General features: G+C 39.4%; 3 protein-coding genes and 3 non-coding genes across 6 annotated transcripts; 3 read left to right on the forward strand and 3 right to left on the reverse strand.

The window, feature by feature from the left end:
• The first annotated feature begins 10,270 nt into the window (after positions 1 to 10,270).
• On the forward strand, positions 10,271 to 34,398 carry DNAJC5B (DnaJ heat shock protein family (Hsp40) member C5 beta). Its single transcript, XM_063300243.1, has 4 exons — positions 10,271 to 10,377; positions 22,638 to 22,851; positions 27,240 to 27,411; positions 34,153 to 34,398. Exons 1-4 carry the CDS (start codon positions 10,271 to 10,273, stop codon positions 34,245 to 34,247), a joined length of 588 nt encoding a protein of 195 aa, XP_063156313.1. The 3' UTR covers positions 34,248 to 34,398.
• Positions 34,399 to 37,660: 3,262 nt separating this feature from the next.
• On the reverse strand, positions 37,661 to 37,749 carry TRNAY-GUA (transfer RNA tyrosine (anticodon GUA)). The gene is given in 2 exon segments: positions 37,661 to 37,696; positions 37,713 to 37,749. It is a non-coding gene; the product is annotated as a tRNA-Tyr (tRNA).
• Positions 37,750 to 38,446: 697 nt separating this feature from the next.
• TRNAR-ACG (transfer RNA arginine (anticodon ACG)) lies at positions 38,447 to 38,519 on the reverse strand. Its single transcript has one exon. It is a non-coding gene; the product is annotated as a tRNA-Arg (tRNA).
• Positions 38,520 to 38,768: 249 nt separating this feature from the next.
• TRNAY-GUA (transfer RNA tyrosine (anticodon GUA)) lies at positions 38,769 to 38,858 on the forward strand. The gene is given in 2 exon segments: positions 38,769 to 38,805; positions 38,823 to 38,858. It is a non-coding gene; the product is annotated as a tRNA-Tyr (tRNA).
• A 15,293-nt stretch (positions 38,859 to 54,151) lies between these two features.
• Positions 54,152 to 100,041, forward strand: TRIM55 (tripartite motif containing 55). The gene is made up of 10 exons (XM_063299357.1): positions 54,152 to 54,435; positions 54,992 to 55,164; positions 59,884 to 60,049; positions 62,651 to 62,746; positions 69,757 to 69,990; positions 71,129 to 71,151; positions 71,256 to 71,380; positions 73,952 to 74,205; positions 75,607 to 75,894; positions 99,409 to 100,041. Exons 1-10 carry the CDS (start codon positions 54,268 to 54,270, stop codon positions 99,526 to 99,528), a joined length of 1,647 nt encoding a protein of 548 aa, XP_063155427.1. The 5' UTR covers positions 54,152 to 54,267; the 3' UTR covers positions 99,529 to 100,041.
• A 6,159-nt stretch (positions 100,042 to 106,200) lies between these two features.
• CRH (corticotropin releasing hormone) lies at positions 106,201 to 106,776 on the reverse strand. Its single transcript, XM_063300244.1, has one exon. It carries the CDS (start codon positions 106,774 to 106,776, stop codon positions 106,201 to 106,203), a length of 576 nt encoding a protein of 191 aa, XP_063156314.1.
• Positions 106,777 to 144,179: the final 37,403 nt, after the last annotated feature.

Here is a 144,179-nt window from a genome sequence, read left to right on the forward strand (position 1 = left end):
AAGGTACAAACAAGCGATTGCACCAAGGAGGAACAAAGGGGAAAATCTCCCCCCTCTCCCCCTGTCACCCACCCATCCACTGTCCCACCTGTTAGTCAGGCTACTTTTTTTTTCTTTTTAATGACATCTCTCTTATTATTTTTTTAAATTTTTCAAGATATAATTAAAACACATAATGCAGAATATAAGACCAACAGAATACAAGTCTAAAAAAGAAACAGGAAATACTAAAATGGTGCAGGAATAAGCAGAAAAGCATATGAGACAAGTGACTTCTGACCTTCTCCAGCACAGATATAAAAATACATAAAAGTTAATCTCTTACTGTTAATTAAACATTTAGTAACATTATTTCTCTAAAATCAAACCATTCAATCATCAAAACCTAAAATCAAGACTTCATTCTTTTGAGTTACAAGCAAATAGTCCAAAAGCGGCCTCCAGATAGAAGCGAATCCAGTTACAGTCTGTTCTTATATATGATAACAGCAGCAAGACTCTTAGATGCTCAAAGATGGAAGGATGCACAAATTCCCTCAGTGGAGGACTGGATGATTAAGTTGATGGAATTGGCGCAAATGGCTAAACTGACAGCATTAGTCAGGCTATTTTTGAACACTGGTTTAGTGCTATTTTAGAAGAGCACTAGTCAGTGTTCAGAAATAGTCCAACTGACAAGTAACCAGCAGGTAGCTGGAACTGCAAGGAGCATCAGGATAACTACCTCTTGCTTCACCCATACCCCCATTTAGCACCTGCCACCTGTTGGTCAGACAATTTAACAAGGGGCTAAATCCACTATTTGGCGCATCAGTCTAATTTCAGCACATTATGCTGGCTGAAAGACTAGTGGGTAGCACCTCAACTTGGCCATCTAGAAGTGTCCACTGATGTCTTCCAAACAAAGTCACAGGCCCATGTATAAGATAATGCGCACACGAAAATGAAAACACAATATTGGAACTGGGACTGATGAGCCCCTGCTTTTCATCTCCTGGAAGAGGAGCCTAAATGCAGAGCTCTCAACAGTTTGGAAGACAACCAAGATTTGCTACTATGGCAAGCAAAGAAACATGAGCAAATCTAGCAATTTATTCTTGCTATTCTTGCTCTTCATTCTTTGTGTATTCTCAGGTGGCTCAAAAGATAAGCAGTAGCTGGCTGGCAGTTCTCTGCAAGCTCTATAGACCTGTAAACATTTCAACATACCTCTATCTGTTGTGATGACCAAATCAGTGAGATTGGTTTTGGAAATTTTCAAACCTAGGAGACAAAAAGAGTAGCCCTGAAGAAGTGCCTATAGTCTTGCTTCATACATCATATTACCCCATAATTTGCTGAGCTATCGTTTATTGAATTAATTACAATGGTCTAAGTTCACACAACATGAAAAAGATAAACCATGCTTTGTACGCCATAGTGGCAGCTGAATTTATGCAACACACCAAGCAAAACAAAAACAAAAAATATTACAGTTTAGTGCAGTATAGTAATCTAATGTGATTGTCGTAGGGCATTAAACCTGTAAGAATTAGTGGTGATTCTTAAATGGTATTCTGTTTCAAGCACTTGGACTGGAATGGACATTAATATCTCATACTGCTAACAAATCCTGTAGTGGTTCTAATAATGCTTTTTTTTTTAATCCATTCAATCGTGTCTGATTCTCAGAGACTGCCTGGACAAGGCCCTGCAGTTTTCTTGGCAAGGTTTTTCAGAAATGGTTTGTCATTGCTTCCTCCCAGGGCTGAGAGAAAGTGACTGGCTCAAGGTCACCCAGCTGGCTTTGTGTCTAAGGCAGAACTAGAATTCACAGTCTCCTGGTTTCTAGCCTGGTGCCTTAACCACTGCACCAAACTGGCTCTCAGTAATGCATAACAGAAGCTTAATAACAATCACCAGTTAAGAAACCATTGTTACCTTACATTTGAATGTAGAAAAATCTTATTCATAGTACAGAAGGAAAAAATTGCCTGTTTTCAGAAGTGTCCCTTAAAGGTCTGAACACCACCCAGGAATTGTGGCTGTTGAGCAGTCTAGAAATGAAATAAATAAATATTTCACATTCAGTGTTCTACAGCTGGCCTTTTTTGAGCATCCTTACTGAAATTAAATCCCGATCATATCCAATTCATGGGTTGTAAAGAAATGCCAAAAGCATTCTGTTATCTCCTAAATGTTCTGGAGAGAAAGACCTGGTTCACCGTTCTTTGCTTGTTTGTTTGTTTTAGCCTTTTAATAATTTTAAGAAAACTTCATTGCTCATAGATGCTACAAAGAAACATTTACTAATTCTTAAATAAACTCAACAACACTGATGGAAGCAAAGCAGAGCTGAGAATGAAACATAATAAAACTGGGATGCAATGCACTCTCTGGTGTCATTGGCTATTGCACTATAGCAACCTGTGTGCTCATTAATCTTTCACTCACCTTTTTGCTAGCCTTCAGAAGGGATAACCAATGGAATGCTAGAGCGACAAAAAGTAACCAGATGCCACTGACCTGTTTAACTCAATTGGTGAAGGAAGAAAAATAAAAACAGCTTCTTTCTATAGAAGAGTTGTTCAAATACAGAAGTGTTTAGCCTTTCCACTGTGTTCTTTGTCTTTCCTTTTTGTTCTAAATATTGTATAAAACTTATTTTTATATTTAAAAAAATCAATACAGTAACTTGCTAAGTAATATAGGGCATCCATATATGTACAAGACTTCTGTTTCAGAAGCAGGTATGTTTTCCCCCCTTCTTCCAGAACTTCTCTCTTTTGTTTTTAATTGATGCAGATAATAGTATGTTTATAAAATGTAATACATTTGGAAGTTTGGGAATGTTTTAACTGCTCCTGTGAATGCTTGTATTTCTTTTAGAACTATGTGTACAAATGGGAATATGTTCTACATAGAAATACAAATAAAATGCTATTTATTCCAGTACTAGTAATAAGGCTTAATATTCTGTACATCAGACTATTTTCTGTCTTTCCCATGTTATTTTAGTAAAATGTGGAATACTAAATGTGGCAATTTTATTACATTTGGTATTGCATGTAAGATTAAGAATCTATGTATATAGTCTTGGAAGTAATACCATGGGACTCTGTGACTCCCTTTAGAGTAAACTTGCAATGGATTGGGCTATGTGAATAAATACCATTGGACTTGATCAACTTAACATCAAAATAATTTAAACATAATTGTTCCTTCCCCAAATTAAATGAGATGTACAGCTTTACTGAATTATTGTCCATAGTTAACCATCTGTTTTTTAATAGATGGATGGATTCTAACTAGACAAACAACTCTGCAGGCTGCTTTTTTTCTTTAATCCATTCAATCGTGTCCAATTCTCAGAGACTGCCTGGACAAGTCCCTGCAGTTTTCTTGGCAAAGTTTTTCAGAAGTAGTTTGCCATTGCCTCCTTCCTAGGGCTGAGAGAGAGCGTCTGGCCCAAGGTCACCCAGCTGGCTTTGTGCCTAAGGCAGGACTAGAACTCATGGTCTCCCAGTTTCTAGCCTGGTGCCTTAACCACTGCACCAAACTGGCCCTGAGCAGGCTGCTTAAAACCAATAAAACCAGTGTGAGATTGAAGCTGTGAAACTCAGTGCCATGCAAGCTTAACTGGAGAGAGAGTCAACTGTGTTCAGTAGAGCTTTCTTCCAGGTTAATATGCATAGAACTATAGTCCTTCAGTGCAGTACTATGCATTCTTAGTCAAAGGAGACTATCGTCAAATTCACTAAGATTTATTTTTGTGTAAATGTACACAGTATTGCACATTCTGTACAAAATAATCCATGCCACTTTTCTCTGTTGTATCCAACTGATTCAACCATAAAATGAATTTATAACTGCATTCTTAATTTTTTATCATTTTTGTTTATAGAATGAAATCTACTGGTTTCAGAAACCCAGATTATATCAAAAAATAGGGAAACACCACATTAGCTAAAGCAGTAATTATACAAATGTCATGTTGTTGTTGTTCAGTCATTAAGTTGTGTCCCACTCTTCGTGATGCCGTGGACCACAGCACGCCAGGCCTTCCTGTCCTCCACTGTCTCCTGGAGTTTACGCAGATTCATGTTCTGTGCATCGGTGATGCTATCTCACCATCTCATCCTCTGCCATCCCCTTCTCCTTTTGCCTGCAGTCTTTCCTAGCATCAGGGTCTTTTCCAGTGAGTCCTCTCCTCGCAAGGTATTTGAGCTTCAGCTTCAGATGGTTTTATATAAACCACAGTGAATAATGCTGTCTTTAAAAGCTACTGTATCTATCTGATTTTTACTGATCTGTGTTATCCTGTTGTAGAACCTGTCCCCCTTAATTTCATTGGTGGCAACAATAGTCCCCATGTTACTCAAGGGTTTAGCATATTCCGGATACGTTACTCTTAATTAATAGCATGCAGTGCAGCCAGCAACTTAATAATTAGGAGACCTGAAATGACTATCAGTCTTTATGATAGGAAAAAAACTGATACTCATTTCTCTTAATGAATGTCTTTTAACATCATTTCTCTTGAGACATTAACTTCCTCTGGGTAAAATCAGTATCAATAAATCACATGCCATTTTATATTTGTATATTTGTTTCAAAAGTGCTGTTGAGAAAAGAAATGATGAAAATGTAAAACAAGACCTTTCCCACTAAAAATGGAAGGACTTTTCCTAAGTTATTATGAATATAAACTGTAATATTTATTGGTTTCAGAGGACAGGGTAGATAACATGTCACGAGGGTTTACTGTCCAAATGCCACAAGGAAAATTGATTTGTTACAATTTGAACATCTAGAGTAACATAACCCATTAAATAATTCATGAATTGATACATGATTCTGCTTTTCACTGATCAAAAAGAGAAAGAAAAGGCTAGGCATTGGCTTTATTTGAAATGGAGCGATTTACATTGGCTGACTTCTGTGTTTGAAATCACTTAATGGGGCAATGCCATAAGGTACAACTCAAGAACAATTTTGCAAAGGGCCGGTTGTAAGCTAGCCTGTGAGATCATATTGTGATCAACTGCTCCTGGCATCCAATGCCACTATCCTATTTCCTTACCCCCCTTCTCACAAACATACAGTACATACCATTGATGTGCTACAACCAACTGAATAACAGTCCCTGCACTACACCTTCTAGATGTGAAAAGCATTTGAATGAGAGATGAAAATGGTAGGATGCCCTCTGACCACTATACTCTACCAGCTGATTCAGCAAGTTAAACCCTTAGACCAGTGTTTTTCAATCTTGGCAACATTAAGATGTGTGGTCTTCAGCTCCCAGAATTCCCCAGCCAGCGTATATGCTGGCTGGGGAATTCTGGGAGTTGAAGTCCACACATCTTAATGTTGCCAAGGTTGAAAAACACTGCCTTAGACTAAATGTGGGGAATTTGTCCCTGTTCTATCTGATTCAAATGGCAGTCAATTCTTCTGTAAGATTCCCCTCAGGCGGGCAACAATGAAAGAGATTCACTGCCAATTGCACTGCTTTATATGTCTATGTAGATCCTGTGGTATATTTGTGACATGCTACATGTTTCAACTTCAGCAAAGGATCGTTACCTTGTCGTGGTGCTGGAGCTTGAGCACCTCAATGATGCCATGAGCTAAACCGTGAAGGGCCACCCAAGACGGGAAGGTCATGACAGAGAGGTCAGACTAAATGCGATCCCTGGGGAAGGTAATGGCAACCCACCCCAGTATTCTTGCCGTGAAAACTAAATGGATCAGTACAACCAGAGATATGTCGGTATACCATCGGAAGATGAGACCCCCAGGTCGGAAGGTGGTCAAAATGCTACTGGGGAGGAAAAGAGGATGAGTTCAACTAGCCCCAGACGTGATGACGCAGCTAGCTCAAAGCCGAAAGGACAGCTAGCGGCCGACGGTGCTGGTGGTGAACGGCGAATCCGATGTTCTAAGGATCAACACACCATTGGAACTTGGAATGTAATATCTATGAGCCAGGGCAAATTGGATGTGGTTATTGGTGAGATGTCAAGATTAAAGATATACATTTTGGGTGTCAGTGAACTGAAATGGACTGGAATGGGCCACTTCACATCAAATGACCACCAGATCTATTACTCTGGACAAGAGGACCACAGAAGAAATGGAGTAGCCTTCATAATTACTAGTAAAGTGGCTAAAGCAGTGCTTGGATACAATCCAAAAAATGATAGAATGATCTCAATTCGAAAGTGATGTTATTTTCATCACAGGAGACTGGAATGCTAAGGTGGGCAGTCAAATGACACCTGGAATTACAGGTAAGTATGGCCTGGGAGAACAAAATGAAGCAGAACATAGGCTGATAGAATTTTGCCAAGACAACTCACTCTGCATAACAAACACTCTCTTCCAACAACCTAAGAGACGGCTTTATACATGGACTTCACCAGACGGACAACACCGAAATCGGATTGACTACATCCTTTGCAGCCAAAGGTGGCGGACATCTATACAGTCGGTAAAAACAAGACCTGGAGCTGACTGTAGTTCAGATCATGAACTTCTTCTTGCACAATTTAGGATCAGACTTAAGAGATTAGGGAAGACCCACAGATCAGCTAGATATGAGCTCACTAATATCCCTAAGGAATATGTAGTGGAGGTGAAGAATCGATTTAAGGGACTGGACTTAGTAGATAGGGTCCTGGAAGAACTATGGACAGAAGTTCGCAACATTGTTCAGGAGGCAGCAACAAAATACATCCCAAAGAAAGAGAAAACCAAGAAGGCAAATGGCTGTCTGCTGAGACACTAGAAGTAGCCCAAGAAAGAAGGAAAGCAAAAGGCAACAGTGATAGGGGGAGATATGCCCAATTAAATGCAAAATTCCAGAGGTTAGCCAGAAGAGATAAGGAATTATTTTTAAACAAGCAATGCGCAGAAGTGGAAGAAGACAATAGAATAGGAAGGACAAGAGACCTCTTCCAGAAAATTAGAAACATCGGAGGTAAATTCCAGGCAAAAATGGATATGATCAAAAACAAAGATGGCAAGGACCTAACAGAAGAAGAAGAGATCAAGAAAAGGTGGCAAGAATATACAGAAGACCTGTATAGGAAGGATAACAATATCAGGGATAGCTTTGACAGTGTGGTCAGTGAGCTAGAGCCAGACATCCTGAAGAGTGAGGTTGAGTGGGCCTTAAGAAGCATTGCTAATAACAAGGCAGCAGGAGACGACGGCATCCCAGCTGAACTGTTCAAAATCTTGCAAGATGATGCTGTCAAGGTAATGCATGCTATATGCCAGCAAATTTGGAAAACACAAGAATGGCCATCAGATTGGAAAAAATCAACTTATATCCCCATACCAAAAAAGGGGAACACTAAAGAATGTTCAAACTATCGAACAGTGGCACTCATTTCACATGCCAGTAAGGTAATGCTCAAGATCCTGCAAGGTAGACTTCAGCAGTTCATGGAGCGAGAATTGCCAGATGTACAAGCTGGGTTTAGAAAAGGCAGAGGAACTAGAGACCAAATTGCCAATATCCGCTGGATAATGGAAAAAGCCAGGGAGTTTCAGAAAAACATCTATTTCTGTTTTATTGACTATTCTAAAGCCTTTGACTGTGTGGACCATAACAAATTGTGGCAAGTTCTTAGTGGTATGGGGATACCAAGTTATCTTGTCTGCCTCCTGAAGAATCTGTATAACGACCAAGTAGCAACAGTAAGGACAGACCACAGAACAACGGACTGGTTTAAGATTGGGAAAGGAGTACGGCAGGGCTGTATACTCTCACCCTACCTATTCAACTTGTATGCAGAACACATCATGCGACAAGCTGGGCTTGAGGAATCCAAGGCTGGAGTTAAAATCGCTGGAAGAAACATTAACAATCTCAGATATGCAGATGATACCACTTTCATGGCTGAAAGTGAAGAGGAACTGAGGAGCCTTATGATGAAGGTGAAAAAAGAAAGTGCAAAAGCTGGCTTGCAGCTAAACCTCAGAAAAACCAACATTATGGCAACCAGCTTGATTGATAATTGGCAAATAGAGGGAGAAAATGTAGAAGCAGTGAAAGACTTTGTATTCCTAGGTGCAAAGATTACTGCAGATGCTGACTGCAGTCAGGAAATCAGAAGATGCTTAATCCTTGGGAGAAGAGCAATGACCAATCTCGATAAAATAGTTAAGAGCAGAGACATCACACTGACAACAAAGGTCCGCATAGTTAAAGCAATGGTGTTCCCCATAGTAACATATGGCTGCGAGAGCTGGACCATAAGGAAGGCTGAGAGAAGGAAGATCGATGCTTTTGAACTGTGGTGTTGGAGGAAAATTCTGAGAGTGCCTTGGACCGCAAGAAGATCAAACCAGTCCATCCTCCAGGAAATAAAGCCAGACTGCTCACTTGAGGGAATGATATTAAAGGCAAAACTGAAATACTTTGGCCACATAATGAGAAGACAGGACACCCTGGAGAAGGTGCTGATGCTAGGGAGAGTGGAGGGCAAAAGGAAGAGGGGCCAACCAAGGGCAAGATGGATGGATGATATTCTAGAGGTGACGGACCCATCCCTGGGGGAGCTGGGGGTGTTGACAACTGACAGGAAGCTCTGGCGTGGGCTGGTCCATGAAGTCACAAAGAATCGGAAGCGACTTAACGAATAAACAACAACATGTTTCAAAGATGGATTTGTTGCTTCATAACTAGGGCTGGGTCTTTTCATTAAGCAGAACAAGGCATCCACCTCAGGGAGTAAATATTAATGGGTACAGTGATGAGGGACAGAGGATGACAATTCTACATACTTTTGGCCTGCTGTCCTTGGATGTCATGGCAGATGCTGTCCTGTCACCTGTTTTGAAGTAATATTCAACAGCCAATCCAGTCAGCTTTGGCAAACGGACTAGTGAGAGTATATGTTATCCTTTCTTTTGCTTGTGTTTCTTTTTTTTATACAAACTTTATTACATTTTCAACATACAGATAAAATATTAAAAAGATAGAAAAAGAGTAAAGGAAGGAAAGACAAACTTAAAAGTGCAGAAATAAAAAGCAAGAAGTACAGCAAAAGGAGTGACTTCCAACCTTCTTCAGTACAGATACAAATAAAAAGAACATTAACCTCTTACCCTATTTTTAACTATAGTATACGCTATTTCTATAATCTTATACCAACCTAATAATCAAATCCCAAAGTCAAAATTTCATTTTTTTTCAGTTACAAGCAAAAAGTCCAAAAGTGGTTTCCAAGTAGAAACAAAGCTAGACAAATTGTTTTCTTTAATCAATGCAGTCAGTTTCTCCATCTCTGCCAGTTCCATTAATTTTACCATCCATTCTTCCACTGTAGGAATCTGTAAGTCCTTCCACCTTTGCACATACAAAAGTCTTGCCGCTGTTATCATATATAAGAACAAAGTCCCAAATTTTGTTTCAAGCTGTTTATCCATCAAACCTAAAAGAAAAACTTCTGATTTCAATTGTACATCCATCTTAAGAATCTTTTGAATTATAGTACATATCTGATCCCAATATTTCTTAGCCTTCTTACAAGTCCACCAAAGGTGATAAAAAGTACCTTCACCTTGAGAACATTTCCAACATATATCTGATATTCCCTTACACATCTTTGACAATTTATCAGGAGTTAAACACCAATGGTACATCAACTGCTTGTGTTTCTTGTATGATAAGAGGGCAAGCTTGGGGTAAGTATGGATGGTTTTGATTTTAAAGCAGGAAATGATAGGATACATGCCTATCCCAATTACAGAAATAAATAAACAAATAAACAAGCAGCCCTACCTCAGATGTTCAGGTTACACTTCAAAACTGGTAACTTTGCAGTCTTAAAATCAAGACAGCCATACTTTTTTGGAGCTAGTATTGGGAATTGATTCAGCAGTTAGTTCCTTAAATGTCAAAAATAAATGAAATGAAGGATAAAACTGGGAAATAGCTTTCAACCTTTGCAGCAAGGCATGGAGGGAAAGGAAGAGCTAACCTATTCACGCCATAGCAACGGAATGAGTCAGAAACTGGGGCGGAGCTACTGCACTTATGGAATGGTTCAAATCCAGACAGTTGCCTATATTGCTGCACACATTTAAGAGCCAGGTGGCTCGCCACACTGTAAACTGATAATCTATGTTCCACCAATCGTGGCATAAGAAATAGAATATGAGATACAGGACCATTTCAGAGTTTTCTTATTTTTCTTAAGAATTACCAGTAAGAAACATTTCTTCTTGGATGTCCTTTTTTTCACATTAGAGTTCTTGAAAATGCATTGATAAGATGGCTGAACAAAGACAGCGGGCTTTATCTACATCAGGAGAAGCGCTCTATGAACTTCTGGGTCTTGAAAAAGGGGCATCCCACGAAGAAATCAAGAAATCCTACAGGTATTTATGAAAATCTAACATATTTGATAAGAACTCACAGCTTTCTTTACCCATTCATATTGGTTTATATTGGTTCTTAAAAATATCAATACCTGCTTTTAAAACTCTTTCATTAACTCAACTACTTCCAGAGGTGTTCAGATCATTTTGTCTAGTGTGAGGGTTGATGTTCAAGGGCTGATTATGAATTGCCTACTTTGAGGGCTGGACTTGCTTAAATGTTTCATTGTAGGATAATGGATTAGTGCCAGTTCTGCTTGAAATCAAAACAAACAAACAAAAAAACCCAAAATGGATATTTAAGCTGTGGTAACTTGTCTTTGTTTTGAAAACAATATTGCAAATAAAAATTGAAAACTTACAAAGTTACAGGAGGAGCCCTTTTAAAAAGGATAAACATAGCTGTTCAAAATAGCTCTGCTTTATTTCTAGAGTCTATTTACATGACATGTTCACATTATTCAAAAGCATTATTTCAAATATCTTTATTACTTTACAGATTGTGAAAAATCTTAACGTAAACAATGAATCAGGCACTATTATGAGTAGACTGATTATCAGAGTAAAACACGATAGCTGTGTAAATTTAATCCAAATAATGCCTGAACTAATATTTGTATTATAAAAAATTCCATTCTCACCCCTATGGGTCATATGTATCTTCCTCAGTCTCAGGTCCTCTACCAGAGGCCTGGGAGTTTGAGGGTTCTGCGCAGTATCTTAGCTGTTCCTAGCACTGCACTCTTCTGGACAGAGAGCTCTGATGCTGTTCCTGGGATCTGTTGGAGCCACTCCCCCAGCTTTGAAGTCACAGCCCCGAGTGCTCCTACCACCACTGGGACCACTTTGGCCTTTACTTTCCACATCCTCTCTAGTTCCTCCTTCAGGCCCTGGTACTTCTCCAGCTTCTCATATTCCTTCTTCCTGATGTGGCTGTCACTTGGCACCACTACATCTGTCACCACCACTGTCTTCTGGTCCTTGTCTACTACCATGATGTCTGGTTGATTGGCCAGTACCTGCCTGTCCATCTGGATCTGGAAGTTCCACAGGATCTTAGCCCTATCATTCTCCATGACCTTCTGTGGAATCTCCCATCTGGACTTGGGAGGGTCTAGCCCATATACTCTGCAGATGTTCCTGTACACAATGCCAGCTACTTGCTTGTGCCATCCAGTGTATGCTGTTCCTGTCTGCATCTTACACCCTGCCACCACATGTTGAACTGTCTCTGAGGCCTCTCTGCACAGTCTCTAAGGAAGCTATATTTTAATCCATTTAATTGTGTCTGATTCTCGGAGACTGCCTGGACAAGTCCCTGCAGTTTTCTTGGCAAGGTTTTTCAGAAGTGGTGTGCCATTGCCTCCTTCCTAGAGCTGAGACAAAGTGACTGGCCCAAAGTCACCCAGCTGGCTTTGTGCCTAAGGTGGGACTAGAACTCATGGTCTCCCAGTTTCTAGCCTAATGCCTTAACCACTACACCTTACTGGCTCTCTTGTATTATATAAATTAGTATAAATCTGAGAATGAACTTTTGCAATTCCTAATTATGAAATAATAGTAGTTTACCTGAAATTGTATTAATAATATAAATACATCATAAATCAGTATGTGAAGCTTATTTATTTACTTATTTATTTTCTATCCCGCCTTTATTATTTTTATAAATTACTCAAGGCGGGGAACATAACAGCTTATGTTAATTCTACAAATGTTTAAAATACATTTTAATCCTTAAACATTTCTTTAAATATTTAAATTAACCCAATAAATACATCACAGTACAGGCTTTCCTAGAATACAGATTTCATAGCTTTTTTAATGTTACCCAAGTGTAAGAGGTAAATTAATTATACCTTTATTTGTTTATTAAATCATAATCTAAGGATATGGGATTGGAGCCATTTAAAAACAAAAATCTCTGCCCTCGGGGATTGAGCTCCCATAATCTAAAAATATTTTGCACCAAAAATAAATAAATGGTTAAAAACCACTGGGAAGAGATTAAGAAAACTAGAAATCTTGGGTACCAATTCTTCTACTTCAGTGGATTCTAGAATGGTCAGATGTAATGCATACAGTATATAACATAACACCTTAGCACACAGGAAACCAGACTAAAGCAAGGTTCAAGGTTGAAAGCATGGTACCAAGACGTTTTCCTTTCACAGGCCAGAATAGACTAAAATGGGATACGGGTAATTTGCAGTGCAACATAATGTGGCAGCCCACCTGCTGACTTAGTCTGATGTAACAAATATACCACCATGTTAAACCAGGGTTTGGATACAGGCACTGACAAAATGGAGCATGTCCAGAGGACAACAAGCTAGAAGATAAGTACCAGGAAGGAAAAAAAAAAGTGGAATGCAATAGGGCTGCCCTGGGATGCAGATGTTTAAACAGAGGCTGCATTTAGGCTAGGGATACTGTAGCAATGTGTTCCCTCACTGGATGAGATTGTCTGCAAGGTCCGTTCTAACCCTTACTTTCCATGATTTTGTGTGCAAGTAACAATCCATCCTCTCAAGCCATTACACAGGCTATGCCTTCTTAGCAAAAAACACAACCCGGTGCCATTTCTTAATGACACCACCTTTATCTCCCTCTGCTTTATCTCCCTCTGCTGTTATACAACCACATTTATTTATTTATTTATTTATTTATTTATTTATTTATTTCTCACATTTCTGTGCCTGTCCAAAAATGAAATCTTATGGCACCTTCAGGGTTTTGTTTTGTTTTTTTTCCTGCTTTGTCTGTGGATTAATAGAGTTCTCTTGCTTCTGGAGCAGCTTTCTGAAAATTTAGCACTCCAATGATGGCTACAGGTTTTCCTTGCTAGCTACCAATCAAATGTATCCTTGACACTGGTGACCATATCTGAATACTCAATGTTGTTTTTCCATGTGGAAGAGAAGCAAAAGTTTCTCTAATCCCTGAAGGGGAGAGTTGTCATGGAAGAATGCAAAGTGAACTGAATTTTATTTTGCCTTGTACATGAATAGCGATGATTTACATAACAATCTATGGTAAAACTGACAGTGGTGTTTTATCCATCTTTATTAGCAATTATGGTAAAAACAAAGGCTGCTTCTGAATAAAGTGGAAATATCAAAGGGATTCACACTTAATGGAATTGTTGTAAATACTTGCAAGACAAAATGATGAGTCAGACTCTTGGATTTCATTTAATTGATCCTTTAACTTATGCTAATTTGCTCCGTGAATCTAAAAGCCTGCTGCTGAAGTAAGCACTTGACAATGCAGTATAATAATCGTAGAATACCTGACTTCAAATTTCCTATTGTTATTAGTTAGCTTGGTACTTGCCAGAACATAACCATCTATCTTTTAAATGTCATAAACGTGGTACTGCTACATGATACTTCTTTTCCAGTTTGATATCATTTTACCTGTGAAAGAGTTAGCATGTTTTCCAATTAAGACCTGTTCTGCTTCGAGTTAAAGGACACTGCTAGGGCACACTGACCCACACAGGACACACACAGGAAACAACTGATTTGTATGAATGTCCCATATACCACATACTACTTTTTTGTTTCCCAGTTCCTTTCAGTAGCACAAGGAACCTGGGTCAGCAACTTCTAGTTCTAGGGCCACACGCCAACCCTGAAGCTCTTTTTCATGAGCCCTGGAGCCTATCTACCTGTCTTGCAGAGTTTGAGTTTCTTATCATTTTGAGATGTGGACAAGAACAATCTGAAGTGTAGTTCTAAAATAAACTTTAAAAACAATCCAATCCCCCCACCCTTACCTTCACCACTCCAGTAGAAAATCCTGGCCCATTCAGATGCATGATGCAATTCCACACATTTTGAATCATTGCTTTGCCTTCATTGCTCAGAAAACCACTTAATGCCACCCCAGACTATCTAATGGTTGCCCATCCCTGTATTAAACCAACCAAGAAGTGATCCAGGAAACCTGCTAGGATTCATAAACTAATGACAAATCCTGGATTTTGATACTCTAATGTGTTCAATTCCTGATCTATTTAGCAGTTTGCATAGTGGAAAGAGTCCAATGGGAACAATTAAGTTCCATACATCAGCAAGTTGTTCACAGACAAAACAGGATTGTTACATTGTTTTAATCTTTTTTACAATTTCCATGCTACATTGTTTTAATCTTTTTTACAATTTCCATGCAAGTGCAAAGACCACAGATCTCTGCCACACTAACTCATATCTTTTCTAAAGAGACATTATGCTAAGAAATCCTTCTATTGGAGTCCCACTGAAACTGATAGACGGCATATTAGAATATAATGAAAACACAGAGGTGAACAGGAGAACAAGATTTGTAAATGTAATTGAGAAATGATGCTTGGATTTGGACCCAGACATATGCTACCTCATTCATTCATCTTTATTTTGTCAAAGACCAGCATAAAAAACAGATGAATGAATCATTTCACATCTTATTTTTCCTCACATGACAAGATGACAATTGTAAATGAAAACTTGATCATAACTAACATCTAAATTTAGCACTAAATCAAAATATATTTAAATCAGCAAAAAGTAAGTCCCACTGATTTCAGTCAAAGAATCAAGCCTGACATATGTAGTTTCTTGATAATAAAGTAAAAGTGTGGCACTGTCTTCTGTTTTTGTTTTTTGTTTGGTTTTTAAAATTCCAAATCTATCCAAATCCAATCTGCAGCCATGGGACTTCTTGGTCACCCTCCATCCAATTACTAGTAAAATCTGTTCCTGCTAAAAAAAAAATTCAGGATCAACTAAGATCAGCTAAGAGTAATTGTGTTTAGGATTGCAAAGCAAGAAGTATAAGTATAGCCATTATAATTTCTAAACAGGATATCTCCAGAGAAGGAAGTATAGCATGAAATATAACATGAAAAGAAAGGTGGCTTGTAATTCTAGAAGTTCTGTCAAGCCATCCTGGCAAATCATGGAATCAACAATACAATTGTCAGACTGAAATCTCACTCTGAAAGACAGGGACATGTATTATATACAGTAGCTTCATAAATAATTCAATATAGTACTCTCAGGAATTCATTTCTGTCTCCACCACTAGGTTGTTGAGATGATCCTCAATTCAATCTCAGATTGAGACAATACATTACAAATATTATTGTTCATTATCTCCCAGTGAAAACACTGATATGGATGATGAATTCCTACCTCATATTCAAGACTATAGCTGCAAATTTTGTGAAACCTTGGTGGCCCAATAAAGTTACTTTCCCCTGACTGACTCAAGAAAAGTAACCTGAGTAAATTTCCTGAGAGCCATTAATCTCATAGAAAAAGGAAATTTTGGTCCTGCATCAGATTAGTAGTGGGCATTCTATAGAATTGCAGACTGGAACAGGTATCCTAGCATGCAGATCTTGATGCTAGAAGAAAAGTCTTCAAGATGTTCCTGCACCTACCATCACAATTAGCACTTTTTAATGTATTTCCACAGAACTGCACCATATGTACATTGTCTGCATTGTGTGACTGAAATTATGTTTAAACCTGTGAACTGAAGAATCCAAGAAAATATTCCAACTGTCCAGTTTTGATCTTTTAATATTCATATGGACAAAGGAAGCAAAGCTAATTACTGAACTATTTTAAAATGTTTTTATCCTAGTGATCTTATATTAATTGTTGTGCACAGTATTAAGACTCTATACAACTGATTAAGTGTTGTCAAGTTGGTGTCAACTCTTAGTGACCACATAGACTTTCTCTAAGATGATCTGTCCTCAACCTGGCCTTTTAGATCCCCCATTGGTGCATTCATTGTTGTTATAATCAAATCCACCTACCTTGCTGCTGGTCATCCTCTTCTGTTCCCTTCTATTTCTTCCAGCTTTATTTATTTATTTATTTAATTAATTAATTATATTTTTATACCGCCCATCTCAAAATGACTCTGGGTGGCTTACAAAAGATTTAAAACAATAACAATTGAATATCAATTAAAAATACATTATAAAAATATCTCTCTACAAATATAATAAAAACTCTAAAATATTTAATATTTAATATTGGGTTTGTACCCAAGATGGCAAAATTGCAGTCTTGTTAAAATTTCCTGAGGCCACGTCAGGGCACCAGCCACCCCCATGATGAACTATCCCCCCTCCCACCCCAAGCAAGGTGGCAAAGCCAGGTTTTCACTTCCTTTCAGAAGGGCAGGAGAGTGGGGGCCTGCCTCACCTCTGGGGGTAATGTGTTCCACAAGGCGGGGGCCACAGCAGAGAATGTCCTCTTCCTGGACCCTGCCAATCAACAATCTCTCATGGACAGGGTCCATAGCATGCCCTCTCTGCCTGACTGGGTGGGACTGGTTGATGCAATGGGGGTGAGGCAGTCCCTCAGGTAAACTGGACCCATGCCACATAAGGCTTTAAAGTTGATAACCAACACCTTGAATTGGACCCGGAAGCAAACTGGCACCCAGTGCAGCTCCCACAGCAAAGGTATTATATGCGCCATCCTTGGGGCTTCTAAAACTGCTCTCGCAGCCACATTCTGGACCAGCTGTAGCTTCCGGATGCTCTTCAAGGGTAGCCCTAGGTAGAGTGCATTATGACTTCTCAGGGGAGCTGGATCTTTACATAATATGTTCAAATACATTAGTTTGCGTCTGATCTGATCATTTGTGCATCAGGTAAGAATCCTGGGCTGATTTGTTCTATGATAAATTTGTTTATTTTCTTGGCTGCTAATGGTATTCTCAGGAGTTTTCTCCAATATCAAGCTTCAAAAGCATCAATACTTTTTCTATCCTGCTTCTTCAAGTCCAACATCCATAGAGCATCCCAGGGAAAACCATCATCTGCTTGATTGCAATCTCTGTAGATATAAACCTGTCACAGCATCTGAATATCTTTTCCAAGTGCTCCATTGCTACCCTATCAATTGCTAGTCTGTGGCATATTTCTTGACTATTTTTTTCTGTTGTTAGTCAATCCTAAAAGAGGCCATCCACCACTTCAGTGTCTTCACTGTCAATTCTAAAGCTGGTTGCCGTACCTATTGTCATTAGTTTGGTCTTCTTTATATTTAATCATAGTCCCATTTTTTTCACTGTGCTCCTTGACTTTCATTACAATTTGCATATCATTTGCATTTTCAGTTAGCAGAATAGTGTCAACAACATAACACAAGTTACTGATATTCCTCCAATTTTAATACCACACTAATCTTTTTCCAATTCATTTTCCCTCAATATCTATTCAGCATATGGGTTGAATACATAAGGAGGGAGTATACAGCCTTGTCTCACTCCCTTGCTGACCTAGAGCCAGACTGTTTTGTCATATTCCATCCAGACTGTGGTTTCCTACCCTGTGTACAGGTTTCTCATGAGGACAATGAGATGTTCTACTATTCCATTTTCCTAAGGACATTCCATAGTTTGACATCATTGATGCAATTTAAGGCCATTCTCTAGCCAAAAAAGCACATATTAACTTCTTTTGGTATTCTTTGGCTTTTCAAATTACCTAGCGTGTATCAGCAACAATGTTTTTTGTTCCTTGGCCTTTTCTAAAGCCAGCTTGAATATCTGGCATCTCTTTTTCCATGTAGGATTCTAATTTATGTTGGATGATCCTAAAGATTATATTGTTAGATTGTGAAACTAATGATACTATGCAATAGTTTGCAATCTCTGCTAAGCTTTCTTTCTTTGGTATTGGTATGTAAACTGACCTCTTCTAATCTGCTGGCCACTGTGTTATTATCCAGATTTGCTGGGATAGTTTGGTTATTTACTGAACCTTATTCTGTTGCTTGCCATATTTCTATAAATATCCCATCAATTCCTGTATCCTTCCAACTTGGTCATGACCTGAGTACTTCATTTTCTAGTACTAAAGGATTTTGGAAATAGAGAATATCTTCTAAAGTATCTTAGGATTTCAGTATATTCTTTCAATCTCTGTTTGATTTTTTTTGAATCAGTTATTGTCTATCCATTGGCATCCTTTAGCATACCAATTCAAGGTTGGAACCTCCTTCTGAGTTTGGAGATCTTTTGGAAAACTTTCCTTTTTCATGCCTGTTTCCATCTTCAATGGCCTTACAGATGTTGTTTTCTGTTCTAACAACTCTCTGAAATTCTTTGTTAAGTTCCTCCCTAAGATCTTTGTCTTTCTTGGCTTTGGCTTCTCTTCTCTTCTCGGCAATTTTCACCATCTGTTCTGACATCCAGTTTGCTTTCTTGTGTTTCCTGGTCTTTGGCAGTCTCTTTTCCATTCATTTTCAACATCTCCTTTGATTTCATTCCACAGTCCCTCTGGGTCCCCATTCATTGTGTTTATTTTTATTTTCATAATGTATAAATTAAAAAGAAAAAAAGAAAAGAAATTACAGTGAGAGTATAAGAAATAGAAGGAATAGAGGTGCAGAACAGAAACAAAAGAAGAAATACAAACATATGTAGACATTTAACAAAGCCACTTCTGACTTCCTTTTCAAAAGATATATTCAAAAAACCTTTCATACAACCCTTGTTTAACTTTATATTATTGCTTCTACTTTTCCCGATAACCTATAATTGTAACTAATCATCGAAACCACATGTCACTATTTGACTATGTTGTTTCATGCAAAAAGCAATGAATGTCACAAGCAGCACACCTTGTTTGCATGTTCTGTTGATTTCAGATTGAACTCGATCACAAAACTCATCAATTTCCTCTTCTGCACCAGGGTTTGGGATTTAAACTTGAATAACCATATTAAAGGGCTGTCTGTGAAATCTGATTGACATTACTTGATCATTGACTAGATTATACCCAAGTGCTATCTTTACTATATCCTTTTTGACTACCCTTAACTATAAAAGGAACTCTGTTCCTTATTTGCTTTTCATGTCCTTTGGTAAACAATATGATCTTCTGACTGGAAGTGTCCAATACCAGTCCATTTCAGTTTGCTGATGCCCAAGTTTTCAATATGTAGTCAATTCACATTCATGCTTCTTATGTTCATTGTCACTGTAGTTCCCTTTGCAGCTTTGGATTTTCTTTTCCTGCATGGTAGCATCTGTAACTAGACATCCAGAAGGCTTTAATTTAGCCACATCATAAGCACCATTAGTACTCCAAAAGATCCTCAGCTACTCCTCAGTAGCACATTGAGTGCCATTCAACCTGAGGCTCCCATATTCCAGCACTATATTGACAATTACTTTATCTTATCTATCCATGTGGTTTTCTTAATAAAATACAAGAATGGTTTACCATTGCCTTCTGTCACACACTATGAAATGATTTCTTTGTTGTCGTCACTAAAGTGATTATCCACCTCCAGCACCTTTCTGTATCACCACTACTTAATATAGGTGCCTGATTGTTTTAATTGAGTCAGTGGGATAACCTTCACACCTTGGGTGACCTACTGGGAATATACATTCTTGGCATACACTCTCAGTGGACTTCACTCATGCCTCCCAGGAACATCCCACCACCATGATGAGACCCCATAGCAGGACTTAGGAGTATAAGTTGTATGGAAGAACTACAGTACTTCGGAAGGTTTTCAAGGTTCTATTACATTACCCTACTAGCAATAAAGATTTTTCAGAAATCCAAGTGGTTCTTGTTTCTGGAGTTTGCCAGCCTTGCAGGACTTGACATTAATTTTGAAAACCTCCCACAGTAATTCTTCTGCATAACTTATACCTAGTGTAGTTAAGGCAGAGTTACTCTCAGAATGTTCCTCATGCTTCCCCCCCAACTCAATAATCTCTTCTATTACCTCCCCATTTCCTCCATTAACTGTCTTGCTGCCTCCTATGAGTTCCAAAGTTCTGTTAGGCATTCCATCAATATTGGTGCTGTGATTTTTTTTAGTTTTCTGTAATAATAATACCTAGCTTACAAGTGAACCTATTGGTCAGTTAAGCATATTTAAGTGTTCTGAGGAATAGTAAGTGACAGTGCCTAAACCGCCTATCTTGGCCTTTGTCAGCTGTGAGCGTAACAATACACTATGTCTAAATCCCGTAACTGGTGTCTTCCATTGTACTATAATATCTAGTGAGGTGGGAGATGTCTAGGTAGATAGGAAGGTGGAAGAGGGAAGGCTATCTCACAACAAGAAATTTTAGAGATGAGAGAGAGGTTTAAAAAAAAAATTCCTGTCTCACCCCTAAGGGTGGTATGTGTCTTCCTCAACCTCGGGTCCTCTACCAGAGGCCTGGGAGTTTGAGGATTCTGTGCAGTATCTTAGCTGTTCCTAGCACTGCACTCTTCTGGACAGAATGTGTGTGTGTGTGTTGTGTTGTGTTGTGTGTGTGTGTATTTATTATTGCCACAAGAGGGCACCTTCTAATTATCTGTTATTTGAAAGAGTTTGAAGCCAGATATTCCAAAATATTTGTAATGTCAATAATATAACGAATTAAAACTTTAAAAAAATAATTTCACAAAGGAGCCAGATGATATGTAAATCTATACAGCATCTTCAACACAGTTAGTCATATAACATGTCAACATTTCCCTACTCAAGTTCTGAATACACAGATAGTCAAGAATATTTGAAATAGCATTCCCTCAGAACGATTAGCTGCATTGAGTCATGACACTGAAAATGCAAGCATTGTGGCAATACATTTGCATATGAAGAACCCTTCCTTGTTCAAGCCCTGCTGCTCTTCCAAGCATGTTTTGACTTCTTTTTACACAGTTCACCATATTTTGATAATATACAGTTTGGACAGGTCTGGTGCTTTTCCAAATGTATCTGATATAACACATTCACTTTATTTTAAAAGCTTATCTAATTTCTATTTAATATAATATCAGACTCTGCAGTTCAAGAAAGGAACTCAGAAACCTGTCTTACTTTAAGTCAGACCATTGATCTATCTACTCCAGTACTGTCAAGACTGACTAGCAGCTTAGGGTTTCAGCCTTCCTTCAAGATGTCAAGATTTGAACCTAGGAATTTTGCATGTAAAGCCTGAGTTTTATCACTGAACTAGAGCCACTATTTGAGAGGTTGGCAACTTGTTCTTATTTCTATCAAATTCTTCCAGAAATCCTTTAATTAAACAGGGTTTTTATGAATTTCTTTACACAGTGCTATCATGTAAAGATAGTTAAAGTTGATCGTTCTCCCACAATAGCTGGGTTCATATATGATGCTAGGCCATAATGCCATTTGTTTGATTCTGCCTTTGTATATTATGTGACCCTCAACCCTTCTGGTTTGTAATACAATTTATATAAACCATGTTAAGCAAACCATGGTTTGGTGCAATGTGTGAATCCAGTCAGTGATCTGGGAATAAAGTTTTGTGTGTGTGTGTTTTCTCTCTACTGTGTTGGTGTTTTGTGGATCTGGAGTTTATTATTTAAGGAATCTTTAAAAAATTATGCTCCCCATTTGCAATTTAAAGTTTACTAATTTTTTACCATCTTATTATCTGTTCTGTAGTTAAACCAGTTTCTCCAATTTTGTTACTAGGGCAGAATATTTGGATAAAATCCATGGCCCCATTCAGAAATGAACTAGAGAGCCTTCTAGTGAAGAAGCATTGTCACACCACATTTAGAAGACAGGCACATTTCTATGTAAAGAGGGAGACTTATAAGAACTTTAAGTCTAATATTGAACATTACCTTATTGCATAACTAGGTTTCTATGCCACTGAAAGTTCTGAAAGGCTGGAGGACCAAGCTGTTACCCCCATGCTTTCAGCTTGTTTCTGGCTGACACGGAATTGTCAGAATATCTGCTTTAATGGTTTAAAAAATGTATTGTTAGGTTCAGACAAATTAAAACAGCATAATTATTCTGTTTAAGGATAAAATATATCAATGCTGTTTTCCATAAAATATTAAAAATCAAATTCCAGAACAAAATTTTTGTTTTATTAGTGCCATAATTTTAAAAATTTAAACATTTTCTTCTACAGCCTCAAGTTATCCTTACATTGCCAAATGGAATTTTGGAATAAAAGAAAGGGATTGACTTGTGATTTTACCAAGATATACTTAAAATAAAATGACAGCATGGACAAGTATATTAGAAGGAAAAAAAAATGAGCAAAAATGTTAGCTAGAATACTGAACAATTATTACATATACAGTGACACCATGTAGCTGGTTTTTTTCCATCTCTTTGTTTACAAAGGATCTACACCTAAAATTAGGTAGTTCATACATTCTTCTTAAGAAAGACATTGTCTTGATTCTAATCCTATCTTCATCGTTTCTTTTCTTTTCTTGCACTTCACCTTTTCTTCTCTATTTGAAGGAAGTTGGCTCTGAAATATCATCCTGATAAGAACCCAGATAACCCAGAAGCTGCAGAAAAATTTAAAGAAATCAACAATGCTCATGCAATACTAACAGATGTGTCCAAAAGAAATATATATGACCAGTATGGATCATTAGGGCTGTACATCGCTGAACAATTTGGTGAAGAAAATGTCAATACGTATTTCATGCTTTCTAGCTGGTGGGCAAAAGTAAGTATTTAACTGAAAACCTGGTACACCTGAGACACACAGACATTGGTTTGTTGTAGTCTGTTTTGGCCTTTCCATTACAGCTTTCACAGAACCTGCACTTAAGCTTTGAAGAGTTCTAGATCAGTCAATCTAGAACAGGTTTTAGGCTCAGGAACTTTGGTGAACTAGCTGGCCTATCTCCATGCTTTCAGGGAAGTGCTTATTAAATGATATTTCCTTGTCTCTTTTATTTGCTAATTAAATATGCTGCATGCAAGTTTTATTGCCTGAAGACATTAATTATATCTGAAGCTAAAACTCCAGGTTAATTTTGACTTTCTTTTCAGTAATGACTAAATGAAAATGACTCATTTTTCAAAGTGAAAAGTCTTCTTGGTGTGACAACCAGATAATCAGTTATTGCAGTACAAACTTAGCCCCATAGTATATGCATAAGCAGTAGTAATACAGAACAATGTGTACCATTATGGCACACCTTGAATACCTTGTGAAGGGGCTGGGAGGAGGAAGTAGAAGATGTGAGGAGTGAATTTTGGAACAAAACATGGGTTGACCCAGTAAAAAATGGATCTTACAATTCTGATAACACTGAAGATCTTACTCATCTCGTTTGTTACGTAATTGTATGGATTTGGCATTTAAACCTATAACGCGCATTAGCATTTCCATCAGAATATGAACAAACATATTAGGCCTCAGGCAGCCAAAAAGTGCCAGATTTCACACCTAATGTGTTATTCTCACTGCTATTTCTAGTTATAAGAGTCTTTGGGCAAGACAATATTGTTTATTTAGCTAGAACATAGGCACTCAAGACTTGCCATTTTGAATAGAGGTAAGTTTATAAATTAATAATATGTTTTTATATTTTACTTCCATGAACTAACTTTATAACATGGCTCTACTGGATGTGTCTTATAGCACTTACACAAAGCTACTGTTTTCATTTCTGAGCCGTACCAAAACAAAAGCCAATAATCCAACTGTCTTCATTTCTGCCGACGTTGAAATCCTAAGAACAGGCAGAGAACTCATGACTAATCAGCACTCCCTCCAGTTGAACAATAGGAGAGTGCAAAACTAGTCCTTGCCCCTTAAGCACCACAACACCTGAAATAACAAACCCCCACTTCATACATAAAGGAAGTCTTTTTTTAATTAGTTCTCTCCATCCAGGTTCCTGGCATGTGTTGCGTGCATTTGAAATTTGTAAAAAGGAAAAGAAAGAGTGATTGCTTTGAGGGAATTGGCCCAGCTGCAAAGATGTGAGTCCTGATTCTTTTGAAAGGTGAAGAGTGAGGTGTGAAGCCCAAAGGATAGCATGGCAGAAATTTTGCAGACTCATGCTTTTCACAAATTCTGGACTCCTCTGACATTTGCAGATCCCTGAAACTCAGCCAGCAGGAGTACCATTCATGAGTTCTATCTGTTTCTCTCTCCTCTTTTGCATGGAACCAGCTGGCTGCAAAGCACTTAGTTACTGCTTGGTTGTGTGGGGGCAGTGACAGCCTTGAAATGAAAATTCCCCACTCATGATTCTAACAAGAAGTTCTGGGGAGAGAAAGTAATGGCTGCTGCTTGTGTACCTGCATCCCTGCTACACAATAGTCTTGCTGCCTGAACTGCTTGACTCTGTGGCTGGGCTGGAAGGGGAATTCCTCAGGTCCTGGGGGACTTCAACCTGCCTTCACTTGGCCCTGAGTTGGAAATGGCTTGGGAATTCATGGCCATCATGGCAACCATGGACCTGTTCCAGATTATTGATGGCCTGACTCAAAACGCGGGGGTCACATACTAGATCTGGTTTTTATCTCAGGGCAGTGGTAACATGATCTGGAGTTGAGGGATGTTGTCATGAATAGATCACTCCTTGTAAGTCCTGGAGTTGTCTATGACTGTCCCCCTCTGCAGGGAAGTGGAACCAATTCAATTAGTCCACCCCAAGTGCCTGATAGACCCAGTGGAACTTTGGATAGTTCCTGAAGCTCTGGTGCAGTTTAGCTCAGCTTTAATTGATACTTGGAATGAGCAGGGGACAGTGGCCTTGGATCAGATCATGCCTGTGTGGACTCTCTATGCACATGGATCCCAGAGGGCCCCTCAGTTTTCAGAAAAACTCTGGGAGATTAAGTGGCATTAGAGACGCCTACAGCACTGATGCAGGAAGATGAAGAGCAAGTCCAACCAAGCACAGGTAAGAGTCTATATTAAGGACTACCTTGTGGCAATAAGAGCATTAAAATTTACTTATTCTCCACGCTTATTGTGTCCATGGAACGTCACCTGGTAATCCTGTTTCACATGACTCAGGTTCTTCTGAGGAAGGAGAGATCAGGGGAACTCCTGGAAGGCTGCTGTAAGAACTTTGCTGAGCATCTTGTGGATAAAGTCATTCATATTTGCTCACAGTTGGCCTTTGGCTGCACTGGTCCAGTAGAGATGACTAAGGCCCAATCTTGTCCAGTTACCTGGGCAGAGTTCAATCCAGTGACTTCCAAAGAAGTCCTTAGGACTCTGAGTTCTGCCACCTGTGTGCTAGATCCATGTCATTCCTGGTTGGTCAAGACTCCCCAGAAGGTGACATGTAGCTGGGTCCAAGCAGTGCTGAATGCTGTCTTCAGGAAGGGAGGGTTCCACCTGCCTTGAAGGAGGTGGTGGTTTTCTCTCTCCCTAAGAGGCCATCCTTGGATCTAGCAGTATTAGACAATTTCTGTCAAGTCTCCAACCTTCCCTTTTGGGGGAAGGTTCTTGAGAAGATGGTAGGCGTACAGCTCCAAAGAAGCTGGAAGAAACAGACCCATTGCAGTCAAGCTTCAGGCCAGGATATAGTACCAACATTGATCGTGCTTGTGGATGACCTCTGGCAGTCTCAGGATGGGGGTGGTGTATCCATCCTGTTCCTTCTTGATCTTTCAGTTTCAATATAATTGATCAGTATACAGTATCCTTTTGGTCCGCTGAGATGGTAGGGAATAGGGGGCACAGTTGTTTGGTGGTTCTCCTTCCTTCAGGACTGGTTCCAATCAGAATTGTGGGGAAAGGTCTAGCCCTAGGGCCCTGGTTTGTGGGGTGCCACAGAATTCAACTATCTCCCTACTCCTCTTTAACATCTACATGAAACCACTGGGTGAGGTCATACATCAGCACAGGGTTAAGTATCATCAGTACTCTGTTGATACTCAGGTATACGTCTCTGTCCCGGGTTGCCCAAGTGATGCCATTAAGGTACTTTCCCAATGCCTGGAGGCTGTGTAAGTCTTGATGGGGAAGACCCAGCTTTGACTCACACCTTACAAGAGCATAAGTAGCTGTAAGTTCCCCATATCACTCCCCTTTTCAGGAGAGATGGGCAGTGATAGAAATTTGAAAAACAAATAAATAAATAAATATCTGGTGAGTTCCCATCATTAACTCTGGGTGGGATTATGCTTTCTCAGGCAGTTGGTGCACAATCTGGGGCTCCTCCTGGACACATGGCTCTTGCTTGAGCAGGTGGCTGTCGTGACAGGGAGGGCCTTTGCACAATTACATCTTGTGAACCAGTTGTGCTCATGTCTAGATTGAGAGAGACTGCTCACAGTGTCTCATGCCACAGTCACCTCCCAATTAGACTATTTAAATGCATTTGGAAGCTTCAGCTGGTCTAGAATGCAGTGACACGTGCAGAATTGGGTACCTCATGGTATGTCCACATAACACCACTGCTATGTGAGCTGCGCTGGCTCCCAATAAGCTTCCAGGGGCAATCGAAAGTTCTGGTTGTCACCTTTAAAAGGCCCTACATAGCATGGGGCCAGGTTACTTATGGAGCCACCTCTTCCCAATAGTTTCTGCCTGCCCACCAGATCAGGCAGATTAGAAACACTCTGTCCCATCAGTGAAGCAGTGTCATTTGGTGGGTTCTAAGAAGCATGTCATGGCTCTGTCATGGCCCTGTCATGGCCTCTGTCTTAGGCTGAGATATGGACAGGCTCTACCCTGTTGCAGTATTGCTCTTTCTCTTTTTCTTTACAGCAACTAATATCCAGAAGTCAATTTCCCCTGAACCCAGAAGTTCCAATTAGTTTTTTTAAATGTTAAGTTTATAGGGTGGCCCTAAAATCAAGCACTCCCCGCCACACACACACACACACCAGAAGGAAGGAAAGGAAGTGGTAGCAAGTCATTGATGACAAAGCCACCACATTTAGATGCCCTGAAGGGCATTTCTTTCAGCAGCAGGAAAGGTCAGTGTCCATATAGTTTCTTGGGTATCAACATCTCTTTGGAAGAATCCCCTGATCCACTGTGGTCAACTCATATTTTCCCAGATCAAGCCAGAAAGGCATCCATTCTCTATTCTGACCCCTCTCAACACATTCCTTCCTCTCTTTTGCTTCTCCAAGGGCCTGTTCGCACTCTGCGGTCTTTTGACTGGGTGCTACTGTTGCTGCTGCCTATGCTGCTGTTTCAATTGCTGTTGTGGAAAATGCAAACCCAAGCCGACAGCGGAAGAGCAAGAGTTCTGCATGTCTCCTGAAGATCTTGAAGAGCAGATTAAGACAGACATGGAAAAAGGTGCCTGTTACTGTAGAGTCGTGATTATACTATTTAACCAAAAAAAAAAAAAAACCCTGTTACTTTCCCAAAAGCATACCAAGGGCTTTACTCCAGCTGCTCAGTTTTGGGGGTGTTAATTTGAGAAAGGACACCAAACACAAAGAAGTGTTAATTGTATTGAATTCCTCTCAGCCTGCAATGGCAGGTTACTTGAAATGCTCAGCAGGTGGCAATTTGTTAATATCCCAATTTGTTCCTATGTAATTAGTTAATTTCTAGGGTAGAGGCTATAAGTACTAAATTAGAGAGCGCTGAAATGGAGGAAAATAACACTCTTTCAGTGTAAGGTGAGCTAGACTGGAGAACTAGAGCAATAGATGGGAAGATCCCGATTCATATATAATATTTAGCCATGGTGATGATGATGATGATGATGATGATGATGATGATGATGATGATGATGATGCTACCCATTCAATCATGTCTGATTCTTGGTGATTCCATGGAGCAGCTCTCTCCACATTTTCCAGTCTTGTACAGCTTCTTTTAGTGGTTTTATGTTCTGGCTATGTCAGCTTTGATGGTGTCTAGCCACCGTGTTTTTGGCAGCCTTGTTTCCTTTTTTAATCATAATATGGTGTATGTTTGAATGTCTGTGTATTATGTGTCTATGTTATATTTGTTTGTGTATTTGTATATTTATGAGATTTATAGGCCACCCAAGTCTGTCTGGTATAACTCAGCAGCTCACAAAGGCAACAATAAAAAAACAGTAAAAACAAAGAATTATGTCATCAGGAGGAAGTCTGGAAAAATCAACAGTCATTTTAATATCACACAGGGGTCTATCACCCTCTCTGATGCAGGGCCTGGGGGCAGAGCCAAGTTTTAAAGGCTTATTTGAATAGGACCATGCTGGAAACTGTATGAATCTTGGAGGGAAACATTGTTCCAAAAGGCAGGCACCATGGCCTATGTGTGTGTATATATGTGAATAATATAATATATGCAAAGCTTCTGCCTAATTTTTAGTTGTTGTAAATATCAGTTGAAATAATTCACAAAAATAATCTGACTAGCTTCTCACAAAGTGTAAAAATCAACTATTAAATGACACAAATGAAATATTGAACTATTGCGAGGAAAATAAGAATAGAAAGCCATGGACCACAGACTCACTAGAAAGGCACAGTAAAAGTTTTCTTCCCTTCTCAACTTTTTCTTCTCTGACTCACTGAGCATAAACAGTTCATCAGACATTACAGTAATGAGTGGGAAGTTTTAACTAGGCAGCAATTCTCAGACTTGTTTTGTTTTTAGATATTGTGTTGTTCAAGGCAATTTGTTTATGCTCCTTGTTTAGCGACCAAATTGGAACCAGCAACTTGGTCATTAAGTGAAGCAGTCGCTAAGTGAAACTAACTGCTTATGATCTTACTTCAGCTTTCCTTTGCTTTACAGACATGCAAAGGTTGTAAATGTAAGGATTGGTTGTAAAGTTACTGTTTCATCACCACTGTAACTGCAAACAGTCACTGTACAAGGCAATCACTAAACGAGGACTATCTGTGTAGCAAAGGCTAGTTGATTGTTGGCAATAGCTCCAATGATAGACCCACAAAAAAAAGGGGGGGGAGGAATAAAATTTAAATTGCAATGGGGGAGAGCTTTGACCCACCTTTTAATTTCTGAAAAAGAAAGTTCTTTTTTTCTGTTGTTGTTAGCATTACCACTATATTTCAGGGAATAAAGCAAAATGGAAAAATAAGGTAGAAATCTGTATTCACTCTAAACAATTCTTAATTCAGAACTAAATCAAGCAACTTTAAGGAGGAAAAAATGGTTCATCCAAAGTAAGGCCAGGATCTTCCAGAGCAATCTTAACCACACTAGTCATCTTCTGTATATTTAGGGAAAATGGATAATAGAGGTATCTGTTCCTGAGAAATTGATACATTTTCCCCCAAGTTACCCATATGGAGAAAATGTTAGGAAACAGAGAGGAAAGGAGGTAGTTTTAGCTTTTGATGAAATAATAATTTTAACAGGGTTCCCATTTTTATTTCAAATCACAGTCCTTTGGGGAAAGCTTTAGAAGAAACATAGCAGAGGCCGCTTTTGTGTTATTACTGCATTTTGCGGCCTGTGTATCTGTGGCTACAAAGCCAGCAGCTATGCTCAGGGCTTCCAAAGTGACTTGAAAGATACCTGTATAAATATTTACTGTTGCCTGATTGATCCTGTAGCATCAGTATGGCTGCTAGTCTACAATGTAGACTAGCCTCCTCGTGGTGCACCCCGGGCAACGTGACTTGTCACAGCTAAATAGTCTACACATCTGGCTGCTGGACCTCATAAGGATTTCCCAGCAAGAAAAAGCAGCATGAACACCGAACTGCTATGCCATATGATTAAAAAAAAAATGTATGGCTGCTACTGACATCAGTTCCCCCACCAGATAGTAAAGCTCTCACTGCATGATTTCTTTCTGTCTGGTGATAAAAGAAGACAAGGCACAAATTTCCTGCAGATCATGCCTTGCATGTATAGTAGGCAGAGATAAAGGGGCTTGCAGTGGCAAGGGAACATAGTAAAATGTCCTTAACCCTCTTTGTTCCCCCTGCACCTCTCTCTCACTGCTTAATGTCAACCATAAGAGAAACCTGACTGCTCAGTAAGAGCAACCTCTTCTCTTTGCCTGATGTGGTATAATGGGATCATCTAAGGGTTTAAACCTCAGCCCTCCAGAAGCAATGGACTACAATATCCACCATCTCCAGGCAATATGGTAAATGGCCACAGGATGGATGAATGTGATGGGAACTGTACACATGGAGCACACACATTGGGAAGGGCTGTGATGCTGTATTCCATAAGTCACATGTTGCCCCTTACCTGCATGAAGCATCAACTGTAACAGGGATTCTCTCTCCCCCAACCTCCATCCCCCCACATTTGTTTTGTTTTGTTTTGGCTATTTAATATTGGGCCCCATTTTACTACCATCTTACTTATAAAATTAAAAATATAGTGCCTATCAGTTTTAAAGTGTGTAGAATAATTTTTATAACACTGAATTTTACTAGCTGCACTGCAAGGGAAACAGGAGATTCAGGATTGTTTTTAATGACTAAGCAGAGTAGAAAATTGATAAATGAATAATATTTCCTTTATAATGCTAATGTGAGGTTTAGAAGGAAGGGCATTTGGATGGGAAACATGATGAATAGGACACTGCATTTTTTAAAATGTCCCTTTCATAAACAGATTCTGAAATCAGAAATGAATCTTACAAAAATGAGTGAAAGCTATTTCAGATGCCTGTTCCCCAAACCCAGCAAACAGCAGCAAAAAACAAACAGCCCTTTTTAAGAAAAGTTCAGTCTCCCATTAGTGTTTCCATCAAGTGAACTTCAGAATTTCAATACCACATATTCTAATACATTTGGAAGGGAGGAGGGGACACCTATATGCAAATCTATTCAAATTACAAGCTGTTTACGTAAGCATGATTAAAACTATAGTGATTTTTATTCTGGAAAATCAGCTTTGTCAACCCTTGTGAATATATAATAACAAATGTGCTTTGAGGAGGGAAGTGTCATTTCAATTGAAAAAAACAGTTGAAAGAAAATGAATTTTATCCACTACAAATGTATGGTAGCTGGAACAATGTTCTTGATTGAAATGGTGAACCCTTTGCAGGGCAGTTGAAGAACTGGATTATTTCTTGGATGTACAGACTGGCCATTGACAATTTGCATCCATGTTTTATGCATGGGTATATTTCTAAAGAATTGTAAATGCCCAACATAGAATGTGTGTTAAAACAAATGCAGCCCAGATGGCAATTTTATGTCTGAACCTTCCTAGGCTAAAGCTAGGAAACGTAGAGTGTCAAGGAGGCTGGTGTAACATTTTGGGGGAGATAAAGGCAATAGTAGGCAGGAAAATGAAGCAAAATGGGCACAGCCAGGATCTGGGGAGATGGCAAGGCAATTTGTCTTTGTTTTCAAACCATGTTAAGCCTATTTTGGGGTTTAAACTACAATTTTTCTATGTTTCCCTCACAAATCTGGGATTCTGTGCCATTATTTGGCAAAGGAATTCAACAGTTCTAGTTAGAGAAGACCATAAAAAGGGAGCTCTGGTATCATAAATGCCCATTCTACTCCTAGATGTCCAGGTTCAAATCTTTCTGAATTCCCAGGAACAGCTTTCTTTAGGATAGGTATGCTTTTTATCAGGTGATTTAAAACATAACTGTGAAATCCCTTATAGTCTGTGCTTTCAAACCTTGCCTATTCTGCCTAGTTCTGTATTACCTGGTTTGAAAATAACAAGAAGTATTGTTATTTTCAAACCAGGTAATACAGAACGAATCTTCTGTAAAATAAGTATAGTAAAGCCATTCTGGAGATAGTGCTTGAACTCAAATCTAAATTTTCCAGACTGGTACTAATTATTTAGATGAGGGGATAGAAGGGATACTCATAAAATTTGCAGATCTTACAAAGCTGGGGTGGGAGGGATTACTACACCACAGAAGATAGGCTCAAAGTTCAAAAGGATAGAGTTGAACATTGAGCCCTAGCTAACAAAATGCTATTCAAAGGTGAGAAATGCAAAGTTCTGCATTTAAGTAGGAAAAACCAGATGTACAGGTACAGGATAGGTAGTACCTGGCTCAACAGTAGTACTTGTGAGAAGGATCTGTGTGTCATGAAATACCATAAATTAAGTATGAGCCATCAGCTGCCAAAAGAGCCTATGCAGTCTTGGGCTGCATCAACAGAGGTATAATGTCAAGATCACGGGAGGTGATGGTTTCCCTCTATGCTATGCAGTCAGACCAGACCTGGAATACTGTGTTCAGGATGCTGAGGAACTAGACAGAGTGCAGGGCAGAGCACAGATGTGCTGAGACATCTATTGGGCATGCTGTCAGGGGATTCTTAATATCACAGTCCATCATAAATGTAAGTTGGTATTTGCTTGTTTTGTTGTGCCAAAGTATGTATTATTGTTTCTCCCCATCATAAAGGGATGGGGTCATACAGCACTCAAAGCCATAATGCAGTTTGTTTGAATGCAGCCATCATGGTTTATTCAATAAACTATAGTTAAATCAGTGACTCAGGGTGTGATATGAATCAGGCTTAATTTAATAAGTTACTGCTTTTTTCTTTGATTCCCTTACAGCTCCTTCAGTTTCGATAAGCTGTATAAATCAACTCTTATTTTCCGATTTCTTCTGTGAACTGTGTTGACTATAGGCTAGGCCAGAGGTAGGGAATCTCTGATCATCAGATGTTGGTGAACTGCAGCTTCCAGATAGCTTGGACAATGGTAAAAGATGCTGGGAATGGTTGAAAGTCATCAGGTCACTAAACTTAGGCTAGACCAATTACTTCCTTCCTTAATGTTGACTTCCTGAACAGATGACTTTGATAGAAAAACCAGTAAGTTTTGCACACAAGGAGTTGTCTGAGAAAAAAGATGTTACTGTCTCTGCACTTATGGTCACCAGTCCCAGAAACAAAGCAATACCACATGATTTTACATGAAAACTGAATGTGTATTCTGAAATCATTCTGCCCCCATTTTCTGAAAAGCAAAACATATGTACTGTAAATAAATATCCTGTTTTTGTACAATTGTGTAATGAAATTTAGTAGGCTAAGGGATTTCCCCCAGTATGTTGAGTATATGATTTTGAATAGAGACCAGAATGTGCTATTTGAATTGGGTAAGAACAAATAAAGCACAGGAGGAATTAGGGAACAATCTATGCTGGAAATGGGTCTGGACAGGAGACAAAAATGTGATCTCTCTGAAGAAAAATGCTATGGAATTTTGAGTTCCCAGAAATGTAATGGTAATCAGAAAACAGTGAAGTGTTAATGTTGTTAAAGCTCACTTCATGGATTGCCAATAATGTCCATAAATAAAGTCATGTACCATAACAATACCAGTTTTCCTGTGACTCCCTTCTAAAAGATATTGGCGTCTAAATGAGGATTCTAGCCCTGAACTTTTCACTTCTTAGAACTGGGTACATTCTCATGACAATAATATGTAGTTAAATCAGCATGCCCACTTGTCAACCCAACAGAAGAATTTAAGCATGTGCTTAGGTCTTTTTAACAGGGACGCGGTGGCGCTGCGGGTTAAACCGCTGAGCTGTCGATCGGAAGGTCGGCGGTTCGAAACCGCGCGGCGGGGTGAGCTCCCGTTGCTCGTCCCAGCTCCTGCTCACCTAGCAGTTCGAAAACATGCAAATGTGAGTAGATTAATAGGTACCGCTTCGGCGGGAAGGTAACGGCGTTCCGAGTCGTCATGCTGGCCACATGACCCGGAAGTGTCTATGACAACGCCGGCTCCAAGGCTTAGAAACGGAGATGAGCACCGCCCCCTAGAGTCGGATTCGACTGGACTTTACGTCAAGGGAAACCTTTACCTTTACTTTAGGTCTTTTTAGTGAAACTTAAACATGGCTGATTTAAGGGGAAAAATCAGATAAAGAGTGATCTTCTCCCACTTGGTGCCCCCCAAATGTGCTGGCAAAAAACCCTAGGAAAATGTGGTGACTGAGGATAATGGGGGTGTAGCCCAATGTATTTGGAAGGCAGTAGGTTGGATAAGGCTGTGTAGGAATAGTTGTGTATTGCCCAGTAGGAAATCATTTCTTGCTACCTATAATTTTTAACAAGAATGGAAGAATCTAAGATATTTAATTCCTGACTCTTGCTGTTTTAGATGGGGAAACTCCAGTTCTGCTTCAGCCAACAAATGCAACTGAGAAAACCCAGCTTATTGGAGACAGTCATCGTAGCTACCGCACAGATTCATAAATCAGCAGCTCTTAGAATCTGAAAGAGTATAAATGACAAGTTCTGGATTGCAAAGCATCATTAGAACAATTTTCACCCCTGAATGACATTAGGATTTCTACACTATGCACACAACATACCATCAAACTGACTTGAGCCCCAATTCTGAGAAAATGCCGTACTATAGTGTTCTTTTTTTCCAAAACTGTGTTGTTGCATGTATGAACTCTACAAGTATAGTGGGAACAAGCTATTTTTAAAATAAATGCACTTCTAATATTGCTGATAACTTATGACACACTACATTCATATTACGTATGAAAAAGTCCTTAATATTCTATGTACTTGCATGTGGTTTCTAGTTAATTTAAAATTAGAAAGGTGGTTTTAGTACTGCTTCTTCTCTAGTCCTAGGAGTGTTTAAATTGACCTATATCCTGCTTTCTGTTTTCTGCAGTGTTAACAATTATTTTGACCTTAGGTGCTTCTTCTCCAATTTAATTGTCCTTGGAGGCAATGCACCTTTTCTTACTACTCCTTCGGTACCTAAGATTAATTGTTTTCCCCTTGGAGAATACATATGTAAAACTACATGTAATGTTAATAGGTTTGTTTTTCCCATGGAGGGTTATTGCACAGTTCTGTTAGCATCTTGGAAGTGTTGAAAACTCAGTTAGGGAATAAATTAATTTGCATTTGGGCATGCTATAGCTGTAAATAATTGAAAAATTACTGTACCTCTCTTCAGCAACTGAAATGCCTATGATTCTACTTTTGTTCTATGTATATGTGATTCATTGATATATCAGCAGGCTGCCATTTGGCATATACAAGTTTCCTTCACTGCAAAATATACTACAACCAGAAATCTATAGTTACATAGTTTTAAGCTGATTTACTTACCAGGCAATTGCCTAATAACTGAAAACCAATAGAATTTGCATATACTTACCTGTGCTTCTGGTACCAGCCTGTGGCCTAACTCTTAGAAGTACACTCAGAGATTAAATGAGATACAATTTCAGATAAATTTACATAGAGTTGAACCCTAAGGCAATATTTTGTGCATGCAGTTTGGATTTAACTTCTGCATATCAATTGTTATTGTTATACTTTTGTTTAATCAAGGAGATGAAGGAAGGGATTAACAATGGTTGGAAATCTCTCCCAGTCTTTGGAATGCTGTATTTTTAGTTATAAGACAGACAGTGAAGCAAATTGTTAACAATATGAATTTGTACAGAAATACTGAGACCAGCCATACACATCCTACTCCTTGGAAAGTGAGTTTAGCCAAATCCCTTTTATAAAACTTACATTGTGTATGCATAGAAACAGTCTTAAGAATTGTTTAACTGAGAGATTTCAAGTATAGATCAGTTTTGTAGTAAAGACTATGTACATCATGGGGTGTGAACTGGATTGTGCTTCCAGAAAAGAACAAGTTTTTCAGTTGATGAATGCAAGTCCAATCATGGCTATTACCCTGTGGGATGCATACTTACTGAGAAATTAAATCTAATGCTTTTCTTGGAATTTACATGTAAATAATCATGGACATAATTAAGCCAGAAAGTTAATAATTTGAAGAAATGACACAAAAATATACCAGGAAAAAAGTCAGGACATCAGTCAAAGAAATAACAGTAGTTTAGTAACATTTAAATAAGCATCAGATATAATATAGACCCTTCATCTGTAAGAGAACAAAATATATTCCATTTAGATATCCTAAACTCATACAATATTCATTAGTCATTTGACAACACAGCATTTGTTACTCATTACATAGCTTGGCTGGTAAAGCGAGGGGTAACAAACAAATCCCGCAAAATTAGAAATGTACAGTAATATAATCTCAATTACATGTGTAGATGTTGTTGGTAGTCAGTCAAAATGTACTTTGTATACTGAATTTCACTTTTTGCTGACCAATATATTACCTAAACAATAAAGATTCCATATAAGATCTACATAACCACTTTTTTCATGAAAAAAATCTTGTTTTTTAATTTCCAGAACATTTTCATTTTCTTCTACAGTACTTCTACTAATATGACTTTTAAAAAGGGGTTATTTTGGCTGAAGGATACAGTTTGGCTTTGGGGTGGCATCTGAAAGACCATACGCCATACCACTTCTGTGGTATGACCAGGATAAAAATAATTTAATGGAATAATATGAAATGATTGAAATATAGTTAAATATGATTACTCCACATGTATTTAATAATTTCCCCATCTATCAAAATAATTCTGGATCCTGCTAAATCTTTGTTTGCTCAGTCTTTTTAAAGTCTAGTCCCCATTTCAACGTTTTTCCCCCCCCCCCGCCTCTTCTCCCATTGTTGCTGCCTTTTATGCTATTTTTATTCTTGTGTGGAACAAATGCTGAACCTCTCCAATGCAGGTTTTAATCAGGTTTTCTTCTTTCCTCATTTTCTGCCAGAGTGTCCTTTTTCACTCTATCTGTTCTCACTTTCAGTGCCTTTTTCAGTTCTCATCCCTCGAAAATGAAAAATCAGTTGTTTTGTCTGCAATAAAGGGACACAGCTATTCTTCTGAAGACAAGGTATTTTGGTTTTAATATATGTTCATTATCTATTTCTTATGACTGGTTTTTCTCCTCCCGATTTCTGTTCCTACTTTCTCTCCCTTCCTAGCTCTCAATTCTATGGGTGTGGATGCGGATGTGTGCACATGCTTCTTTCTCAGGCCTGGCTGCACTCGATGCAACTGATGCCCTGGACATGAGCCACCAAAGTAACAAAAATGCTCCAGCCTAACTTAAGCTATTTTTTCCACTTTCTCGATCCATCGATGTTTGCTTGCTTTATAGAAAGCTATGAGTACAGCTTTAAATTGCAGTGGCTTAAACAGAGATTTGTGCCATAGCAGTCAACGCTTATTTATGGCAAGTAGGGCTGTTTTAACGGAATATCGCCGTCACCCAAAATAAACATGAAGAATCATGCAATAACAGCAGCCAGTAGAGAAAGGGGCAGGGAGGGAGAAATAAATCTAAAACTACTTAAGCCAATTACTCGGGGATTTGTTTTGTTTGTTTGTTTAGAAAGAAGAGTTTCAGTTGGGCTTTAATTTACAACTCCGGGTTAATGGCCAAACTGAGGGGTTGCGATGATAGACTCCCCCCCCCATCCAAGTTTGTGACTTCCACGTAGTATCGCGCTGTGCGTTAACTTAGCAGTTCGCTGTTTTCCTGGGAAGCTCCTCTCAAATGAAACCGCGTTTGACAGTGCACTTAGTTTCGTTTTATTAGGGAGAAGTAATGCAGCAAAAGTGACTTATCTGTTCCTGACGCCTATTCGTTCCTCACCGAAATCACCAGCAAATCCAAAAGCAAGGTCATAAATTTATGTTTCTCTACAAGGATCAATGGCCACTTAGCAAACGACGAAAGGAGAATAAAAAGCCTCCTTCGAGCCGGAATCGAACCAGCGACCTAAGGATTTCAGTAAGGCCAATTCTACAGTCCTCCGCTCTACCAGCTGAGCTATCGAAGGGATCTATGAGACTCCTTTTGCTAGAGCTTAGAAAGTGTGAACAGAAGAGTTGCTTGTTAAACCGAGGAAGCCGGTGAAATCGCAAGATGGCGCTGAAGATCGCGTGCATCGAAAATGCTCTGGCTTCTTCCGTGCTGTCAGTGGCGTTACGTTTGTGCAACTCCGAAGTGGGTGAGCGTGTTAGGAGATAGTTAAGAAAGCCAGGAGGATCAGGGACTGGTGGCTTGATAAGAGAAGGAAGCAAAAAGCGAAGCTGCTCATACTGTAGTTTTGATGAACAGACGGAGATAAAACCGAGGAAGGTTTTATCTCCGTCGGTGGGCTTCTATGAGCTGCAAGCGAGATGGCTGGTTTGCATGTCCTACGACATTTCTTATCTGTTTCAGGGTCTTTTTAAAATAGTGTAATAGCTAAGGTGTCTAAACAGAAAATTATAGCTTACCGAATTTATTCTATGCGTTTGCAATGAAAAGTCTGTTTTTGAAGTACGCCGTATATACATGTGCATACTTTAAAGTAATTCAGGAGCCGACTTTTGGAGAGAGGAAAATCTAGACTTAGTGCATTGTGTTACTAACAATCTGTTAAATTTGTTCTGAGCCATATTCGAGGGCGTTTTTACCAGGTTTTAAAAACAACAGTATCATGGACATTGCTTCAACATTAAAGGACCCCGTTATTTGCAAAATAAATTTCGCGAGCCAGGCAGGAGTCGAACCTACAATCTTCTGATCCGTAGTCAGACGCGTTATCCATTGCGCCACTGGCCCTCAGTTAGATGTTGATTCTTGTAAAAATCTAACAATAATAAAAATGTATCAGTTAAGTGAGCTTTTAAATCCGAGTCGAGTTTCTGCCACATACCAGATTACAGCGATTGCTGGAAAAAACGGTATGGGGATAATTCCGTGTTTCGTTTACTTTGTGTAAATGCTTTAGACTGATGCATGAGTAAATAATACAAAGGTCTACTCTACTTTGGCAGCTTGTATACCTCTTACGAAACTCTTTTTCTCGTTCCTTCGATAGCTCAGCTGGTAGAGCGGAGGACTGTAGATGAACTAACTGTGGAAATCCTTAGGTCGCTGGTTCGATTCCGGCTCGAAGGAGGATTTTTTCCTATGCACGCTTAGTTGTGCAATACGCGTCTTGAAGAATCCGTTTAGAAACCAATTGAAGTTCCATACGTTTTAGTGGATGAAGAGAATAAGAAACCATTTATACTTTTGGAATAAAAACTCCTTTCACATCTGTCACCCAAGTCAGATGCCAAGTTAAAGAAGGAAAGAAAAAGGGATTTCTTTTCTAAACATTCGACTAGAAGCTCTTTTAACATATTACAAAGTCTTTAACTGATTAATCAAAAAGATATTGCAGCCTTAATTTTTCCACAACAAATCATCCCTCATTGCTGCTTTAATCAAAAATGTTAAAAGTAACAAATGGAATGAAACAAATACAGGTGGGGCAAAATTAGCCTGAACTGAGTTTGTTACTTTAATTGCTATTGTGAGGGTTGGAGTAGAACTAGGATCAGGGGTCCAGGCAGGGGTAGTATAGGAATATTCATTTACTACAGATCCCTGTATATATCACTCTTAAGTTACACACACACACACCATAACAGTAACAGAGTTAACAGGAAAATTTATCATTTTTCTACAGCCTGCTCAACAAAAGCCTAATATTTGCCTTAGAATAGAAGGTGCGGTTACTCTCACATGCACACACACTGATGTAACATATATCCAATCCTGATTTCTACATACAGAGAAAGAGGGACAGAGAGATACTGTTTATCTGATAACGATCAGACATACTAAAAACATTCTAGTACAGGTAGTCCTCACTTACCAACTGGGACCAGCAACTCCATGGCTAAGCAGCACAGTCATAAAGTGAAATGTTACATGACCACACCCAACTCAGCAAGGGCAGTTTGTCAGTTCTGGCTGTGGTCATTAAGCAAATCACCTGCGATCTTAAACAAAATGTCATATGACCACGATTTGTGACCTGCCAGCTTCCCCATAGACATTGCTTGTTGGAAACTGGCTGTGGTCACAAATGGTGATCATGTGACCACAGGATGCTGCAACTGTCTTAAATGCTTGCCAGTTGCCAACCACCTGAATCGCAATCATGTGACTGCTGCGACGGCCACAATTTCCAGGGCTGGTCGTAGGTCTCCTTTTTCAGCGCCATTGTAACTTCAAAAGGTCACTGAACAAGTGTCAGTAAGCACAGACTACCTGTATTTAACTTAGCCAGTTTGCTTTGTAAGGGCTTGTGGCCAATGCTTTTATTAAGCAATTCATGCCTCCTTCGTGGAATTTTAGGGGAAATGTAGGTTTACACATGGCTCTGATTTGGTATCCAGTGCTCCCCAGATTTTCAGCACATGTCCTTTTTCTTGGTGGAGAAAGAATTGCTAAGGAAAAAAAGTGCTCTTTGATTAGTAAGCATTTGAATGAGGGCACATTCAAACAACCAGTTTAACATATGCTCCTCCAGTCTGTGAGTTGGCACAAAAGTATGCTAGCATAATTGGTTAAGGTGTAGTGACTGGTGGATTTCCTGTCAGCGGGAAAAACGTCCACCAAACACTTTCCCTAAGTGGGGCTGGGGCTGGGGCTGGGGCTGGGGCTGGGGCTGGGGCTGGGGCTGGGGCTGGGGCTGGGGCTGGGGCTGGGGCTGGGGCTGGGGCTGGGGCTGGGGCTGGAAAAGGAGGCGAGCTTTCACAGATGGTTAGTCCCAAGTCTGACACAAGTACAAAGGTTGCAGCATTTGCATGATTATGTCATTGCACACATGTCATCATCTGTCCCCTGCCCTTGCTCTCCACAGTTACCCATGTGTTCTATGACTAAATTTCTCAAAGGTTATTACTAAAATGTAATATAAAATACAGGCATGAAAAATATTTTACAAGCGAAAGACAGCCTGGATGGATTATGTCAGAAGATGGTTCATCTAGTTCAACATTATGCCTCCAGCAGTGACACAGCACATAAGTCTGGACAGCTTATCAAGAAGGCATAACAGGGTCTGCCAAATCTCCCATGCCATTCATTCTCACATCTGATCAAATGATATTGCCTCCAGCGTTGAAGGCTCAGTTATCATGGCTAATACTGTTATGCATTTGTTCAACATATAATGTGCTCATGGCCTCCATTTCATTGGCTACGCTGGTTCACTAGCATTCCCAGTGCTCAGTGAACAAACATAACCAAATATTCACACTCCAGCTTCTGTAACCATTCAGGAACCTGACAATTTGGTTTTATTAAAACCACATAAGGTCTGAAAATGTAAACACAAAAATGTTAAGAAGGTTAGGGGCAAAAGACCCCTATGGTCTGATTGTTCCCTGTTAATGATATTGTTTGTTGCAGAATTTGGCAAATGCATTAACTGAATTTGATTACTTTGTATTGTTTAAAACAGTAAAATAATTTTCTTAATCCATATTAACAAATATTCCTGTACAATCTGGTCATTAAAATTCAATGCCATTAAGTGCAATGTAGTCATAAAAATCCCATTATTTTTGCTCACCCTACTAGTCTAGCAGAGAAGGCAGGCTCTGGGTCCCTTCCATTAAACCAGTGTTTCTCAACCTGGACGACTTTAACATGTGTGTGTCGCGTCACGCGACCAGTCCTTCGCCCTTCGGTCTATGGGATTCCCTGGGGGGGAATGAGCCAACGATTCCCTCGCAAGGGTGAGGTCGAAAAAACAACGGTAGGCACAGGATTCTTTTGTGGTGGTGAGTGACGCTACATCTCAGGAGGTTGCTGGTACTGCCTCCTGGTGCCACGCCCCCACCTCCTTTTATTCAGCAGTTCTATCAGGGCGGGGGAGTGAGTACAAAGAGAATAGGGAAATACAAGTCATGCCCTGAGGCTACGTGAGAGACATGCAATCTAGCTGTGCAGTAATGGAGTCAGATACGTCACAATTCCACCTTTTTTATTTAATTTTGTTCCTCCCCCAGAGGGTCTGAGTCGGGGAGCCAGGGACTCTTCAGTCCAAGGAGACCCATCCCAGCGTCCTCTCTCGGGGGGTAGTGTGACCGGGGGTCCTTGTCCACTTCCGATTCACTATCGGAGGACCATTCCAAGAGTGGTGTTTTCTCCATACCTACAGCAGTGACCAGGTGTTGAACAGCAAGCTTTGTCTCGGATACCTCTGAGTCCAATGTATGAAGTCTCTGCTTTAAGAAGCGGAGAACGCGACCCAGCACACAGGGGCCTATGGTGCATACGAGAATCAATAACAGGAGGGGCCCCAACAGAGCGGACAACAGTGTGGTTAGCCATGGAGAAATGCTAAACATATTTTGATACCATGACATGGATTGTTGGCGCTCCAATTCCCTTGTTTTTAAACGGGAATTGAGCTCTTTCATAGAGTCCAATACTACTCCTGAGTTGTCGGCATAAAAACAGCAGTCTTCCTTTAGAGCAACACACAGACCCCCTTGTTTGAGGAACAGAAGGTCGAGACCCCTACGATTTTGCAAAACCACTTCGGATAGAGAGGTAAGGGAATCTTGTAGCGCCACAATAGATTGTTCGATGGCGCGAAGGTCAGTGTCAATGATAACGCTAAGGTGACGCAGGTTCTGATCATTGACAACAAGGGCTGACACACCAGTGGCGGCTCCAGCCGCACCTAAGCCCAGTAGGACTGATAAAGTTACAGCAGTCACTACTTCGCGCTTAGCCTTGAGGGGATAATGAGGGGGCTCTAAAATGGAGAGAAGTTCGTCAGGGGAATAGATAGAAATCTTGGGGAGTAGGAGCACCTGAATACAAAAGGCGTTAGTTTGTAACAAGGTATCACCATATACACATGCGGTGAGGCCAGAAGAACATGCCCAAACAGAGTTGTTCCCAGGGATAAAGTATTGCCCTGTCAATCGGGCAGAGATATTACCAGAGGTAGTGTAGAGTACACCGTAGCCACCATGGCCGGTGTGACCGTTGATGTTCAAGCGATTTTTTGGAAGATAGAGGGCACAGTGATCATGAGAAGAATTAAGGCAATATTGAATATAGTTAGCAGGAACACGGCCAAGGCAGCAGCCCTGCCCTATTATAGAGGTGATAGTCAACGTGGTGTTTTGCCAGCGGCAGGAGGCGGCTGAGGTAGAGTTTCGGATAGGGTCAGGAGAACCGACTGCTTCATAGAATGGTGGAGAGGAAGACAAACAAAGCCAACATCGAGATGTGTTAGAAGCGGTGTGAACAAGGGAAAAGGAGGAGTTAAGAAGAGAGACAAGGGGGTTTTTTTGTTTGGTGAGGGGTTTAAGAAAGGTGGAGTGAATGTCGTCGGCATTGGGCCCAACAGGTGGGGACTGAGGGAGAGTGACCTGTCGTTGAATGTAGAACATGTTGCCATAATGAAACCCGGGCCATCTGGCATACATACGACCTCCCCATTTTACACCTGAGTCCCAGGCATTCCCCTGAGCTTTTCCTGCAGCAGTGAATTGTACAATAACCGGATTACATCTATTCCAACCCCCCTGTCCTGCCGCATTCTTTTTGGTTGCGGTGCACCTAATGTCCTTTCTCAACCGAGTGAGGGTGATGTAATCAGTCTTATATGGAGGGGTCCAGTAGATGTAGCCAGTGGAAACGCAGGACCAAGATTTGCAAAAGTAATCTGCTATGCCTCCGCAGTCGTGCACGTGATCAGGGCTGGTGTCATGTCCTGGGCACACATACAGGGGATACCTTTTAACGGTGGAGTGGCTGGGCTCTGGGAAGCCGGCCAGCCTCCTGTAGGCTGTCACTCCTAAAAGCATTTCTGAAAAGTCAAAATACAGGTTAGGGAAACAAGATATAATTGGGCTATAACAAAAGGAGGTATTCAGGATCTGTCCCAAGGCATCGCGGATTGTCCAGGTGATATTGTAAGGGCGATGCGATCCCTGGGCGTCAAATGCCAGTAGGCGTCGTCCCTGCCAACGGGCGGGCTCAGGAAGGGAGAGTAAAAATAAGGTGAGCGTAAGGCGAGATGAGGTGGCGAACCCCTTAATTAATTTTGTTATTTCACAGTGATATTGTCCTAGATCGGTCAACTGTACGTTGGTGATAGCAAGGGTAGTTTGGCGAAAGTGATAAGTGATGGAGTAGGAATCGCCATCTTGGAGAAGAGTGTTGTTGCGAAACCAGCGCCAGAAGGTGCCTTTTCTTTTGATGGGAGAGCGTTGAAGACATTCCATGGCGTTGGATGCTGAGCTGCGGCCGATGGTGGCAGGGTAGCGTAAACGATGGGTTCGAATGAGAGAGGTTGTTTTAGGGTTCGTTGTGAGGGGAGCAGAGATGGAAGAGAGATAACAGAGAAGGAGGGTCAAGAAGGTGCTTGTCAGGAGACTGCCCATGATATGGCCGGATGCAGCGAGCAGGAACCCAGAGCACTCGATCAGGTAGTTGCACAGCAGCGTAGCCTTTTCCCCAGGTGACGAGTTGCGCAGGGCCTTTCCACTCAGGGCTGGGCAGTTGCCTAAAATAAACAAGGGGACGGGAAGAGGGAACTACTGGCTTGGAAAAGTGTCGAGATGCAGCCGTAGCAGGGGGGGTACCGGTAAGATTAAGGAAATTCAAGGTAAACAAGGTGAGATTAAGGATATTTTGTAACATCGGGAGGCTTGGGGGGCCTAAGGCCTTTTTCCCCGTTTGCCGATCAAGGGCATTCTTTAGGGTCTGGTTAGCCCTTTCCACAATAGCCTGACCTTGGCTGTTGAATGGTATACCGAATCTGTGGGTAATGGACCACTTACGGCAAAACTCAGCAAAGGGAGTGCTGACGTAAGCGGGGCCATTGTCAGTTTTCAAAGTTTTGGGACATCCCGATGTGACGAAAGTGCGAATACAATGATTGATTACGTTTTTCGTGGCTTCTCCTCTTTGCAAAGTTGCCAGGATGAATCCCGAATAAGTATCCACAGATACATGGATATACTTCCAAGGTGCAAAAGAGGGATAATGAGTGACATCCATCTGCCATGTGTCACAAGCATGGACACCCCTGGGATTAACTCCCTCAGGGATGCACTTTGCCTGCAAACTGCAGGTTGGACATTGTTGAAGAATGGCGGTAGCTTCTTGATATGTAATGCCAAATTGGCGCACCAATGCTTTTTTATTTTGATGGAAATAAGCATGGCTGTCCCCTGCTGAAAGTGGCGGAGGAAGAGGGGAAGAGGCCATAATTTTGCAAGCCTCATCTGCCATGTGGTTGCCTTCGGACAGGAAACCGGGTAGCTGTTGGTGGCTTCTAATATGCGCTACAAACAAAGGGGATGTTCTGTCCTTCAGGAGAGTTTGAAGCTGCAAAAAAAGCGTCATGAGAGAGGGGGGGGTAACAGGGGAAATATATGCATCAAACATGGCCACAGCCATTTGAGTGACATACATACTATCTAATATAACATTCAAAGGCTGTTCTGGGAAAAGAGACAAGGCTAGCAAAAAGGCGGCTAACTCAGCCTGTTGGGCAGATGCTTGTGGGCCTGTTAGGCGTTTATGCCATTTGCAATTATTTTGCCATGTACAAGCCCCTATGGTTTTGGAGCCGTCTGTAAAAACAGTGAGGGCTTCCTTGAGTGGCTGCTGAACGAACGGCGAGGTTAGTGTGAAGGGTACTGTTCGCAACAGTTGCAATCGAGGATCAGGGGGAAGATGGCATGACACCTGGCCACACCAGTCCTCCAAGGCATCCTGCAGTGCAGTGGAGTTTTGTAGGAGGGGTTCCCATTGAGTAACCTTAAGGGGAATGTACAGGGTGGAAACATCCAGTCCCATTAGGGCTCTAATCCTCTTCCGGCCTTTCTCAACAAGAGAGGCCATTTGTGCTGCTCTGGTGATGATGGATGTCTTAGGTGTGTGTGGCAAGTGTAGCCATTCTAAAATATGTAGATGTTTGTTATCAGACGTTTGGACGATGATGGCAGTTAATAATTGATGTGTCGAAAGAATGGCAAGAGAGGGTAGTTTGTCAGTGAGCGCACGGTCCACCCATTGGGTCGTAAGGACGGCATTGACCTGTTGTAGGGCGTGCAATTGTTGTTCTGTAAGGTATACCTTGTCAGCTGGGTTTGTCAAACCCACTAACGCTTGGAATAAAGGTGATAACATGGGTGTAGTTAAAGCAAGGTATGCGCGGGCCCAGTTAATGACCCCCAGACATTGTTGTAATTGGACCAAGGTGGTCGGCTGGGGAAGCGTGAGCATAGGTAGAAGTGGGGCAGCTGTGGAGGCTAAAACTTTGTGGCCTAGATATTGCATTGGATAACGAGACTGGACCTTTTCTGGTGCAACGTGCAACCCTGCCGTTGCTAGGGTGGCTAAAAGAATAGGAAAAGTTTTTTGAACTGTCCCTTTCGGGCCCTCAGCAGCGACTAAAATGTCATCCATATAATGATACACAAGAAAATGCGGAAATTGGGATCTATAGGGTTGCAATGCTTTATCGACAAAAAATTGGCACATTGTGGGTGAGTTCAACATGCCTTGTGGGAGGACCTTCCACTGGTACCGAGCAGTAGGCTTTGAATTGTTAAGTTCCGGTACCGTAAATGCGAAAATAATTCTGTCCTTTTGTGCCAAAGGTATGGAAAAAAAACAATCCTTGAGGTCTATTACAATAAGGTCGTGTCCTTCCGGAATCAAGTTGGGGTTGGGAAGTCCACACTGCAAAGGTCCCATGGGCTGAAGGATGGTGTTGATAGCCCTAAGATCCTGTAGGAGGCGCCATTTGCCAGACTTCTTTTTGATGACAAATACCGGAGTATTGTATGGGCTGGTGGAGGTTTCGATATGGCCTTCAATTAACTGCTGTTGGACCAAGATATGTAAGGCGTCCAGTTTCTCTTTGGTGAGTGGCCATTGATCAACCCATACCGGCACAGAGGTTTTGAGAGAGAGAGAGAGAGACCCTGAAGGGTCCTGTAAAGCCATTAGGGAAGTTGAATAAAAGCGTGGAACTGTGAAAGCAAGTCACGGCCCCATAGGTTACAGTGCAAAGGCAAGATATAAGGCTTTAGATACGCTGTAATATGAGAATGAGCAGTCACAGCAGAAAGCCAATGAGAGCTGACCTTAGCGGCCTGTGCTCCGCCTACTCCTTGCACCGAGGAGGCTTCAGCGATAGGCCAGGAGGAGGGCCATTCAGCGGAACGAATGACAGAGACGTCGGCGCCGGTGTCAATCAAGCCTTCGAAAGAGCGACCATTTAGTGTGACAAGGAGGGTGGGTTTAGAGGTTTGGACTGGTTGCTGCAAGGCAAACAATGATGGCATATCAGGAGAAGGGAGAAGTATGAGCGTGGCGACAATTGTTCCTTTATTTAAGGAAAAGCACCTATCTCCCACTCCTGCCAGAGCAATTTGTGTCAAATCTGATGAATCATACAAATAGGGAGCAGCAACCATCCCCTCAAGCGTGAGCGAGGAGTTGGGAATAAGCAAAGCAGGGGTAAGAGGAGGGAGGGGTTTATGCAGCGTGACAACAAGAGGAAGGGAAAGGACAGCCCCCGGATCGTCATACAAAAGATCCTCTGCCAACTCCACAGGGAAGCTGGTGATGGGTAATTCAGCCTTTGGGGCGGGGTTAGCTGACAACCCCCGATCTAGTTTTCCGAAGGCTGGTGAGGGGAGGAGTTATTGCGACATTGCGAGGCCCAATGAAAGCCTTTGCGGCACCTGGGACAAGGAGTTTTAGGTTTGGAGGGGGGGGGCGGCCCCCTTTGAGTGGAAGGGGGAGCCCCACCTCCCCCGGGTGCACGGCATTGATTCTTAAAGTGGCCCGGCTTCCCACAATTGAAGCAATTTCCATGACGAGTGATTGCGAGGGCTTCCGGGGAATGGAGCTGAGGGGAGGGGTTAGTAGAAGGCAGCGAGGTGGTAATGGCGGCAGCGAGAGCGCTCACTTTGTGAGAGGTGGTACCAACGATTCTGCAGAGTTGCAGGAAGTCTGCAAGCTTTACACCCGGTTGATTGACTGCGGGTTGCAGAATGGTCTGGCAGTCATGATTAGCGTTAGAGAAAGCAAGTTTCATTAGCAGCTCATGTTTAGCCGTGGCATTATCAATTTGTCGGTCTAAAGCAATCTGAAGGCGACTTATGAAGGAAGCATATGGTTCATTTGGTTCTTGCATTATTTTCAAAAACGTTTGGGTGGATTGAGAGTCGGAATCATCCACTCTTTTGAGAGCATTCATGGCGCACATGTGAATAATAGCAAAACAACGACGGGGGGAGTTCTGTTGCTGGACTAAGGTTGCGAATTGTCCCTTTCCTAATAATTGATTTGCGGTCACCCCTGCGGGAAGACCTCTTCTAATTTCTACTTCCACCCCTTTGTCGTATTCAGATTGCCACACAACGTATTGCGCCGGGGTCATAAGCATAGAAAAAAGCATTTTCCAATCATACAATAACATAACAGTGTTAGCAGTAACTAAAGAGTCTAAAACTCCCCTAGTAAAAGGAGAGTGCAAGCCGTAGGTGGTTACAGCATCTTTGATTTGTTTCAAAACCTTAAGTTCAATATTGTTATACAAATTTCCTCCCGCCGCCCCTAGGCCGATGGTCATGGGAAAGGCAGAGGGACTCTCCATTTCCAATGAGAGGGGGGAGGAGAGGAGTTCAGTGATGGCGCCTCCTAGGGGGTGGTGTTGAGGGGATCCGGGGGTTGGAGCTGAAGGGGGAGGAGGAACGGCTGGGTATGGAGGGGGTGGTGGTGAGGCAGCATCGAGATGGGCGGCAAGAGGGGGTGGGGTTTTTGGGCCGGGAGGAGAAGGGCAAGTTTCCGGGGAAGACGGGGGAGGGTAAAGAGTGTTGATGGCCGCCATAACAGCCTTCCAGGCAGTCAGAATAGGCACGGGTGCTCGTGGGGTATCATGAAAATATTTTCCTATCCTTTCCCAAGTGGATGCTTTGAGCGACCCCTCTGAAGGATAGACAGGGCAGTGTCTGTCCATGTACAGTAGGAGTTGAGTCACCGATTTTTTTGAAATGGGAAAGATGGTCGTACCGTTAGCCTTTTGACAAGAGTTAGCCTTCTTCACTAAATCATAAAGTTCGTCCCTATGAACTGACGAAACTTTGGAGAGTGGGGAGCCCATTACTTACGATTGCAGAGCCTTTTCCAGGTGCGTAGTAACGAGAGTGAAGGCAGTGCACCTCTAGACAGAGATCACACCGTGAGACCGAAGGGATCCCGGACGAGCCCCCAGTTGTCGCGTCACGCGACCAGTCCTTCGCCCTTCGGTCTATGGGATTCCCTGGGGGGGAATGAGCCAACGATTCCCTCGCAAGGGTGAGGTCGAAAAAACAACGGTAGGCACAGGATTCTTTTGTGGTGGTGAGTGACGCTACATCTCAGGAGGTTGCTGGTACTGCCTCCTGGTGCCACGCCCCCACCTCCTTTTATTCAGCAGTTCTATCAGGGCGGGGGAGTGAGTACAAAGAGAATAGGGAAATACAAGTCATGCCCTGAGGCTACGTGAGAGACATGCAATCTAGCTGTGCAGTAATGGAGTCAGATACGTCACATGTGTGGACTTCAACTCCCAGAATTCCCCACCCAGCGTTCATGCTGATCATCATCATGGTCTCAGGAGTTCTGCCTTCTCTGTGGCAGAGCCTCCCTTGTGGAACAGCATCCCCCCAGAGATCTGGATGGCCTTCACCCTATTAGTTTTTTGTAAAGCTCGGAAGGCCTAGCTGTTTCCCTAAGAGTTTCAAGAAGCTCTGTTATGAATGGGATTTTAGTATTGGAATGTATCATTTACCTCAGGCGTCATAGGTTATTGTTTTTAACCATTGGGTTTTTAATCTTAAACCACCCAGAGTCACTTCTCTGAGATGGGCGGCCATATAAATTATATACTTAAATGTATAATAAATAAATAGATAAATATTTTTTTAAAATTTTAATTTCTGAATTGACATAATGTTAACATTTCCTTTAAATTCACCATTTTACTACTATCTTGCATTTAGCCAGAAGTCAGTCCAGTGTGGCTTACTTTCAACTCTGTGTAAGACTGTGCTGGGACTTGGTTTCTGAATATTCAAAGTTATACATTATATCAGTTGTCATTTTTGTCATGCCATAAAAATGCTAAGTACTGTGTAAATAGGAGACTTTTGCAAAATACGGTTTGCTACAGTGAAGTGTGGTGGATATTTGGCTTAAACTTGTAGACGTGATGCAAACTGCTTTTACAATTCTGTGATGAAGTATTAGCAAATAACAGCACAGATGGCTTTGCCCTAAGATTAGTCCTCACATGCCAGACATGATCTGGAAAACTTTCATTTTAAAAATAACCTTCAAACAAATGCCAAGTGTTGAGGGATGCATATGTCTAACAAACAGCTAGAAGCACAGCAATGCCCAGGACTGGAACTTAGTCCTGGAAGTGTAATATGGCCGTGGAACTTAGGCAGAATTATCACCTAGATTCAGCCAACAGTGGTGGCATGCCATCACCATTTTTCCTGAGTAACCAGGGATAGGCCTTTGAGTTTGTTGTGTGTCTGTGTGTCAAAAGAGAGAGAGAGAGAAAGAGAAGTCGAATCATATATGTATGTACTGTATGTGTGTTCCAAAACAGTACCATCAAAGCTTATGTACATAGAATATTGCTAAAGAGTTGGAATTGGATGAGATTATTGTTTGCTGATTTCAGCTTTCTACCCTGCTGTTTAGATCAAAACTTTCCAGATTAATTTATAAATAATAATAGTAGTAGTAGTAGTAGTAATAATAATAATAATAATAATAATAATAATAATAATAATAATATAACCATTGCTTACAAATGTATGGCCTGTCACTGACTGAGAAGGTGTTATATATAAAATTCAATATTAAGTAGGCCTGGGGAAGTAACCTTGAGTAGCCATGGGTCAGAATGTGCTACTGAGTCAGCAATTTCCTTTACTGCAGTCGTCTCATAATGTTATACTGTAGTGGTTGGGGATGATGGGAGTCACAGCCCAAACCATTTGGAGGATATCAGGGTACTGAAGCCTGCAAGCTTTGCATAATACACTAAATCACAAATTAGCTAGCAAGTTAAACTCCGGCTGGGCAAGTTCTGGCTGCAATGCCTGGGCTTGGTGTTGCAGTGTGATCTGGGATGGGTTTTCGCTGGTAACCCTTGTAGAAGTGTTCTCTGTGCTGTCAGTTCAGCCACCTATTTATTGGACTCAGGTCTCTTCTGGGTTATTAAGGTATCCAGGGAGGTGACCTGTAGTTGGGTCCAGAATTGATTTGGAGTCCACAATCAATTTAGAGTAGGGTGTTGCCTAAATCAAATCAAATCATAATGCTAACTAAATCTTAACCTAGCATGAGGTACCAACCTGGCCTCCGTAGCTAGTGTACAGTAATCTGACCTGGGAAACCACAGCTACAATCTGCTATTGCTGAGGTCTGATTCTCATAAGAACTTTTGCACCATGTTTTCATGTTTTTCCTTCCCCCCCCCCCAAAAAAATCCCTCCTTTAGAACACAATTCAAATACAAAATTCCTAAGAAACCAAACTTTTCTTTAAAGGATTTAACTGACTAAAACATTAATGACACATTGTCTTTGGTCATATTCAATTACTTATTGAAGGCCCAGGGTTGTGGGAGTGGCTTGGTCTAGCTGAAGGCTAATTCTGGTATTAAAGATAGTGAGACAGGACTTACCTCCGTTTGCTGTTTATGGTAGCACCATAATGCCCTGACACCCAAATATTTCCCTTTATCACATACTATATATACATAAATGTACATGCATACATCTTATCAGCCTGATATCCTCACTTTGTATATTGGAATAAAAGTAATATTTTCTTTCTTAATCTAACAGTGTCCCACCACAGATATCCCTTTTTCTCTGAACATTTTCTTTCAGTGAATGCTTTGTTTCTTGGCCGTTTTCTATCCATCACTCCTCCTTCCCCAATTCTGAAATAAACTTTTCTGCAAGCTTCCAGTCAAGTGGAGGAGAGAACAGCATATCTCCGCTGGTTTGTTGGGGGAAGAAAAACACATTTGCTCAGCTCCATTTTTATACAACTCTGAAACAGTCAGCAGGGAGTTTTTATCTTTAGATCAGGAACTCTGTTTTCTTCACTGCAATGCTCTGAAAATAATGAGGGTTGTCAAGCTGGGCTTTTCTTGATTATTTACAGTTCCCTTACATATATTGTAGTCCCATCCCCACCCCCCACCCCTGGTAAAATAAGATATGAGATTGTGTAGTGGCTACTCAGTTAAAGATACCCAGCTCTGACTAGGGAAACAATCATGGCAAGGTCTGTCTCCTTCTCCAGGGCTTTTTCTTCCTGGGTTTATTGTCTCTTGTATTTCTAATTATATTGTCTGAATTAGAATCTGTTAAGTGTCGCATAGTTAAACGTTTTTTGTAGAGATACTTTTATGAATGGGATGCATCTTCCCGTAAGATTATTTATATTGCACATTATTTTGAACTTGTGAGATGCACAAGCCTGGAGAAGTCCAAGGAGAGTATTCTAAATTTGTGGAATTGCACAATAAAATCACCCCATTCATTGGGCAGTGTCCTGATTGGTAGATATTTTTCCATTGAGTAAAGGAGGGAATGTGAGCAAAGCAAAAAGAAAAAAACCAGTGACCTCATTTATAAAAGTTGGCACACTCATAAGTCACGCAGGGAGTTGCAACAGACACATCTGAGAGATAGGGATTGTTGATATGGCCATTGTCTTTCCTACAATCCACTCTATTTAACCGATTTAAAGTAAATGTCAACTCTTAATAGGACATTCTTTCTGACTATATGAACTGAATGTTGAACAACTAGAAATTCTACATGAGGTTGCTTTCATTAAGAATCAGCACTACTAATAACGCCTTCATTTTCTCATAAAATGGCAAATGGTCATATTATGTTATGATGACCATACAATGCTTGTAAGCTGTTACATGTTTCAGTACCACCAAGTACATTTCTTTGACACTGCACTTTTGTTTGGAGATGGCTATCCTAATACACATGATCCTCATTTAACGACCACTCATTCAGCAACGGTTTGAACTTATGACAGTGCTGAGTGGTAGTTACGACTAGTTCTCAAAGTTCTGGCCATTGCAGTGTCCCCACAGTCATGTGATTGCGATCCAGATGCTCAGTGCCGGGCTCATGTGATTGAGATCCAGGCACTCAGTGCCCGGCTCATGATTACAACACTGCAGCGTCACACAGTCATGTGATCCCCATTTGCGACCTTCTTTGCCAGCTTCCTACAAGCAAAGTCAATGAGGAAGCTGTCAGGAGGTCACAAATGGTGACCACATGACATCCTCATTTAACAACCTGTGGTGATTCACTTAACAACAGCAACTGAAAGTGCTGGAATTTCCATCACTCTTGCACAGTCATGTGACATGGCATTTTACAGCCACGTTGCTTAGCGATGGAAATTCTGGTCCCAATTACCATAATTAAATGAGGTCTACCTGTGAGATTTTTGTTCAGGTAAAACTCACTATTTCCTTGTGTCACAAGGTGGCTTACAATGGTAAAGTCCTGTACAATAAAATTAAAGAATTGTAAAATCCAAACATTAATAAAATTTATAAACCTCAGGAACTAAAAGCACCCAGGGCCACAACTGGGGGGGGGGGCAAGCAGGGCATGTGTCCCAGGCACTGTGCTGGGGGGGGCACCAAAATGAGCACTGGGGGGGTGCCAAAATGGGCACGGAATCCATGTTTGCCCCGGGTGACAGAGACCCTAGTTGCGGCCCTGAAATCACCAGCCAACCTTTTCTAAAATAAAAAAGGTTAAGATGCTCTCAAGTTGAGCTCAACTTATGGTGACTCAACCATGCAGAAAACGGCCATGAATACAACTCTGAACAATCCAATAAAACCAACTCAGGGAAAGGCTTGAAAGAACAAAGCAGTCTTCAGTGCTTATATATTTTGGGGATGTTGCAGTGGTATCGGTAGGCAGAATATTATGCTTAGAGGGAAAAAGGAATGGCAGTAGTTTTGTTATGCACAAAACTTAATACTGTATACCATTTATTTTACAGTGTCTTGTGCTTTCCATATTGGAATGAAGGTTTTAAGACATCAGTTTTTCCAAAGACAGAGTTGTGCATCTGCGCATATGTTAGTGACAACTGACAAAATCTTCCTCCTTTTCCTTTTGCCCACCCCCTTCCATACCAAACACAAGAATGTTGCTCTCTCACCCCTGTAGGCTGTCACCTGTCTAAATCTGTCCTTGTGTCAGAGGCATATATGGAGAAAGTGAGTATGGCAGCCAATTACGTTCTGCTTCTAAAATAAACTCAGCTCCCTTTGCTCCCATCTCTCCATTAAAACAATGTCCTCCAGGGAAAGATTTTCAAAGAACATTTGATCTTGCAAGCTTTGGAATTCTTTTGAGGGACCTAACCCGGAAGCGCCTGATTCTGAGCCTATGTTCCTTGGAATCACCAGGAGATGAGCACCACACTTAATTATAAGTCTTTTTCAAAAGAGCAGCAAACTATGGATAACTTGGAGAAACAGCTTATTTGTCCCATATGTTTAGAAATGTTTACTAAGCCAGTGGTTATCCTTCCATGTCAGCACAACCTCTGTAGAAAATGTGCCAGCGATATCTTCCAGGTATGTTGATTTAAACTTTTAAACCTCCAGGTAACACTATATCTAGTATAATGATCTCATACTGCAAAATCAGGAGAATATTACTGTGTTAGCTTAATAACCAGAATTTTATTTAAATAAGGAGAAAATTAATTAGAGGAAAAGTTGTTTGTTATTTATCCTATGTGTGATTTTGGTTCCCTTGCCTTTGGAAATGTCCCTTTTATTTATATGGACTGAATTGTTATTTCAAGTATTTAGAGCTATTAACACATAAACTCATTCCTGTTGTTCCTCAACACCTCTAAAAATGGCAAATTTCTCTCTAGCATAATTTGTCATATTATTAGCTGCCAAGCATTGAACAAAATGATACTGAAAGTTATTTATCTTTTTTTTCTCCTTTTTTGAGACTTCACCTCATCTGAAGTCCACTAATGCCATAACAGTGACTACATTTAAGGTGTTAGATCATATCTTAAGTAGATGGTGTGATAAGTATCTTGTGATGTGCAGAATAATTGAGAAATAATATGTGATTGGCTTTACAACCTTGTTTATTGCTTGGCAAGAACAGGCCTCAAATCCTTATCTTCCAATCAGAGGAGGTACCACTGTGGCTTCAGGAGGTCGATTCCGCTGCCCCTCCTGTAGACATGAAGTAGTTCTGGACAGGCATGGAGTGTATGGCCTTCAAAGAAACCTGTTGGTAGAAAATATAATTGATATATACAAACAGGAATCTTCCAGGTAAGTAACCAATTTCTATCTTTGAAGGATTTTTTAACAATCCCAGTTTTATCTTTGTGATGTTTGCCATTGAAACACATGGAATTAGATTCCTCAAGAGTCAAAACAGAGAAATCTAGGATATCCAGGAATGGGGGGGTTTAATGCTAGGCAGTTATGAAAGGAAAACCATAATTACAATTATCAACAGCAGTCCTCATCAGCTCTTTCTAACTGCCCAAGAAGTACCTGGGAGTCTTGGGGATTTTCTCGGATTATTGAAATTCTAATTCTAGTTGCTTAGTAAACGGTAGGTTTTATTTGCTATATTTGTGTGTCCTATAAGCCTATTTCGCCCAGCACTTCTTTTTAGAGAGTACTTTTAAGAACTAAACTTTAACAGCAACAAAAAGAGAGCTAATATCTGCTTCTGTGCTCCTCTTTTTTCCACAGCTTGGCATCTACCTGACCACTTGTTTATGTTTATGGCCAATTGTTTATGTTTGGGCCTTAGCCTATCTCTTGTGTTGGTTAAGAAGCTTAAAACACATACAGTACATGCCAAATTCTCACAAGTAGGAGAAAGTTTGATACATCTATCTCTGGAGTTTAGCTTAACTTGAGAGAGGGCCTCCTCAAACCTGTCATCATGACTATATGTTCTTCCATATGAGAACATTTCTTATTTCTCTACAGATGGGATACTTTCATACGGAGAAGCATTAAGTAATAGGAGCAGGCATGAAAGAGCCCCTAAAGAAGTTTCCAAAGATAAATACCTTATTTCAGCAGTTTGCTATATACACTGGACTTTTATGGCAAAACCAGTAGACGGCAATAACATTTTGACAGCTGTAATTTTAATGATTGGAATGATGCTACACTATGGGAATTTTAAAAGACAGCATGCAGGCATCCAGCATTTATTAGAGCACCAGAAAAAAAGAAGGGAAGGGCAGGGACCAGGACAGGGGCCAGTGGAAAATAGGATTTAAGGATGTTGTCTCTTTATTCAACAGCTACATAAAGATCATTACTGTTAATATTGGTCTTGTATGTGAGCCTTCACTTTATTCTGCAGTGTTACTGGCCTAGGTCTCAGTCTATAAAGAACCTCAGGGTACGTGGATGGAGAGCCACCAGGAGTAAAAAAGTGTTCTAGTTTAAGGCAGTGGCAAACTATTTCATTTCTAAAATAAAAATTATATGGATGTGTCCATAAAATCACCAGCAGTCGACTTAATTTAAGGGAGAGTATACTCCCTGTTATATTAAGAAAAAATTCAAATATTGAGGAAATTGCAACTGACTGGTGATTTTTTTTTACTTGCAAATATTTGATGGAATATAATAATATCTGTGACACTAACAAAATTCCAGGCACTTCCACCCTTCTATTTTGTACCACTGATATGACTAATCTTGTGTCATTGTTTGTTTTTGGTAGTTGAGTCAATTTATCTGTGACTGCTCTGATTTATTTAAAACTACAGCAACAGTGTGTTTTTCTTGGAATCACCTTGCAGATCTTATGTGTCGTCCATGTTCCCATCTTGGGGGACTGTTGCTAGATCCCGGCTCCTTAACATAAGTGAACCATTATTTTTCCTCTCCCCAGAAGTTTACTGTCTTCTTCCAGAGCTTATATCTTCCTGCATTATTCACACTGTTTTGTATGTATCTTCCCATCCCCCAATCTAGCTTCCATAACAACATGAAACCATGGTTAGAACTATTGGGGAAAAGGTCTGGAGTTGCAAAATCACCAGCATTTCATCTTCACAACTCACAGGGCTTTTAAATGTAACTAGACAATCCATGAACTGTTAGAGATATTTCCTTACGAGATTCCTCAATGCCTTCAACAATGGCAGAGCTTCTAATGTACTGCCTTCACTGGGAACGTTCTGGGAGACATTCAAAGATGTGTCTGCCTTGAAAGTAGCCAATGTTGAACTGTATAGCACAGTCAAACATCAGGAGTTGACCACAGGAAATGTTTTATGACATTTGGTATTATGTCATAAAATGTTTTATGATAATTTTTATGTCATAAAATGTTTTATAAAATTTCCCGAATTTGTATTCCACAGGAGTCATGGCTCCTGGATTTTGGACGCATTCTGTAAGTTAGCCCATTTTAGGTACCTTGGTTCAAAAATTGTTGTCTGATGATGCACCGTTTTGCCCAGTTAAAGGTTACAAAGTACAAACAGACACAAGAGTTTTAGTAGATATAAGTAGATAGAATAGTGGTGGCAAAGCAGCTAGTAAACCTTGGGTAGGTTTTGCTGTTTTTGATTACATTTTTTACAACTGACGTTCCTTCAAATACCTTCCCATCACAAAAACATCTCAAATTGTTTTATAAATCACTGGACAAATGAATCCATAAACTAAAAACCACAAATGAGGAGAATATGTTAGCAATTTCTTTTTTTATGTGGAGTGGGTATGCTATTCGAAAACTGGTAATAGCTCAGGGAGATGGGCAATCATCAGATACAGTAATATTCCTTTCATCCTCCTATTGATCAGACCGAGAGAAAGATTGTGTCACCTGATTGGTTTATGGCATCCCATATCTTTGTCTGAGTTTGATTTCTTCCCACTGTGAAACTGAGATAACTGCTTTGTGATTGATGGAGAATGGGATAGAGACACTGCTGGGGTGGAAGTGGCCTTAGGCTTCCCTTATGTGGAAGATGCTTTAAGCTACTGCCCACAACTATATTTAAAAAATAATGGTGCTTTAGCATAAGGAGACAACCAAATTATTGGGAACATTTGTCAACCAACTTCCACAGAAATATTCTTCTAACTTTTCATAGTGGTCTTCCCAAATGCTTATGCCCTTTCCATCTTTGGCTCCATTAGAAGATAGTCTGTTTTAAATGCATTATTTGTGATATTTCTCAAATAGACTAATTCTTTACATCAGCCTTTCTCAACTTTTTGACCTGGAGGAACCCTTGGAATATTTTTAAGGCCTCGGGGAACCCCTGCACATTCAGGCTCAAAAATAGACCATAAGTTACCAAATTATTATATCCGTTTCATGTGTAGGCCTGTATATATGCATTAACAGTGTGCTTAAGCTAAAAATAAAGAATGAAACTTACCTCTTTAATGTGAAGTTGCCCAAATTTGAAATAATATTTCAAATTCATGCAATTTGAATTGCACGATCATGCAAAGAGGGCATGTTACAGACTCCGTCAGCTAAAGAACTCCGGTTGGTGGGGTCCAGGAAGCGGGCCTTCTCTGCAGTGGCACCTGCCCTTTGGAACATTCTGTCACTGGAGATCAGGCTAGCCCCATCCCTTTTGACCTTCCGGAAGTCCCTGAAGACCTGGCTCTGCTGCCGTGCCTGGGGTGGGGAGGGAGGTAGTCATTCTTGGGGATGACTGGCACCTTAGCGTGCTCCCCCTGTATTTACAATCATTTGTAGCCATCTGGTTTTTTCTTTTTTCTTTTTATTTTTATATTGTATTATATGATGTTTTATTATGATTATTGTTTTTAATTTTTAATGGACTAATTTATTGTAAACCACTCAGAGTCCCTCTGTGGGGGGAGATGGGCAGTAGTATAAATTTGAGAAATAAAATAAAATAAATAAATCGTGATCTCCCAGGGAACCCCTAGTGACCTCTCATGGAAACCTGGGGTTCCACGGAACCCTGGTTGAGAAACCCTGCTTTACATCTTTACTGAGAAGCAGTTCCACTTAGTTCAGTGGCATTTTCTCCCTTGTAGCATTTGCAGTAGCAGTGTTTTATGACTGTATTTAGTTAAGCATTTCTGGGAATGTTCTTCCAAGACAACACAACTTCTTTAAGTGCTTCAAGGATCCCTCCTATATCTACCAAAGCCTCCTGAAACACAGCAAGATTTATTTCAAATAGGTCCACATAGGATTTTGCTGGTATTCAACTGGGCAACGTGGCCTTTTAAAAATCTGTCTTGCCTGTGTCTTAATCGCTGCTCAGAGGGCCTGGCATGAAGGCCATTCTCAATTATCATCTCATGTTTTGTTTGTATGTTTCAGAAATGTAGTCATTCCTGGCTTCACTTTTTGTGACATTCTGAACATCGTATATAATAAAAACAATAAAAACTGCCATCTTTCTCCCCTTCTTAGAGGGATGAATAAGCACATAAAAGGACAAGGAGGGAGATGCTTAGTAATTTGTGTCTCCTGTCACTGATCCCTCAGTGCTGCTGCCATATCATAAATTGGAGGTTGCACAAATGGCACCCAGCCAGCACTTTTCCCTCCCATGAGGGCAACACTTTTTATGTATGACACATATATAGTAAAAAACGGGTGGAGCTTCAGTTGCACTGTCATGGCCGCCATCTTGACTTTTTTGACTATACCCTGCAGACACCCCTGGTGATTTCATATCCCCACAAATCTTTCCATTCTCAGGGCCATCGCGTCTTTATATTGCATCCAGTTCTGTTGGGGAGAGAACAATTGTTCACTGATAGAAAGCACATGGTTGCACTCAGGTAGTCACAGATTCAGTTCCTGACATCTTCACTGAAAAGTATCAGTTAGCTGGATAATAGGAATTTGCTTGCTCTCCCTGTGATCTCAGAAAGCTGCTATCAGTCTCATGGTTACTGTCCAAATAGAGAAATATTCTGACCTGCCCCATTGGTTTGATCTTTAGTTTTTAAATCTTTCTGATTTGGACTTGCTTTTTTCTCCTAAATTAACTCCGTTCACAGGCCTGAAAGAAAGACTGAGCAGCCAATGTGTGAAGAACATGAAGATGAGAAAATTAATATTTATTGCCTGAATTGTGAAGTGCCCACATGTTCTATGTGCAAAGTTTTTGGTGCTCATAAAGACTGCCAAGTTGCTCCCCTCACGAATGTTTACCAAAGGCAGAAGGTAAAAAATAAAAAAACAAAAATCTTCCTCTTTTTAATGGTTTCTCATCTGGAGAATTAATAACTGTCCTGTTTATAAAATTTATTTATAAGAATGAATTACTGAAAGTACATGATTATTTTCTACTGAGATTATCTTGTTTGGATCTTAGGTCCTTGAAGGATGTTTTCTTTAATCTACTCAATCTGCTGCTCTAGCTGGCAGGCAGACAGTTACAATCAATGTGGAATATTTCAGCCTATGCTGCCATTCCAAATATGGTGCCCTCCAGATGTAATAGACTGAAACTCTCAACATCCCCAATAATCATGATGGGGACAAAGTGAAGCTTGTTTGAAGAGTTTCCAAACCAATTCCAACTTTCTCAGAATAATCAATATAAATTACTGATGTGCAGATGTCCCATACCATATAGCCAATCTGAGTGGTTACTTGAGTGGTTAAGGCAACAGGCAAGAAACCAGGAGACTGAGTTCTAGTCCCGCCTTAGGCATGAAAGCCAGCTTGGTGACCTTGGGCCAGTCCCTCTCTCTCAGCCCAACTCACCTCACAGGGTTGTTGTGGGGAAAAGAGGAGGAGGAAGGAGTATTTGGTATGTTTGCCATCTTGAATTATTTATAAAAATAATAAAGGCGGGATAGAAAATAAATTAAAAAAAATTCATGGCCTTCAGATGGAACTGGTATCATATGGAAGCATTTCTTGGTGTTTTTCACATAGCTGCCATCATGTCTTGAGTATCCTTATAATAAAAATATCTAATTCAGTCTTTGTGCCCTATCAAAGTATATCCCTTCCAGTTCCATATTTAAGGCAACTCACCATAGGTATCAATTCTTAACCACTGTAGCACCAAAATGATGAAACATGCATCATAACATCATGATGGAAACCTTTGTGAGCCTTTTGTACTTGCACTGCAACATCACATACAATACAAACTCTGTACGTAATGGACAGTGTCACAACGTCATGATATACATTTCACCACTTGCCCCAACTCCCCACCCTTTCCAATGGATGCCTAGGCAGCCCACAACAAAATATCTTCTGGAAGGTTTCTTCAGATGGCCAAAATCTGCAAGATGGTAGGCACAGCATTGCAATCAAAGCCCTACCCCCTTTGTACATGCAGCAATGTTGAATGCATGTACAAAAAAGGGTGGGGCTTCTACCACAATACCATACCCACCATCTTGCAGATTTTAATCATTTCCCAAAGATGCCCATGCCTCTTTCGTCAGTGAGTTCCCCTGATATTTCAGACTAACCTGGTCTGCAACAAGTAAAGGCACTCCAGTGGGACTGACTTTTATCTTTTCACAATGTTCCTAAATGTGACATGAAAGAAATATAAATAGTAGATTGCAGGCCTTTTTAAATTTCCACTGATAGCTTCAAGGACTAGCAAGACAGTCTCTCACTCATCATCAAGTCACAGGGCGCTTGAAGCAGATTGAAGACACTTGTCCCTCCCCTTTCTCCTCCCCCAGTTGCTGTTGACCCCAGTCCTTCTCATTATATTTTATGATTATTGTTTTTCTTCTTCTCCAAAATCTTCCTAGTTTGACTCGAGCTTTCTTTAAATAGTTATAACCAAATATCTTCAGTCTCTGATTTCAGGTTCTGGCTTCTATTCTGAAGATACCACTGTCTGCAAACCTATATATTTATATTTATATTTATTTATTTATTTTTCAAATTTCTGCCACCGCCCTGTCTGTTTGTTGTTGTTGTTATTGTTGTTGTTTTAAATTATTAAGGAATTTTTTTACTTTGCCAGTACTTTCTTGGACATGGAATAGAAAAGTTCAGCTATGCTCCCAGAATCCCTTGCTGCCATCTGTTAAAGGTCTATTTATTTTTAACACAGCATTCATTAAACAGCTGCTTATATGGAATATCCTCATGAGAAATGCCACACAATTTCTTGAAAGCCTTGCTGAGGCTGCCACGATACAGAGCCAGTTTACAAGCAGAACTTTTGGAAGAAGTCCATTATTATATTTATTTGTCAGTTCTAAAGCTGAGTAGATGTTTGGGGAGAAAAAAATATCAGATTGGAAAAAACTGCATATGTTCTATTGTATCCTCCTATTCTGAAATACACATAAGAAATAGTGTTTAGAAAAAGTGGCACTAGATTTCCTGCCACAGATGATGTGAAATATCTCTGTATTGTGAATATATAATAAGCATTTATTATTGTATGTTTATAGAAAAAATGCTATTGTATATTCATACCAAAAATTCCAGGAAAATTTTTGAAAAAGTCCGAGGATGGAATAACTAACATAAAACTGTCTAAAATATTTTCAGTGAGAGAGTTAAATCATGCAGATCAGATTTCAATACGAAAAGAAAACATTCCAGTTAAATAAATTTGTTATAATAACTTCATCTTTTGCAAAAGTATTGCATTCAGTGATTTTATTTATGTGGAAATTTTGGAAATCTGTTGTATCCCTTTAGTTACTCTACAAAATATTCATTTTTTTTCAGTACTCTTTTAGGAAAGTTTTAATTATTCAGACAGTAAAAAAATGAGATTACTACAATGCTTTATGTTTTCCAAAAGTATATGTTTATTTTATATCACAGTCTGAACTTAGTGATGGGATCGCTGTGCTGGTGGGAAGTAATGACAGAGTACAAGGAATTGTAACTCAGTTGGAGGAAACCTGCAGAACAGTTGAAGTAAGCAACACTGTTTTGATTCCATTGAACCAAATTATTATTATTCATATTATTAACATAATACTTTTTTATTTACTGGCAATACAAGCTACATGTTTGTGACTGTATAGGTGAAGAAAAGGGGCTTCTGATCAGGTATTACAACTCCTTGTGAAACTCAAACAGTGAATTTAAGCTTTAAATAACAATGTAGCTAAATGGTGATGATTACATGGTTGAATTATGAGAAGAAATAAGTGGAAGAAGGGGTAATTCAATAAAATTCGTAAGACTTACTTTTTGGTTTGGTCTGTTTGAGCCATATTATTGTCATCCTATAGCTTTTAGAAATAAACAGCAGCCAATCAGGCCACCCCTAATATTCTCTGCCATTGCTCGACAATAAGCATCAACAACACAGGGAGAGTATGTGCTGATTGACATAATGCGATGACATTATTTTGAGATTAAGCCACACAGAAGCAATTCCCATATTAATGACTAAATAAACCTAATATCATCAGGATTTCAGCCTATTCATCTCTCCAAGCCCCCAGTAAACAGATTAGTCCCTTAATGTAGGATCCAGATTTTAGGGTGAAGGATGTAGATAAAGGACCCCCTGATAGGCCACTACTATATCAATGAGCTCTGGTGGTCCCCTGCCTCATGTTAGTCTAGACCAGTGTTTCTCAACTTCAGCAACTTTAATATGTGGACTCCCAGAATTCCCCAGCCAGCCTCCCCAAGCCCCCAAGCTCTAAGACAATGTTTCTTAGTGTGGCGCTAGGACCCCTGGGGTCCCCCAAGACCGTCTCAGGGTTCCACAAAATCAAAATTATTTGCCAACCTATGTTGAAAAATAATACAATATTAAAATCCCATCAAACAATCATGAGAAGCAGTAGTGGCAGCAAATGTGTTAATTTTAATTTTTAATACAGTAAATATTGATAAATATAACCCATGCAAACAAAAGCTCTTTTGGGGTCCTCCACGATTTTTAAAAGTGGGAAGGGGTACTGACAGAAAAAAAGTTTAAGAAACACTGCTCTAAGACAAGAAGGGGATACAGCATGCCCAGGGATTCATCTTCATCATGTGATGAGGATCCTTCCAGAGGAGATGTGGGAATTACTTAGTCTTAGTGACAGAAATGAGGTCAATGTCTCATGACCTTTAGTCACCAATTACATCTCTCATGCTCTAAAGCTGCATCACCTGACTATGTAAGAAATGAATGCAGAGGCCCCAAGCAGCTACCTGTTTGGAAGAAGAAATCAGAGTATTGGTGCCTCAGAAATTGGTTCAGGAAACTGGTACTACTTACTTAAAATATCTGAACAGCAAATAAAAGCAAATGAATCTCTTGACTCATTCTTATATTAAAAAGGAACATAAATTGAAAACAACTACCAACAAAAATGTTTAACTTTTCATTGCCAGATAAAATCACAAAGGGTTAATTTCCTGATGTCACTTGGGTATCATGACCTTGGTTAATGACTTGCTGATTGGCATCTTTTTACATCAGGAGTCATAACTCCCGTGAGAGTATATTAGAGAATGTCAGTGCTTAACTAGAGAACTGACTCTGCACACTTATTCTGGATAGGTCAGCAGAGATTTCTAAGGCCTGACACTTTTGGCATATGATAGTTTCAGACCCAAGAAATTGGCATTTTTCTTCCAAGATAAATTAACATGATGCCCTTCTTAAAAATTGTAATATCCAATAGAAAACTGATATTAGAAAAGCAGATTAACTCTATTACTGGATTTTCCTTTTCTTATCAAGCCATTCCCTATAAATGATTATCAGCCCTAAAAGGGCCAATAGCTAATTAGATAAAAGGACAATCTGGGGCTGTAAACCACCCGAAAAATAAAGATATCCCTGTTCCTTCCTTTAGGAGAGGGATGGACATCTTCTTCTGAACTGGGGCTATCACTTACTGTTCTGCCAGTGAACAGCAGCAGGCTTTCCCATAATACAATGACATCAGTGAAAGAGATGAAGCATAACAATTTCAGCCTGTTTTTTCTAGGTTGAGAGACAGCTGGAGTATGGTGAAAATGGGCATTTTGCCCCACAGAAGCCTTGCATCCTATTTGCATTCTTAAGTTTGCTTTCAATCTTCAAAATCAAGCAAAAATTACACCACCAAAAATTTTGCCAACAATTTTGGTGGTACAGTCTAGGGTGCTTCGGGCCAACATGTGGCCTATAACTTGTGGGTTGCCTACCCTTGCCTTAGGATTTTCCCTAAATATTTTTTCTCTATTTAAGCAAATGTTAGGGCTTCTACAAATATAATGATACATTCCTCTTTTTTCTCCTTGGTTTATTTTGGTTATAGCTATTCAGCTCTCACCTATTGCTACATAAAAAAATCAGTTTACAAGTTCAGATCAAAAGTTCGTCTTGGAAAACCAGATGTCTCTGTGAAGCCCATATAACTAAAGGCAACTGGTGTCTCCTACTCTTGTTCCCAATATCCAGACAGAAGCTTTTTGTAAACATGACATTTCTATTTATTTTGAGTTATTGCTATATATATAGCAATGATAAAAATGCTGAGTTGTAGCCCAGCAAATCTACCTACAAGAAGGCTTCAGACAGTACTGGCTTTTATGGGGGTGGCCTCACAAGTGCCATAGGTAATACTTTTTTTTCATCTGGATTTAATTATAATATTAGTGAATTTGTTTTGAGGTCACAAGTGCCTTTCACGAATCTCATGCAAAATCTCTGCATCAGTAACTTAACTGAAATATATGTGTGTGTATTCACCTGTTTTAAGCAACTATACAAGGAAGAAACCTATCTTAGCTTGAGGTCCACACTAGAGGCAAAAGAGAAGTTCTCTGATATAACATTTGGCAATTGTGAATTTGGATAAGTAGTTTTTCCTAAGCTGCCTTTTGAATTAAAATCTCCCTGCCATGTTTGCATCTTTGAAAGATAAACATGCTTAGTATCAAAATATTTTCCACCATGAAGCACAAAGGAATGTTGAGAGTGGAATTTCAATCAGAAAAAGAAAGAAAAGCAAGTAATTGGAGGCGGGCAATAGGTGCACTTGGTGGGGAGGCTGGGAAAGGAATGGATGAGAACATGGACATAAACAGTCAACAGATAAAAGGAGACCAGTCAGTTTCCAGCTTATCTCATAAGTGACCATTTAGTTTGGATGAAGACAAGTCTGAGAAGAAAAATGTCAAAGCATTCAAAGAGATTCTGTCTTAATTAACTCATAAATGAGACTGGGAATTTCCTTTGATATTTTCCAAAAATTCTGTACTTACCCTAGACTAGCATTACTTTAAAAATACCTTACTAAAATCTGTATAGTTCTTGCTTTCTTGATGTTGCCCAGCTAATGTGCAGCTTGAAAGTCTCTGAGTCTCCAAGTGTACTTTATAAAGTAGACAGGGACAGTACAAAGAAGTATGTGGGAACAAGACAAAATCTAATGAAAGCCAGCTGGGTGACCTTGGGCCAGTCTCTCTCAGCCCAACTCACCTCACAGGGTTGTTGTTATGGGGAAAATAGGAGGACGAAGGAGTATTAGGTATGTTCGCCACCTTGAGTTATTTATAAAAATAATAAAAGTGGGATAGTAAATAAAATAAATAAATTTAATTAATGAAATATAGTTAATAAGATTACTCTCTCTATAGTTAACAAATTGCTCTTCAGCCATATTGAAAATTGTAATTCAACAACAACTTTTGGACCAGGCTATGGGAGCTTTATCAAAAAGTTCAAGATGTCTCAGGTTGATTTAAATTTTCCAGTATTATAGTTCTGATCTAATCAGGGCTCCATATATTGTTATTAATATTTTTTAAAACTGTGGGAGATTATGACTATGTTAATTCCTGTGTTGTACTAAACCTAAGATATTGCAAAAGAATCCACCTCTTTCATCCATTTGTATCAATAGAAGCAAACAACATTTATGGAAATTTTATCCTCAAATGAAAGATTCAAATAAAAAAAAATGAGGTAAAGAATGCTTACATTTCAAAATGCCATTATAATTAGCAAAAAATCCATCATAGTTCCTTTTGTAATCAAAGTATAGGAAAAGAAATAATATAGCAAACATGTTTCAAAGTTCCTGAAATTTCTGAGCCAAGGAAAGAGAGAAAATATTAGCACTTAAAAGTTAAGACATCTGCATATTGCAAGGATGCATAACGGAAGTCTGCATATTGCCAGGATGAAATGTGTTGGTATCAGGAGTCTGCAGACCACAGCAAGCCTTTCAAGTAAATTCATGGTAAGAATTAAACTCACTCCAAAGAAGAGATACTGTAATATTGAAGTTTTAACAGCTTAGGGCTCTTCCTTACAGTCAAGCCAATCCTTGAGCTGGCAGAAAACTATATTGACATAAAAATTGCTACCCCCAGTGACAATCCGTAGTATCACAGACACAATGCAAGCAAACAGTGCTGTCTTTATTTTACGGTTTACAGAGCACGTTAAGAACAGGGGCTGCCATATTCCCCAGCTTTGTTTCTCTCTCCTCCTACCAAATGTCACCAGCTGGCAGGAGAACATCCATCATTCATTTTCCTTAACATGGAATGGGGATGTGGAGTGGGGGGTAGAAAGCAAGTTTTTACAATCTTCAAAACACGCTCTGACTTTCCACAAGTGCTTTGTGTAGCTGCGTTCAAAGGCCAATTCCCAGCTGATATTCCAGAAGAGCACTAAACACATGCTGAAAAGCAACAAAACAAAGCTGACAATTATGGTGGGAGTTACATTGGAAAGCAGCAGAGAGAACCAGCTCTGCCTCTCCCATTCACCATGTAGCCCCTAATCTGGCACCACCACTATTAGTTGCAGTTCAGGGTGACTGATGTTTTGGAGACCAGGTAGGTACAGTTAGTGAAAACCTAATTTGAAAGAAGAGGACTTTTCCACTTCCCAAAGCAAAATAGCTCTGGAAGACTGCCCAGGAAAGGGAGGGGAGGGTCTAACACAGTGTTTCTCAATCTTGGCAACTTTAAGATGCATAGACATCAACTCCCTGAGAGTTGACGTCCACACATCTTTTTGCCAATTGCCAGTTGCCAAGGTTGAGAAACACTGGTCTAACATGTGAGTTTAAATGGCCAATAGCTGTTGGGCTGGTCCTATCCTCTAGGGATCACTGACTGCACTATTGACGGAATGTAATAGAAATGCGTAAAAATTTACCAATTGCAAAACTTTTGTCAGGATAAGGCGGAAGAGGCACTGGTAGAGCTAAGGACAGTTGAAGCCAGCCTCAAATATTGTCTAAAGATCAGATGAACACAGCAATAAAAAGAGTGTTGGGGCATCTTTGTGCCATAATTAGATGCAGCCAAAGAAAGACTCTTAAATAAATCCAAAACCTTAAAGGTCTTACAAAACAATCCAGTAGGAAATAGAAGCAAGACCAATGTTGTATCTTTCCAATAATGACTTATTTACATGTAATTCCCACTTCTTTCAAGTGCTTACATTCCAAATCTAACCTGAGAAATGCATATTATCATAAATCTTTTCATTTTCATAATATTTAATAGGTTTAGCATCCATATACAATGCATGGTATTTTGGCAAACAGCCTTCATTATGTTTTCCATATTTTGTTTTCCTTGTTTATTTAGAAAGGCCGTACCCCAAATTTTTAATGCATTTACACAACAGAATGGTCTTACCAATTAAAATTCCATGCAAAACAGTTTAAATATAATTAATATAAAATTGAAAACATGAAGATTATTTCTAAAAACATCAGATCAACAGGCAACAGACACATTTTCTCTGCTAATCAAAAAGCAGTACAGTAAAGGAAGATCCAAAACAACCTCATGGGGACACATCTTCCGTAGTCTGTGTGAGCCAAAGAAGCTCTTTTTAATAATTCCAATTAACTTTGTCTCCCTCAGCAGTGGAACATAAAAATCACAGTCTACCTGTGTAAAGAGGAGTATCAGCTCAGTGTTTTTTCTTAATTTCATATAATGCTTGTGCCCATTTGACACCAATTTGATCTTGAAATCAAATAGTCACTTGGAATTTAGATATAATCCTTTTCCTATTGGGTAAAAATGAAGCCTGCAATTCTTTCCACAGCTGGGATCAAAAATAAATCCAGGCTGTATGAGGGAGCTTCTGCCTTGTTTATTAAGACAGCATATTTTCTGACCTTTCTTAAATTGGCTTGCTGAAAACTTCAAATAAGGCCTAGTTATTAAAATAGTCTGATTATTTATATTTAGTTCCAAAGCAAAGTAGATCTTACTAAACTATATTTAGTTATGGAAATTGTCACCAGGTTTTTGAGTGTTCAATTTATGTTAAAGAAAAACTTATTTCAGGGTAAAACAGATCTGTATGACGTACCTGGAAGGTAATCTTACTTCAAAAGGTAGAGATAGCCAGGACAAAGCCATCCCTGGAACCTAAGCAAAAAGAAAATTTGATTTAATTTAACAATGTTGAATTATGTTATATTATATAGTTACTAGAATTACTTCTCAAGATTCCAATGTTTTCTATTACATTAAAAATTCTAAATTTGTAGCAACGTTTTGAGGAGTTTGGGGGAAATTACAAGTCATTCTGAGTACTTTTGGTATAAATGCCTATTCTGAAAGCTATTGCAGTTCATATTTTTAGAATATTTGTTCTAAAACTAAAGTGATCTTTATAATTAGATAGAAATTTCTGGGGCCCTATCATCAACTTTTTTTAAAAGTTTCAGCATCATTACATATTATGAGGCAAATCTATTTGGGTGTTAGTTTGGAATGTTCAAAACTCAAAATTGTCTCTTTGATTGCCTCACCTTTGTGAAGCATCTTTGTCTCAATCACTGAAGCTTCTTGGCTTCTACAAGCCACTGTGAAAGATTTAAAAAGAAAAAAAAAGAAAAAGCTTACTCGGTAAAAAGGCAATTCCCACGATTTAAATAGAAAGAAATAAAAACAGATGCAGGCAACATAACGCTTTTAACACAAAGCTAATGATTCATTCACAGGAATGCTGCAAAAGGCAGAAGGAGCAACTATGTGAAAAATTTGATTATTTGTACTCAATATTGGAAGAAAGAAAAGGTGAGATGACACAAATAATCACTCGGCACCAAGAGGAGAAATTGGAACATGTCCGGTCTCTGATAAAAAAGTATGCAGACCACTTAGAGACAGTGTCGAAACTGGTGGAATCAGGTATCCAGTTTATGGAAGAGCCAGAAATGGCTGTATTTTTACAGGTACGTTGTAGAAAAGTTTTTAAAAATGAGAATATAACATTATGCAACTTCTAATTAAACCTTCCCTTGTCCTATGTGTACAAACCTCTCAGTTACAGGTAATAAACTCTATGGATTGTAATATGGTACACTGTATAGGGAAATAATTAGGTTATATTTTATGTTGATGTGACCCAAAGGTAGGTATAACTAATTTTTCATGTAAATTAAATTTAAATTTGAATCTTAATAGATTATATAATTTGCTCCAGTTTATATTCCAATCTGCAGAATCAGATGATTCTTATTTAAGTAGAACTTCCCACTTTATGAAGATAATGATCCCTACATCCAAGTTCCTACCTGAAAGTTTTGCAAAGAAATGGCAGTATATAGTATTTCATTTAGTTTTAGCTGGGAACTCTCCCACACCACAGAATTAGAGTTTGGTAATCCATTATGTTAAGTACATCAGGTAAATTGAATATAAATACCCTGGTATTTCCCAATGTCAAAAATGCACTTGTCCTGTTCCTTTATGAAATATTCTTGTCAGCTTATAATTGATTCATATCTCATTCATTACTTGATCATGCAGAAGTAGCAAGAATCACAGCTACAGAGCAATTTGGAATATTAGTTGGCCTACTTTATTGCTTAACCCAAAGAACAGAATGACTCTCCATTCTGTATTGAACTAAATCTTCAGGCAGTGATATAGCAGACAGGACAGACAGTAGTAGCCCATGATCTGTATAGGCATGATTTTAGGATTGTGTGCATCAGTGTGCTCAGGGATAGGAAACATGATTATTTAGATGTTGCCAAATTATAACTCTTAACATCCATTGTGGCCATAGTAACCATAGTTGCTGGAAGTTGTGATTTAACAACATCAAGAGGGTCCCTTGCTCCCAAATGTGGCCTATAGAAATTAACAGTTAAAATATACTGTATTTTTGGATCACTCTGAGGGTCCACTTGGCATGATCTTGGTGGAATGTCTTGTTATGGTTGGAATTCCATCTACTATATTTGTTAAACATATATTCTAACATTTTACATATGACTTAACCTTGAGTCTATATGCCTGAAAAGACAAGAAAAGGAACAAGTTATGAAATTATTTATTTTATTGGATATATTTTGTTTTTCACAGAATGCTAAAGCGTTGCTACAAAAGTAAGTACTGTAAACATGTGTTTCCATATTCATCATAAGATGACAATTTCCAAACTGTTCGGTTGCAAAATAATGCAGATGACACAATGATGTTTCTATTTTAGAATTACTGAAGCTTCTAAAGCATTTCAGATGGAAAAAATAGAGAAAGGCTATGAAAATATGAACCACTTCACAGTCAACCTTAACAGAGAAGAAAAGATAATAAGAGAAATTTACTTTTACAGAGGTAGGTTTTCTTTTTTTAAAGCTTATTTTCCTTTTTAGCTGTGTACCATTTTGTGAAGACATCCTGTCACAAATATAATGGAAAGACCTTTTTGACATTCTACAGATGTGAAAGATACATTTTACATGTCTAATAATCAAAAGTAAACTCATGAAGACTAAGATGGCATGCTGAAAAATATATGTTTTTTCATAAAATCTGAGCTTTGGCATTAGTGTTATATATTTTTCAAGATTCCAACATACTTATACATCAAAGCTATTAACCTCTGTCTGGCCTGTTTATGACTAGCAGAACCTTAGCAATGATTACCAATAGAGATTCATGACAGAACATTTCCTTGAATAAAGGTGGTTATATTATGTGACAGAAAAATGGGGCTTGATTATGTGTATTTCTCCACCCAAAAGATTTTAATTACTACCAATGTTATTTAGTAGGAGATATTGGCAGGTTATGGTGTGTGTGTGTCTGTCTGTCTGTACAGGCACGTGTGTGCACATACATGTCTGTGAGCATGTATGTGTATTTTACATAGCTATCATAATGAAAGAATGCCAACTCTTTTGTTGAGAGTCGGGGTTCATGGAACCTTACTGAAAACTTCTTGATAATTGAAAACTTCTCATTCTCTATTAGCACCTTGTATTTATAAATGTAGTGGTAAATGAAGAATGAAAGATAAAACTGTAAACAACTATTTCTATCAAAATAATGGATTTGTTCTGGCTATCTTCAGTCAATGTAGAAAGACAACTTTTCCATCAAGATACGTGGAATTAGGAACATTGTTCACAGAAATATCAAAAAATATATAGCCAATGGAATGGGAGTAGTCCAGAGATCGTCAAATTCTCTGCTTCCATGATACCCTAAAATAATGCATTTGTGTGACCCCTTACCTCTGTACACACTCAGTCAGAGCTCTTGCCTGGACCAGCTGGCTGTTAGTTTGTCCAGACAGAAAGTGATTGCAGTCTGGAAAAGCTCCAGCTATCAGAGAAAGCTAATTCTCTGCCAGAACTCATTCTCAGGGTTGGACTTTCCTTCAGTGGCCTTTGTCCTTGCAGCAATGACTTCTGTGGTTTGGTTTTTGCAGGAGCTGTGGCTTTGTCAAAGATGTGCAAACTATTCTAGCAATTCTCAAATTTGAGGGGAGTCCAGTGCCAGCAGCTTGATCAAAGTCACCTGCAACCAGGAAGAGCAGGAGCAAATGTGATCCCCTTCAAGTTTGAGAACCCCTAAAATAGTAGTGTTTCTCAACCTTGGCAACTTTAAGATGTGTGGACTTCAATTCCCAGAATTCCCCAGCCAGTCTTACAGGCTGGGGAATTCTGGGAGTTGAAGTCCACACGTCTTAAAGTTGCTAAAGTTGAGAAACACTGGTCTATGCAATAGATCTTCTTTAATCTATTGATTTCATGATGTCTATATAGTGTCATACCTCTTCACAGATAGTTCTTTATAAACCATTATTTATCAGAACTTGGTGTTTTGTGCTTTTACTGGGACGATTACTGCCAGAAAGGTGAAGGTGGACCCAGCATTTAAAGCCTAAAGAAGTCATTTACACATTGAGTTCAGAATACCCTTTCAGAGAAACAAAGCTACTGTATGCCAAAATTTCAAACCTTTTCCACATAGTCCTGAGATAATCACATGCATCATAAGATGTCATATTTATCATAGTATGCCATTTAATTTCAAATCCTTGATCCAATAGTATACAAAATCAGCCTAGTTGTTATATAAAAAAAGGAGATCAAAAGGGAAAAGGAGGAACTTTATCCCTTTAGCATTTTTAATTGCGACTTTATATTGCTGTTAAGTGATATCCCTCAATATAAATTTCAGCATGAACGTGAGGCAGATTGGGAGGGGGGATTCTTTACATATGTACAGCACAGAAAGTTTGGGGGCAAGGTGAATCATTCCCCTTCCCTTTTTTATACACAAATGTATAAGCATATGTTCTTGATACACTTGGCAACCCCATATGACTAATTTATTCTTAGATTCTTCCATTTGAGACTTTTTTTTCATTTTAACTAACATACAATTGCAATAGTTAATAAATGGCACCTCACACAAATTAATCTATCCATAAGTATCCATGTCTTCTGCTGACCAACATCCATATCCTGGCCATAATTGCACTTCCCAATTTTCCTGTGACTCGGTGATAAAAGTCAAAGGACTCAGAAGTGAAAATCAAAAGGCTGCTATGATAGTTTGTCCACTCTCTAGATAAGCTAACTCCTCTATTCTGTTCTTATTATTAGGTGAACAGTTTCTGCTTCCAAAAAAACAATGTACTAACCATTCTAGGAAATCTCAAAGTCCTTTGGGAAGGTTTCACAGAAAAACAAGTTGTTAATTTTATTATGTGTTGAGAGAAACATCTATGAACAAAAATTGATACAAATCAACTATTCTGCTCAGAGTGCTGGCTGTTTTTTCTTGATGCAATACAATTCCTTTAATAGGGTCAGAGACAAATATTCCTGCTGAGAAAAGGATAAACCAGAACCTTTAGAACCAAAGGTTCTCCATTAATAAATTTTATTTTAGAAGAAATTAGTGTATTTCCTCTTTATGTTATAATAGAGGAGGAGGAGGAAGAGGAAGATGCCACAGAGGGGAAAGAACTGGATGAAGTCCACACTGAATCATCAGGTGAAGAAGATGAAATATCTGAACAAGCATCATCTCAGCAATTTCAACAGGATATTGTGTTGAAAGACACACTAGCAGTATCTCAGGCTAATCTGGTACCAACATTACCTTCTGTACCACTAGTTAATACCCCTACTGCAGCAAAACAGGTAACTATTCTTCTCACATCAGTTATGTTAAATATTTTATCACTTTATCAATCCCTTTATTAATTGTACATGAGAATTCATTAGGGCAGCCTTCCCCAATCTGCTGCACTTTGAGTGTGTTGGTCTACAACCCCCAGAATTTTATTGCTCTCTGGTAGTTCTGGGAATTGTTAATCAACATATTCTGAGTGCACTGAGAAGAAGGTTGCAGTAGGTAAAGAGAGCAGTAAAAACTGGAAACCTCCTCTGGAGAAATGGAATGACTTTCTGCATACACAAAGCCACCACTGGATGCAGACCTTACAATTTTAGTTAAAACATACTAAACAAATCCAGTAGCAATCGGGAACAAATCTCACCTAGCCCACCTTGCCCTTTTCCACTCTGATACAGAAGGAACACCTTTAGACAGTTTTGCAATAAAACTTATAATTTTGTAAAGCTTATAATTCTGATAATGTCATCTTAAAGTAAAGCAGTACTCTATCATCTAGAACAAATAACCAACAGAAGATCGAAAAAGAAACATAATTTAAAATAAAGCTAAACAGAATGATAATGAATAACCAAACAACCAGTAGAACTTAGAATTTAACAAAAAAGATTGAAAACATTAGTGCTTCTTTTTACTTTAGCTGCAGATGGTGTATTTAACAAACAGCTACCAAGCTGAGTTTAGTGCTTCCTTAGTTCGATACTGACAAAATTTAAGGACCATTCCTCACTGCTGAGTTGAAGTGTTATCCCTTCATCCTTGAAGTGGCAGAAAATTATACTGGCTTGATCTTGGCTGTTCCCATTGCCAATTCCTTTTCTGCCTCTATTTCTTCTGTTTCAAATCACTGAAGTCACCTGAAGTTCTTCCATGAAATGGGAAGTGATGGCTAACAGATTTTACTCTCTTGAGGTTTCCCTTGCATGGTGTGGGAATAAGGTAGAAAAAGCTAATGGCTTGAGTTGACATGAAGCAAATTTCATGGGGAGACAACAGAAAAAAGATGTTGCCAGGGCATGTTTGTGTTATGTGTTGTGTTGTGTTGTGCTGTGCTGTGCTGTGCTGTGCTGTGCTGTGCTGTGCTGTGCTGTGCTGTGCTGTGCTGTACTATGGTTGGATGCAAGTTTAGAAATGCCCTATGATCTGCTCCACTTTTCAGTAATCAATAAGCATAGTTCTTAATACCAAATGTAGAAAACTAAAACATATGTTTTAATGATCTATAAAGAGTCACTTGTTGAGATAGGCTACGATAGAAATCAAATAAATAAATAAATAATGCCACTTGGAAATAAGGACCTATGATGCTTCCCTTTCAGAGAGAAAGATGGAGAGAGATGGAGAAGGAGAAAGTACATCAAATCATTTGCATTCTATTTTTTCTTTTCTTTAATCTATCTACTAAGGATGAAATTGTGCATACTACTACACAACAACCTGCAGGACTAGTAGAAACTGGACCACAGTCAAATGGAGAGCCATCTGATCCCTTGTTCTACCCTAGTTGGTATAAAGCACCACCACGACAAACAAGCAATTCAAATCCAGCCCCATTGACCGAAAGTAGGCAGGTAGGGCCTTCCGTTCCTGTAGACGTGAATGTCAAGAAGACAGAGGCTCCAGGAGCAGCTTCTGCAAATACAAATTCTCCTGAGAGTGGTAAGGAAGTTAACCCATCTCCAGATACTTCACAGGTTAGTATAATTATTTGAGTATGTTGCATTCAACCATGATTTTCTATGAAATAGTATCGTTAAGGAGGAAATTACGTAGGTAAATTGTTATCCCTAATATATCCCAATTCAGCCATATAGAATCCCAATGAAATCTTAAAAGGAAACTTGAAAATAAAGGCCACATTCTTAGACATAGACAGAGTTTTTGTAAATTTTTACATCAAATGGAGAACATAGCACTTATTTTGTATATACTGGCTTTTAAAACCTAGTGCAGCCTTCCTTGGCATGACATTCCTAAAGATACCAAGAGACAATAGGAACTGTTATTTGACACATCTGGAAGGCATGGGCATTCACAAGAGGGAGCAAATGGTATCACATGCATCATGACATCAGTTTGTAATTGATGTAAAAAATGTAATTTGTGTCTTTCACACAATGACATATATGACATTATTCTTGCTTATACTGTAATACCTTTACAGGACAGCATGATTTGGGGAATGCCTGACTAGGTAATTTCCTCACTTGCGATTTATAGTGCCATTCAAACATCTCTGTGCATACATATAAGTAATAAATACAGGCTTTATTTTGCCACAACAGTGTCTGAGTGACACTGTAAAATGCTATAAAGTTTTAGTGAGGAAGTGGTCCTAGTCAATCACTTTGCAAAGATTTTATGTATGTAAGCAAAAGGCAACGGTGATAGGGGGAGATATGCCCAATTCAATGCAAAATTCCAGAGGTTAGCCAGAAGAGATAAGGAACTATTTTTAAATGGGAATAGCTTTGACAGTGTGGTCAGTGAGTTAGAGCCAGACATCCTGAAGAGTGAGGTTGATTGGGCCTTAAGAAGCATTGCTAATAACAAGGCAGCAGGAGACAACAGCTGAACTGTTTAAAATCTTGCAAGATGATGCTGTCAAGTGATGCATGCCATATGCCACCAAATTTGGAAAACACAAGAATGGCCATCAGATTGGAAAAAATCAACTCATATCCCCATACCAAAAAAGGGAAACACTAAAGAATGCTCAAACTATCAAACAGTGGCACTTATTTCACATGCCAGTAAGGTAATGCTCAAGATCCTGCAAGGCAGACTACAGCAATTCATGGAGCGAGAATTGCCAGATGTACAAGCTGGGTTTAGAAAAGGCAGAGGAACTAGAGACCAAATTGCCAATTTCCGCTGGATAATGGAAAAAGCCAGGGAGTTTCAGAAAAACATCTATTTCTGTTTTATTGACTATTCTAAAACCTTTGACTGTGTGGACCATAACAAATTGTGGCAAGTTCTTAGTGGGGATACCAAGTCATCTTGTCTGCCTCCTGAAGAATCTGTATAAGGACCAAGTGGCAACGGTAAGAACAGACCACGGAACAACGGACTGGTTTAAGATTGGGAAAGGAGTATGGCAGGGTTGTATACTCCCACCCTACCTACCCAACTTGTACACAGAACACATCATGCAATGTGCTGGGCTTGAAGAATCCATGGCTGGCATTAAGATCGCTGGAAGAAACATTAACAATCTCAGATATGCAGATGATACCACTTTGATGGCTGAAAGCAAAGAGGAACTGAGGAGCCTCATGACGAAGGTGAAAGAAGAAAGTGCAAAAGCTGGATTGCAGTTAGACCTCAAAAAAACCCAGATTATGGCAACCAGCTTGATTGATAACTGGCAAATGGAGAAAACGTAGAGGCAGTGACAGACTTTGTATTTCTAGGCACAAAGATTACTGCAGACACTGACTGCAGCCAGGAAATCAGAAGACGTTTAATTCTTGGGAGGAGAGCAAAGACAAATCTTGATGAAATAGTTAAGAGCAGAGACATCACACTGACAACAAATGTCCGCATAGTTAAAGCAATGGTATTCCCAGTAGTAACATATGGCTGCGAGAGCTGGACCATAAGGAAGGCTGAGAGAAGGAAGATAGATGCTTTGGAACTGTGGTGTTGGAGGAAAATTCTGAGAGTGCCTTGGACTGCAAGAAGATCAAACCAGTCCATGCTCCAGGAAATAAAGCCAGACTGCTCACTTGAGGGAATGGTATTAAAGGCAAAATTGAAATACTTTGGCCACATAATGAGAAGACAGGACACCCTGGAGAAGATGCTGATGCTAGGGAGAGTGGAAGGCAAAAGGAAGAGGGACTGACCAAGGACAAGATGGATGGATGATATTCTAGATGTGACAGACTTGACCTTGGGGGAGCTGGGGGTGGCGATGATGGACAGGAAGCTCTGGTGTGGGCTGGTCCATGAAGTCACAAAGAGTTGGAAGTGACAATGAATAAACAACAACAAGCTTTACTGTTAGCAACCATTGTTGCATAGTTCTTCTGTCCTTGAACAAACTCCAGATTTTGGGAACTTACAGATAAATTGTGCTAAGTGCCCCCCATCCTCCCACCAAAGAAGCTCACCTTTCTAGAGCCACTACTGGGCCTCTGGTTTCCATTGCCCTCTGGGAACAATTTGCATCACTTTTAGAAAGAAAGGAGGACAGATTTAGACTGCTCCTCTTTTATGCTTGGGCAAGAACTGAAACTGCAGCAGCAAATAGGAAGATCAGGAATATGTCTCGATTATGAGGTCCCTGTTATGATGCTTGCCTTGGCAGTTGCCTGATAGTTCTGACTACTGAAGCCAGTTTTGCTTGCAGTCAGTATGAAGCAGATAGATATGTGATCCTGGCAATCAAGGTGATGTATAGACTTTAAAATACTTGGCTGGGATCCCAAGAATGTGCAAATATTTCCATGTAATCAACAGATCTTTAAACATGAATTTGGGAAATACTGAGTTCTGTGTAGCCTTTCCCTTTACTTAGAAAAATATAGGAGAATTTCAGAAAAAAATAACCTCCATATCAACAAAAGCCATATCAATAAAAGCTTTGAAAACAGTTCTAAGATTATGCAAAAAGGCAGGTAAGAACTGAAAGTATTTAATTCATCAAGCGTGAAAATACCAAAACAAAAGAAAATTTTATTTGACATCATGTTTTTAATCTCTAAATTAGACAGATTAAGTAACTCTGCCCCTGCTGAGTATGTACCTCTTCACTGAATTCCAGTTGTGCAACCATGTTAATTACACAACTGGAAAATACCTGCTTAATTTACTCCACATTTTATGTTATTTATATCATGAGGGTTGCAGCCTCATTTCCTTTCCTATCATTGGTAGCAACTCAAGAAAAAAACACAGTGAGCTTTAAAATAGTTTATACTGTATATACAAAAATCACACTGAGTTCAGAGGGGCTTATTTCAGAACAGAAATTATTGGACTGAAGTATAAATTAGCACATTTGCAAATCTCTGGTAATGCCTTTGACACTGATAGTATCTTAAAATCATGACTTAGTAAAATCTGCTGAAGTTGTGATGGAAAGTCAAGATTTCATCTTCACTGATTCCAAACAAATCTCATGCAGTTCTTAGATTAAAGAGTTGAGACAAAGTTCCAAAGACCACATGCAAACAATTACTAAATTATCGTGAACTCATTTTTGCATGGGTGAAGATCTTGAGACCTATCACTTTAAAAGATTCACCAACAGTTCATTTATGTATTGCAGATAAAGATTAAGATAAAATATACTTCAAGAGCCACATCATTAATCTTATCTGTTTACATCTCTCTTATACTTTATATCACAGGACTTCAGAGCTAGGAACAGAGCAGAGAACCAAGGTCACCACTATAGGTAGCCACTGGTTTAAAAAAAATTGTTTGGCTATCTCTGCCACCACTGCTAAACAGCTCTTGTTGCCCAGAACATAGAAGGTGGTTCCCAGACCTACCCAGGAGGATTGAAAGCAGAGCCACTCACTTGCCTGGCCCTAGGACATGTTTGTGTCAGAAGGTCTTGGCAGATGAAGTGGCTAGCCACCATGCTGCTGGAGGCCATCTGGTCTCCTCAGAGTGGGGCATTGACAGCAGCTTTTTCCCAGATAGCCTGCTTCCAAGTGCAACCCTCTTCTTTATACGATTATACATCTTACTGGTGCTTAGGAAACTGCCATGTAAATGTGTTAGGATCCTGTCAGTGCAAAGCTGGGAATCAAGAAGCCAGCTGAGGTCAAAACTGGGAATCACACAGAAACATATCAGAGCCAGGAGGATCTTTTTGTGAGGAAGAGAGTCTTTTTTTAGGCACGTCTGCTCAGAAGGGCCATGTTGTCAGCTTGGGTGAGTGGATCCAGATTAGAGCTTGAGAATCCTTCAATGTCAGGAAGAGCTTCCAAAATGCAGTTCTGATAGTTCATCATACAGAGCAGACTGAAAAGACATGGAGAGATTAGCAAACTCTCCATTTTATTTAAAATGAAATACCAGACTGGGGAACAAAGGTATCAAAAGCAAGATGGCTGGTTGCAACCACACAATTGAAGCCTCACCCCATTTTTATATGTGTCACATACGCAACTTTTGGCATCCCTGTAGATGCCCCTGCTGGGGAAGCACGTGGGTGCAAGAAATTCAGACCTTTCTTCTCCATCCACAATCTCAGTAACAGTCCTTCAGCCACCATGGAAATAATTTTTTGGAAAATATCTTCCTTTGAGGCCTATAGAAACTTTTCTCTAATAATTATTTCTCTATGTATGGAGGGGCAACTGAACTTTTAATGAGATTGTGGCTACAGAGGAAAAACCAATGACCATTCTTCCCTACACAGTGTTCGGCATTTATTTTTGTTGCTGGTTTTTTTTAAAAGCAATTTGATTGTTAATCGCAAAGTTAGTGTTAATTGTACTGATGCTCCTGATTCTAAGCTTGAAACTCTTGGCAGGCAGCTATCTTAAAATAATTGTTTTGGAAGAGGCCTGCCAGAGCAATAAAAACAGCAATATGTAATAGAGTAAGGGAAGCAGTCAAAAGAGGAAGCAGAATTTTAGCAATCACAAGCAGTTGAGCCATGCTGGACTTCAATGCTGACTAGGAAAAAGTAAAAGAACATTGAAGTGAGGAGAGGAGCTAGAAAGTGATGTAATGCAAGTATCACAGCAGCAACAGAAGACATTTTTACATCATCCTGATATAAACCAAATGAATAGGAATGTCTGATAGGATGAGTAGGATTGTGTATCTTGCTGAGAAATGATTTGTTAAGCCAAGGCTTAATGAATCAACCTCAATTGACATACGCACTATAAGCTAAGCTGTAAACCATGGTTTATAAACCATAAAGGCTAGTTTCAGATCCTAGGCTAAGCCAAAGCCAAACAAACCACAATATGGCTCTGTCAATGGCATGTCCTCTGCTGAGTCGATTCACTCCTATTCAATGAGCTCATTGTGATCACTACTGGGTGCCTGGGTCTGTGCCAGCGTTTTAATTTCTTTAGCTCAAGGATGGGGGAAGCAAAGTTTCTCAGCACTTTCCTCAACCTATAAGTTCCAGGATTCATTGGGGGTACCTTGACAATTAAGTTGCCTGTGATAAATGTTTGTGAGCCCTCTTTGGAATAGCACAGATACTATACGAGATATTTTAAGTCAGGGGTCTTTATTGTTGCCTGACATTTTAGTTTTGTATGTGCTTCTTACAAGGACTAATCAGGCACAAAGTTTAGTTGATACTGGTTTTAAAACAACCTGGCTTTTTAAAAACTGGAGACAATATATACTGAGAGTGGAATGTCTTCTTCACCTGGCTCAACATTTATGAGCAGATTATTTTGGTGACACTAGTGAAATCATGTTTTATTATTTCCTCACAGGGGTTGACATTCTGCATATCAGTTTTGGCTTTTCTTATCTTACTGCACCATATCTGGAATCAGATTCAATACATGATTTTTTCTTTAAGGGGTAGGAACTGTTTTGTTTTATCTCAACTAACAGCACCAGTCATTTTTCTAGCAATGCCTGCAGGTGGTTTAAGAAACAAAGATCCCATTTTTTCATCTAAAAGGACCATACTATCATGTCATTAATGCTATAAAGCTTTTCCTCCTCATTACACCGCATGATTAAAAACGAGAATTTGTAGTAAAAGGAAAGACAGATCCTTGAAGATCCCAGATTAACCCAGCGTTTCTGGAGATGTTTAAAATGGTGAATGTAACAAGGAGCAGTTTCTTTTGTTATTCATATAAATAAGTATAATGATTGCCCACCCCAAATGTATGTAAATTATTTTCATCAGAGAAGGCCCTAAGAAAGCAACATTATTTGTGCCTTGTAACCAACTTGTTCCATACTTTTCCTCTTGTCATAGGAAAATATTGTTTCAAGACGAAAACAGGGGACCATGTGATTGAAATTATGACTGGGTTCACACATCACACTAACCACATTATGGCTTAGCACATTAAGTGAACCCAACCAATGTGTCCTAGCTCCCTGGTTTTAAGCCTAATCTTCTCCTGAGCACATTCATTTATAGTACGCAAGAGGTTTCCTATCAAAGGGAAGTATTAGAACATGCTGTCCTTTGCATGCATTTCACATTCCCATATGTGTGCCACCTGATTTCCCTCCAAATTTTATAGATCGGTTTTTTGTTATAGTAACCATGAAATCATGTTGTCAATATTCTTCTTCATACTTACTGATCTTCCGTTGGAAACTCAGATCATCTTATATGGGATTTTCTGACAGTCTCCCATTCAAATATTAACCAGCCTGGACATGTGTGCAATATCACAATGCACACAGAAAAGAGCAAAGCTTGCAACACAATGCTGAAACACTGCTTATGTAACTCTGACCTCCCTTGCCTTCCCTATAGACATTGCTGATTGCCTAGGACATGTCCCTGGAGATATTAACATTCTATGTTCTTTTAGTAAGAACTGAATAGAACCAATTCTTCCAGATGAAAATCTTTGACACTGACATTTGGTATCTTCGTCCATTTTAGATTATTATGAAGTTCAGAATGGAGGTTTCCTTCTACTGTGCCTTTCATCCTTTTTTAAATGTTCCTCATGCCATTTAATTAATTAGTTGTGCTTAATAATGTTCGCAGAGTTGTTAAATGTTTGTCACTATTTGGTGGTCTTCTAGCTGGTCCTAACAATTGTATTATTTAATTATTACCAATTGATTTTTATGTTGTTGACCAATACAATTATTTGCAATGCTTATAGCATTTCAGAGTTTTATTGTAGTAGTGCTGTTGCAAATTTTGGAGACTCTGAAGACAGACAGACAGACAGATATAGATACCTTCCAAAGTGCAACTTTTTGTGCTTGTGATATCTTGAATATTAATCAAGCTTAGTAACTGACAGACTCCACAGTTAAACTCTGAGCTACATATATTCTCTTCTCTTCGGAGCTATGTTTTTTTGTGGATTTAATTCAAGCATAATAGATGGCTATCCACAAGGCTACATGTTTAAGGATTTATTGGAGTGTATTCCAGAATAATAAATTAGGACTGTCTCATGGTGATATATTCATGTCTAATGGATTGTTTGACTTGTTAAGAGCAATGGAAGTGCAAGGTGTATAACTTATAGATGTAGATTATTATAACTGTCTGCATAGTAACAATATTAGGTGCATTGAATGACATGTTTATTGAGCTCTTACACTGTCAGCTGTTGAAACAGATCTAATTTATGTTTCAGAGGTTTTAAACATCTCTTCTGCAAAGACCATTATCTCTATAAATGCATTTCCAAACCTACTAAAATCATAAAGCATATCATAAATTTATTAAAAGATCAGTATGAAACATCACTTCTATTACAGCTGTCATTTATGGTTCATATCATTTTTGTCTCCTTAACAGGCCACTTTTTTGTGACAGTTAACAGTCCAACAAGGAAAAGTAACTTCTTTGGTTAGGCTTGTTTTCCATATTACTATAAATGTCCCCCATTCTAATCCCATCTGGAATTTCCACAGGGTCATTTTTCCCTTGGTCATATAGCATAGTAGTACATGTCTACCACAGTTGCAAAATAGATATTTTATTTGGAATTAACAGTTTAAAAATGAGCGCCTAAGAGACAGAACATGCCAAATGTCAAAGGAGTCAACTTTATGCTAAATCTCAGATCTGTATAGATGTACTTTAAGTGCATGCTAGCTAATAAGATCATTAAAAAGAAGGAACTGAAAGATCAGACAGTGAATTAATACAATGCTACATTTGAGTTTCAAGAAATAAAGTGTGGTTATATTTTTTAAGTTGTTCTAAATTGCAGGATCTCAATTCTGGAGTCAGCTCAAATACTGTAAGTTTAGTGCTTTAATGAACATGTTAGGTTCAATTTTAAAAGAAGCTTTTAGTACTACAACTTTTCCAGACTTAATCCATCAAAAATGTTTTATGTGTGCTTATCTTTTTTGCACATAAAAAAAAATAAAGAACCGTTTTAAAACTCTGATTGCTTTTAGAGTTCTAGTTCCGCCTTAGGCATGAAAGCTGACTAGGTGACTTTGGGCCAGTCACTCTCTCCCAGCCCCACCCACCTCACAGGGTGGTGGTTGTGGGGAAAATAGGAGGAGGAAGGAGTATTAGGAATGTTCACTGCCTTGAGTTATTTATAAAAATAATAAAGGCGGGATAATAAATAAGTAAGTAAGTAAGTAAGTAAACAAGTAAATAAAAGTCTAAGTAGTTGCGGCCATTGTGCTGATGGATGAACACACCATAGAGTAAGACTCCATGAAAGTCAGTTTTAAAATAAGCAATACAGTAATGCCATGCTGCATGGTTTGAAGTTAAGCCATAAATTTTGTGGCAATTAACTATGGCAGGATCCCTACTAGTGCTTTATAGCTTGTTCAGTGTCATGCAACCATCACTGCGCTGATCTAACAATGCTTTATATTGCCTCAGCAATGATTTGGTGATGCTGGGAAACACTCTAAATCACTAGTAGAGAAACAGTCTAAAACAACATTGTGGTCCTTCTTCAGTAGATACTTAGAGTAAAAGCTGGCTCCCTTTTTAAATGGGAGCTGCACTTTCATTTTCAATTTTCTTATTATCTCCAAGGGCATAAGTGGTCACCCCATGATGGAATGGAAGTAAAAAGTTCAGCCTGTTTTCAAAGGTTTCAGTGCAGCATGGATATGTCAACCTTATAATCATTATTTTCCCACATACTGTACGTATTTGTTGTTTATTCGTTCAGTCGCTTCCGACTCTTCATGACTTCATGGACCAGCCCACACCAGAGCTTCCTGTCGGTCGTCAACACCCCCAGCTCTCCCAGGTACGGGTCCGTCACCTCTAGAATATCATCTATCCATCTGGCCCTTGGTCAGCCCCTCTTCCTTTTGCCTTCCACTCTCCCTAGCATCAGCATCTTCTCCAGGCTGTCCTGTCTTCTCATTATGTGGCCAAAGTATTTCAGTTTTGCCTTTAATATCATTCCCTCAAGTGGGCAGTCTGGCTTTATTTCCTGGAGCATGGACTGGTTTGACCTTCTTGCAGTCCAAGGCACTCTCAGAATTTTCCTCCAACACCACAGTTCCAAAGCATCGATCTTCCTTCTCTCAGCCTTCCTTATGGTCCAGCTCTCGCAGCCATATGTTACTACGGGGAACACCATTGCTTTAACTATGCGGACCTTTGTTGTCAGTGTGATGTCTCTGCTCTTAACTATTTTATCGAGATTTGTCATTGCTCTTCTCCCAAGGATTAAACGTCTTCTGATTTCCTGACTGCAGTCAGCATCTGCAGTAATCTTTGCTCCTAGAAATACAAAGTCTTTCACTGCTTCTACATTTTCTCCCTCTATTTGCCAGTTATCAATCAAGCTGGTTGCCATAATCTTGGTTTTTTTGAGGTTTAGCTGCAAGCCAGCTTTTGCACTTTCTTATTTCACCTTCGTCATGAGGCTCCTCAGTTCCTCTTTGCTTTCAGCCATCTGCATATCTGAGATTGTTAATGTTTCTTCCAGCGATCTTAATGCCAGCCTTGGATTCCTCAAGCCCAGCATGTCGCATGATGTGTTCTGTGTACAAGTTGGGTAGGTAGGGTGGGAGTATACAACCCTGCCATACTCCTTTCCCAATCTTAAACCAGTCTGTTGTTCCGTGGTCTGTTCTTACTGTTGCTACTTGGTCGTTATACAGATTCCTCAAGAGGCAGACAAGATGACTTGGTATCCCCATACCACTAAGAACTTGCCACAATTTGTTATGGTCCACACAGTCAAAGGTTTTAGAATAGTCAATAAAACAGAAATAGATGTTTTTCTGAAACTCCCTGGCTTTTTCCATTATCCATCGGATATTGGCAATTTGGTCCCTAGTTCCTCTGCCTTTTCTAAACCCAGCTTGTACATCTGGCAATTCTCGTTCCATGAATTGCTGAAGTCTACCTTGCAGGATCTTGAGCATTACCTTACTGCCATGTGAAATGAGTGCCACTGTTCGATAGTTTGAACATTCTTTAGTGTTTCCCTTTATTGGTATGGGGATATAAATTGATTTTTTCCAATCTGATGGCCATTCTTGTGTTTTCCAAATTTGCTGGCATATAGCATGCATTACCTTGACAGCATCATCTTGCAAGATTTTGAACAGTTCAGCTTGGATGCCGTCGTCTCCTGCTGCCTTGTTATTAGCAATGCTTCTTAAGGCCCACTCAACCTCACTCTTCAGGATGTCTGGCTCTAGCTCACTGACCACACCGTCAAAGCTATCCCCGATATTGTTATCCTTCCTATACAGGTCTTCTGTAAATTCTTGCCACCTTTTCTTGATCTCTTCTTCTGTTAGGTCCTTGCCATCTTTGTTTTTGATCATACCCATTTTGGCCTGGAATTTACCTCCAATGTTTCTAATTTTCTGGAAGAGGTCTCTTTTCCTTCCTATTCTATTGTCTTTTTCCACTTCCACGCATTGCTTATTTAAAAATAATTCCTTATCTCTTCTGGCTAACCTCTGGAATTTTGCATTTAATTGGGCATATCTCCCCCTATCACTGTTGCCTTTTGCTTTCCTTCTTTCTTGGGCTACTTCTAGTGTCTCAGCAGACAGCCATTTTGCCTTCTTGGTTTTCTCTTTCTTTGGGATGTATTTTGTTGCCGCCTCCTGAACAATGCTGCCAACTTCTGTCCAGAGTTCTTCCGGGACCCTATCTACTAAGTCCAGTCCCTTAAATCTATTCTTCACCTCCACTGCATATTCCTTAGGAATATTAGTGAGCTCATATCTAGCTGATCTGTGGGTCTTCCCTAATCTCTTTAGTCTGATCCTAAATTGTGCAAGAAGAAGTTCGTGATCTGAACTACAGTCAGCTCCAGGCCTTGTTTTTACCGACTGTACAGATGTCCGCCACCTTTGGCTGCAAAGGATGTAATCAATCTGATTTCGGTGTTGTCCATCTGGTGAAGTCCATGTATAAAGCCGTCTCTTAGGTTGTTGGAAGAGAGTGTTTGTTATGCAGAGTGAATTGTCTTGGCAAAGTTCTATCAGCCTATGTCCTGCTTCATTTTGTTCTCCCAGGCCATACTTACCTGTAATTCGAGGTGTCATTTGACTGCCCACCTTAGCATTCCAGTCTCCTGTGATGAAAATAACATCTCTTTTAGGCGTGTTGTCCAGTAGGTGCTGCAGATCCTCATAGAACTGCTCTACTTCAGCTTCTTCAGCATTTGTGGTTGGGGCGTATATTTGGATCACTGTGATGTTAGATGGCTTGCCCTGAATTCGAATTGAGATCATTCTGTCGTTTTTTGGGTTGTATCCAAGCACTGCTTTAGCCACTTTACTAGTAATTATGAAGGCTACTCCATTTCTTCTGTGGTCCTCTTGTCCACAGTAGTAGATCTGGTGGTCATTTGATGTGAAGTGGCCCATTCCAGTCCATTTCAGTTCACTGACGCCCAAAATGTCTATCTTTAATCTTGACATCTCACCAGTAACGACATCCAATTTGCCCTGGCTCATAGATCTACTGTACATATACCCCAGCACAAATTGCACCACTGAAATATGACTTTTTGCTACTTTATTCCAGATGTGTAATTTAAGGAAGCTTTACGAACTTCAAACATGAGCCGGCTGTGAATTGCCCACCCTGCCCTAAAGGTTCTATGCTGATTGCCATGGTTGGCTGTTGTTTTATAGCAAAGGAAAAAAAAAAAGGAAATATCCTTCTCTTCCAGAAGCATCGTAATCCCAAACCTTAAAGAACAGATATATATATACACTTAACTGGAGATTTCCCTGATCACTATGCAGCCCTCAGTATAACCACTTCCTTTCCTGTCTCTAAGTTCCTGATAACAAAATACCCTTCTTCAGTTTCTTGCAGGCTCTGATAAAGCTGCCTTTTTTACATCTCCCATTAAGCACACAGTCATATCTGGTGGGTTTTTACTCAAGAGGTCTCTGGTCGGTTTTACCTAATCATAAACATAAGCACAACAGACCCAAATTTTTCCCTTTAACTATCACTACCAAGATAATGTTCAAGATACAGATAGGAGAGAAATTTATGGAGTTCAAACTTGAACGAAATCTAATTTTACTTTCCAAATTTTGGAGTTTTGAAACAAAACTGTTATTGTAAAAAAAAAAAAGTCTCCAAATTTTGAAATACAGCTCACCCAAAAAGAGTATTAAAGAAAATGCCCATTGTAAGTCTAGAATCCACTTCATGTAGTGACTTATCCTGTATTTATATCCCTTATTATAAGTTTTAAGGTGCAAACTACATTTTACAGAAAACCTATTTAACTATAGTCAAATTATCTTTATTCATTTTTTTAAAAACTGTGTAAGGAGGTGACTATGTCCTGTCCCCCACAAAAACAGGGAGGGGGAATAGAGTGCACTTACCACTTGCTTGCTTCATTTTGCTACCTAAACTGCTTCTCATTTCCATATGGAGTTTGAGAGTTGGGCTTGTTCTGGCTACATATGGCAGGGGAAGTAATGGGAAAGGAGACACTTATAGAGAACAACATTTCTTTCCTATTTCTCTAATCCAATTGCCCCTCCGAAGATGGATTTCTGTTTTTGAAAAGAATAGTTACTGGATTGCACCTGTTGGGGCTTAAGATATACCTTTAAACATAATTTAGCATAGCTTTTAAATCTGGAAGTGTATTCCTGAGTTTTTCTTTTTTTATTTAGTCTTCACTTCTGATTTCTGGAAACTGCTCATATGATTCAGTAACACCAGTGAAAAGCTGTTGCAAAGACAAAGCGTTTTGTAAGATTCCACGGCAATGGTGCTGCTCTAATTAATTTTGTCAGTGATTCCTTCCTTTAGCATTTAATAGTTACATCTACAGACTATGAGTCACAGTGTACCTTCCGGCATCTGAGTTTAGAACTTTTTTAGTAATCTTACCCAGAATAATGCAAGATGGGGATTTCCTCTTTAAAATGAAATTGCAGCAGGATTGACCTTGCCTTTTTATTTTATTTCACTGAAATCTGAAAAACATTGAATTCTAGCCTCTGTTAAATTGCTTCCTTAAAATAGCTTCCTAAATTACTTTTAAAAATAATTTAATGTAACAATAACAAATCTCTTTTTTCTAATACCACATCATTCCCTCAGAAATGTTGACTTCTTCATACATACTGCCTTAAAATCTGTTGTATGGGGGTATAAGAAATGCACATTTTCCCCTTTGGCCTTCTCTCCAGTTCTTATGTTATCCCTTGGGCAACTGTTTTATTGTGGTACCTTTACATTTTCAAGTATTCAAGGCTCGTTCATTCGTTTCTCATTTGTTTTGGGAATGTTCCTGCTCCAGTTTCATGCACATCTTCTGGATATTATCTGTGGCATTCCTTTCCTTCCTTCCTTCCCCTCTTCCCTCCCTCCTTCCCCCTCTAAATTATGCTGAGGAGACTATGTTTTCCTCACAGTACAACTTGTATGTAGAAAATAAAAGTCAGACTGGCTTGTTTTTTTAGGAAGAGATGAACAATAAGTATTTATAATAAAACAATTTGCCCATTTTTTACTTTGTTATTTTTGTGAATGTAAGTCTCAGCTGTTGCTGGATATTCACCCAAACAGCTATAAGGACTTATGGCATCCTTTTTTCTGATCAAAAGAGCTTTTGTATATTAAACTAATCCTTTCTTCAGCAAAATATACTAGTGACATCCAGGACAATTCTTGCCTTTTTGGACTATTTCATATTGTTTGCACACTGATTGGTGACTACCTCTAGGACCCTGCTTATTCTTGTTCACAATAGTTTACAATGAGAAGAGATTTTGCCTTATTTATTTGTTTGTTTATTTTACTTGTATGGCTACCTACCTCAGCATATGATTCTGGGCGGCTAACAATTTAAAGCATCAAGAATAACAAAAAGAAGTAAAGTAACTATAATTAACCATCATCACAGTACAAAGGTGTTAATGGTTTGACATACTCATTTAAAACCTCTGAACTAGAAATCATACAAACCAGGCTTTTACAGGGGGCGGGGAATTATATAGGAAGCATGAGAAGGGATCTGCCATGCTTAATTTTGCTCCTCAATCATCAGCGGTATTGAAGAGGGAAAATCAGATTAAGATCTTGAACATGCTCTCAAATTCCCTTATTATATAGCCATCCACAGTGATCCAAGCATAGGTATTATGTTGTTGTGTTTCCTGCAGGAAGGGTGGAAGATTCCAAAGTTGGAGGAGACTCCCTTTCCAAAGCATTGCTACATTCATGGAACAGAGAAAGGAGTAGCTTTCTGCTGCCCCCCTTTTAACTATTCATCTCCCCTTGGTTGTGATGCATGTTTCAGGAGTGTGTGACAGAGTCATAGAAAGTCATGGAAGCTGTGGATCCAAGTCTTTCTTAACTCCTCCTCTATCATGAACCACTTCTCTTTATCTCTGTTGGCTAAAACTCTAGCTGTAGCATCAGAGAGCAAAAGAATCTTTTCATGGCAGTTGGAAGGAAGTTTTTCTCTAAGATAGGAATTACCTTCTCTCCCCCCACCCTTTAAGGGGAAATTTTGACATATCGTAAAGCCCATGGAACGTCTCCCAGGGGCCTTTAGACCACAGGACTGCAGCCTTAATCAACCATCGTTGTTATGTTATTATCTGTTCTGAACGTAACTGCTGAGCAAGGATACATTTCTTGCATTTCTCATCTGCCAATACTCATAAGAGAGGGCAGAGAGCACAGCTCAGGCAAATGAAATCAAAAGTTGAAAATAACTGGAAATTAGAGAAGCGAGAGTTCACTGTACCATGAGCTCTTTCCAACTATTAAGTAACTCCTAGAAATACGTGATTGTAGTGCTGATGTCTCAGCAAGATGCTCCATTTACAGGGCTCTTACAGAACTGAACTGGGCATATGCAGTGTCTCATGTGTTATGTGTCCCTCCTAGCATATTTGAAATATCTCAACTAAGTCATTCGTTCATGATCAGATGATCCCTGCATCCAAACACAACAAATTATTCAGTCTTCGTTATCTGATCCAGTGAATCCATGGTACAAACTCTGCTATGAGTCATAATCTGAAATGGTAATGGGTCTCATTCATCAGGTCCTTTCAGAGAGCAATCTATACTTTAAAGTGCTGTCTGCTTCCTAAGTGGCAGACTTAGACTTTGTACTGCGTCACTGCAGGAATATCTGCCCTTCTTTTCTTCAAGGAGAGAAAGTTTCTTCTTGCAGCTCTTTGCATTTTACTTCTTACAACACAAAACCCTCTTAATGCATGTTATACAAACAAAAAAGGAATGAGTTAGCTTTACCCACCAGTTACTCCACATTATTTTTCAGGGCAACTGATTTGCCAGTAGTGCATTGGCATGTTCTGTAAAATAGTTGATGATCATAGTCTGCAACTGGAAGAATAATTCAGTTTTGATTTGTTAAAAATCAACAATGAAGACATACTTGAAAAGACTGGAGATCGTTACAGTAATTGTTTCTAAGATTTAAATTATTGCAGTGCTAAAGAATTAAGTTTTATCAGTATGAATTTGAATTTAATATACTGGATTGGCACATTTTTTCCTAGACATTTTATTGGACTAAAAAATATGAATAAGTAATATAAAATTATGCTCCCATCTTCCCCCTGATGTAAGAGCCTTTGCTCTTCCCCCTTTCCCAAATGGAAGTCATCCCTGTTGCAAGATGTCTCTGGGGCATTAGTGGATTATACTTTCATAGAAATAATACAGGATACAATATGATTATTGGCAGAAATATTCAAAACTTCATTTTTAATAACTACTGTATATAGAACATTGAGATAGATTAGGGATGCAATAAATTGCACCATTTTCAGGTGACCTCCAAGGGATTTTTCACATTATACATTCTTTCTTAAGAATTCTCTTCCAAGAAAAGAAAAGGAAAAGATTTCTCCATTAGTTTAAGTTTCCTAAAGAATGCCTGACATTATATCCTTCAGGGAACTTACCCAGCCTACACACAAAGAGGAACACTGAATTCATTTGCTCTGAACTATTTTTGGAATTGTTAAGGTTGTGTGAAATAAACAGCATTACATTATCCTTTTGCCACATGGCTCTAATTGTAATAGAATGAAAATCTATTTTGGTGAGACAGTCAGTCCCCATGGGTGCGAAAAGTTCACGACCAACCACCTTGCTGAGAATTGAACAGCTAATCTCATGATGGATGGAGTTTGCTGGTGCATATTTTACCTGCCTACAGTTATGTAGTTGAACAATTTATTTCATAAGAAAAGAATTTCAGTTGGCTCCTAGAGAATTAAAAATAGGCATAAGGAAAGAAATCTTCCAGCTAGTAACTGTATTGTTTCGATAAAAGTTGACAGCTGTAGAAAGTTCTGCTGAAGCAAGAATCTTACATTGCAATATAAACAGAAACTCTGTATAAAAGATTGAAACTATTTCAAAACTTGTACAGGTAGTCCTTATTTAACGTCCACTTGTTCAGCGACCATTTGAACTTACAATGGCGCTGAATGAGGGATACTTACAACAGGTCCTCATAGTTGTGACTGTCGCAGTGTCCCCACAGTCATGTGATCACAATTTGGGCACTCGGCAACCAGCTCACAATTAGAATGTCGCAGCATCCCATGGTCATGTGATTGCTATTTGTGACCTTCAGTGCTGGCTTCTGACAAGCAAAATCAACAAGGAAGATGGCAGGACGTCGCAAATGGTGATCATGTGACCATGGGATGCTGCGACCACATGGGATTCGCCTAACAACAGCAACTGGGACTGCTGAAACTGCCATTGTAAGTTGGTGTGGTCACATGACATTGCACGTTACAACTGCATCACTTAGCAATGGAGTTCCTGGTCCCAATTACTGTCGGTAAGTAAGGATTACCAGTAGTTCAGATTTTCATGTCACCCCATTCCCTCCAAATGTTCAATAGCCAAAAAGCAGTTCCTTGCTATTAAGAATGAGCTGTTATATGCACAATAAATTATTAGCAGATAATTTATGTTATAATGCTGAGAAATGCATTTGACAGATGAGATTTGATTTCAGAGCTAGGTGTTCGCATAATGTCAGCAAAGCAGGTTAATTTGAGCCTGGTCATTTGTGCTTTGAGTAAGAACTTTGGGTTGCTTTGTTCAATGATCAGTTTGTTTTCTTGGCTGTCCACGCTCTTTTCAGGAGTCTTCTTCAACACCAAAGTTAAAAGGCATCAATATTCTTCCTATCCTGCTTCTTCAAAGTCCAACTTTTGCTTCCATAGAGTATCACAGGGAATACCATGGCCTGCATGATTCTGATCTTTGTAGGTAAAGACACATCATGGCATTTGAACATCTTTTCCAAGACTTTCGTGGCTGCTCTACAAAGTGTTAGTCTGCAGCATATTTCTTGACTGCTTGTTCATTTGCTGTTGAGGGTTGATCCTAAAAGGCAGACGCTATCCACCAATATCTTCATTGCCAATTCTAATGCTGGTTGTTCTACCTGTTGTCGTTAGCTTGGTCTTCTTTATATTTAATTTTAGTCCCATTTTTTCCACTTTGCTCCTTGACTTTTATTATTAGGGCTTGCAGATCCTTTGCATTTCTGGTGATCAGGGTATGTCATCAGCATAGCACGGGTTATTGATGTTTCTACCTCCAGTTTTAAAACCACACTCATCTTCTTCCAGTCCAGCTTCCCTTAATATATATTCAGTATATAGGCTGAAAAAATAAGGGAAAAGTATACAGAATTGTCACACTCCTTTCCTAAACTGAAGCCAGTCTGTTTCACCATGTTCTGTCCATACTGTGGCTTCCTGACCTCTATATAAGTTTCTCATAAGGACAATGAGATGTTCTGGGATTCCCATTTTTCTGAGCACTTTCCATAACTTGATGTGATCAACACAATCAAAGGCCTAATCAATGAAGCACATAGTGACTTGGTTTGATATTCTTTGGCTTTATCAATTATCCAGTGGGCATCAGCAATAATGTCTTGCATTCCTCAGCCTTTTCTAAAGCCAGCTTGAACACCTGGCATTTCTTTTTCCATGTAGGGCTCTAATATGCATTGGATGATCCTAAGCATTATTTTGCTACCATGTGAAATTAAGGATATTTTAGGATAGTTTGTACAGTCTGTTAAGTCTCTCTCTTTTTTTTTTTTGTATTGGAATGTAGATTGAGATTGACCTCTTTCAATCCCTTGGCCACTGTGTTGTTCTCCAGATATTTGATAGATGAAATTCAAATTAAAGTAGCAACATTTAACTATTTTTTTCATCTATAAGCTGCCACTGATTCTTTTATAATATTTGAATTCTTTAAAATAAGAGGGTTTGTAATATTTTTAATGTAGCCAAAATAGCCCCTGTACACATCTTCAGAATTTGGCATTCCTTTTCTCCTTATTAACCCAAAATACATAAATTAAAAACACCAGTCTATGTGGCTCAACAGCATATATACATTCTTAATTAAGAATGAATCATTGATGATTTTATAAAATAATGTCTTAGTGCACATTGATCAACCTGGTGTCCTTCAAATGTAGTATGGCTACAGCTTCCAGAATCCTTAGTCATTCGCTGTGGTAGTGAAAATTCTAGAAGTTGTATTCCTAACACAACTTGGAGAGCACCAGGGCAGGGATGAGTGTTAGTCTAATCCAAGTGACAGTTCTGTAAAGACCTGAATGTATGCTTAATATGCTGATATCTCCCTTCTGACAGACACACACAGTTTGCTTTATATCAGAGTCAAGATGCGCATTCATCCAAAGTGATGTGGTAAAGCTTTTGCTGGTCTGGTAAGAGATGAGAATTGCATATTACTTACATTAAAAAGAAGATTATGTGAAAATGAACCCATCAAAATAAAAGATCCTGAGAGGAAGCTCTTCAAACTAATTCACTGAGCAAATGTATGCGATATGTGATATAACATACATATGTGATATGCAATATAATGTATGTTTCTGCTTTATTGATTATGGAGCAATTCCCAAGCAACCTAATTTTAAGCACTAATTCTGGCTTTAAAAAGTTTTTGGTTAAGTGTGAGTAAGATTGGATAAGTAGAAGGGTGATACTATTGGTGAGGAATGGACTCACCATTTAGAAACAGACTGAATTGTTAGGTTTCAGCTGGCACTGAGATGAACAGAACTTGTTAACCATAGATAACTTATTCCAGTTCATTTAAAGTGTGATCTTAGTCTGGATCATACCCAACATTCTCATGACAATTGTCTGAGGGCAGACTGCCTTCTGCTTTCACTCTTAAAAATAAATAGTGTAATAAATCATCGCAAAATATCCCTTGGATCATTTGATTTTTATCAACCTCAACATAAATTGTATATAAATTTCTTGCACATGATGGGAGCTAAACTAAGTATGAAACTTATATTACAGATGCAAACTTTACATTCTTGGCACTTAATATGTTCTCTAAAGTACAATGTGACAGTTAATTTAAAGTATGTTTTGCTGTACAGCCCAGAAATGTCCTGCATTGCTAGAATTAAAAAAAAAATTCAAAAGTACAGGGAAAAAAACAGTTAACATTCAGAAGCCCCCAGTCCTGAAGATGTTTATGCTTGTAACAACCCATTGCTTTGCCTCCTGATCAGGAGTATTTTTTTTTTTAAGTGGCAGTTTCATGGCCTGAAAAAGTTTGAAAACTCATGCTCCAGTCTACTCATACAGGCTTCTCCATGGCAAGTCCATGCTCAATATATAGATTTCAGGATCAAAATCAGGTCAGATATATGAAACATCCCTCTAGCTCTTTTTAGTCATAAAACATTTTTATATACTTCACACATTAAAGAGGCATATGTGATTCTGTTTGCTGCTTCCTTCAAAGCTGTCCGATTATGCTGAGATCACTACATTAGTTTCTAATAGGCTTCCAGCCTGAATTTAAGATGCAGTTTTGACCTTTAAGGCTCTTTGTGACTTGGCACCCATGCAGTTGCAGGATCATCTCTCCCAACCAGAATTTGCCTATCCTGTGCATTCATCTGCAAAGGGGCTGCTCCAGAACTCCCACCCATATGTGGTAAAAGAGATGAGCCTGGAGCTGCACCTTCTTAACAGTCCCCATGTTAAGGAATATTCTGTCCCCTGAGCTAAGAAACCCCTGACCCCACATGTTGCAAGGCAGTGAAAACCATCTTGTTCTAGTGGTCTTTTGAAACAGACAGTGGACCTGGGCTGCATCTGTAATTTTTTTCAGTATTGTGTTACGATGTTATGAGTTACAATGGCTTTAGTTTTTCTGTGGTTTAAATCATCTTGAGTTGGTAGAAATAGAAGGATATAAACATGTTGATAAGAAACATACTGCAACTAATAACTGGCCAGGAGGAATCAACATATTCCTGGGGCATCATCTAATGAAACCACCACTTTAGCTATTAGTGACATGGAGTAGAAGTAGGAGGTGAGTTTACAAGGATAAGACTTTGAAAGTACATGATGCATCCATGGGGTCATCCATGGGAGGGTGTCAAATCAAAATTGCAACCATGGTCACACAATTTAAACCCCACCGCTTTTTATATGTGCCGTGCATGTAACACACATTAAAAATGGACTTTAATTGCACAGTAGTGGCTATCATCTTGATTTTTTCACCCTCTTCCCTTCTTGCAGACGCCCCTTTGCAGCATTCTTGTCACAAAAAAAAAAAATATGCCTGGGTTTGGTCAGTGCCTGGATGGGAGACTGCCTGTTAATTTATGTACATTACTTTGGTTTCCAATCAATGCTGGAGGAGTAAATAATAAATTTAATAATAAATGTAATTAATAAATAAAATAGCAAATAAAGTCACAAAGGGGAACACTAAAGTATAATGTCCAGTAGGCCTGTCCCAATTTCTACAGCTAGTGTCTAACTGAAGTCAGGACAGTAAAATGCAGTGTTTAGTGTAAGTGAGGTGGTATGAATATGGGAACATTTTAAATGCTCCAGTTCAAATTTTCCATTTAGAAATGACTTCCCTTTGTAAGAATCCTATGCTTGCTACATGTTATTAAGAGAACATAGGAGAGAAACTCACATAACTGTTGACTTTTGCTGGTTTCCAAAAAAGACCAAATGCACCTCACATTCACTGTACCCATCTCCAGCCTTTCCACCATCAAATTCAGTTATATACTAAGGCTAAGTTAAAAACAAGCAAACAAATATGGGGAACTTGAGGTTCAAAATTAATGGATATGGGTCAGGAGGGGAAAAGATGCCCTCAAAATTCCCAGCTCATACTTTTGTTTGCTGCTGTTTGTTTTCCCTGAGATTCTTCCCAGTACCTGGCATTTCCACCTGTCCATTCACCCTAGTGCAAGACATTTCATCAGAATGACAAAAAAAAAAATGAAATTCCGAGAGGACTTCTAAAGACAAAAATGTTGACTGCCAAGTGGAGGCAAAAATGTGTTACTACCATTACATTCAGCTACCTTTCATTTCCCCAATCCTGACCCCCTGATAATAGGACAAATGGCAGGGGACTAGGGGACAATAATGACTTCAGCACCATTTTTTTCTCTGCCTCACCCTCTTCAATAAAAAATGGCATCTTTCAAAAATTAAAAACATAATTATTTTAATAAATCTCTGATGGCCCCTTATTTGCTTGGTCAGCTTGAATGGACAAAACTGCCTTGCCCAGGCATGTGTGTGCCAAGACTAAGCCTTGGTGCTGAAAAAGAGAGTTTAGGATTCAGCAGTGATACGAGTGTAATTCTAAAAATCAAGTCTGTAAGTATACAAAATTAGTACACCACATCCTTTATTACCAACAATTTCACCACTGCAAAAGCATAATCCACATTAGGATATATTTGTATTTTAGAGGATAGCCCTAGATAATAAAGCTGCTTAGTACAATAACCCAAATAGAACAAAAGCTCTGATTAGATAGAAACATTTCTATTTTTTTTTTTAAACCTTTAGACAACAGGACTTGTCATACAGTAATATGACTTTGTCCAATCAGCATGTAAACTAATAACTAACAGATCATCATTCCTCACTAATTCAGCTTTGAATTTTAACATAATGCATTTACAAAAGATGCTTGGATTATGCCAGATCATCTTCTATTCATTGTAAGCATCTGTGATAGTTCATAGCTGTATATCTTTGTTTTGTGGTTATGGATGCTTTTGGTATCTGTGCATTTCTTCACAAAATTACTGTGAATTCTCAATTTATGGGGAAATTAAGGAGTTAATTCTGTTGAATTATATCACTTAAGAAAAAAAATTGTATCATAGTCGACATTTTACTACAGTCTACCAAAGCAAAGTAAAAGTAGCATTTGATAATCTTTTTATGTGTTTAAGAAGAAGCAAAATATAATATTTGCTTACTATCTGGGATTCAGATTTAATTCCAAAAGCTCAAGGATATTCAATAAAAGCATCAGTACAGTAACGGTCTACGGGCTTTCTGAGGTGTATCTTATCAAGCACAAATCTGCCCTAATGTCCTTTTTCTGCCATGTTTCCATCACATTATCTTCATAGGCCATGAATCAGACAAGTTTAAGTGGTCCAGAGCTGTACCTGTGTCATAGCAGTTTCTACCTTGTTCTGGCACCCTCCAAGATCAATCTAAAGTTATATAAAATCTGTTAGTTTTTGTCACCCATTACTTTGGAGAGAAGTAAGGTGATGGGCCCTGATTGGGAACAGAGGCAATAGAAGCAGAATAGGAATCAGCAATGGGGACAGTGAATTTCATGCTTATATAGTTTTCTGCCATCTCAAGAATAAGTAGATAGCACAACACTGTATTGGAGAAAGGCCTATAGCAGTACTCAAAGGCTTAAATTAACTGTCAATAGCCCATTCTAGATGTATTTATGAATGTGTGGGTCTTGTCCCCAAAATATATAATCTAGGACAGTTCTGTGCAAGCCCTTTTGAAATGAATTGAAACTATGTAAGATCAAATAGTCTAATGTGCTGCTTCATCTCAGTGGGGCATGTACATAAATATTTTCTACTGCTTTCTAAAGATTTTATGTGGTTTATACTGTATATTATTTTCACATCCATCAAATACTTAAAATGATCAAACTACATACATAAAAAAGATGATTTCAATTATTATCTTGTAAATATTTATTTTTGTCTCAGGCTGGGTCTGAAACATCCTTTCAAGGACAAGTGGAAGGGCGGTCTGGGAGCAGTGAAAGAGTTGATGAACCAGTTCGTCATGTTTTCTCTTTCTCCTGGTTGAACTCATTGAATGAATGATGACTCCTAGTCCAGATGGCTTCTGGTGGAACTCACTAGCAGGAAATGACAACAAATAATAAACATTGAAAATAATAGTGGATCAGATTTTATTTAAAGACTTTATTTTGAAAATTGTCACATTGGATCTGCCTTTCTGACAATTTGAGAGGGGTTGGCGGGGAAGAAAGAGTAGGAGTTAATACCTTGTCATGAACCATCTGAAGGTCAAATTCATACATATTTTTGAACTCATGGCAAATTTCACATGATAAAATTACTTGCTTTTGGGCACTGGGATTTGGGGACAAGGCTCTACAATATTTCTAATAGCTGATTTGTGTTATGCCCAAATTATTACATGAATATGGCAAATGTCCCTAATTACGTTCAAGCAAAATTAAAATCAGAAGGGAAGAATGCATTAAAAAGAAAAATATTATTACAAGTAAACTGTTAAAGTTTCACTATGCATATTTATAAATGTCTTGGGCATTTCCTTAGTTTTATGTATGTACTCTATCATTTCTTCACTAAAGATGTTGTTAATAAATTTCTCATTACTTTGGAAGTTTCTTCACCTGAATGTGTTTGTAGTTGACTTCAGTAACCCTGAAATTAAAATATTTATTAAAATATACACAGACTGCCTAGTTGGCTCATAGGATATTACTGTATATATAGCCAACATTAATAAACGTTACAATAGTTTTAGCAAGCTCTAAAAAGGCAAATATTGAAAGCATAAGAGAAAAAAATAATCATTAAAATTGATGAAAAGCATAATGGAACAGAAACATTTTTATTTGCTACTTCGAAGTGAGCATGGGCACAGTTAGTCCCATGTTCTTCAGAAGAGAATTCAAAACTCAGGATGCTACCACAGAAAAGGCTGTACTGCACAAATTCTCTTAAAGGTCTTAAAGGTGGGACATATAACTGGACCTTTACAGAAACTAAACAATATGGGGAAAGGTGACATTAGCAAAATCACAGAAATTAACATCATAATCTTGAGCACTAATTTTCGTGATGACATTTGGACTCCAATTTGTTTTTTAATCAGAAGTGTCCTATGCACTGTTAGAAAGCTGGTTTTGAACGTTTGAAGAGTTTTCAAAGTAATTTTTGCAGTTCTGTTCAGTCATGCCGGCCACATGACCACGGAAGTGTCTACGGACAAACGCCGGCTCTTCGGCTTTGAAACAGAGATGAGCACCGCCCCCTAGAGTCGGACACGACTGGACTTAATGTCAAGGGAAACCTTCACCTTTACTATAAAGAACAACAATGATTCAAATTCAAGATGCTCAAAAGCTTTGTTGCAATGATGATGTATAATGGGGTATCGTGAATTGTGACCTAAATGCTGGAATTCTGATACATAGACTTTATGTTACAAGTCAGTTAGATTCTGCTCTTCTGCATTTGTAGTGTAACAATGAATTAACATGTCCTATATTGAGAATCTGTGGCCCTCTAAATGTTGGACTCCAACTGCTATCCTCCCTAGCTTGCTTAAACAATGATCATGGATTATGAGAGCTGTGTCTAAAATTAGCTGCAGTGCAACAAGTACCCACATGTATGCTACACGAATGATTCCTTACATTTTTAAAATTTATCCTTTTCAAAGCTTCCATGACTTTCCAGTGCAGCATCCAGGAACCTCTTTAGTGAGCAGTTCCCTAGATACTTTTCATGTTCAGCTGTCTGTGTGCAACCTATTGGTCCATCAAAAAGTTATGAATTAGGGAAAAAATTAAATATTTGTTTTGAATTTTCCTTTCCCTTTTAATAAGAACAACTTCGTGCTGACAATTCTGCCCAGTTCCAATCTCATACATTTATTCATTCATATCACCTGTCAGTCTAAATTTTGGATTTCATTAAAAAATAGTCACATTAATACTAATAATCAGAAAGAATGCACATTTCTTTTTGAGAACTTCCAAATTTATGGGGGGGGGGGGGAAGAGTTCTGTAATGTATGAGGAAAAGAACATGTTGGCTCTTCCCGTGTCTTCTGCCAAATAATGAGTCTACCAGTTTTACAGCATGACACAGAGCCAAGCCTACAAGTACTTTAGATTAATTTAGAGTTAGATGTATTGGGGAGAGACACAGAAGAAGGTCCTGGCATCAGGGAAGAACTGTTACTTAGTGAAGAATACATGCTATGCATGCAAACATTCTTACGTTCAACCCATAGCCTCCTTATATAGAAATGGGGCAGATTCCTATTTGAAACTTTGGACCACCACTGCCAAATAATGTAGAGTGGAAAATAAGTACATCTTTCAGGACCCCAAGGCAAACTTGATAAATGCCCCCTCTATCATGCAGGGTGCCCACCTATATGCTCATGTTGGGGTCCTGAGATTTAGCTGCTGTGTCTGGGCTGTAAAATATTAGGCTTGTCAGCAAAGAGAATCAGAAATCACTGCTGCCATTAGTGATCATCCAGATTTTTGAAGCCCAGATATGGAAGCCTACTTTATGCTATTGGGGTTGCTATAAGACAAGGGCAAGGAGTTGGTGGCAAGCTGGACCCCTGTAGACCTCCTGTGCCTGCAGACCCCAAGGAAAAAGCATCCTCTGTCTTCACTGTATTTGTGCCACTGAGTGTTGACAGTCATTCCAAAGGCCATGCTGATTGGAAATATCAATATGAGAGGGCACCAGGTTGACAGTTCATTTTTATTTTTTTATTTTAATCGATTTGATATTGCCTGACTCCAAACAACTCTGGGTGGCTCCCAATATACCAGACAATATAAAAACAATATAGTAAGAAGCAACAAAGAGCAAAACCCTTGAAGAACTGGCTGTTCCCCCAGGCCTTGAGCTAGGGTAGTTGGAGCCCCTTGTGGGTTTTGTTTTTGGCCAGATTCACCATCTTGTTCTTTATCTGCTTTCTTTTTTATTTCCTCCTGGTTTGTTTTTGGATTATACGTATTTTATTCTTTTGGTTATATTGTAGCTGCCCAGAGTTGTTTGAAGTCGGGTGGCACTTAAATCAAATAAATTACACTGAATAAATTAAACTGACAGATCTTTTGTTTCTTTGTCTGCTGATCCCCACATGTGCTGAGTCTGTAGCTCTTAGAAATCCAAGACAACATGGCCGAAGTCCTTTCCCAGCCAACAAAGACCAAGGCCAGGGGAGCTATGAATTCTGGGAGTTGCAGTTCCAAATCCTTCAAGAGAGCCCATGTTGGGGAAGACTACTGTAGAAGAGAATAAATTTCTTCAACCTAACCATAAAGAGAGGGCAGCCTGAGAGCCACTGTGGATAAAGATGTTGGACTAAGACCATGAAGACACAGGTTCATGCCCACCAGCAGCCATAAAGTTGTTCTTTTGGATGGTGGGAATGCTGGGCTGTAAATGTTCATGTTGCCTTGAGCTCCTCAATATATGAATCTAATAAATTATATTATTCAAATAAATAGATAAATATGGGTGTCTCTACATCTTCTGGCTCACTTGGGTCTATGGTCAAGCAACCTCTTCCCCCCAGCCCAGCCCCACTACCTCCTCCATCCTGATGCCTTCCAGATGGGCTACACCATGATCTCTCATTATTCCCAGCCATTACGGCCAATGATTATGCTGTTTGAGGAAGATGAGGTTGTAGTGCAACACATTTAGAGGGCCCCAGTTTGCTGAATTCTATCTACAGGAATTGGGTTACCTAAAGTTGATGAGTGAAAGGTCCCCTGTGCAAGCACCGAGTCATGTCTGACCCTTTGGAGGGATGCCACTTTCATGATGTTTTCTTGGCAGACTATAGCAGGGTGGTTTGCCATTGCCTTCCCCAGTTGTCACCTTCCCCAGCAAGCTGGGTTCTCATTTTACCGACCTTGGAAGGTTGGAAGTCTGAGTCGACCTGAGCCGGCTACCCGAGAATCTGGCTTCCGCTGGGATCAAACTTGGATCGTGGGGAGAGTTTTGGTTGCCATACTGCCGCCTACTACTCTGCACCACACAAGGCTGTTTACCTAAAGTTACCTTTGCTGAATTTAAATGGGAACAATATCCATTAAAAATAACCACTCAGTTGTGCCTCCAGATCCTCCTGCCCTGTTTGAGTTAAGCCATGGTTAGACCTTCCTATAAGATTGCAACCCATCCTGTGAGTTGCAAACTGAAGGAATTGCTAAAGTTCCACCCAACAGCAGTGCCTGAGATACAGTGTCTGGAAGGAAATGGCCAGTGCCAGGAATGAAAACTTCTTGCTGACTCAGAAGCTGATAATTAGACCTTTGAGGCTAGCGATCTTAAAATCACTGATTCAAACAGTACCTGGGTGATGCCAGGCTGGAAGATCTGTATGACTCTTTTAGAACATGTCTGTCTTCTTGGGTTGCAAACTTTGCTACATATTGTCTGGATCTTCTATTGAGAAGCATATTTAAGGCATACCAAGGAGGTTATTACTCAACCAGAGTATATGCAAACCTCCAGAAAACTTTGCTTACACCTTCTTATCACTGACAGCCTCCCCAAAAGCTCACAGTTTTGTCCCCTACTTTCACTGCCACCACCATTTAATCCTCATCACAAATTGGTGATGTCAATTAAGCTGATAACAGTGACTGGTTGATGTCCACCTCATCCTGGCCCCCACTTTATCCTTCTAAATGACTACTCCTCACTGGCTTAAATGTTGGGGTGGAAGGAAATAACATTCTCTTTAACGGGTGTCCTTGCGAGGTGGCAGGCATTCATTTGGGCTTATTTTGAATTAGCCATCATCCCATGGTTTCACAAGAATTGTTCCACTTTCAAAAACGCCTGGGAATTGTGGAAGGACTTCTGTCCCGTTATCATGGTTTCCTCCCCAAAGCATTCTTGATCGGTCTCTCCCCTTGTCTAAATATTGAGGAGATGCTTTGGAAAGTCTTTGAGGTGAGAAATACCCAGCAATTCTCTCAAGCACCTCTATTCTAGCCATCGATCTCTCTGGGGAGGATTTGTAAGGAAAAAAACCCACTCCCACCCCACTCCAGCCCAACAGATATGCCACGTTTCTTTGATAGTTTCCTCCCACTCTGTCCTCAAAAACCTGTAAGCAAAACTCTGATGAAGAAAGATGGAAAAGGTTTGGAGGATGTTTGTCGTATTATTAATGAGGATGGCGTTTTGCTTGCTTTTCACACGGTTTGCAAGATAGATCTAAGTATATACAGTATCTTCTTTTTTTAACGATCTGAGGTGACAACAAACACTGCTTGTATTCCTGTAACACCCAGATATACTGAAAGGAAGAGAACGAAGCACGTGCAGCTTAAGTAATACTTTTCACCTGGAAATTGTTTTCGTTGGACTTGTGGTTAATTAGCTGAATCTATTACGTTCACTCTGACGCTGCACCCAAACAGTTACTGCCAAGGGAAAGAATAGACGGATGGATGCACCAAAAGGGCCGTTTTATACATACCTACTCTGGAGTAATATAAGCTGCGAAGACTTCCTCGAAACGTACGGCACGGATGGGCAACCTTGCTCCCTCCAGAAATCCTCCCCTACCCTCTGCAGTTAACACGGCCAGTGGCCAGGACTTGCTCCTGCTGACCTTCCGAAGACCTGGAAGCTGGCAGGTTGCAGCAGGTTCGAGCCCAGAGTTAGCGAAAGGCAAGGCAAAGGTGCCAGCTTCCACTTGGGGATCATTTTGTCAGACCCTGAACCTTTATCCCTTTATCCAAAATCTGTGGAGCTCAATGCACCTGTCCGACGCAGCTCCCGGTTTTTAATTACCTGTATCTGAGCTAATCTGGAGGTGTTATGCTAACAGATGCCAGCTCAAAGTAAAATTTGAGATCCCCCTCTCTTCAGAAGGGTTGGATCATACCTCCCACCGTCCTCGACTACCACAGTCAATGGGAGTTACAGTCTTGTCATTCCCTGCTGGGCACCAGGCTGGAGAGAGTTATATCCCCCCCGCCCCGCATTATCTCTTCCCGATAGGCAAACTGAATCTTGACTAGATGGGTGCAGCACCACTGCGCCCACTCTCGGATCCCGTGTGTGCCCGTGTGTGTTTCTACCCCATGTTCCAGCGTTAATCCCTAACACCCCCACTCCGCCCCATCGAAGGTCTCCGACCCTCCCTTTTTCTGAAACTAGACGTACCGGCAGGCAAGGAAGTGTATGCAAGGCAACGTTCCTTAGCGATTTTTATTAAAAATATAGAGAGATATTATATAGATATAGATAGATATTAAACGTTCTCTTACGCAACCAAGTTGACCGAGCGCTGAAAATGTTTTATTTGTGGAAAGAAATGTTTACAAAGAAAAGACAAAGGAGAGTGGAATCGAAATAGCTGAGTACAGAGGGGCTCCGGCCCCCTTCCCCGCCCACCAACCCCAGCAGACCAGGCGCGCCCTCCGCTCCGCGCCCCTTCACCTGCTTCCAGTGGCCAGACCGACGGGCCCCACCACGAAACGCCTAGCCTGAATCTTGCCTGGGAAAGGACGGGTGAGAAAAGAAAAGGAGGAAGTTACAAACGACGACACTTGGGCACAACGCCGGACATGCTATTCAAGGCTACTTCGATGAAGCTTTCGAATAAAAGAACGAGGAGGGGACGGGAACGGCGCGAGGGAGCTGTGTAAGTAGATCTAAGTCGAAGTGGTGCGCTAACTGGAGGAGCTCTTTGGTCGGGGCCGGGCAGAGGAGGGCGCTTCATTTCCCGATGATTTCCATCAGTTTCCTGTTGTTATGAGCCTGCTGCGCCAACTGCTCCGCTCGGGCCATCTCCAAGACTTCCCGGAGGAGATGGAAAGTCAGATCCAAGGAGATCGGCGGCTCCTCGGATCGTTTCTCCTTCTCCGTAGCCTGTAGGTGGGCGCCGTCGACTTCGCCGTCCCAGGGGTCGGGGGCGCCCTCTAGCGAGCGCTCCTGGAAGTGTTGCAGCTGCTGCAGCTGTTGCACAGCGGCTCTGAAAAAGTTGCCCGCAGACGCGGACGTTGCTAGGTGGCTGCTGCTGGTGCTCGCGCTGCTGGTGGAGGAGAAGGAGCCGGTGGCGGCGGCGGCGGCGGCGGCGGGGTTCTTGCGAAGGCTGCCCAAGCGCAGGAAATACTCTTCTCCCATGCGGAGCAATACGGGCAGCGATTGGGGTTGTTCTTGGAAATCTAGCTGCTGCAGAGCGCTACTGGCGGCGGGAGCAGCAGGGGCACTCTTGCTGAGGGATCTGCATTCATGGCAGGGTTGGAGAGCAACCAATAAGATCCCGGTAGAGACAAGCAGCTGGATCTTCATGATTCAGGACGGCCAGATCTGAAAATGTAAGAGGAGGGGTGGTGGGAAAAGGCACAACTGTCTATCAAAGAACTGGTTTTGGGGGGGGGGGTTGTTGTTGTTTTTGCTGTCCGAGTAGGAGGGCGGGGGTGCCCTGGTAACGACCACCGTGAAAATTGCTGTCCGAGGTGCTGAAATGGTTCAAGCAACCCCCGCGAAGAGTCTCTTAAAGAACCCGGAGTACAAGTCTTCAGACTTTTTCCAGGAACGATCAACCCAACTCGAATCTATTTTTTCTCGCACTTAAGTGTGAGAAGGATTTGCATTCTTTCTCTGGGTGAAGAACTGCCTGCACCTATCCACCCCTCCTTATTAAAGGCCACCATATATACAGAACAGTACTTGATCCACTGTATACAGCTAGATCGCTCGACTGGGAGCTTCCTATAGATCGCCTCACTTAGTATTTTAAAACAATGAACCTTGCCATACCAAACCACGTCTTCTCACTCCTTCTCCTCCTTCTTTATCACCACAATAAGGAGCTACAGCTCCTTATGACATGATCTCAGGATAACTATGTTTTCTTAGACCATGGCACGCACTGCCACCTTAATTCTCTCTCTCTCTCTCTCTCTCACACACACACACAGACAATTCCTGAAAAAAAAGTTTGCAACCTGTGCTTATTTCTGTTCTTCCCTACCTTAAGAGACACCGGTGGAGTGGTCTGGGACAAGTGGAGTCGGTCAGTGGTCGGTGTCCACCTTTTTCTCTCCCTTTCCTTCTTGGGATGTGTACCTAACAGAGCCGTCTCCTGCCTGTCCTGGTGATCCGCTGGTGTCCTAATCAGAGCCTGGCTGTGTGATTTTTATAGGTTAGACCCTGTTCTGGAATCACGCAGCCCTCGCCTAATAAGCTGACGCTTCCTTGACAGCTCGCTTGCGTGCCCCGATCCACTGCTGAATCAATCATGGGGGCCGCTCCACAGCAGCGGTGGGCAACGTCCTGCAATCACAACCCCGAATCTCACATCCAATTATAACAAGAGATATTTATCGCCTCGTTAGTGACGTCAGCAAAGCCTGTGGTGGGGAAGATCAGCGGGACACTCTTTCCCATTGACAAAAACCCTTGAATGAAGAGTTCCCAAATTGGGGGTGGGGGGAGAGGACAGGACAATACATCAGCAAGCACCACCTCCTACTATCACAGGTCAAGGTGGTCAAAACTTTCCACTCTGGTTGCTCTAACGTCTTGTAACTGCAATTTAAGGAAGTCAGAGAAGCAGTGGAATTGTACTTCTTTAAGGGTAACACGTCCTTCCTAGCAGAACTTTTGAAAGAAAGTCTGGTTTACTGCCAACAAAGCCATTGTTTCTACATTCCCCATTTTGCAGGGAAGAGCATCCAGAGAATTTCTAATACTTGAGGGCATAAAAAAAACCACTTCTTAAAACGTAAGTACCCTTTCCATTGGCATAGAAGAATGCAAATGAAAAACCAAAACCAGGATTAGGAAAAGGATTAGGATTAGGAAAAGCAAGCATGTGCAACACACCTTTCTCTCCTGGTTTGTTTCTAATAGTGGGGAGTGGTGATATGGTAAAGAGAGATGAGATATTCTCTTAAGATAGAAGGTGAAGTTGGCAAGCTTGCCAGTCCTAACCTTGTTTGTTTTGGAATGTAATATCCCATGAGTTACAATTGAACTTTACCCCACTGAATAACTTGGAATGTGGCATGAAAGAGCTCCAAAGGACATTATGTGGAGGTGGAAGTCCAGCCCATGCACAGCCCACACCAGCTGGCTAAAAACACACAAAGGGGGAAGGAGCGAGAAAGAGAGGGGTCTGCCATCGCTATTGTGCTCTGCTTCCAGATGAAGTGGATCCAGGCTCTGGGATGTTTTGAAGTACGTGCTGTTGGCCTTTTCTTCCTTTTCAGCAGCTGAGACTCTTGATACTGATAGCTGAATCTACACAGAGCTGTCCAACCTGTTCTTTCTGCAGTTCTTGTTACTTGGGCTTCTGATAGCCTTTGAAATAATCATAGGCTTGTCTCTGGCATGTAGGAAAACAGCAACACTGGGTGGTAATCCTAGCTGCTTTTCCTTTGAACTGGGAAATTTAATGTAGATGAATGGCCCTTTCACTTTTACTGCCCTCTCCCTTTTGCCTACTTGTGTCTATAAAGTCAAGCCTCCTTCAAGGACACTTTAATGCCTACTGACCTCAGAGGTGTAACCAACTAATATTCTTGCCAGGAATACAGAAATGGTTTGCTATTAACTTCTCCAAGGATGTTTTTTCATCTTTCCGGTCTAACTGTTACACCTAGAATTCCTTGGTCTCCCATCCAAGTACTAACCAGGCACTATTTTGCTTATCCTCTGTGCATGGAGTTAGGAGGCCAGTTGATCTGAATTAGTCCTTTGGTTTTTAAATTTTATTTACACTTGATTCTATGCCACCTTTGCCATTTCTGTCCTTAGTCTTGTGAGCACAGAATAGTCTGAACACATGCTATGACCAATTAGCATTTTCCTCAGTGCCACCCAAGAGCTTCTATATCAGAGATGAGACAAACACACACTCTATCATCTATCTATCTATCTATCTATCTATCTATCTATCTATCTATCTATCTATTTATCATCTGTCTATTCCCACTCTGAATCTGTAAGACTTGAACTGAACTTGGAGTCCAGAAGGAAGGAGGGCACCAGTTGAGACATTTGGTTATTTCCTCCCAGCAGTCCAAAGGAAGAGGCTGAATGACTGTTGTTAAACCCCATTCAGTTGCTATTCTGGCACCGTTGTTGTTGAGAGTGCCAACACTGGGCTTTGATGAGCCAGCTGGTTTCTCTATAGCAAGGACTGTGCCGCAATCAAAAGTGCTCTTTAACCCTCTATTCTCCAGTTGCTCTGAGCCCCACTTAGGAGGTTGGGTTGTGATGTGTTTCTCTCCCTATAGCTGAAGGGGAGGGGAGAAGAGGTCTCTTGAAATCATCCCAAACCAAGTGAACTGACATTTAAGATATAGCACAGGAGCCAGAGTTAATATTGAGGGATGTGTGTGGACAGTTTGATGATGGAATAATTGTTTGATATCTTTGGATTAACAGCATTAGAAACTGTTCTGAGGAAACACCCAGAATTACATAGTACCCCAATTTAAAGGGGAACTCTCCATTGTTCATCTTGTTAGGGAACAGGAAAGAACAATTGCTTCTTTGCTGGGAATAATTTGACTTGTTCATGTTCTTTCTAGTCTACTCTTCCCAACCAGATGCCAGTCAGAAGCATGTTAGTGCTGTAACATGTCTGGTGGGAGTCATGTTAGGGAAAGCTCTTCCTTTAATCCTAAAGGAAAGAAATGATGGAATGTGCGATACATGTGACAGTACTCAGGTTTAAAAGATTTGGCAACAACTTTATTTAATTGCATGCAGATGCAAACTTTATTCTGATTAAAAGAAGAAAACATAAGTGAGATCATCAAAGGAGGTAAAGCTCTAACTACTGTAGAGCACACAATGGATGTGTTTATAGACCTTGCTTAGCCAGATCAGTTAAAGATCCTAGGGGCTGCTCTGAACAACATACTAGGTGTAGTTAGTTTTAACTGTGGATTAGTTTTCTGTGGCTTTGTGTATTGTGTATGAACCCAGCCTATGTGGTTAGTTTATGACTCAGTGCACTGTGTAAACACAGAAAATGGGTTAATTCAGTCACCAGTTTAAGTCTGCTAAAGCCCCGGCTGCTAAGAGCTCCACAACCAGCCTATTCATTAAGCTCCTCTATTGAACAAGCCCGGGGGTGGGTGGGGGTTCTATATGTCAGAAATGCTTATTCAATGTAAAAGCAGAAGAGGGCAGAATAATCCTAAAAGGAAGGAACAGAAAGGGAGTTCTTTTTCTTTTATTTGGTTGGGATTTGCCATTTTAATACTTTTTATTAGTATTTCCCGCCTTTCATTTCCTTTCTATGGAAAATAATTCTTGCCAGATATAGGGTTATTGTAGTTTTCCTGTCCTGGGTACTCCACAACAGGGCTTTGGATCCTGCAAAAAGCGCCCAGAGTGACTCCTTTCTGTCCTTTTAAATGCTGAGCAACAACAGAGAAGCTCCAGCTACAGCCACCTTCTTTATGGTAGCCTTCATAATGGAACACTTTGCTTCCTAAGGTAAAGAGATGCACACACCCCTTCATGTTTCACAAAGCCATAATGAACTGTGCAATTCTGACAAGCATTTCAAGCAGATGGTGGACCTAGTTGCTTGGTTGGTTTTGTAGTTTTGTATTGTATTTGATTGTATTTTTTTGGATTATGTAAACCGCCTTGAGTCACAAGAAGTTAAAAATATTGTAATAGTCTCTCTGTGGGCATGTGCGTGGCCCAACTTTCTTCCCTGCCTATGGAGGGGGAGATTCAGACAAACCTAGATTCCTTGGGATGCCTTAATCACAAAGCTCCAGTGGGACACCCCAGATTTGGAATACTGAACAGTTCAGAGTGTTACCTACATAATGGCAGGGCAGAAATGAGGAAGAGAGATATCCATGTATCTCTGCTCTCTTCCTGGAATGATGGTGGTGGAACTTTTAAAAATGCCCTCCCATTCTGTGCAATGAGAGGGAACATGTTTAAAACTGAGGATGGGATCCAAACCTCCTCTTATATTGGTTTTTGAACAGTTTTTGCACATGTCCCCTTTTGGGCTTTGGATACTGGCAAGGAGGTGGGAAGGGGGGTTGATTTGTGGAATTTTTCCTCTGAGTTCAGAAGGGAAAACAGATCAATCTTGTGGTGTTGTTTGATAAGAGTGCAGTTTCTAGCCATGAATACTGTTGTATTTTTACTGCTATAGAGTGCACTTCTGGGATTTTTCTGTCTCAGATGGCAAAATGACTACATACAGGTAATCCTCATTAACAACCACAATTGGGACCAGCAACTCCATTGCTAAGCAATGTGGTCATTAAGTGAGACATCACATGACCACAACTTGTAATTTTACTGCTGGCTTTTCCATTGATTCTGCTTGTCAGACACTGGCTGTGAAATTCACACATGGTGATCACATGACCGTGGGATGCCGCAATGGTCATAAACACATGCTGGTTGCAAAGCCCCCAAATTGCGATCACATGACTGTGGGGATGCTGCAACGGCCTAAAGTTCACGCACCAGTCGTAAAGTTATTTTTTTCAGCGCTGATGTAATTTCAAACAGTGCTAAACAGGGCAGTTGCCAACCGAGGACTACCTGTACCTTGATTTTGGGGTAGCACTGTTTCCTATTCTGTTTCAGCTAACAAATGTGTTGAGCCAACCGTGTTACTGAAGTCCTCTGTATGCCTCTCCTTTCTGAGGTGTGGCTGACATCATTAAGGAGGAGAATATTTTGGTTATGCTTCAAATGTCCCCAAGAATGGAATGCTCTTCTCAAAGTGGTATATTAACATTTTTATTATTGATAAAAACAAAAGAAAAATCTGGACACCTATTTATTAAGCTATTTTGCTCTTTTATTGGTTGTTTTCCCTCTCTGGTTTGTGTTTTAATGATTAATTCTTAGGCTTTGTAACCTTACAATAAGGGTAGCACTATCCTTATTGTAAGGTTACATTAAACACTATCCTTACTGCAAAACTGAAATTATTTCTCCCCTCCTCTCTTTTAAGTCTCCAGAAAACCAGGGAGGCTCCCTTCTGAAATGCTTCCTTTTTAAAAAAAAACAACACAATTTTATTAAAGATTAGGTAAAGGTAAAGGTTTCCCTTGACGTAAAGTCCAGTCGTGTCCGACTCTAGGGGGCGGTGCTCATCTCCGTTTCTAAGCCGTTAGAGCCGGCGTTGTCCGTAGACACTTCCGGGTCATGTGGCCAGCATGACGACACGGAACACCGTTACCTTCCCGCTGAAGCGGTACCTATTGATCTACTCACATTTGCATGTTTTCGAACTGCTAGGTGAGCAGGAGCTGGGACTAGCAACGGGAGCTCACCCCGCCGCGCCGTTTCGAACCACCGACCTTCTGATCGACAGCTCAGCGGTTTAACCCACAGCGCCACCGCGTCCCTCTTTTTTAAAGATTACAATTAGAAAAAATTATTAAAGATTACAATTAGAAAAAATACAAACTAATATAAACTACAAAAAATATAAGAAAAAAAAAGAAAAATAGAAAATGCAGAAAAAGAAATCTAAAAAATAGAAAAAAATAAAAAATGAAGAAGTAACTTCCCCCTTCATCATGACAATTTTAGTGATTTATCACCATCTCTTAGAATACAACGAATGCTCTCTTCTTCCTATATCCCATCTCTTAACTATAAACAAAACCTTAAAGCCACGTCATTCATTCCTAATCAGCAAAAGTCCATTAAGGACTACTAGAGATAACTACATACTTATTTTAACCTTGATCAAGTAAGCCAACTGCATATTACTTCCCTGTACTTTTAACAGTCTTGATTCTTAATCCCTTCAAATAATGTCCTCAAACTTGATTCTTTTCATCTTCTCTTTATCTCATCTCAGCAAATCCTTCAAACCTTTAACAGATCTCTTTTTTAAATCCAGTGAAAAAAGTTATCCCAATCACTCTTCTGGTTTGATACTTGTATGTCCTTTTCAAATACCAAGACATCAACCAGTTTCATTTGTACATCCAGTATATCATCTTTTTCCTTATCATTCTTGTAACTTGTCATGTTTAAATCCAAGTTCAAATCAATTTCAGTCTTATCTGGTATAGCTTGTTCCTCTTCTGTAGCAACATTTGCACACCATCTATCTATGATGGTAGACATTCTTAAAATTAATTTCTGAGTCCATCATTCACAAATCTCCATAAAAACATCCACGGTTAAAGTCTTTTGCTCCATTCTATATTAACATGTCAAATCTGATTATTCTTCTCCTTTAATTGTAATCTTTAGTTTCTTCTGGTTCCCTCTAGTGTCGGACATTCAAAGTCCCTCCTTAGGCCTCCTCTTACCAGGGTGCCTCAAGATTCAGGTCTCTCACCTCACCAATTTAACACCTACAGGAGGCTGCTGGGCAAGGTCATTCTACACCATGGCATGCAGTATCATCCCTATGAGAATGGTGCCCAACTATACATCTCCATCCTAGGTGGGGCAGGTGATGCCATTCAGGTGCTTACCCAGTGCCTGGAGGCTGTGAGGGCCTAGATGTGGATGTGGCAAGACAGAGTGCCTTTGAGTTCAGATAAAGGATGATAAATATTTGGAAACTTTTAGTCATTGGAAATTTCAATTGGACTGGTAATCTTACATTTATTGGATTATCAAGAGATCCACATCACGTTGGAATGATGTGTATTTATTGTTCGTTTTACTTTTGGTTGTATTTTATAATAAGAAATTACCAGCTGTGAGCTTACAAACTGGATAAGTCAAAAAGCAATTAGCCTTCCCCACCCCAGTGTACCCAGGTGAATTAGCCCTTTGTCTTTTTTAAGCATTATCTAAATGTTTCTTACTTGGATCGATGCTCAAACATTGAAAAAGCAGCTAGGTGAGGCAGCATTTATTCAGAGCATGTTTGGAGGCTAAGAAAGAAGACAGGTGAAATAATTGGGAAAATCTAGGCCAGGAATAAACATCTGGTTAAATCAAAAAGTGTCTTGTTGCTGAATGATTACCATACTAAATATAACATGGCAAGAACTGGCCTTCTTTAATTAGAAATATATTGAAAGGATATAATAAGAATGCCTACACTTAACCTAGATAATTCCATAAGCATCATATACAATTTAATTTATCTAAAACTTATCAGTTTCCTGGGAATCAAGTGTCTTGGATGTGCTGCCTTTACCATTAATGTTGATCATTTCCTTAAAGAATTTACACTATATGACACAGTAACTGCAAGCTGTTGTTGGGGTTTGATATACACAAATGCCATTAGGATGAACATGTTGCCCTCCAAATGTTGTTGGACTGCAACTCCCATCATTACATCCCATTGCTGGATAGGGCTGATTGGATCTAGAGTTCAGCAGTCTCTGGAGGGTTACATGATACTTAAGTAAAACACCTAAAGATGTCACTTGATAAAGGAGTTCATGAATTGAAACCATTTAAATGAATTCATACAGATATATATATTACACACTCTTAGGACGTGGTTTGGATTTAATCTTTTCTGTTCTGAAAATCTAACTGACCCTGATTATCTTTAATATGGGCCTTGTTCACATAAGAGGCTTAATTAGATCAGAGGGTTAAGAATATCAAGCAAACAGGAAAACCCAATTAAAGTTACCCAGCTCAGGTTTTTTTGAGAAGGCTAAAGGAACTCAACCTGGGCAGTCACATTTTACAGTTGTGATTGCAGTCACCATTAAGTTATCTTAGCAAAGAACTAGGGACGGTATTAATGGTATATTTGCATTTCATATCCACAATCCTGTTAAAAACAAAAAAGCAAAAATAAAAAAATGAGATAGCAACAGCCAAAGAAGACACATTTAATTATTTCAGTCACAGTAGTGTCCTTCCATGGTCCTTAATAAAAGCTCTTCTCAGAAGATACTATTTCTGTGGGAGGTGAGGGGGTAGCATGAAAAGATAATTTCTACCTGGTGAAGTAATAAGAGATTTCTCACACACAGTCTGAGGATCACACCACGGGAGGAAAGGATTAAATTCCTCTGTACATCCAATGCAATCTCAAGATTGTAATGAATACTGTTGGCATTTTAAAAATACTGCAGTTAAATGCATTTAATGTCAAGTGTACCTTAATTTTTCTAAAGTTGTCAGCCTTGGATTTCCAACAAGCTCTATGGCAAAGGGGGAAAAAAATTGACCTTCTCCCAAGTGACCCACTTCTTGGGTTCTCCCCAGTTATCTTCTAGCTGGAAGCTATTCCTTCCTGATGTCAGATAAGAATGGGAACTTTAAAACCATAGATGGCTGTCCCCACAGGAAAAAGTGATCCTACTCTTCCACTGCCATGCTATTTTCATGATGGAACTAATTGCTCATACAGATTATTTCTCTCCAACTGTTCATATCCTTGTATTTGATGTTTTGCATCATGATCTCATTTACTGTGAATTGGAACACTGCTGAGATTTCAGGTACAGTATAAGCTGCTACCTGATTTGCTATTAAAGAACTTGATTGCCTAGAATTAATACTAACACTGTCACTGATGAGGTGTTCATGTGCTTTCTTGACTTCTACTAATTCAGTCTTACTGTGATTAAGGCAGAAGTTGGCTCCAGATCCATCTCTGCCCATTAGCAGGATTTTTCTTCCTAAAGCTCTCTGCTTCTTAAGTCATGTAAACATATTACAGGATCAAATAATATGTAGGTGCTAGTTCTGTGATTGCCTAAAAACTGAACTTACAATCTTTTTCTATGTGATATAGTATCTGATGTACAGAATAATGGAACTATGCATAAAGTATATATTGTAGTATCACATAATACCTAATAGTGCAATCCTAAATCAAAGATATATTAGCTAGAGAGGATGATGCATTCATCACTTCACAGGCAAAATATTTCTTACATAATAGGAAGATGGACCCAGAGATCCACCCTGCTGGCCAAAATATACCAGTAGGAGAGCTGAAAAAAGTTGAAGGGTGGGAGCAAGAGAAAATTCCCATGTATCTAAGCCCCCTCCACACTAGTGACATACCCACATTGGTAGTGCAAAGCTGAAACCAGCCCTAATTTTCAATACATTGGCCACATTCATATAAAAGACTCAACCAGGTCTTGTTTTACTATATTTATGGTTAAAAGAACAATGGTGGCTCTGTTTTCATATAATTTTAAGCCATAATCAAAATATTATTAAGCCAAAAATCCCTTAGAGTTGGTCATGACTGAAGCAGCCTATAAGCCAAAATAAATTCATAGCACACTGCAACATGGTATTATGCATCCTGTTGGCCTTTCATAAGGCCGTGAAGACCTGGTTATGTGCCCGGGTCTGGGGCCCCAAACATGTGAATGGTCCCATTTCTTGGTTATATTAACATCTATGCACTGCTTACTTGGTGGCCATGCATATTTATTTTGTAATTTAATTGTTTTTAATTGAAATTGTTTTATAGTTTTTATTGTTGTAAGCCTCTCTGAGTCATTTGCTAAGAAGAGCGGCTATAGAAATTGAATAAATAAATAAATAAATAAATTGTGGCTTAGTATAATCACTAAGTCAATTGCAGTTCTAAACATGATTTTTTATCCATCCTATCCTCTTCAGACTATTTCCTGTGTAAAATGTCTGAAATTAAGAGCAACGCAGCGTCAATCAGCCTAATACCACTTCAGCTACTCACAGACCACTTTGGAATTGGGTGGTCTGAGATGGTCCTCCCATAGTCCCATACTCCCAAGCTCAAGTATAAAATATATATTCTGGTGAAAGTTGGGATGGAAGAGCATGGAATCAGGCATCAAGAAACTGATCCCCAGGCTACAAAGATAGCATCTGAATCAGATATGAGAGTGAAGTTCCACATCCCAAGCCATGCTACTGCCTCACCATTGCTGTTGCACTGTTTAGTATATCTTCTGCTGTCTCCCATACTTACAAAAGGAGCACACCCATTCCCGTGTTAGAAATTATTCATAGCATAGAGCCAGGTGGAAGAGAAGAATGGTACAACTTTCAGTTAGAACTAATTTTACCATCCTTTTATGATTGATATATTTATGTGTATGATATGAACATAAGGTTTATTTACTGAATGAATGAATGAATGAACAAACGAATGAATGAATGAATGAATGAACTAACTATCTGCTAGATCACATATCTCCACCTATATCCCTATGTTCTAAAAGGAAGAAAACTCCTTTTTCAGAATCCATGCTGGTTCTTGTTCAGCAAGTCTTGTCCCTCTCGTTAAACTTAGAAAAGTTTAAAAGTTTACTTTTAGTGGTGCTCTCTTCCAGTTGAACGCAACATTGGAGCAATCTGCTTGTAATTTCTTGGCTTCTCCTTAGATTTTGTTTGCTTTACATTGGATACTGTATTGTCTATATTGAACTCATTCATTTGAGGTACTATTAAATGATATGTGTAGAATGATTTGTTAATTTTTAGATTGACAGTCTCAGAACTTCACCTCTCATCCCTTTTGTCTGATTAAATACTTGAAACTGGTTGGTTTAAAAATGGCTATGTGGTTATTTATTTAATATCATCCATTATGAACACTGATGGAATTATTCCATTTCTCTGTGTCCCTGTTTCCTTTAGCAGCCTTTTAACTCCTTTGATATTTGGCAGTCCAACCAGTTTCACTGTTAGCTTCCTGCTTTATGCATTTATAGTGCAATGCTCTATATGCTATTGAGAAGTATGTTTCTATGTGAGCCCACTCCTAATAAACTGATATACACGTGCAATGTAAAATTTATTTTAATTGTTTGTAATTGTTTAGTTATATGATGTTCAATGTATCCTTCACCTCTCTTATTGTCAATTTTGTCAGAATTATTTTGGGTTTCCTCATTCAGCTAAATCTTGTATATTTGTCTATACAGTATGATGTCACTTTTGAGGGAATCATCCGTAAAAATAAAATATGTACCTGCTTTTGCTGAATATCAATCAGGAAAGAGCTCTTCCCTTTTTCTTAATTTCCCAATGATTTTTGGGGGGCAACTCCTAATTGTAGCAATTCATATCTATCTATCTATCTATCTATCTATCTATCTATCTATCTATCTATCTATCTATCTATCTATCATCTCCTCAGCAGTCTCTCCCCATAGTTTATGTTTACATTTGGATCCCTGTCTAAATTCAATTCAAGATGGAGTTTGTCTGTTCAAGGCTGATAGAATTTCAACCATAAACCTCGTGTGTATTTATCCCAATGGGTTAAAGAGCCTCTTGTGTTTAAATGCCTTATTATCAATGCTTCATTAGAAACTATGTCACAGATTATATCAATCTGGACTACTCTTTCTTGCCAAAAAGTAAAGACTTTCAAGCTGTGCATTTCTTACCATCAACTTTCCAATCTGTTTTTGGAATCTCAATCAGTTCTTTAAGGAATGCAAATGAAACTTCTCCCTTTAGCCCTGTAACAAGCTACTGGGAAATTCACTTGCATAATCTCTGCCTGTTCATGCATGTATTGTAATAATAATTGGCGCTAAAAAGACAGGGTACTTATAGATATATTTTCAAAAACACATAGATCTTCCTGGCCTTTCAATCAATTCTTCTCTCCAGAATAATCAGTAACATAAATATAATTAGACTGAAGTTAATATGTGTTAGTGGATTGAGTTTTTAACTGTAAGTCATAGGTCCTAAATCATCAGTTCTGGATTCACACTATACCATGATTTGCTGAATAAACCAAGATTGGTTTGGTCATACATAAGTGTAGACTGTGGTTATAAGTGTAGGTTCACAGAACACTTAATATCACAGTGGCCTATCAAACTCTTATAGGATCCTTGCAAGGAGAAAGTGGAGACATACCCATCTCAAACTGCTGTTCCTCTACAACTAGTAATTGGAAACATGTTGCCCTTGACCTGGGTTAACATGGAGTCTTCAGGACTAATAGCCCTTGAAAGAAATATATTCCATGAATTTATCCATCCCACTTTTTAAAGCCATTCAAATTATAATCATCACCATATCTTGCAGTATGGAAATCCATGGGTTAAGTATATGCTTTGTAAAGATGTGATTTCTTTGCCTGTTTTAAATCTCCTTCCAATAGTTAAATGGTAATTATCCTTATTACTAGCCTCATTATTGTTGATGCAAGCCTTTCTGATACATTTTAGTAAGTCTTTGTTATTATTTTTAGAAACTATGTACATAGGACATCCCATGTTTTATTCTCCCCCTCCACACACACACACATTATTTTCTCCAGCAGCACCCAATTTTCTTTTGGCGCATAAGGTCAAATAGTAACCTATCAAACAGCTAGCACGAATGCAGTCTTAAAAGAATGGTCCACTATTCCTATAGGATATAATTATTATCTGCAAGAAGCCTTAGCATCTGTATCAGTGTTGGGCTGGCTGGGGAATTCTGGGAGTTGAAGTCCATGTATCTTAAAGTTGCCAAGGTTGAGAAACCCTGACCTATATAATGGTAACCATAGTGAGTTATCTCATGGGCTTGTGGCAGGGCTGAATATAATACATCAGTGTAATGTTTGTCTATATGTATGTATTGTGAGTTAATGTGATCCTTGTTTTTAAGCATACACAACTATGCTTGGATGCTGTGGGTCTATTGTCTTGTGTTTATAGTAGCCACAGGAAGCAGTTGATGACTCTTCAGTGCTGTGGAATGATTTCCTGATTGCTGTCTGTGCCCTTTCCCCCATTTAACACCCACTCCCAGCTCCAGTTTGCCTTTTGCTTGGGAGACTGGGGGGGCAAAAGATAATAGATGAGGTTTTGTTTTTTTTTTTGCTTCATATTTTATCCTGTAAGGCAAACAGCAACTTGGAGGAGTGATTTTTATCAGAAAAATAGGCTGGAAAAAAGGTCAACCCCTGTCCTTCAGCCTCTGTCCATATTGTTATTTCCTTTATGCTGGAATGCTCTGAATGCATTGGAATTCTATTCACATCACACTTTTTCTCCTGTATCACATATAATTTGGCCCCAAATTAATCATCAAAGTCTCTGAACATTTCCAGAAGAGCAGCTTATTTTCCAACCTTTCTGAATTCTTTTCAAAACACACTTAAAATTTACATTTTTATTGCTATTTATGTATATTTATATTGTATTGATTTCATATTGTACTGTTTTTACTGATTGTTATTTTATTATCTGTAAGCCTCCCAGAGTCGTTGGGTATGAGATGGGCAGCAGAGAAATCTGATAGATAGATAGATAGATAGATAGATAATGTTATTTTGACTACTTTCTGATGTAGAACAGGAAATGAACACATCTCTTTGATGAAGGGACATGTTCCTTTCCTCTCTTCCTATCTGGTGGGGAAGAGAGAAACATTTCCAAGACAGGAGCAGAAAGAAAAAGCAAGAGAAATATTGATTGATTGATTGATTGATTGATTGATTTGATTTGATTTGATTTCTATAGCCGCCCATCTCAGCAAGTGACTCTGGGTGGCTTACAACAATAAAACCATAAAACAGTTAAAACAATTACAATTAAAAGTTAAAATATAAAATATAAAATAAATACAAAATAAATATACATGGCTGCCAAGTGAGCAATGTATTTGATGTTAATACAGCCAAGAGACGAGACCATCCACACACTCGAGGCCCCAGGCCTGGGCACAAAGCCAGGCCTTCACGGCCTTATGAAAGGCCAACAGGGTTGGGGACATCCTAGTTTCTGGAGGGAGGATGTTCCAGAGGGCAGGCGCTACGGAATAGAAGGCACGCCTTCTCGTTCTTGCCAACCAACACTCTCTGGCTGATGGGACCCACAGCATACCCAACCTACTAGATCAAATTTGATGGCTTCTAAAGCTTCCAGACTTTTCTGCATTCATGACTAATAGCATCAGATATGCCATTTCTTTTCTTTTCTTTTTTATTCCCACCCTCCACTTTTAATTTCCAAGACTTTTTGTCTGTGACCTGGATGTTCCCAGGAACAACATTTCCAGCTGCAGGGACTATTTTAATCCAGCTGGAAATCTCCTCCCATTGGCTGACTGGAAACAGCATTAAAAGTGCTGTTAAAGAAACAACTAAGATGTATCAGATTTGTTAGCAAAGCCAAGTCCTACATTACAACATCATCAGATTATCAAGGGCTTATTTCACACCAAAGCCAAAACTGTACCTTCATCTGAAAATGTTCTATGAAAGGGACAATCAGTGACAAGACAGGACCATAATGCAGATGGTGAGATGCATGTTTTACAGGAAAAAAGGCCAGGTTTCAGTTTCTGCCAACTTCATTTCAAAAGAACTCTGGTAACAGTAATATGAACCAGCCCTGACTGGGAACTGAGGAGACATGCCACTTGAAACAGACAAATCCTGGGAAAATCACTGGACCGGTATAAAGTTTCATGAATTCACTTACATAGAGCTCTTTAGTCCTGGATTTTATTCTGGAAATACTGAATATAATCCCAACAATTTTCAGTTGTTTGTTGACCTGTATTATCTATTAACTGTGATTGGATTCATACATCATACTAAACCATAATGTAGTTTGCTTTGTGTACTGCATTAAACCAGCCATTGTGATCTGAACTGCATGATTTATGATTACCATGTTATGCAAACTCATTTGATTGATTAACTACATTCTGTTAAATAAGGCACAATGGTGTAATGTGATATATGAATAAAGTCTGTAAATTGTTACTCTATAACGAATCATTGTCTTTTGTCAAAGATGTTATTCATAAACCCATATAAATAATTAGAGAAACTTAATGCCTATTGCCTCTGAACCAAATACAATACTGTGATGAAAATTTCTTCTCTATTTTCTCTTCATGCTAATTCAATTTAATGGCCAAGACATTTTGATGAAATTTGCTTAAGCACAATATGAGCCTCTGCTTATGAGGTGACCAAGGACTGTCACCTCATAAGGTGAGTGTCCAGCCTTCCTCTGCACACTCATTTTCCTCCAGTCTCCCAGGCTTCCCACCCTTCCATTGTATTTCATAGGGAGACACCATGATGGAAGTATAGGCAGCCAGGGAAGCATCACAATGAAGGGATAATGTGCATCCAACAAAAACACTGAAGCACCTTCCATCATTCTTCAACAATAAAGTGAGCTAAAAAAAACCACCAAAAGAAATTCTAAAGAGATTTCAAAGAGCCTGAGAACAAGGTAGATAGACAGAAGTCTTTTTTTGCAGCAAAAGAAAACTACTTGGAAACTCCAGGACACAGCAATAATTCTATGTATTCTTTTATTTCTAAGCAGACTGTGTAAATGTGAAAAGTCCTTTGCATTGCCAGATTTGTTTCTTTCTTAACCAGTATGAACAATGACTAGTGATCAATGTTGAATATCCTTCCGGATAATAGCTCCAGGAAATACTCATTTTCTCCTGTTAATATCTATAGAACAGTTCCTTATAATGTCATTTAATTTCATCCATATTTGACAGAACCATCAAATACTCTGTTTCCAACAAATAATTATAAGATACACACATATACACACACACATTAAAGGTAACATTTCAAACATGTTCTTTTAGACCATTTACACATACTTAATTAATGGAAATTAAAGAGAAATCAAATTGCTTCATTAGCTACATGGGAACCTTTCTGCCCTTGTTAACAGAAACCTGCTGGTTCAAAATGATTTGTTAATTGACTTGTCAGTCAGCTGTGAATTAATGTTTCACGTCAGTTATAACAATAAACCATTTTTTCTCTTCCTGCTCCAAAGGAACATATAAGATAGTTTTATAGTTTTCAGAGAGGCATGAGAAATGTGGCTTAAAAATCAGATTTAGAATTTCTCAAGAACATATGGTTAATATATGGAACAGGTTTAAAAATTTCAGGGATAGATTTAGTTTATTTTATAATATAACATGTCTCAGTTTGTTAGCACAATGACTATATTAACCCATGGAGCTGAAGTACAGTTTCTTAACCATTAGAAGCCACAATTAGCTATAGGCTCATCCCTAATGCCAAGAGGAATAGACTCAGTCTCTGTCACCCTGGATGGCAGGACCAGAACTAATAAATTGAAATTACAGGGAAGTGTATTCAGATTAGATACAAAGAGGAATTTTCCTATTGTGAGAACAATCAGCTAGTGAAGTAGGTTGCCTCATGAAGTGGTAAGTTCCCTGTCACTTTCAAGAGGCTGGAAAGCCATCTGTTCAAAACAGAGATTAGGGAGTTGGACAATACTTACATTGGTTTCATATATCACACTTTCAGTATAGTTTGTTACACTCTGCACATACAGTATTCTTAACCCAGCTATTGTAATCGGTAAACCATGGCTGATAGCTTAGCATATATGAACTCAGCCAGTTGTGGCTTATTCAATAAGGCATGGCATTGCATGAAGTTAAGCTTAAAATGTGGATTTTGAACCATTAAAGAAAATTAAATTGGCCAAGCTGCCCATACCAAATGTGAATTAGATTCCCCATAGCAGAGCAGGATCTCTCTGAAGGTCCTTACACAAAATGTCAAGGACTGGTTGTAGGCAAAGCAGAAATCTGGCTTTTCTGGAGAAGAGAGTAAAAGTCAGTTTTTCGTTGTTTGAGACCCTGAGCCAGAGTGATGAGGCTGTTCGTTCCCAGAGAGATCCTGAAACAGAAGATTCACTTGTGGGATTGAACTGAAGATATTTCCCTTAAACATCGTAAACTGAACATTAAAAATAGTCTATTATGTCAAAGGATTATTTATTGCCTGCAAGAGAACTCCAAAAGATTGAGAAACACTGAGCTTTCAGATTCTATTTTTTTAGTTTAACATATATACCATAAACAAGTTACATTATGTACTTCACTTGCCAATGCTTACTCCTAAGTAAACTCCAGGGAATCCAGTGAAAGTAATGACTTGATACTCTGCTAGCTATGTTCCGTGGAAGGCAAGCAGCATGCTTCATCTCACTTAGAGTCATTGGCATGCATCCACTCAACTCCTGACATTCCATGTCGATTTAGTGCATTTCTTTTTATGCTTAACTGATTTACTGAAATCTGCCACAATTTGTAACAACTGAGGACCACTTTGTCCCTCTATATTATTTTCTGCTTGACCACTGGACCAAATGGTGGCTTTCGGATGTGAACTAACAGTCATAGCTTAGTTATCATTAACTGAAACCATCTTCTAGCATCAACATAAATCAACAACATAAAAAAACATTTACTGAAAACCTTTTGTGAATTTGTGTGACAGCCATTATACTGCACAAAGGATGGTGACTTATCTATCATGAGCATATAAATTTGTGACTGATCTCCCAGTCTTCTGATAAACTTAACATACTCACTACTCACCATAATTGTTGTTGTTTATTCATTCAGTTGCTTCCGACTCTTCGTGACTTCATGGACCAGCCCACGCCAGAGCTTCCTGTCGGTCATCAATATCCATATATCTATTTTAACTGTAAACAAAAAGAAGTTCAACTCTTGGTGATTTCATTGGCCCATCCATGGAGTTTTCTTGGAATCAGTATGGATGTAGCTCACCATTGCCTTCTTTCAGCATTTTTGTTTTACTCCCCAGTCTAGCCTGCAGCCCTGTTATTCCCTGATGCTGCCCCATCCAAGTAATAACCAGGTCCATTGCTGCTTAGGTTTTTGAGACCATTCCAGCTTGGCTAGGTGCTGCCATCTACCTGAGCCTTTGAATAAAATCAGGTAAAATCTTATCTCCATTCCCATTTGTCCACAATCATGACATGTAAGCCACCATAATATGCCAAATAATTGATCATCAGCAATGGATGTTCTTTGAGTAGTAAGTCTATTATTGTTATTAATTGGACACTGGGGACAGTCCAGGGAACTGCAAAACCAAGGGCCTCCAAGTTTAGTGCCACACATCTTTGAAAAATCAGCAGAGCTCCTATCCTGCACCACTTTCTTCTCCCACTGTAAGTGTGGAAACCAAGATGATGGGTACATACCCAATTTTTTTTTGAGTTAACACAAAGTGGAAGAATTCTTTTCTTTCTTGGAAAAAAGGGAAACAGGATATATTTAGGTACAAACATATTGAGCTGGGCAAGGCTGGCCAGCAGCAAAGTTGATTGAAGGAGCCCTCTTGTAAATTTGCATCTCCCCGTAGTGCCCCTATTTGAGAAGTGGTCTAAACAGAAGCAATATTGTATTGTATGGGCTTTAAAGTGTAGTCCATAATGTTTGGGAGAGAAGAATTCGATGTCTGGAAGCACCCAAAAAACAGAAAGAGAGAGTACACTCCAGTAGAAAAGAACTGACAGGGAGAAAAGTAGGGAAATAACAAGAGGGAGTAGAAGACAATCTGATTATTCAGCCAGACTGGAATATGTTTGAGCTTGCAATCTTGCTATGTAAGAGTGCAGCAAGATATTACTTTTTATTTATCCTGCCCTATTTTGTAGGTCATATAACACTTTCACCATCCTGATGCAACTTAAGAGCATCTCTACATCACCATGCTTCTGCTTATCTCCTCAAAAGTCATTTGAAGACTACCCATAGTTATCTTCATTTCTCCTGAAACAAAAGCTAAAGGGAAATGAAATAAACTACATGCACCCTATGCATGTCTTTATTTCATTTTGTGTTAATTTGTCTAGCTCATGAAAAAAATCTCAGAAGTTTGAACAGCAGGCTAAAACCTGCCAAGATACCTTCCTTGTTAAAAATCTGCTAGTGAGGCTAAAGCACTAGAACTGGTAGATAGGTGATGCAAGAATGTCTGCAAGTGGGAAAATAAGCTACTCACAAGCACCACAGAGCTGAAGTATCTCAAAAAACAAGCTCACTTCTCAGCAGCTTCATGTGCACTGCAGCTGAGCTGGAAATAAATTGGTTCAGCAGCCAAACAATGCCATCTTTTATCATAAGGGTGTGGAGAATTTGCAGGGCATGTAAAATATTAAGGTCACCTACCCCTGCCCAAGGACCTCTAGATTTATTAGAATTTTGATGGCTGAAAGTGAAGAGGAACTGAGGAGCCTTATGAAGAAGGCGAAAGAAGAAAGTGCAAAAGCTGGCTTGCAGCTAAACTTCAAAAAAACCAAGATTATGGCAACCAGCTTGATTGATAACTGGCAAATAGAGGGAGAAAATGTAGAAGCAGTGAAAGACTTTGTATTTCTAGGTGCGAAGATTACTGCAGATGCTGACTGCAGTCAGGAAATCAGAAGACGCTTAATCCTTGGGAGAAGAGCAATGACAAATCTCGATAAAATAGTTAAGAGCAGAGACATCACACTGACAACAAAGGTCCGCATAGTTAAAGCAATGGTGTTCCCCATAGTAACATATGGCTGCGAGAGCTGGACCATAAGGAAGGCTGAGAGAAGGAGGATAGATGCTTTTGAACTGTGGTGTTGGAGGAAAATTCTGAGAGTGCTTCGGACTGCAAGAAGATCAAACCAGTCCATCCTCCAGGAAATAAAGCCAGACTGCTCACTTGAGGGAATGATATTAAAGGCAAAACTGAAATACTTTGGCCACATAATGAGAAGACAGGACACCCTGGAGAAGATGCTGATGCTAGGGAGAGTGGAGGGCAAAAGGAAGAGGGGCCGACCAAGGGCAAGGTGGATGGATGATATTCTAGAGGTGACGGACTCGTCCCTGGGGGAGCTGGGGGTGTTGATGACCAACAGGAAACTCTGGCGTGGGCTGGTCCATGAAGTCACGAAGAGTCGGAAGCGACTGAACGAATAAACAAAAAACACTACACTGGCTGGGAATACAGAGAGATCTTGTCAAATTGGAGAAGGCTGTTGTAAGGGTCCCATTTGCGTTGGTTCTTCTCACAACTGATTCCAGTGCTCCAGTACAGCATCTACATTACTATTTTTCAGACCTTGTGGGTGAAATGTCCAATTGTTATGTGATTATTACAACATCTCAGAAAACTCTGAACGAGGGTTGAAGTCACAAGTATTGATCGGTTTCCAGATTAGGTAATTAAAGTTAAAGCACGGCTCAGTAGAATTTCTCCTGCTGTTTTAATTAATGAAATTATATTTCACTTCCTTTCCTATTAAGAGGGAAAGTAAAGAGTGGAAGAAAAATGGAAGGAGCAGATTAAGATTGCTGCAGTAGAATGATTGTTGTGTTTCATCTCTGACTCTGCTATGTTTTGGCAAAAGATGAGTAATAGGGCTGATGTGCCTGAAATATATGGGGAACAGATATCATCAGGGAGAGATCATTCAAGAGGAAAGCTGTTGCAAAAATGAAAAAAATCTCCTGAACAAATAACTGGGTTTTTATTTTTACTGTTTTTATTTATTATTCATAAACACTTTTACTTAGGTGTGCTGAGGAGTTCAATTTTATTTAATGGTACTCAGTACAAAACACTTTATATATTTTTAAGGTGCTCCTTCACACAGGCACTGGTGAAACAAGGGATTTTCCATTGGAACCAAAAGAAAAATATTTGTTCAAAGCTTTTCCTTTCCATAAAGATGCATGCAGTTTGCATCTTCCTTCAGTCCTTTAAACTTTGAAAACCAATTTTAAACTTGGTCTGCCAAATGTCAAGAAGTAGATACTATATACCATTCCTTTGGCATGTTTCACTGGGTAGGTTGTACTCCTGACATCATGCTGCTTTATAAGAATGCACCCAATGTGGCTTCCTCAAGTGAGTCACCACCATGATGCATTGGGCAGGATATTTATGGAGTCACTTTACTTAGGATCTATGATTAAAGAAATTGAATTTTTCAGCCTGAAAAACTAAAATATGAAAACATTACCTATGTCGAAATCTTGTTTTACCTTCCTTTTCCATCTTTTCCCTTTTGTTTCCCTATGTGTAATTAGCAATTCTATCATTTTATCAGTGATAAAAATAAGTAATCTTTACAGAAAATATAGAAATTAAATATATCGTTGGAGCTGCAGCTATAAACTGATTCATCATTATGACTTTTATTTTGCCCTCACTAGTACCTGCAGTCCAAATGGCTGCAGCACACAGGGTTCATCCATTATGTGAATATCTGAGTAGGATATCAGCAGCTGCAAAATACACACGCTTCATTTGGTGTATTGCATTATCGAAGTAGCAAAGGTTAGATGCTCCCATTGAATCACAATATTATTTGATTGCTTCACATATGTGAACACAACCACTATGGTTGGTAAAATACAGTTAAAGGCTTAGCAACTTCTGTCAATCTAGTAAAAATTAATCATGTGCCAGAACTCATGAACCACATTTTCACCTCCCCTAAATAATGTAACTCACTTGTAATTGCCGTAGATATCTTTTTATCTTGTAAAAGTTTTGTCATTAATTTATTGAATAAAATTGTTGCATCTCTATTCTGAAATAAGCAAGTTTTAATTGCTTAGCTTTCCCTTGCAATTAATGAGCCCAAATTAAACAACAGTAGCTATCACTGATATCTACAGTATCTATCTACTGTATCTATCTGGCTGCTAAGAGTTGACAATGACTTGATGGCACATAACCAGTCAATCAGCTATCATTGTCAACCAATGTAATCCTGCCTGAAAGTCCCTTGGACATGAAGAGCCTAATATTGGCCATTCTACTGGTAAATGAGTGACCCCACCTTGGTGCCCCTTGTTGACTCCCCTGTGCTCACCTTCAACTTGTTCTTGTTTAGTGGGCAGCAGTTGGGAGCTGGAGGAAAGGTGCTATGCCTTCCCTTAGTCGGAAAAACCTGAGAAATAACCAAATGGGAAGATTGGGCGAATAGGAGAAGGAAAGAAGCCCAGAAAGAAGGAAGTGGGACATTGCCTCTAGCTTGGAGAAAGGTATCACATCAAAGCTACAACCAACTCACAGATGTAATATTCCATTTATTTATCTCTTTTCCCATGCAAATTGAAAAGAAAAGAAAGGAATCAGTGGAAAGATCCCTTCAGAAGGGGGCAACTGGCCAGCAGCCCAGGACAAAATAGCTATCTAAAGCAGTGACAAGTGAATTAGGGGCAGTCCTGCTGTAGCACACAGTAGTCAGTTGAAGTGGAAGCATGTGAACCAGATAACACTTCTTGTAGCAGTACGCATGAAAACCACTATTTCTGATGCACAGCAGGAAAAGATGGATGGAGAGTCCCTTCCAGGTGAGGTTGGGTGGATAGAGGCAAACACAGTGGGTTCCTGTCCTCAAGAAGCTGTTAGCATCTTGTACTCACGATGGGACAACCTGGTCATGCAGATTAGCCCATAGACCTCATAGGATCAGAACACTTGTCCTTTTATGGATTACTAAGTAGTTACAGAGCTGTGTAGTGTAGTTGTTAAAGGTACCAGGCTAGAGAGTGGAGATTGGGAGTTCTAGTCCCATTTAAGCAAAAGCCAGGTGCGTGAATCAGGCCAGTGAGCCTTTCTCAGCCCTAGGAAGAAGACAGTGGCAAACTGCTTCCAAAAATGTTGCAAAGATAACTGCATTGACTTGTCTAGGCAATCAACAGAAACCAAGATGACTTGAAGACACACACACACACACAAATGTTAAAAAACAGAAAGCAAAAAGTATACTTTGGTTTACTTTGGGGCAATTTTCTCAATGGAGAAAAATAAGTTCAATGGTAAATTCAGTTCAATTGAAGTAATTATAATGTGATGCACTTTGTGGCATAATCAAAGTGTATAAAATCATGCAGAGTGTGGAGAAAGTGGACTGGGAATTTTTCTCCTGTTCTCAAAACCAAAGAGATTTAGAACAGGCAAAAGAAAGCACACCTTCACATCGTGCTGAAATGAATCCCACACTTGTGGGATTCATTTCCACAGTATGTGGTGATGACCAATGATTTGGATGACTTTAAAAGGGAATCGGATAAACTCATGAAAGACAGTTCTATTAAAAGCCGTTAGTCTCATATCACTTCTAGGTAGGGATACAGCATGCTTCCAAATACCAGTTGCAGGGGAACTATGGTAAGAAAAGGTAATGTCCTCCCCTCCTGCTTGGAAGCACCACAGAACATCCAATTGGCCATTATGGAAAAGAAAATGCTGGCAGAAAATGAGCCTTGGCTTAATCCACCAGAGCTATTCTTAAATTCGTAAAACGAACTGTACTCGTAAGAGTTCAAGTCTGAAGACTTTTATTAAAACAAACTGGCATTTTACAGATAGGTTGCTTTGTTCAATGAAAATAGGCAAGCAACAGGAATATATAAAGAATAGTGTAGAGGAGTTTCCTAATGGGAAAAGCTTTTAAGTTAACTAGATAATGAAGCATTGGCTCTGCATCCTTATTGCTAGCAAACACTTTATGCTTAAGAGTTTAATGTAGCTTGTAGGCTTGGCATGACTCTTTACCATTAGTATTTCAGTACTGTGAAATGACTTGCTGAGGTAGTACCAAGATATTGGGTCTGACAGTTGACTATAGAGCAGTGTTTCTCAACCTTGGCAACTTTAAGATGTGTGGACTTCAATTCCCAGAATTCCCCAGCCAGACATGCAAGTCCACACATCTTAAAGTTGCTAAGGTTGAGAAACACTGCTATGGAAACTTTGTACTAGAGGAATGACATCACTGGATGCAACTCAGATTCAAAACTCAAAACTCTGGTTATTTCTTGGGTGCTACACAATAGAGCTTATTAGATTAAGTCTTTTCTACATATCTGCAGAACACACTATTAAGCAGACTACAGCTATAACTACATGAAGAAATGTTCAGACTTTCAATGCATTCACCCAACAAGATTTCCTAGTAGAAATATATCCACAGTGAACTCATAGGATTTCCTATCTATCTCTATTACAAATAGAAGAGAAGGAAAACTCTAAGATATGAAATGCCATTCTAGGTTCTATTTATAGCCCAGAAGAGGGTTACTCTGCATCTTACAAAAAAATAATAATCACAGGCTAACAAGTATATACAATCAACTAGCAGGTGTAAAATTAAGCTTTTAAAATTATTTTAAAAGTAACATACAAAACCCTGAAGCCTTACATAAAAGGAGTGAGTTTTATTAAAGTTAAAAACATGCGTGAATGACCCAGTGGTATATTCCTAGTACAGAAAGATAAAAGGAAATTAAGATCAGTCTGTCCTTTTCTGTGTCACCTTGAGTAAGGAAACCACAGTACTTCTTCTCTGAGAAACAGACAGCTGGTGGAAACGTACATGGGGCATTCCTTTGTATAGCTTGTGTACAAAATTACTGCCAAAGAGGATAGATTAGTTTAATTTATAATCATTATTAATTAGCCATTAGGCCATATCAAACTACAGAATATAAAATGCAGAACATTAATAAGATTGTGTATATAAAAATTGAATAAAAGAAACAAATTAAATAAGAAAAAGATAAAAAATGCAAATCATATTTCTGTATCACCCCTACAGTTTATCCCAATCAGATTCACTTAGGCAGATCAAAAGTAAACTGTTTTGTTCAAATAAAGGGTTGTATTATATGTAATTTTTGAATTCTGACTGCACATGAAATACATTGTTTTAGGATAAGGATCCCAATAGGTCAGTTGTCTAATGTGTAGTCCTAGATACTGATCTCTCTCTTTCTTATACAATTGACATTCAGATAATATGTGTGTTTGTGTGTTTGTTTGTTTATTTATTTATTAAACAAATTTATCACCGCCCATCTCCTAAAAGGGACTCTGGGTGGTTTACAATAAAACATACATAAAACTATAAAACTATAAAACACTATAATACATAATACAATAAATATAATTATGTTATGTCTTCTGTCTCTGGCGCTCTGCAAATACAAGTACATTCATTATAAGAGACTTGGTTAAATCTTCCATATTTAACCATTTTGTCCAGCTGCTTGAATCTTGCTCAAGTAAATACCTCCCTAAGATGTCTAGGCATTTCTGTGTTTAAATACTTAGTAGCTGGGAAGGTACGTTTGTAGTGGCACATCCATTTCAGTGTGCCAACCTTACTAAGGATGGCTATATCTTTCTGTATCCAAGATTTGGATGCAGCAATCTTTTTAGCTTGTTTTCCAGTTGTACATGAGACAGGGAGACCACAGCTCCTAATATAATTTTTAAATTGTACAATCCAAGACATCACAGTGATCCAAATATACGCCCCAACCACAGATGCTGAAGAAGCTGAAGTAGAGCAGTTCTATGAGGATCTGCAGCACCTACTGGACAACACACCTAAAAGAGATGTTATTTTCATCACGGGAGACTGGAATGCTAAGGTGAGCAGTCAAATGACATCTGGAATTACAGGTAAGCATGGCCTGGGAGAACAAAACGAAGCAGGACATAGGCTGATAGAATTTTGCCAAGACAACTCACTCTGCATAACAAACACTCTCTTCCAACAACCTAAGAGATGGCTTTATACATGGACTTCACCAGATGGACAACACCGAAATCAGATTGACTACTTCCTTTGCAGCCAAAGGTGGCCAACATCTATACAGTCGGTAAAAACAAGACCTGGAGCTGACTGTAGTTCAGATCACGAACTTCTTCTTGCACAATTTAGGATCAGACTCAAGAGATTTGGGAAGACCCACAGATCAGCTAGATATGAGCTCACTAATATTCCTAAGGAATATGCAGTGGAGGTGAAGAATAGATTTAAGGGACTGGACTTAGTATATAGGGTCCCGGAAGAACAATGGACAGAAGTTAGCAACATTGTTCAGGAGGTGGCAACAAAATACATCCCAAAGAAAGAGAAAACCAAGAAGGAAAATGGCTGTCTGCTGAGACACTAGAAGTAGCCCAAGAAAGAAGGAAAGCAAAAGGCAACAGTGATAGGGGGAGATATGCCCAATTAAATGCAAAATTCCAGAGGTTAGCCAGAAGAGATAAGGAATTATTTTTAAACAAGCAATGCGCAGAAGTGGAAGAAGACAATAGAATAGGAAGGACAAGAGACCTCTTCCAGAAAATTAGAAACATCGGAGGTAAATTCCAGGCCAAAATGGGTATGATCAAAAACAAAGATGGCAAGGACCTAACAGAAGAAGAAGAGATCAAGAAAAGGTGGCAAGAATATACAGAAGACCTGTATAGGAAGGATAACAATATCAGGGATAGCTTTGACGGTGTGGTCAGTGAGCTAGAGCCAGACATCCTGAAGAGTGAGGTTGAATGGGCCTTAAGAAGCATTGCTAATAACAAGGCAGCAGGAGACGATGGCATCCCAGCTGAACTGTTCAAAATCTTGCAAGATGATGCTGTCAAGGTAATGCATGCTATATGCCAGCAAATTTGGAAAACACAAGAATGGCCATCCGATTGGAAAAAATCAACTTATATCCACATACCAAAAAAGGGAAACACTAAAGAATGTTCAAACTATCGAACAGCGGCACTCATTTCACATGCCAGTAAGGTAATGCTCAAGATCCTGCAAGAAGACTTCAGCAATTCATGGAGCGAGAGTTGCCAGATGTACAAGCTGGGTTTAGAAAAGGCAGAGGAACTAGGGACCAAATTGCCAATATCTGATGGATAATGGAAAAAGCCAGGGAGTTTCAGAAAAACATCTATTTCTGTTTTATTGACTATTCTAAAGCCTTTGACTGTGTGGACCATAACAAATTGTGGCAAGTTCTTAGCGATATGGGGATAGCAAGTCATCTTGTCTGCCTCCTGAATAATCTGTATAACGACCAAGTAGCAACAGTAAGAACAGACCACGGAACAACGGATTGGTTTAAGATTGGGAAAGGAGTATGGCAGGGCTGTATACTCTCACCCTACCTATTCAACTTGTACGCAGAACACATCATGCGACATGCTGGGCTTGAGGAATCCAAGGCTGGAGTTAAAATCGCTGGAAGAAACATTAACAATCTCAGATATGCAGATGATACCACTTTGATGGCTGAAAGCGAAGAGGAACTGAGGAGCCTTATGATGAAGGTGAAATAAGAAAGTGCAAAAGCTGGCTTGCAGCTAAACCTCAAAAAAACCAAGATTATGGCAACCAGCTTGATTGATAACTGGCAAATAGAGGGAGAAAATGTAGAAGCAGTGAAAGACTTTGTATTTCTAGGTGCGAAGATTACTGCAGATGCTGACTGCAGTCAGGAAATCAGAAGACGCTTAATCCTTGAGAGAAGAGCAATGACAAATCTCGATAAAATAGTTAAGAGCAGAGACATCACACTGACAACAAAGGTCCGCATAGTTAAAGCAATGGTGTTCCCCGTAGTAACATATGGCTGTGAGAGCTGGACCATAAGGAAGGCTGAGAGAAGGAAGATAGATGCTTTGGAACTGTGGTGTTGGAGGAAAATTCTGAGAGTGCCTTGGACTGCAAGAAGATCAAACCAGTCCATACTCCAGGAAACAAAGCCAGACTACTCACTTGAGGGAATGATATTAAAGGCAAAACTGAAATACTTTGGCCACATAATGAGAAGACAGGACACCCTGGAGAAGATGCTGATGCTAGGGAGAGTGGAGGGCAAAAGGAAGAGGGGCCAACCAAGGGCAAGGTGGATGGATGATATTCTAGAGGTGACGAACTCATCCCTGGGGGAGCTGGGGGTGTTGACGATCGAGAGGAAGCTCTGGCATGGGCTGGTCCATGAAGTCACGAAGAGTCGGAAGCGACTAATCAAATAAACAACAAACAGTCCAAGAAGTCTGTACTTAAGTTTTTGTCTGTTCTAATAAACACAATTTTGGGAGTCTGTCAGTTTCCATAGCATTAATTTTGCACCAATAATTGTATGCCCTGATTTTAGACAAAGAACAAATTGTATAAATTCCCAATTCACCTCTAACTGCAGCAGCTGAAGTCCTTTTTATCCACACCCAAAATACTTCTCAGATGTTGCGATTGTATTTGTTCTAATAGTGACATATGTTTTAAGCCCCAAACCTCAGCTCCATGTAAGAGCATAGAGGTAACCTTGACCTGATATACTTTGATAATTGGGGCTAAGGAACCTGGATAGCTGTGGTTTTGTTTTTTGTTCTTAATTTGAGCAGTAAATTCACTCATGCCCTTGCTCTGAGTGAGCTCCTTTGATGATGAGGAAGCCAAGATCCAGTCTCAGAGAAGACTACTCCTAGGTAAGGAAAGGTGTTAACTTGCTCTATTGGATCACCATCTAATAGCCACCTATGGCTATGGTGTTGTTTTCCAAAGACCATAATTTTTGACTTTGATTTATTAATAATCAGAGAGTTATTATGACAGTAGGAACCAAGTCTTCTTAACAGCCTAAGCAACCCTACTTGTGAATATGCCAATAATATACCATCAGCATATAGCAACGTGTCGCAATATGTATTTAGCACCTCAGGCATGTGTACTTCAGGATCCTTCATTAGTCCTGGTAAGTCATTAACGTATAGACTAAATATCAATGGTGCAAGTATGCACCCTTGTCTTACCCCTTTATAAGTATTGATCCTACTTGTCATGGCTCCATTAACCCCAAACCACACTCTCAGACAAGTGCTTGTATCAATGCTAGCAGTCTGGGTTCCATTTTGAGGGCAGTCAGTTTTCTCCATAATATTTCTCTGTTTACTGTGTCAAATGCTGCACTAAGATCTATAAAGGCAAGGGAGTGTACTGGTCTTTTGGCTTTTTCAAAAGAAAAAAGAAAGAAAGACAATAGAAAAGCCAAAAGATCAGAACACCTCCTCGCCAGCAATCAACACCCAGATATGCAAAGATTAACACCAGGATTAACACCAGATGAACAATCAAACAGCACAATACACCTTAATCAAGGAACTATTAACTCAGTCAATCAACCAAGCAGCAAACAACAGCCCAATCAAAGAACTCCCAAGGAGAGAACAACACCCCCACCAACACAAGCAGGGCAAGCCACTGTATATAAGAGCAAGACCCACTCCCTCTTCACACTGAAGATGTTGCCTAGTCTGGCAATGAAATGTCTGCAAGAAAACAACAAGGCTCAGAGAGCACCAAGGACTCCACAGATTTAACTGTTTCAAGCTTGCTTAGGATCAATTGTTGTTCCTCTGGGGGGAGAGTGGCAAACAGTTGAGTTAAATCTTCCTTGTCTTCCAGAAAGTCATCTAAAACCTGTGTCTTTCCTTTAATTAAATCTGGGGCATCTCTTTCCCTATGTTTATCCTGTTCTGACCTTGGTAATAAAGGAGTTCTATGTTTTACAGATAGTGGACAGTTGTGATTAGAGGCTCTAAGGCTTATGCCATCCTCCCTCGCAGGCTTGGCTCTCCTCCCAGAATTTAGCAAAGACTGAATACAACTGTTATTTTAAAAGAACACAAATATAAAACTTCCTTAAACAATTCTTAAGTTTGAAAAGCAATGATAGAAAAATAAACTGCCTAAAAGTTAGCCATATCTTTTTAGATCCATGCCTGCTAGGAAGCCAGGAGATTTCTGTAAGTTCATTGGAAACATATGAGTTGCTATTTGTTTCCCTGATTTGGAAGTATAGTTTTCTATTAAAGTCTTTAATTCATATATTTTTTATTGGCATTCAAAAGCTGATCGAAAATAGCAATGACTGAGCTGTTAAAAGGCAATTCTTAGCAACCAAGTCCAGGTCTTCTTTATAATTACTCCTAGTATAGATAATATCCTCCCCTCTATCTTCTATTAAAGCCTCATTTTCAGAGGAAGGGCAATCGTCCACATCCCAGTCTAATGAGGAATAAGAATTGTTAACGGAGTTTACAAGGGGAGAAGGAAAGGGAGACTTACATGCAGTGTCCTTAACCTGGAGTAAATCCTTTATCTTTGGTCGCCTAGAAGTCATCACAGTCTACAATTCCACTTCTAGGGTGCACTGATCACCTAAATCCATTTCAGTTAGATTTCCAACTGATTTTGGCATTGAAATGGCACCTAATGGGATTATTTATGCCTACAGAAAAATATTGTAGTGAAAATGCTATCTACTTGATTCCCTTTGGACATCTCTATGATTTTCAGTAACATCTACTGTCCAATATCCTCCAAGGCCAGATATCCAGACAGGAGTCATCCATTTCTTATCTGGCAGACCAGTTCTAGAAAATGATGCTTTGATGCTATGTGTTAGATATTATTTATACTTAGAAAAATTCTTCTGAAATAAATGGAACTTATTTTTAGTCATTATTTTTGTTACATTTAAGTTTGTCTGCTGTAAGCATTATTATGCCTAAATTCAACCCATTTGCTCTGCTTCAGAGACAGTGCAGTTACCATGGAACATATGTTGGGGCTAACTTGAAAGTGATTTAAAATGTTTCACTTGTCCTAAACACAGCAGATAGGCTGAAAGGGCCATCTCTGTGGAATACATCTCACCAGTTCTATAACTATTTTGTTTATTACCAGTATCCACTGAAGTACAACACAAAATGATGGATTTAAGCCCACATGGCATGTGACACAAGCATGTAAAAAACTGTGTATAATCTATATAACCTTTCCCTTTAATGGTGTGGTCATTCTCCAAAGCTTTTCTCCAGAGGTTGCCTCCTTCTGAAATTAGGCTGGCGAGCAACAGGAAAAGTTTTTTTCTGTTATGATGTATGGAATAGTGTCCTTATGGAGGTGGACTTAGTATTAGATGTTCCATTATTTGCTCTATAATGCATACTTCCACATCTGTTTGTATTTGATAACCTTTTATTATTCCATTGAATATTTATATTAACTTCTTAGTTACTTAGTCTTTGACTGGGAGTCTGCCTGGGACTCATAAATCTGGGGCATAATATTCAATACTACAAATAAATATATGGCTAGAACAACAAATATTTTGAGATATATATGTATAAAGTTATAGAGACACAAAAACTACAATAAAAAAGATCTAGATGTAATCATTTTAGAAAGTTCTAAGTTTAAAGTATTTGCCACAGACATTAACTCCACCCCTGTGACATTTGAAGAGGGAACTATTAGTCAACTGATGTCGTTAACTAAACCTCATTATGTCTTTGGATGACACCAAAAATCTAATCGATCAGCTTTATTAAGCTAGCATCCATCATCTTAAAGACAAAAGGCAGCTTTCAGAAAGAAAAATCTGCTATTCTCCTCTAAGAAGCACTTCTTAAGTTAGAAGTGATGGTTTCCTACATTTTAATTCCTTTGCTCACTCAAAGTTGTTCTCAGTTGCACCACTGCTGAGTAGAACACTTTTAATGAATGGAAATGTTTAGATGTAAAAAGACCTGGCAGTATTCCAGGGGTTTGAAATGATGTGTGCGTATCTACAGACTCAACCACTGAAAGAATGAGCTGTCTCAAACTTGATAAGAGTTCATCACATATTGAGAAGAGCAATTCCCAATTTCTCTGTACAGTTCAAAAATAAAGATTAAAGATCCAATGAACACAAATATAATATATGCTATCCATCCTAAACCAAATTAATACAGTAATCAAAGAAAACTAAAGAAAAACAACAGCAAAGGATTATTACATTTTTATGATTGAAAAGGGCAGGTGGGATTAGCCCAGTTCAAGCAGTGAAAAGAAATTCTGATGCACAGAGACACCCCTCCCATTCCTTTATTCTAAATGTATATCTTTTGCAACTGCCTATGTATATATGTATGTATGTGCATGTGCATGTCATTTCTCCCATTGACCCCAAGAGAAGCAAATCTCTTTACCTAGTGCCTAAAACATACTTTGCAGGTACCAAGCATGTATTTTCTGGGAAGGCTCTGCATAAATGTCATTCTTTAAGATACTTCTTGGATTCTGAATACTCTGGGATAAAATTAAAATCCTTAGTTCTATTAAAACCGGGCTTGAAATAAGCCTAATTCTGAAATAACTTTGTAGACTGCAGATGCAGAGCTTGTAGATAAAAAGGACTTACAACTCCGAGATTGGTCTCAACAAATGCAGCTGGAGGACCTTATTATTAAAAAGTGTACAATCAATTCTTGCATTTCATCACCAGTGACAAGAGACCATGATAAAGCATAACTAAATCCATGGAATAATATATTAGGCTGCTTTCCTATACTAGTAATGTGAAGGAAGAAGATTAGAATCTACTGGTAGAACTCTAGGTGATTTGTGGTAATTGATAGGGGCTTTCAATTTTCAGCAGTTAACAAGAGCAGTAACAAAATGACTTTTTCTACCAAAATGAGGCTATTGAAATAAAGGATGTTTGGAATAGCCAGAAGAGAACTTTTGTGTGAAAGGGCAGGTGGGATTAGCCCAGTTCAAGCAGTGAAAAGAAATTCTGATGCACAGGGACACCCCTCCCATTCCTTTATTCTAAATGTATATCTTTTGCAACTGCCTATGTATATATGTATGTATGTGCATGTGCATGTCATTTCTCCCATTGTTATAACTCCACACAGTTCAGCAGCACTACAACATAATTCTTTTTACAACCTCTTTCTAATTTCCCCTTTCCATGAGCCAATACACTATTGTTCACATCTCGCTAACTCAAAGATACATGCAGGGCACTGAGCGACACATACTCAGGATATTAATATTCCAAAACAATGCATCTTTATATCTAATAGACCTCAAGCTCTGTTCTCCTTGCTATGGCCATGTCATCTTCCATTTGTGGGGAGTGGGATAAACACAGGAAGGAACATTATTGGCAGTGGAGTTTATGCTCAGATTGTTGTTGTTTATTCGTTTAGTCGCTTCCGATTCTTCATGACTTCATGGACCAGCCCACGCCAGAGCTTCCTGTCAATCGTCAACACCCCCAGCTCCCCTAGGGACGAGTCCGTCACCTCTAGAATATCATCCATCCACCTTGCCCTTGGTCGGCCCCTCTTCCTTTTGCCTTCCACTCTCCCTAGCATCAGCATCTTCTCCAGGGTGTCCTGTCTTCTCATTATGTGGCCAAAGTATTTCAGTTTTGTATTTAACATCATTCCCTCAAGTGAGCAGTCTGACTTTATTTCCTGGAGTATGGACTGGTTTGATCTTCTTGCTGTCCAAGGCACTCTCAGAATTTTCCTCCAACACCACAGTTCAAAAGCATCCATCTTCCTTCTCTCAGCCTTCCTTATGGTCCAGCTCTCGCAGCCATATGTTACTACGGGGAACACCATTGCTTTAACTATGCAGACCTTTGTTGTCAGTGTGATGTCTCTCCTCTTAACTATTTTATCGAGATTCTTCATTGCTCTTCTCTCAAGGATTAAGCGTCTTCTGATTTCCTGACTGCAGTCAGCATCTGCAGTAATCTTCGCTCCTAGAAATACAAAGTCTTTCACTGCTTCTACATTTTCTCCCTCTATTTGCCAGTTATCAATCAAGCTGGTTGCCATAATCTTGGTTTTTCTGAGGTTTAGCTGCAAGCCAGCTTTTGCACTTTCTTATTTCACCTTCATCATAAGGCTCCTCAGTTCCTCTTCGCTTTCAGCCATCAAAGTGGTATCATCTGCATATCTGAGATTGTTAATGTTTCTTCCAGCGATTTTAACTCCAGCCTTGGATTCCTCAAGTCCAGCATGTCGCATGATGTGTTCTGCATACAAGTTGAACAGGTAGGGTGAGAGGATACAGCCCTGCCATACTCCTTTCCCAATCTTAAACCAGTCTGTTGTTCCGTGGTCTGTTCTTACTGTTGCTACTTGGTCGTTATACAGATTCCTCAGGAGGCATACAAGATGGCTTGGTATCCCCATACCGCTAAGAACTTGCCACAATTTGTTATGGTCCACACAGTCAAAGGCTTTAGAATAGTCGATAAAACAGAAATAGATGTTTTTCTGAAACTCCCTGGCTTTTTCCATTATCCAGCGGATATTGGCAATTTGGTCCCTAGTTCCTCTGCCTTTTCTAAACCCAGCTTGTACATCTGGCAATTCTTGCTCCATGAATTGCTGAAGTCTACCTTGCAGGATCTTGAGCATTACCTTACTGGCATGTGAAATGAGTGCCACTGTTCGATAGTTTGAACATTCTTTAGTGTTTCCCTTTTTTGGTATGGGGATATAAGTTGATTTTTTTCCAATCTGATGGCCATTATGCTCAGATATCTTCCCACAAATGTAAGTTGTGCATCTTTGAGGCCAGTGAGATTTCCCCTGGGCATGATCAGTTTATTTTCTTAACTTTGCTTACCAGCCCACCTTGGGCTAGGATTACACTGCCCCTGTTGAATCAAAATGTCCTATAAATGTGTTTAAAAGTTTTTCAGGTTAAATAAGGGCAGGTCTTAATAACAGCAGCAACTATTGCTAACTAATTTCCAAACTTTCTCAGTGTCTTTAGTTTTGAGGGCTGGACTGAAATATGATTAAAAGAAACCCTGGTAAGTTTGATTTTCACTTGCAAAAAGAAATTTATAAACTTTTGGGTTTTATTTTGAAGAAAAAGCAAATAGGCAATGAAGAAACTTCATGTTTAGCCTTCCTAGTGTTGGAGGTCCTGGCAAATCCAGCATGCATGTGTATTAGCATGTAAATTGAGTTTGTCTCATGATGCTTGCTAGAGGAAGCTGCTTGTTGCCGCTCCTACTTCCTCTCTCTCTCTCTTCCTCCTTCCACCAAGGAAAAAGCAGGATGCTTTTGCAGCTCTCTCCACCTTGGGCCTAAAAGCCATGTGGCTGCCCCTTTTCTACACACACCTCTTAGCAGCTGTAGGGCTAAGAGATCACCAAGTATAGGTAAAGAACAGAAGAAACAAGTAACTTCATTTTCCACCAAAGATGAATGTAACTGGACCAAAGAATAAAGTCAGTAAGACTCTTTTTACTTTTACTCTGAACCTACTCCTTCTAAGCATGTGATTCTTTATGCTTGGGAGGGCTGAGTGTGTAAGATCAATAACCTGTGTTTCTCTGACATGCTCATTGAAGCTATTTAAGATAATATTATTTTTCTGTGTGCAGCTTCTCAGCTGTGTTAAGCTCTGCTCCATTTCAGTGGTTCTAGCAGGCCACTAAATGGCTTCACCTAGCAGATTGGTTGAGGGTTTTTTTAATATCTACACTTTTAAGCCTTCAATAGGTGATTATTGCTGTTGGAACTGAGTGTGCTAACCATCTGTTCCATGTTGCATCCATGCTTCTAGTTTAAGAAAATAGTTGTAATTCATGTGGGGATGCAGCCCTGAGAGTGACTCATATGGTTTCTGACCCAGCAGGCAATCTGTATGTGGATTACCCTCACTGCAATTCAAAGTATGGTGTAAGAACAAAAGGCTAGGAAAAGTCAGCTAAATAAATTTAGACTGGAGCTCAGTTTAAAAAAATATAAATCACAGGTGTAAAATACTTTAATATGAGCAATACTCTTGGGGTGATTATGGACTTTGGTTCATTTATGAAAGTTATTTTCATATTTTTAGCATGGAGACATGAGCAATTATTGCTAAATAAAATATCAGAATTGTTTGCAGACTCTGAAAATAGATGTTTTTGATGCCCAGTGGATGAGAAATATGGTGCCTTCTCAAACTTTATTGCTTCCTAGGTAAATTGTAGGTCTTTAATTTATGGCCCTTTGAAATAAGATAGTTTTCAAAAAATAGAAGTTGCCCTTTATTTTAAGGCTGTAGCTAGCCACAACTAGAGGGGACAATTTTGGGAAACAATAGATTGTTATTTAATAACCAAGAACACTTGCACTAGGAACAACAGCAGTGAGGATATACTTTCATTAAGGTCTCAAGGTACAGGTCATATATAAACAATACTTGGGGTGTATTTTCACGTCCTGAATGCTTAAATTTGGGTGTAACACTGCTAACATAGACTATAGCTAACAGAAGTCAAAGTTGTTTATAAACAAGGTACAAAAAGCATGCAGAGCATGGCTTCTGGAAATTTTTAAAATCCCTTTACCACAATGGCTATAGAGCTGTCCATACTATCTTCTGTGTAACAAAGTCATGTGTCTATGTGAGCATAAGTGGATTTCTGTCCTCCTCTCAAGTCGTGTCATTGTATGTATGTGTGCCCTGGGAAGCACGCCACTCTGGATCATAAAACCATGCCAATCTGGGTCATGTGACCAGGAGGAAGAAGAGAAAGGGGCTTAGAATGGGATAGTCAGCAACATGCTGAGCTACTGCACAACTGCCTCTCCCAGAGGGATGCATTGGGGAACTTTTTTTTCTAGAAAGTTTTCTCTTCCCAGCCTTCAGCCTGATCCAGCCCATTTTCAAACTCCATCTTTCTTTTGCCAGCTTCTACCCCCATACCAAATTTGATCCCATTCTGTTCTGTTTTCAGGGAATTATCCTACTGGTAGACAGATCAATAGAGACCCAAGCACCTTTACACAACTTCTTTCCAACATTCTGCTAGGTTACAAAGTATAGAAAAAGTGCTATGGCTCTTGGTAAAGGCTGGCTTTTGGTATGCATGTTTCTGAATGAAAAAGTATTTGTTACTCTAAAAAAAATAATCAAAACAGTGACCTTTTGCTTAAACAGAGCTATCATGCCTGTTAATTATCAAATGAGTTTTGTTTTATTTGACCTTCCTACTAAGTTACTTTGGAGGTAAAGACTTTACTTTTGGGTATAAAGACTTTGAATAGTTATTTTGAAAAACTCTAAATGTTTGATTTCCAATTGTTATGCCCAAGGCTTAAGTTTGTGGGATGTGGGCAGTAGTATGTCAGCTTGCAAGGTACTCTCTAGATTAGAGATCCCAGCTTACACAGAAGTGTGTAAGGTGTGCACATGTTTGGGGTAAAACTGAACTTTGGTTGTCCTTATGGCATGTTGGCCAAAATGTGTCAGTGTTGGCCAAAATGTGTCAGTGTTGTCCTGTTAGCAAGAAATTCTACACATGCATAGGTTAATATAACTATGTCTGGTAACCTAAGTCTACAC

The sequence above is a fragment of the Candoia aspera genome, chromosome 3, assembly GCF_035149785.1.
Source record: "Candoia aspera isolate rCanAsp1 chromosome 3, rCanAsp1.hap2, whole genome shotgun sequence".
NCBI classification, from domain to species: Eukaryota; Metazoa; Chordata; class Lepidosauria; order Squamata; family Boidae; genus Candoia; species Candoia aspera.

Excerpts from the sequence above, each read along its gene's own strand:
- DNAJC5B (XM_063300243.1), top strand. The coding sequence starts at position 10,271 with ATGGCTGAACAAAGACAGCGGGCTTTATCTACATCAGGAGAAGCGCTC. Across the intron at positions 10,378-22,637 it reads GAAATCAAGAAATCCTACAG|GAAGTTGGCTCTGAAATATC; the intron begins GTATTTATGAAA and ends CTCTATTTGAAG. Across the intron at positions 27,412-34,152 it reads TAAGACAGACATGGAAAAAG|ATGGGGAAACTCCAGTTCTG; the intron begins GTGCCTGTTACT and ends TTGCTGTTTTAG.
- TRIM55 (XM_063299357.1), top strand. The coding sequence starts at position 54,268 with ATGAGCACCACACTTAATTATAAGTCTTTTTCAAAAGAGCAGCAAACT. Across the intron at positions 54,436-54,991 it reads GTGCCAGCGATATCTTCCAG|GCCTCAAATCCTTATCTTCC; the intron begins GTATGTTGATTT and ends TGGCAAGAACAG. Across the intron at positions 71,152-71,255 it reads GCTAAAGCGTTGCTACAAAA|AATTACTGAAGCTTCTAAAG; the intron begins GTAAGTACTGTA and ends TTTCTATTTTAG.
- CRH (XM_063300244.1), bottom strand. The coding sequence starts at position 106,776 with ATGAAGATCCAGCTGCTTGTCTCTACCGGGATCTTATTGGTTGCTCTC.